Here is a 144,179-nt window from a genome sequence, read left to right as displayed (position 1 = left end):
GGGATCTTCCTGGCACCTCTCCCCCTCACATGGCATTCATTACTCTCCTACAATCATATGCTTAATTGGTCAACTTGCTAGACTGTCCAGAGACTTCGTCTGGAGATGGTGCCACAAAAGTGAACTTGTACACAGCTTTGTCCCTGTACCATGTGTTGTGTTAGAAGGTGGCTTGAATCTGGACAGATCACACCACAGCTCCAGGAGAAGAGGTTTATTGGGGAGAAGCAGGGAAGAGAAGAAGACGAAGGGGACGAAGGAGGAGAAGGAGAGGAGGAGGAGGGGGAGAAAGAGAAAGCAGAAGCAGAAGCAGAAGCAGAAGCAGAAGCAGAAGCAGAAGCAGAAGAAGAAGAAGAAGAAGAAGAAGAAGAAGAAGAAGAAGAAGAAGAAGAAGAAGAAGAAGAAGAAGAAGAAGAGGAAGAAGAAGAAGAAGAAGAGGAAGAAGAAGAAGAAGAAGAAGAAGAAGAAGAAGAAGAAGAAGAAAGAAGAAAGAAGAAGAAGCAGCAGCAGCAGCAGCAGCAAAGGGTTGGAGGTCTCTGCCTTTTATTTGGGCTGTGACATAATCACATGCACACCACGCACAGGTGAGGTGGCACACAGGTGAAGTGCATGCAGGAAATGTATGGCGGTTGCCATGGCAACAGACGCGCCCCGGCTCCTTGTCTCCTAGGGTGACGCCATCGCTGGATTTGGAGGGTGGGGACAGGTTCTGTGCCAACACCACGGAAGGCAGAAAAGCGAATAGAGATTAACGAATGCTGTGACAGGTGCTATAACACGGGTGTGGGACAGAATACGAACGTTGCCAGTGGACCCATCAGGGAGGGCATCCTGGACATGCATTTTGAAGGGCTGAGTATATTATTATCACCTATTCTGTTAGAAAGTGGACTCTTGAGAGAGAAGAGACTTCGGGATTCTCACCGCTGCGTCCTTAAGCGGTCAGAATAATACCGAGATTCTCAATTACTATTTGTTGAATGAACGCGCCGATTGTGAAATATGTCCAAGAAAAGCTTCGGGCCAAAGGAACGATGGGCGTAAAGGCACGGAGATGCGGAAGGGTGTGGCATGTTCAGCAACAGCCAGAAACTCACTGGGGCTTTGGCATATGATACAGTGACATCATGCGGCGCTAGGGCTGGGGGTCTCATTCCGGTTCTGCGGTCCCCTTCCTGGCTCTCTCCTGGCAGGCATGTGGTCCCTCAGAAAGCCCGTGGCCGTTCTACCACCTTCCCCTGGTTAGAATTCCGGGACAGGGTGTCTTGTATTAAAGCTGATATTAAGCCATAAAATGTAATATGTTATGACACCATAAAATGCAGTGTAATTGCTATAAAACCATAAAATGTAATGTAACAGGCAGTGTCCATTACGCGCCTCATCGTCTCAGACAGTTACCTTCTACTCTTAGACAAACAAACAGGTCCTATTCACTGCTACCTCCGCAGAAATGTACAGGGAAACCCTCCCAGGCGAATCGTAGCGCAGACAGCGGGGAGGATGCGCTGTGCTGTAGAGGAAAATCCCCAGGCTCAGCGGCTAGACTGAACCTGTGTCCCCCGTCTGCTTCCTCTAGACTGAGATACTGAAAAGCGGAACCACACACGGGGATTCAGGCTGGTTTCCTCCGAGAATCCCATTCGTCTGGCTTCGTCTTCTCCCCACAGCCTCCAACCCTGTTCTCCTCCATCTGGATAGTGATACCCGTTGGCGGGGGCTCTCCGATCCCGCATCCGTCACGACAAGATCAGGATTTCTTCTAGGAGTCAATCCCAGGACGAAGGCATCCCTGAGCAAGGCGCCCAGGCGTGAGCTGTTAGCCGGTGACATTTGCAGGGTTCGGGTGAGGATAGGAAAGGGTGACACCAACGGCAAGTGACACAGACCCCTTAGGATGTATAGATGTGTCGTTCTGCCCAAAGGCCACCTTCCTCCTTCTGTACTTTCACTATAAAATGTAGACAGCGAGACCTAGAGTAAGACACACATGCATAAATCAAATGAGGTCGGAAGGGGTCTATACAGTTCCAGGCTGGCAAACAGCATTTGACATATAGATATTCTCCTACACCGCCTACATGAATAGAGCATCATGCATGCACGCTCAATGCATTTTAAAACGAGACAATGCATTGCTGTGGGAGACCGTGATTTATATCCTGACAGAATTAAGTGTGGCGGACCCATGAATATGCATGTCCGTTCAGACTGGTGTCAGGACTGCCTGCGGATACCAAGTCATGGGTCCTCAAGTCCCCTTAATAACCTGGCATGGCATTTGCCTGGGATTCATGCCCACCCGCCATCCTCTTTAAACCGCTTCTCTATTACTTAGAGAGTCTTGTGTGATAGAAGTGTTGTGTGCACAGTTAAACTACTGTCCAGGGAATAATGAGAGAAAACGTGGGGAGAGAAAGAAAGTTAGTTTTTTGTCTTCTTATTACAATTTGTGGTCCTTTGCCTGGGGGCAGGAACTCAAGCAGGGCAGGAACCTGGAGGCAGGAGCTGATGCAGAGGCCATGGAGGGGTGCTGCTTACTAACTTACTCCCAATGGCTTGATCATCCTGATTTCTTATACCATTCTGGGCTACCTACCCAAAGCTGGCACCTCCCACAGGGAGCTGAGCCCTCCCCCATCCATGATCAATCAAGAAAATGTCCCACTGGCTTGACCACATACTGGTTCTGGCAGGACATTTTCTCAATTGGAGTTCTTTGTTCTCAAGTGACCCTAGCTTGTGTCAAGTTGATACAAAACTGTGTCTGTGGGGTGTGTCTGTGGAGTGTGTGTGGTGTGTGTGTGTGTGTGTGTGTGTGTGTGTGTGTGTGTGTGTTTGCAATTAAGTGCATGCACATATGACCTTGGAGGGTCAGAAGAAGACATCATGTGTTGGATCTGGACGTATGGGCATTTTTTTAGCTGCCTGACCCACATGCTAGGAACTGAATGTGATCCCTTGTTATCTAACAGCAAGCTCTGTTCGTCACCCAGCCATCTGTCCAGCCCCATTCAATGTGCACGACCACTTCCTCCCATCTTGGGATTCACATGCACAAATTCAGCCCAATGGTAGACTTAAGATATTTGCTAAATAAAATCCAGAAATCTTCCCCCCAAACTCACAATAACAACAACAACAACAACAACGACGACGACGAAAGCACAAGACAAAAGTGTCACAGGCAGAACATAAACAATACTTTAGGCAAACAGTGGTCAAATGGATGCCAGTGTGTGAAATGGCGGGGGGCTACAGCGGGACTTGGGTGAGTCACTCCATTTGGATTCAGTTTGGCGCTGGGCACACGGAACATTCAAGCTATGAGTTTTTGAAGCTATCTAGATGGGGTGGCAATACCATTGGTGAGTTATGGAAGAGGAAGAGAAGAGGGATATGAGGAGCTTGCTAAGTGGGTACGACACTGCCTGGGAGTTCAGGCTCCATGAATAAGGGGCTCATGTGCTGGGTGTGATGGGGAGGTGCCTATCGTGGGAGATGAGAAGAGAAAAAGAAACGGGGAGGGATGGGGAGGAAGAGAGAAGTAGAAAGGACAGAGAGGGACGTACATCAGCAGAGACAAAGAGAGACAGAGAGGGGCAGAATTAAGGGCTTCGAGAGGAGAATAGAGTAGTCCCTGCTTGTCTAAGAATGCACTTCTTGATCCCCAGTGGGTATAGGAAGCTGCAGACAGTGATAAACTCTGTATACAGTGTCCTTTCTCTTAATGAGGTCTATGATCAGTTTGACTTATAAATCAGCCATACTCAAACAGCAACAGTAATGAAAACAGTGATGGAATGATTAGAATAGAATGTCATTGGGGCCTGAGAGATGGCTCAGTGGTTAAGAGCACTGGCTGCTCTTCCAGAGGACCTAGGCCCAGTTCCCAGGACCCACGTGGCAGCTCAGAACCACCTGTAACTTCGGTTCCAGAGGACCCAACACCCTCACACAGATATACATGCAAGCAAAACCACCAGTGCATGTAAAAATAAATCTTTAGAAAAAGAGAATAGAAAGCAGTAAAACTTATTGAAAGCTCGCGGACTCTTTATTTATGGGATTTTTATTTCATTGCACTACTACTGTGGACAAGAGGCCACAGGAACCAAAGAGAACGGACACTGGATTAGAAGGGGGAGGAGCATAGCTGGATGTTCAGAATGTATGCTGGAAGAAGAATGGCGTGAGGCGGGCTGGAAGAAAAAAAAAACCAGAAACTGATAAAACATGACCAGATGACACAGAGAGACCCTTGTGATGACATCACGATGTGTGCATGGCCTATGCTGAGGTATTGACTCCATTTTTCACTGTCTGTGTCCACACCTCTATCTAGAGAGCTCCCAAACCACGTGGAGTGTTCCCCTATCTCATTCCATTCCCTATTCCCTGGAAGAGTTAATCCCAGGTGGATACTAAGCAAGCTTGGGGGACCCTCTCCCAGACCCCGTGTGATGGTGGCATGAACATTAGCAAACCATGGCCAGTCTCTAGGCTAGTGTCCCGATAAGACATCTTGTCTCTCTCAGAAGGAAAAAGTGACCTGTCTTGATCGATAGTCAGGCCTGACTGTGCCTTGCTACAGCCTGGCTTCTGGGTCGCCTTCTTCCTAATGCGGTTTACAGCCAGCCCAAATGTCATTAGTGAGCACAACAGACCATAAAAGCAGACAGGAAGTGAGTCAGTGTGACGTTCAGGGAGAAACACAAAGAACCAGTAAATGGAAGAGGCTCGCAGCTAGAGAGCTAAGCTGCTGCTACAGGCTGGGCTTAGGAGTCAGCAGAGACCGATAGCCCAGCATCTTCCGCCACTACAGGTTGTGTGTGCCTGAGCTCAGCTGAGAAAGAGCCCCGTGGATATAGGCATGGGAGTGGCCGTAAATGGGAGAAGACTCTGAACTCCCGGGGTAAATGATAAAGCTTGCTGAAAGCCCATAAAAAAATACATTCTCTGTCATGCTACCTCCCTGCTTCTGCATGGTGAGGATATTTCTAGGGAAGGGAGATGTGTCAACAAAAGACATTGGCTGCAAGACAAGTGTGGGCAGAGTCTTAGTCAGTGTGATGTTCAGGGAGAAACCATTTAATTAGGTGCTGGCTTAGTTTCAGAGGTTTAGTGAATTATCGTTTCAGCGGGGAGCATGGTGACTTATAGGCAGACATAGTGCTGGAGAGGTATCTCTGAGAGTTCCTGGCAGCAGGAAGGCAGGAAGGGAGGAAGGGGGAGAGAGGAGAGAGAGAGAGAGAGAGAGAGAGAGAGAGAGAGAGAGAGAGAGAGAGAGAGAGAGAGAGAGAGAGAGAGAGAGACCCACCTCTAGTGATACACTTCCAATGAAGCCACACCCCCTAATCATTCTCAAGTAGTGCCACGCCCTAATGCTAAGCATTCAAATATATGAGCCAATGGGGGCCATTCTCATCGTGTGACGTGCTGAGGAGGATTTCAGAGATTCTGTAATCCATTTTGGGGAGACCATTGTGGGGCGCATCTTTCTTGAGATTGTTCTACTAGGCTTTTGGATTTTCAATAAGCAACTCTAGGGATCTTGACTGAGACGGAGATTGGAAAAAACAGTTGGATAAAATCTTGCAGACGTCTTCAGGCACTGGGAAGTTGTAGAAGTAGCTCTAGGAGGAGAAGGGAAAAACTATGAAAGAAAATATATCAGGCAGGGACCTGATGAGAAAGACAGCCTTGGAAAGTCCCTGCAACGTCTGGCTAGACAGCGTCAAGGCTGGGGATGGTGAGTGTTAGGTTTATGTCATCCCCGGTTCCCCTCTGTGCTGCAATGCACGCGAGACTCAGCCTTTCTGAAACATCTGTGTATTAGTTGAGGTAACCTTTAAGCTGCTGCAACAAAGAACCCCCAACTACAGTGCTTTGCTCCATGCCTTCCTTGGGGTTCAGTGTCTTTTCTCCGCCATTTTTCTTGCTCAAGCCGCTCCACTGCAGGAGAGCGCGTCCTCGTGCCTTTGTAGACAGCAACAAAGAGAAAAACCAACACAATGTACATATTTCTTTCAAGCAAGTGAAGCAACACTAGACAGATCACTTTTGCTCCCCTTCCGTTGGCTTGACCTTAGTCACACGAGTTCATCTTGCCCTGAGGCAGGCTGGGAAATGTAGTTCCCAGCTGGGAAGCCGTAAATAGTCCAACCAAGAAAGAGAGAAGGGGATTTCGCTAGAAAATGGGCAGGTCTAGTGCGGTCTTGGACCTGATAGGAACTGCTGTACTTTCTCCGCAGGGTTATTAACCTTGTCAAGTGCGCCCTTGTGCCCATCACTCTAAAGCATCAGAGTCGCTAAAACAGGATTCTGTTTTCAGAGCTGTCTGGTAGTCTCCCTTAAGGGCTCGGGAAAGCCAAAGTCCCTGGAATTGCTTACCAAGCACTACTGGTTCCCAGTCTTTCCTCAGGCTTCTAACATCATCTCCTTCCTCATCCTCTCTCACTCTGCCCACGGATCCCTTGGCCTTCTTCAAACATGTCAGCCATGAGACCACCTGAGGGCTTTTGCACTGCTGAGGGGCTCAGTCAACACCTTTGAGGGCTCTGAGGCAGGGATGGACCTAAAGAGCTTCTCCATACGCTGTCCTGGAAAAAGAGCGTGGTCTTGGACAACAGACTCTCTGTAGCAGCTCTGGAAATTGGCCTTCATTCTTATAGAGAGATTGGTCAGTGCATTATGACGTTAGCAACTGGTGCTATTCTGTGATTAGGGAGAGAGGAGTCTGGATGGAAACGAAGACACAAGTGGAAAGATCTGGTAAGGATGTCTTTGTTTCTGATGGCCCTGCTTGGAGTGACTAAGATATGGAAATAACCCAGATGTCTACCAACAGGAGAGTTCACGAAGAGAATGTGGTACAGGCACGACAGAGTTTTACTCCAACATAAGGAAGAATAGAATTATGCCATTTAAAGGGAAATGGATGCATCTGGAGATCATTGCGCTCAATGAAATACAATGTGCTTTCTCTTAGATGGGAAACAGATTTAAATCGATTAGAAAGGGGCTGTGTGTGAGGAGGAATGGGGGTCAATGAGAGAGTTTCCGGAGATGGAAGGAGAGAGCAAAAAGTCCTATGTTGTCTCTCACATGCACAACTTAAATCTAAATAACTCGAGGGCAGAACAAGATTAATTGGGGGGGCAGGAAGGGGCCCACACGTGTGGGACTGTAAAAGGTGCACATGCACTCACGTGTGCGTGTGCGCTTGTGTACACACACACACACACACACAGAGAGAGAGAGAGAGAGAGAGAGAGAGAGAGAGAGAGAGAGAGAGAGACTTAAAAGAACCTGTGAAGAGATCATCTGTGAGGGGTTCTTGGGAAATGATAGAAAAGGATTACAGAAGAGAATGTAAAGATTGAACTTCATTCAACAGACGTGGATTTGAGCGATCTTGCAATTGGTAGGAGGCTAGATGCCCCACCCAGGAAATGGCAGCCTCTTGGCTCCTACACTTCAGGACTTTTTTTCTCCTTTATTTATTCACTTTATATCCCAATCACAGCCCCCCTCCCAGTCTTCCTCTCATACGGCTCCTCCTCTTCCTCTTCTCCTCTGAGAAGGGGGAGGACCCTCCTGGGTACCAGCCCACTTGGTCACTGCAGGACTACGCACACCCTCTCCCACTGAGACCATACAAGACAGCCCAGTTAGGGGAATAGGATCTGCAGGCAGGCTACAGAGTCAGGGCTAACCCCCACTCCAGTTGTTGGGGGGACCCTCATGAAAACCAAGCTGAACATCTGCTACATATATACAGGAGGGGTAGGTCCAGCCCATGTATGCTCTTTGGTTGGTGGTTCAGTCTCTGGGAGGCCCCAGTGGTCCAGGTTTGTTGACTCTGTTGGTCTTGTAGAGTCACAATCCCCTCTGGATCCCTCTATCCTCCCCGCAACTCTTCCACAATTTTTTCTTTAGCTCTGTCTAATGTGTGGCTGTGGGTCTCTGCGTCTGTTTTCATGGGCTGCTGGGTGGGGCCTCTCAGAGGACAGCTATGCTAGGCTCCCGTCTGAAAGCATAACAGGGAATCATTAATAGTGTCAGAGGATGGCTCTCTCCCATGGGATGGGTCTCAAGTAGGACCAGTCCTTGGTTGAGGAATAACTCAGTCTCTGCTCCATCTGTGACTCTACTTCCTGTAGGCAGGACTAATTTGGGGTCAAAGGTTTTTTTTTTTAAACATTTATTTATTTTATTTAAGTATATGACTATGCTGTTGCTGACACAGCAGAAGAGGGCATCAGATCTCATTACAGATGGTTGTGAGCCACCATGTGGTTGCTGGGAATTGAACTCAGGACCTCTGGAAGAGCAGTCAGTGCTCTTAACCACTGAGCCATCTCTCCAGCCCCCGGGGTCAAAGGTTTTGTGTTTGGGTTGTGTCCCTATTCTTCTACTGAGAGTCCTGCCTGGCTACAGGAGGTAGCCATTTTAGGCTCCATATTTCCCACTGCTGAGAGTCTCAGCTAGAGTCATTCCATAAACTCCCTGGAACCTCCCCAGCCCTAGGTCTCTAGCTTGCCCTGCCCAACGTCTACACCTGTCCCTACATCTGATCCCCATCCTGGTCCCCTTCCCATTTCCTCTCCTACACAGTTCCCTCCCTCCTTCCACCTCTAATGGACAATGTCCCCTGCTGAGTGATATTCAAGCATCCTCCCTTGGGCCTCCTTGTTATGAGATTCTATGGGTCTGTGGGTTGTAATGTGGCTTTATGGCTAATGTCCACCTCTCATACATGTGTCCGTACCATACATTTCTTTCTGGGTCTGGACTACCACCCTCAGGAGGATATTTTCTAGTTCCATCCATTGGCCTGCAAATTTCATGGTGTCCCTGATTTTAAGGGCTGAGTAGTGTCTCATTGTGTAAGCGAACCACATTCACTTTATCCATTCTTGGGTTGAGGGACTATTTCCGGGTTTTTTTTGTTTTGTTTTGTTTTGTTTTTTTGTTTAAGATCCATAGAATGAACAAACAGAAGCATTCTTGGTAACTATGTGTGTCCCAGGCAGTCCCCAGGTTTCTTACAAGCCTTGTCACAATATTGATCTAGTGACTACATGTGTCATGCTGATTCCTGTCTCGGCTGGAGAGCTACTACACAGTCTGAGATGCTGACGGCACGCACATGCCCTCAGTGACAGTACCGATCAACTTGACAGGAGCGAGACACCCAGCAGACAGCTCTGGGGCTGTCTGTGAGGAAATTTCTAGACTGGGCTGATTGAGATGGAAAACGCACCCTAAACCTGGGCAGCCCTAGTGCGTGGGGCTCAGGTGGAGTGAGAGAGAGGGTGGGCTGAGCATTGGCATCCGGCTCTCTGCTTGCTGATGTCGGAGCTGCCTGCTGCTCCTGCTGCCACACCCTCGCTACCATAACAGGCTGTGTCCCCTGGATGCAAATAAATAAATCTTTTCGGTCCTGAATCTGCTTTTATCAGATCATTTTGCCACAGCATTGAGAAAAGTAACACACCTGTATTTCTCTAGGGCTCCACAGAGGGGGGAGAGAGAGGGGGAAGGAGGAAGAGAGGGGGGAAGAGGGAGGGAGGGAGGGGGAAGGAGAGGGGGAGAGAAGGAGGGAGATGAAGAGCGAGAAAGTGTGAGAGCGAGAGAGAGACACACACACACACACACACACACACAGAGAGAGAGAGAGAGAGAGAGAGAGAGAGAGAGAGAGAGAGAGAGAGAGAGAGAGAGTGGGAGAGGGAGGTGGGGCAGCTGACATGACACTTCATTCTGAGCACTTCATGTTGAAAGGGTACACAAGGCTTCTTCATGGTCAGCCACTCAGTGTCTAACTCTGGGTAAGGCATTTCCTTCTCTGAGTCTTGGTGACCTCAAGGGAAAGCAATCATGGAGGTTTAGACTCAGATGGCCCTTGGATATTCAGAATGCCTTTAAAGGGAGGGGTTAAAGTGTCCTAGGGACTATAAGCGTCATTCACTTGCACAAGAATCCCAGAGGTGAGCATTACCCTGAGATGGAGAGCAGCTTGAGCTAGGGGACGTCTGCTAAGTACTGGGTGCATCTGAATGGCAGTCGTGAAGCCTACGGTCTCTAGCATTCTACAGCAGAGTCATCTTACATCTTGGGGAAAGATTATTCAACCCTGGGTCTCAGATGCTTAGACTGGGAATCCCAAATTCTCAGTCTTATGTCCTGCTTCTCCTCCTACGGTTGCTCTGACAGCCTTGACCTTGGGCTGTCAAGGTACCGGGACTTCAGAAGAACTGACAATCTTGAGAATGGCAGGCATGGGGCACAGGACTCCTCCATGCTGACACTAGCACGATCGCTTTATTGACGAATCTGAACTGACGCAAAGGCAGGTCTCCGCCCGACCTGATTCCCTGGTTCTATAGAGCCTATGCAGCTGAGGTCTGCAGAGACAGCACATTTGGGATCTCAGATACAATAGCCAAGGTGAACCCCACATCCCTTCTCCTTGCCCAGCCAGGCATGGTGTGCAACCGGTAGGGCTTGCTTGACACTCTCACATCCGCTGCAGAGACTGGGGGCACACAGCAGAAGCCATGGGATTGCCTGTGAATCTAGTTGGGGCTCAGGCAGGAGGGCAGAGGGTAAAGAGTGTGTGTGTGTGTGTGTGTGTGTGTGTGTGTGTGTGTGTGTGTGTGTGTGTGTGTGGATGGTGAAAATCCATGCCTTTCTGTGGGGGGAGCTTTGACCCTTTGAAACCCTCAAACAGTGGAATACACAATGAGGAGATTCTCAACTGCTTAAATCTGTGTGCATACTCATACATCCTCAAATATATCTAACGGTTATATTTTAAATTAATTTATCAGTTACATATATATCGTATATTTGCAGGGTCTCACCATGTAACTTTTAGGTTGGTCTAAACTGAGGTTCTCCTGCCTCAGCTTCCTCAGTGCCAGGATTGCAGGACGGGGCCATCACATCTTGCCGCCTTGCATTATTTACCAGACAGTTCCCAAGTAGCTTGATGTTTACCGAGATATCGAGCGTAAAACACAGAGATCAACCCCACCCCTCCTACACGACTCCCCTGCCGTCGACATCACATCAGTGTCCTATACCCACACAACTGAGTATCATTGAGCATTAGGAAGATTTGAGCCCCTGAAGGGTGAACCAGCCTTGGTGCATCATTATGAAAACCACATTGCTTACAACTGGCTTCATTCTTCGTGCTGTGCCGCCTAGGTGCTCTGACACATTCGTAATGATGTACCTTTACCGTAATGGTTTAGCATAGTGGAGTTCCCCATAGTGGACCAGGGGCGGGCACACAGGTACACGTGTGCACACGTGTGTGTGTGGAAGGCCAGGCCAACGTTGATGTTAGTAGTCTTCCTTGATGGTTCTCTATCTTATTCCCTGAGGTGAGATTTCTCTGTTGAACTGGAAGCTTGCCCATATGGCTGGTCTAGCCAGCTTGTTCTGGAGAGCGCCATTTCTGCCTCCCGAGGACTCTGTCTGCAGGGCAGGCTGCTCTCAGCACATACTAAGAATCTGAGTTCTGGTCCTCATGCTGGAGTGGCATGTGTTTCATCCATGGGGCCATTTCCTGGCCTCTACTTTTAGCACTAAATAACATCTTATTGTGTGGGAGTATAACAGCCTATTCATCTACTTGCCTACTAAAGGACATCCCGGTTGCTTCTAACTTGGGACAACTATGGATATAGCTGCTTTAAGCATTCATGAGCAGATCCCGTCCCCACTCCCCTACTCATTCGGTTGTAAATACTATGAAATGACAGGGAATGACAGCCAGATCCTGCGGCAAGCATGGGTGTAATTTAAACATTTTCTTTATTCTTAAAATTAGATTTATTTTATTTTACATATGAATATTTGGCCTGCACGTCTGCATACCACATGAGTGCTTGGTTTCTGCAGAGGTCGGAAGAGGGAGTTGGGTGCTGGAGTTAGGGGTGGTTGGGAAGGTCCATGTGTGTGCTAGTAATTGAACCCAGGGCTTCTTCGAGAGCAATAGGGGCTCTTAATCACTGAGCCATCTTTTCAGGAAAGGGACCAACCGAACTTGCTTCCAAGGCTTGGAATGCCACCTTGCATTCCCATGGCAACTATGAGATGTCTCGAAGTGTCACGTTCTCACTAGCGTTTGGTGCTGGTGGGGTGTTAGCCACCCTAGAGGTACACAGTAGTACTCCAGTCCTGTTTGATTTGCTGCCCTCTGGTAACACGAGGCCTCCATGCATATCGACCATCTGTGTGTCTTCCTCAGCGAGGTGCCCCCTCAGACCTTTTTGCAACTTCAAAATTCGAATTGTGTTCTTTTCTTGTCCTTAAGGAATCCTGAAGTTCCTAGGGTCTCTTTGCAAACGTTGTAGAGTTGATCCTTCCCTCTGTGGTTTGTCGTCCACAGAAATGGGAAAATTAAATTTGAGTGAATTCCAAGTTACTCATTTTGAACCTGGGATGTCAATGTCAAATACGAGATCGTTTAAATATTTCTCCCTTGACCAAAACACCTCCCGCGAAGCTCTCCCTCCCAGTGCCGAACAGTCATAAGCTTCAGCAATGGGTTTCAATGAGGACAAAATGTATTCGTGCTGTCGCAGACATCAGCCCTTCTTAGTGAGGTAATCATCGTTTAAAGAGCCCACCTTCCAACACTGCCACAGCAGAGGTCAAGGTGAATTTTGGTGAGATAGACCATGTTCAAATGGCTACAGGAGCCAGTCTTGTGACAAGCAGCTACAACATGGGAAAGGATGCATGGCATCCAGAGAGAGCTGTCAGCTTCAGCAGACAGCAAGTCCAGTGACTGAGACAATAGGGGATTTTTACCACTGAATCTCAGTGTCTGTCTGTCTCTGTCTCTCCCTATCCCCCCCCTTTCTTCCTCTCTCCTCATGTCCCAGCTCTATCCTAGATCAGAACATAAACTAACTGTCTCAAAACTGCTCCTGGAATTCTCTACCATGTTGGAGGAACTAATCCTGTCTCTTTCTAAGACTTCCTTCGAGAGCTGAGAACAGTTCTCTGTGTTTGTGGTTATAGCCCACACTGAGACTATATCTATATTTGTAATATGTACTTGGTGTTTATCTCTCTATGTCTATATCATTTATGTCTTTATCGTCTACATCCATCTATCTCTACTTTCCGTAAGTCATCTACTGTTTGTCAATCTACTATCCATCCTTCCACCCACCCACCCACCCATCCATCCATTCACACATCCATCCATCCATCCATCCACCTACCCACCCACCCATCTATCCACCCACCCATCCATCCACCCATCCATCCATCCATCCATCCATCCACCCCATCCATCCACCCACCCATCCATCCCCATCCACTCATCCATCCATCCATCCACCCATCCACTCATCCATCCATCCATCCACCTACCCACCCACCCATCTATCCATTCACACATCCATCCACCCATCCTTCCATCCACCCACCCATTCATCCATCCATCCATCCATCCATCCATCCATCCCACCCATCCCATCCATCCATATCCCATCCACCATCCATCCATCCATCCATCCATCCACCCACCCACCCACCCATCTATCCACCCACCCACCCATCCACCTACCCCATCCATCCATCCATCCATCCATCCATCCATCCATCCATCCATTCTCCCACCCACCCATCCGTTCACCCACCCACCCATCACCCACCCATCCATCCATGCATTCATCCACCCACCCACCCATCCATTTACCCACCCACCCATCATCCATCCATCCATCCATCCATCCATCCATTTCTATCTCTATCAATCATCTGTCACCTATCTATCATCCATTTAAATAGGAATATTGCTCACTTCTATGTATCTTCAGACTCTAGACCACACCCTATCATGGCACCCGTGTCTTCTGTCTGAGAAGCAGGTGGAAAATGGTACTGAGGGAATGTTCGATGGGGCAAGCATCCTTCCTGTCTCACTCTTACTCTGGGGCACAATTTACAAGTATATGCGTAGTCCTGCTTCTTTAATCTTAATTTTTGGAGAGTTCCATTAATCACATTTCATTAAGATGCTTAGTTTTTCTAGGATAGGCTCTTCGTAATTGAGATGTTTTATAATTCTCCAGCAGCCAGTCAACAGACACGCCAGAGTCTTAGTCTCCTCTGTTCCTAAGCACACTCAGTCACGGGTTTCGCACTGACACCACTTTAGCTGATTTAGTCACGTGACCGGCACTTGACACATCGGTTTTAATTGCCACTTAGAATGTCCTCAAAAAATTATGTTATGATTTGATTTCCCCATTGAAACAGAAAGTCTCCGTGTATCCGCAGAGACTCCCGAATAGATCAAGGACAGAAATCTGACACCACTGAAACAACTCTTTGAGGGGGGGAGGCTGTGACTCTGATTACCCCTTCTTTTCTCACAAAGCAACCTTTGCTCCCTGAAAATGGGAACACCCCCACATAGACAGAGCTGTGTTTTATTTTTGTCACTGAGATACGTATACGGGAATTTTTGTGTGCCTTTGTGTGCACACATCAGTGTGCCGCACATAGGAAGATCAGACGTCAAGTTTGGGCCCCTCCAATGCAGTAAATGTCGCTTGAAGACAGCCTCTGAGTGGCTGGGAGCTTGGCAGGTAGGCTAGGCCGGTGGTCTGATCTCCACCTCTGCCGGTGGGTGCTAGCATCACGAGCATGAACCTCTCTGCCTGGCTTTTTATAAGGGTGCTGGACATCAGCTTGGGTCCTCTCATTGTGTGGGTAAGCTCTGTACCAAGGAAGTCGCCTCCTCAGCCTCTAAAACAATTTCTTTTTATACTACACACCAAGCCCGAGGCAGTGGAGAGGAGAGAAACTGCTGAATTCTTTCGGCCTACAGATGGAAAAACTCTCAAATGAAGGATGTCGACTCTGACTAAGGTGCTACGGAGGGAGCACACCGCCACTTAATTAGAAGAGGTTTTACTTTTTCCCCTTCTTAATTTCACCTCAAATAATGGTGTATCTTAAAATCAATTGTTTTACACGTGATGGAATGCCATTGGATTCAAGCTAATTAAACAGGCTCTACAATTCCAGCTTAATGATCAGTTAACTCTCCTGGTAATAATGATAATGAGTTGTATTTATTTGAGTCTCTCTGTGTTGTACCTGTCTCCCTAAAGATGTCTCCTGAAAGGAGGAAACAGAAGGAACATAAACCCTCCCTTCTGAGAGAAAAAAATATATATGTATAGGCTGTAAGAATAATCAGTAGTGCTAACAAAACCGTGCGCTCGCATTAGCTCAGGAACGCTACATCCAGGAAAGAAAGTATGGACGAGTGTAAACATTGAGCTCCCAGGACGTTCGTTTCTGTCCGCTTCATTTATGAGAAGGCAAAGAGAGGCAGCCTAGCCATGTAACAGCAGGGCCGCTCCTAAATCAACCATGGGGTGTCCATTTGACAGAATCCAATAGTAGGCAGACTTTTAAAAGGGAATCCTGAATTTGGGGAGTGGGCCCCTCCAACGCAGTAAATGTCTCTTGGTTGAAGACAGCCTCTGAGTGGCTGGGAGCTTGGCAGGTGGGCTAGGCTGGTGGTCTGATCTCCACCTCTGCCAGTGGGTGCTAGCATCACGAGCATGAACCTGTGCCTGGCTTTTTATAAGGGTGCTGGAGATCAGCATGGTGTGCACTAGAGAAAGGATGCAAACTGGCTTTCTGTCATTTTGGCAAGCCAATAATCACAATAATCATAAGGATAATGCCAGCAGGGCAGCCACAAACAGAATCATATTTCGCTCTGTTCTCCGAATTGGGGGAGGGGAGGTGTTGGTGTTTATTTTCCTCTAAATTTTCTCATTTTGCAGCACTAAAATGTTTTATTATGGAGTTTAAAAAAAAAAAACCTAATACGATTAAGGATAGGAAAGTAAATTGATGTAGTCCCGGCCCCTAGAGAAACTAGAGAAAACTATTGGCTTAGGCTAGTCTGAGGTATTTCTTTGGATGGCCACAGGCTCCTGCTGCTGTAATGACTTTGCTGGAAGAAAAAAAATAAAACACCATCTAATCATTCTACGAATAAAAGCATTGTGGTGGCAAATAGTTTTAGTTCAATAATCCGAGAAGACAGTAGTGGATGCTCTGGTCTGTTTTCATTTGTGTGGGGGAACCGGGGAAAAGATCTACCAAGTCGGTAAATATTTGCTGCTTGGCTGAATATTTTCGTCTTTTGTCTTTCTGTCTCTTTGCTTTCGCCGCGAACAGCTTCTCCGTCAGTAGGGTGTGTGGGGCAGAATCCAGATGAGGGAAGAGGAGAAACTGGGAAAGAATTTGCTAGAGACGGAATGTTCCTGTTCCTCAAAGTCCACCCACGTCTTGGGGCTGGAGAGGTGGCTCTGTGGTGACCAGCAGTTGCTGCTCTTTCAGAGGACCCGAGTTCAGATCCCAGTGCTCACACCAGGTGGCTTCTAAGCACCTGGAACTCAAGCTCCAGGGGACCCTATGCTTCACGGGAAACCACATATGCATTTTAAAAATCTGTACCTTGAAGCCCCCAGCCCCAGTGTCGCTGTGTTTGAAGGTGATTACAGTTTGAATTCAGCCATGTCTTACTCAGACTCGGGCGTTGGGCAGTGTATCTTGAACTGATGCTGCCACTTTGGGGGCTCTGGAAATTTGGAGTGATGGGGCCTGACTGAGTGGCAGAAGTGGCCCATTCATACTCACCTGTGGTCTGTACATTCCTCTCTCGGGACTGCCAAGGGGCGAGAATTCCCCGACACACACTTTGCTTAAAAACAGAGGCACCCGTCCCAGTAGCCATGATGACCAGCCTTAAAGAACTGTTCTGAAACCTACAAGACGAAATAACCCTTTCTTCTCTTGTTTCTCTCAGGTGTTTGGTCACAGCAAGGTGACCGTGACCGTAACTACCGGCGAGGGAGATGCTGTGGGCATAACGAAGTTTATGAGTCACGGAGGCGGGGCCCCGGTTCCAGGGTTAGTGACCTCACAATGGGACAAAGCAGAGAATCTCTCTCCCTCTCATCTCCCCACACCGTCTCAGGACAGCATGTAGGTGACCGTCTTCGCCTTCTGAGAACAGTCCAGAAAACCCAAATTGGCCAGTACCTGGATCAGCTTGAGGTTGTGAGAAAATAAAGTCACGTGTTTTAAGCCACGTGGTCAGGCTTCCTCTGTGGTGAGGGGCGCTCGGCTTTTTCCCTTCTGCCCTCTGAACAACAGCGAGGAGCCTCTTGCACGAGTTGTCTGGACGGGAAAGGAACGGACCGGACCAGTTCAAATCTTATGTCTACCAACGCTTGGCTATCTGACCGTGGGCTGTCTCCTTCGCCATAATGAGTCCCTACATTCTCACCTGCCCAACGGAAATACTGGTTGCCTAGGTACCATCTTGGGTAAATGAGATAACTGAGGTACTATTATTTGCCATGACCTAACTACACCAACTTCCACTGAAAAAGCCATCGGTAGATCAATGGATGAAAAAACATTCGCTCTATGTGCTTACGAACTGGGGAAACGGATACCGTAAAAAACGTGGCGATCTTAACGAGAGTGATATGCAGTTAATACAAACCCCATAAAAAGTACAGCATCATTCTTTACAGAAGCAGAAAAGCAAATCTTAAAATTCATTTGGATAAAAACACAAGACCTTGGATAGTTCAGTCTTAAGCAAGAGCGAAACAAAATAAACAAAACAACAACAACAACAACACACACACACAAATACACACAGTCCAGGCACATACACACACACACAAACACACACACACACACACAAATACACATAGTACAGGCACACACACACACACACAAACACACACACACACATTGTCACGCATTATGATTGTCCTGTGAAGTAAGAGGACACCATTGAGCGAGGGCTGAGGGAGACAGCCATTAACAAAGCAAGCCAATTCCACTGGGCTTGGCAGAGTGAACCCTGGCACTAAGAGAGGAAAGTGAGTGGAGACCCAGTGTAAGGCTGTATAAATGCTCAGATCAGATGAGAAAAAGCCCTGTCTCCCTGTGACGAACACTTTGAACAGTACGTTTTCATGCCTGTCTCAGCACCAAGGGATGATAGGTTGCCCTACATGAATCGCCACGTTTTTAAATGTTAAAACAGTCAAGTGTAAAGTCTAGGAAACACCGGGGAGACATATGTTATATTGATTTGCTTACTGTGATTACAGTCACAAGCATTTTCCTGCAGATGACAAAACTTCATCCAATAAATGGTCTAATGAACAGGTTATCCTCCAAAGATAGAGTACGAATGGGGTAAAGATTTGGTAAATCTGTGGCTTCATTATCTGTCAGAGTCCTGGAGAGCAAAACTTCATCGAGGGTCTATCTTACCCCAGTCAGGATGTCAGCCATTAAGAAAATAAAAAGGGGCTGGAGAGATGGCTCGGTGGTTAAGAGCACTGACTGCTGTTCTCACATACATTTAAAAAATTAATAATAATAATGATAATAATAATGATAATAATAATGATAATAATAATAACATCATCAACAACAATAATTCTGGCCAGGTTAGAATGTAAACAAAAGGGAAGGATAATCAGTCTGGCCCTTACGGATAATGTAGGGAAGTTTCTCAGTAAAAAGAGCACATTTACCATAGGTCCCACATATATTACTCCTAGGTGTTCATCCAAGACTCCAAGTCAATACAGAACACACATTTACCCATTAATGCATACTTATGAAAACAGCCTAAGTCTCCAGGAACGGAGGAATGTAATGTGATGTATGTAGTATGTATGTATGTATGTATGTATTATGTATGTATATGTATAGTTTCCCAGCACTCAGGAGGCAGAGACTGGAACAGGTGGGTCTTCAGGAGTTCAGGGTCAACCTACATACATAGAGAATTTTGGGTCTATAGCAAGACTTTCTTTCTGTTTCAACGACAGCAACAACATCAAAGGCAAACTTAGATTAGCCCTATAAAATACTCTAATCTAGTCCAATCCGGCTATTTTTCAAGCTTACCGATCTCCAGACATCTTTCAGTCTTAAGCATTCCTGACTACTGCCAAGAATGCATCTGCGCTGTAGTCACGTGGACCATGCCAGAAATTTGAATGACGCGTTTTAAAATACTCACATGACTTTATTTCAAAATGGGAGACCCAGGCAATGCTACCAAAAGACATATTTTTATGAAAAAAAATCTTATTCCTGCAAGTCAAAATATAAGTGAAGGAGAGGGCTGTATATACTTTTACAAGTCATTTGAAAAGCAGCAATAGAAGATGCCAAGATTGTCCCAGTGGCTCCCACACGCATTTTACTGTGGGTCTCATGGGTCACGTAATCTCTGCAGAGCACTTATGAGGGATAGAGGACAGGAGAGAGAAAAAAGCCCTTAGTCGCGTTGTCTAAGTTTGATCATGTAGCAGGCACCCTTTGGAACCTCTGCAGCTCTCTTTGGGAGTCAAGGAAGGATCTAGAAGGATGTCTGACATTTAGCCCTTTACAGCCATAAGGTATAGAGCTCGATACGTAAGGAGACTTTCCTAAAACTAAAGGAGAATTTCTCAGACGGTAGCTGCACTAGCGATGACCCAGACTAGCAGACGCCGAGTTCTTCCTGTGTCTCGGCGCTTCGTGGAATCTTTGACACAATTCTTATAGCAGGACTCCATTTTACCTGGGTTTTTTTTCTCCCAGAAGGAAAAACAAACAAACAAACAACAACAACAACAAAACCAAATAAACAGCTCAGCTCAGCTCAGAGATGTAGTGCCAGTTGCCCAAGATCACACAGCTAGCTGGTCAAAGCCATAACTAGGATTCAAATTCAGAGCTGTGTGCTTGAGTTCCGACTTAGTCTGTCATGTGTACGTCTGTGGCATAAAATATCGCATGTGCTGAGAAACCAGAAGAGGAAAGGTCCTCTTAAAATGTGGGCCGTCATCCTCGGGAGCTTGAAAGGGTGGGCTGCTCCAAAGTGCTGGAGGGTCTTAGCTCTGACAGGAGAGAAGTCAGGTCTGACATGAGAAATGAATCTGGATGCAGTTCTTCTAATGTCCACAGGGGGCACTGTAGTTATCGTGAGAGAATTTGCCCAGTCCCTCAAAATCATCGTAGTTCCTTTAAGATTCAAAATGCCACCAATCAACCGATCACGTTGACTAAATTTGACTATCTTTCAGAACCCGATTTTAAGGACCATTCTTCTCAAACGTTAATGACTAATAATATACTCCTTTTTAAAAAAAAAATAAAGTCAAGGATCCAGCAAAATGCCCTTTTAATGTGCTCGGTGATAATATTCAGTAAATTTATACGTTTTGAATACTCTTATCATGAAATTATTCAAGGTGTTTTAATTACATTCAAGATTCTGTTGAAGATATTCTCCGGAGCAAGAGGTCCTAAGAAGGCTAAACAGCCCCCATGACATTTAGCTTCCGACAAATGGGGCTTAAAATGCTGCCAAGGGGAATGTGTTCACCGAGTACATTTCAGATGAATTTATTAAGACCATTTTCATATTCATTGAATACTAGAGCATCCATCTCCAAGTTCAGCAAATTTGTGTATGGCTGGTCTGGCTTTCGGCCAGGTGTCCATCTGCGGTGAGATATACTCTGATTTCTGTGGGAGTCCAGGGAGTGTTAGATCTCACCTCAAAACTCTTCACTTACAGTTTAAGCCTCAGAGGGTAGGAAAATATGGTTATGTCCTCAAACACTACTGTGACCCTTTGGTTACAGAGACAGCACTGGCTCCAATATGCTACTGGGGACTCAATGTGCAATGTTTTTCCTGTAAGCCATCCTAGGGGTTGGCTATGAACATATCCCTTTGGGGCTGGAGATACGGCTTGGTGGTAAGAGCACTTACCAGGTATGGTTCCCAGCCTCCACACGGTGGCTGACCACCATGTGTAACCCTAGTTCTGGGGCATCTGACACCCTCTTCTAGCCTTCATGGGCACCTACACATACAGTCACTCAGGCACACACAAACACACACACACGCACGCACGCACACGCATGCACACACCTGCACATACACAGCGCGCGCGCGCGCGCGCACGCGCGCGCACACACACACACACACACACACACACACACACACACACACACACTTTAAAAAAAAAAAGTATCCCTTTAACGAGGATAATCAGAAGACTACTGAAATGGCTTCCCCCGGGTCAATTCTTCAACCTAAGGAGGGGTGAGATTTGACCTTAGAATAGGAATTTTCCTCAGCTGGGAATTTGCACCCGGGCATGGATAGGCATCTTCTAAGGCAGAATGGGGATTTGAAGTCAAAAGTCCAGAGTCTAGGTTACTGATTTGTTCTTCCTTCCCTCTCCCGACTCCCTGTAAAGATGGCAGTCTTCCTAGACCATTGTTAAAAAGCTTAGTCGGTGAAGCGCTTGCCTGGCATGCTTTCGAACCTGAGTCCCATTCCCAGAAACCGGCATTTAAAAAAAGCAATGAAGCTGGTTGCTGCCGCTTAGGCTCGACCGCCAAGGAGGTGGAGACAGGTGGATCCCTGTGGCTTGCTAGTCAGGCCGCCTAGCTTGCTTGGTGATTTTCAAGTCACCAAGAGACCTCAAAACAAACAAATGGGGGGTAGGTGGCACTTGAAGAATGACAATCGCAGCTGTTCTAGAGCCTCCATAGGCAGGTGCACGTGTGCCCCACGCTTCACCCCTACACAAATGCGTTCCCACACACATAGACATACAGATACAAGTTTTAAAAAATGAAAGATGGACTGTAGACCTTCTGGCGAGCCCTGATGGACAGGGACTTGAAAGGAAGGCTTCTGGGAACTGAAGGGCAGGATTTGATGCAAGGGATTCTGGGAGCTGGAGGGCGGGGACTCGGTGTGAAGGATTCTGGGAGCTGGAGGCTGCTGGAGGGCTGGTTCGTGGACGTCAGAGCAATTAGAGAAAGGAAGGGAAACAGTTGGGAATCAGGAGGAAACCTCCTCTCCTTCCTCTGTGCCGTGTGGAAACAAAGGTCACAGATACCTGACTGACCTCCCTGTGTGCATTTGTCCAGTGGTCATGTGGAGCTCACATACTGTCTTCCAAGATGCTAAAAAACAAAATGGAAGGACCATAGTTGAGCCAGGGTAGATACAGCTGAAGGCCACAAGTCAACCTTGTGTGTTGTTCCCCAGGAGCCACCCACTTTGTTGAATGAGACAAGGTCTCTCCCTGGCCAGGGACTGTCAGTGAGAACCGAGGATCCACCTGTCCCGCTTCTTCAGCACTTGGTACATGGATGCCTCTGCCCCCAGCTGATACACAGACGCCACCGCACCCAGCGTTTACTGTGAGTGCTCGTGGGCTATCTTCCTGGCTCCTTCCACAGTTTTGATGCTGTGGTGCGGTTTTGTCCGGACAGTATTTCTCTGTGTAGCACTGGTTGACCCACTTTGTAGACCAGGCTGGCCTTGAACTCACAGAGAGCCACCTACCTCTGCCTCCTGAGTAATGGGATTAAAGGCGTGCACCACCACACCTGACATTTCCACAATTTTTGCGACTATAAATTTCTTTCTTTCGGGGGTTATTTCCTATTCCCAGTGAGGTGAGGGAGAGGGGGAGGGGGAGGGAGGAGAGGGAAAAGGGAGGAGAGGGGAGGAGAAGTGCTTTGTGGCTCTCTGCCTGTAGGCCAGGAGCATCCAAGAGGACTACCAAGGGTTTGGAGTACCTTGGAAGATTCTGTTGGGAATCATTTAGGGTAACCTTGGGGGTAAGATTTGTGGGACTCAGACCTTCACCCTGGACCCCTCTGTCAAATGGTTTGGGGGAGCAAAATGCTCACGTCAAATGCTCATCTCATGTCATTCTGTCCATCCACCCAACACCCTTAGACTCTGGGAGGGTTCTGCAATCCCCTCCCCCACTCCACAGACCCTGCATATTGTTGCTTTAATTCCACCCAGACGATCTTTACTCTTCGGCACTGCACAGCAGACCTTGGCAGTGCCATGTGACAAGGCTCCTCTAAATAAAAGGACTTCGGTTCCAAGTTCTCCGTGCCCTTAACCTCCCTAAGGCCTGGGATTTTCCAGTCCCTTCTCTTCAGGCCCCCACTCTGCCTCCAGTCACTCCCCTTCTTTTGGTCTTTTTCCAGAGCTCGATGCAGACCTGAGAGTCTGGGAGGGAGTGACTGACTGTTCATGGTGAGAAGTGGGAGCATACTTAGGAGGTGACTTCTGGCCTGAGGTTGGGCCATCTCTCTTAATGGTAGTTATCTAGCAATAGGGTAAAGAATGGGTCACCTCGAATTCAACATTTTCCTTATGGAATGGAGACTTCCCCACACTAACTTATGTGTACCCAGTTAGTGAGCTAACGTGCATTTAAAATACCCCACGATGCCTGGTGCACGGTACACACACAGAACACGCTACTTGTTAAGATTATGGTTATTTCAAAAGCCACAGAGAGATTACTAGGCTCTTTCATCAAAGCAAGCCTTGGAAGTTGAAGACAGATACAGTTTTGGCAATGAGCCCTTTCTTCTGGTTCTCTCTACTCCCTTCAAGCCAGCCCTGGGCAAAGTGCATGCTGGGGAATATTTTCATACCCTCTCACACCCCGAAGACTTCCAAGCACGTCACCAGGCAGATAAAAGAGCTCAACTCCTCCCACTGAAATTGCCACAACTAGCATGGGACTTCCATGATGTATTTGCCAATGACTGAATCTCCTGCTCTGGGATGAAAGGGCCCTGGTATTGTTCATCTCAGATGTCCCTTCCTCTATCCTTGCTGGGCACGAAGGATTCCCAATGCCCACCTCCCATGGTACCTGGTTCCTCTGTCTCTTGCTGCTCACGTGGAGAGGGTGGTTGTGCCGGCTGGTGTAATGTTCGCCTTTCCCACCTCTGTAAGTGCCCTCTTGGATCTGCTTTGTGTAGGAAGGTCACTGGGCAAAGCGATGTGTGGGTGGCACTAGAAAAGCCACAGCTTTAGGAAGGCACCGTGGGAGCCAGCCTTCAATACCACCTCTGTCCAGGATGAACCCTGCAACGTGCTGTCCTCCATTCCCCGTCAGCTACGAGGGGACAATTCTCTTTCCTGCCTTCCTGGGAGGAAAACGTCTGGAAAGCACTTGGCACAGTAAAGTAAGCTTGACACACATAGGAAGATCTTAATAAAAAGGAAGCTTTTTTTCTTCATCTTTATTATGACTCCCCTGGGCTTAGAGCTGGTCTCTGGGGAAGGAATTTCTTTTTTAAGCTCCTGGAATCTCACAGGTGGGAGCAGTTTAGCAGAAAAAGCCTGGCAGCTGGGCTGAGGCTCTGACTTCCTGCATCTGTGCACTCTGGGGTGTTCGGATAAGCCACTTCCTGCTCTGGAGCCTCAGTTTCTCAAAGTGGGGGATGTCAGAATGAGAGTTATTACAGGAAAGAAGCCTGGACATCCACCTCATCTCCCCTTAGTAACAGAGTCAGAAGAGATGGGAGTGGTGAGGTTGGAGGGTACAGGAGGAAAGAGAGTGTGGATGGCAGAAGAACTCTTTTGTAGCGGTTATAGTAAGACCTCTAGCTTTTGCTTTGAATGAACTGAGATGGGCAATATTTGAACAGAGTTACATCATCATCTGAGTAATGGTTTCCCGGGAGTAAGCGCTCTGTGAAGTGTCTGTCAGAAGATAAATGTGTGAATGAGGCATGGCACGTTCATACAGTGTGGAATATCATGCAGCCATAAAGGGAACGAGGCGCAGACACGAAGCAGTATAAACAACCAGTGAACATGTGCTAAATGAGAAAAGCCAGGCATGATTATATGTCACACACACACACAAACATTCTCACACTGACACACACACAGGTACACACAGACACAGACATATACATACACACAGAGAAACAGTCACAGACATACACACACATAGAGACACACATGTTCACACAGGCATATACACACATACATACAAGCTCAGACACATACACACATGCACACGCGCACACACACACACACACACACATGCACACACACACATATGCTGAAAGTGTGCTAAATGAGAAAAGCCAGGCATGATTGTATGTCACACACACACACACAGAGATACACAGACACAGACACAAACACATACATACACACACACAGACACACACATACACACATGTTCACACAGACGTACACACACATACAAGTCCAGACACACACATACACACATAAACGTACACACACATACACACAATGTACACCTACATACACATACAAGAGACACACATAGACACACATGCACACACAGACACAATACGTACATACACATTCGCACACATACACATACATACACATACTCACATACACACACATACATACTCACATACATACACATACTCACACACATACACACATATAAACACATTCATACACAGACACACAAAAACACACACATGCATACACAGACATACACACATACACATATACATACTCATACACCTACATACCCAATACATACATACACACATGCACACATACACACATACTCACACAGATACTCACACACATGCATGCTCACACACATACACACATGCATGCACAGACATACACACATACACAGACATACACACATACACAGACATACACACATACACAGACATACACACATACACAACATGCACATAGTTCTACTTATTTGAACGCCTTTGAATAGGCTGGGCACATTCATGGTCAGAGCGTATCAGTTATCAGAGACAGAGACAGGTTGGATGAGGACATTGGGGGAGCTCTTGCTTACAATAAAATTTGAGGAAACGATGTTAATGATGGCCTGTAACTTGAATATGATCAATGTCCCTGAGCAAAGATGGTACCAGCAAAGATGGTAAAAGGGTGAATTTTCTTTTATGATGATACTGTTTTAAAAACTTTACCACCATGGGGACAAAAATGGCTCAATGGTAAAGTGAACTTTCAACTTGAGCTTGATCCCCAGGACCCACATAGTGGAAGAAGAAGGCTGACCCTCCACACATGTACTGTGACATCTGAAGGCCCTTCCTTCATAAACACAATAAAAACTTTGACCTTTGAGACGTGCATAGGAATAGTCTGTTAGAGTGCAGTCTTAGATCGAAGAGTAGAGAATGGTTGAAGACTTGATCTATTTGTAAAGTACAGTCTCCCTGGTGGGCTCTGGGTAACGTCAGTAATTCTCAGCCCCGATGTGGACTCTGTCATCCTGAATCCTCCCAGCTCCACAGGACCATACACAACAAATGTCATGTAATCAGGGTGTCACCAGCTATTCCCTAGTCAAGGTGTCGAATGGGACTGATTCCTGAGAGCCTCGTGAGCCAAGCCCATAGCAGAGACGTTTTCGGCTGGGAGCCCTTGAGGAGGTCAGCCATCTGTCCGGAGCTTGCACCACCAGCCAGTCTGGGCAGCTCAGCTCTGTGCTGGCATCCCTACCTCTGTTTGTTACATCACTCTGGTTGCCTGGGAGATGAGTTCCGAGGTCAGGGCCTGATTAGGAACAGGGTGGAGCGGATGAGCTCATAGACAACACTTGGATGTTTGCATGGAGACCTTAGTAACCAGCCAGAGAGAGAGATGGGCTTAAATTCACCCTCCAGCTTCTGGATGCTATGAATGGAGTAGATCATAGGGGGAACCAGTCTGGCGGCTCAGACTGTCCTGGTTCAAATCCCATCGATACTTCTATTTCCTGTGTGACCTTGGGTAGATACTCTCTCTGCTCTGATCTCCCACATTCTCCAACTGAGATAACACCTCCCTCCTCCCAGACGAACAGAATACAATAAACGATGCCTGGATATTTGGATGTTATAAAATGCCAGTTGCTGGACGGATGAGGTGGCATCTATGATGGAGGGTGTCGGGAAGTAAGATGGTGACATGCTCTAAGTCTGGCTGGGGAGTCTTGATGCCGATTGTGAAACCCCAGAAAGCAGGCAGGAGGAGGCTTTCGCAGGGTGGTGCTGGATTTCATTACTAACATCTGGAGTTTGAGAAGCCTGTGGGTGGAGATGTCTTAGCATTATCGGAAGCTCTGGAGAACTTGGTTTGGTTTTTGTCAGCTTGGCCAAACTAACAAGAGAACCTTGATTGAGAAAATGCCTCTATCTGACTGGCATCTGGGCAAACCCATGGACCATTTCCTTGATTCATGCTTGATGTGGGAGGCCACTGTGACTGGTGCCGCCCCTGAATTCTGTAAGAAAGAAGGCTGAACAAGCCATAGGGAGCAGCAAGCTAGTAAGAAACACCCCTTCATGGTTAGTTCTTGTCTCCAAGTTCCTGTCTGGTGGGCTGTGATTGGGATGTACAAGCCAAATAGACCCTTTCTTTTCTTTCCCAAGTTGCTTTTGACCATGGTCTTTGTCATAGCAATAGAAAGAAAACCAGGACCAGTGAGAGTAGGGCGTTAGATGTGTTAGGTAGGAACGGTTACTAGAGTTAAGGGATACAGGTGACCCATCTTGGGAGAAGCCTAGGGACTTAGGACAGGACTCAAGCACCATCATTAATCATGCGTAGGTTGGTTTCAGGAAGAAAGCAGAGCCTTATGTTACCTTCTGGGGTGCGTGGGAGTTGCTACTCAGCCTCGCATCTCTCTGCCCATCTCTAGAAGCTAATTTCTGTTTACTTCTCGTCTCTGTGCCTCCGGAGGAAAGGGGCTGGGTCTACTGAACTGGGTAGCTCACTGAAGTAAGAGAAACGCAGAACACCCCATCCCAGGGGAGGGCAAGAATGGGTCCACTTCCCATGCTCTGGGAAGGTGAAGGAAGACAGACACCTTGGTACCTGACTCTGGGGTGAGTTGACTTCATCTGTTGTCTGTGCTCAGGTCTGTTTGCACAGGGTTCTGATACCAGCAAGAGGCTCTGACTGGCTTAGCATAGAGCAAGTTTCTGTCTCTGGTGAGGGAGAATGGGACCCGTTGGCAGAAAGTTCCAATGAAATGGCGCTGAACAGGGGTTGGGGATTTGGCTCAGTGGTAGAGCGCTTGCCTAGGAAGCACAAGGCCCTGGGTTCGGTTCACCAGCTCCGAAAAAAAAGAATTTAAAAAGAAAAAAAAAAAAGAAAAAAGAGAAGAAAGAAAGAAAGAAAGAAAGAAAGAAAGAAAGAAAGAAAGAAAAAAAGAAATGGCGCTGAACATGAAAAGAAGGCCCCACCAGTTTGTGGGTGTGATGGATGGGTTTGAGGGTGCACCTGAGGTGAGCAACCCTGGGTGGTGTTCTTCAAGAACTATTTACCCTGTTTATTGACATGGGTGGGGTCTTGTCTTGGGACCCATAACTCACCAATTCATCCAGGATGACTCACCAGAGCCTCGACTTCCCCATCATGGGGACCACAAGTGTGGGCCTCTAACACAAAGCAATCTTATCTTTAGGGCAATACATGCACGCATGCATGCATACATACATATATATGCATATGTTTAAAAATTAAAAATAAACAAAGGATCTGGGGATCGAACTCAGCAAGAACTCTATAAATTGAGGCCTTGCTTCAAATGCATTTTGAGGAGCTGGGAAGAGGTAAGACAGGAGTGGAATGGAGTGTACTTGGCCGACCTAATGATTTTATCAGGACTGCCTTAGGTCTGGCAGGATCCCCGAGGAATGCCGTACAAGGTGGGACAGTGTAGCTTTAATAAGAGAGAGAGAGAGAGAGAGAGAGAGAGAGAGAGAGAGAGAGAGAGAGAGAGAGGATACTTTAGAAAACGACCTCAGTCATTCAGACTAATTAGGAAGGAGCTGGGAGAAGGTAGGTAGGCAGCCAGAGGGCTTTTGCATGGGCTAAAAATTGCCCTGAGTATTTTACCTACCTGGGCTCATTTATTCTCCCCTACAGCCTGGCAGACTACTCAATCATCACCCCTGAACTGCTGCCAGGGAGAGCCCGAGGCACAGAGATGTTAAGACATTTGCTCAGTGTCACCCAGCTAATAAATGATAGATCAGAATCCAAAACTGGGGCAGCCCTGTTCTCTCGTGTGTCTGCATAAACCCAGAAGGCGAGAGCAGGGGTGGGGGCGGGATCAGGCAGGGGTGGAGTGGGGGGATCTTTATCGGATGATGTCACTGTAAAGGCTTCTTTGTGAGACTCCTCCTTGTCACAGCTGGGGAGCTTTTCCTGTTTGAAGTGTTGTCACTCCTGGCCTGCCACGATGGAGTATCCTTGTAGTTCTGGCCCCTGAGACGCTTAGGCAGGCAGATCTAGAGTGTGGGGCCAGCCTTGGCTACAAACCTACCTTGTTTTTCATTAGACAGTGGTGGGTACATAATGTGCATTAAGTAAGTCTATGAAGAGTGCGAACAACAGAAAAATCTTTACCTTAGTCAGTTGGGGCATATATAGGAAAAGTATCCAAGTCTAGGCAGGGTGTGGCAGAAGGAACTGCTTTCTACCAGCTCTGAAGACTGAAAGTCAGACATGGGGGCACAGAGTGCTGTTATGCTGGCAAAGTCTCTTTTCAGGGTCACATGCTGTTAACGTCTCATGTCTTGGTGTGGTTGGTAGATGGCGATGTCCTTAGGTCTCTTTTGTAAGGGCGCCAATCCCATGCCTAAGGGCCCCCCCAACCTAACCTTTTCCAGTCCCAGTCTCCTCAAACCATCACCCTTTGTTCTAAAGATGTCAACACATAAGGTTGGGAATATACACATTTCCAACAGGTACAAGCCCCTCCAAATTTGAATCTCTACCTTTTCTCCCCCCAAGACTGATCATCCTAAACAATAAATACAAATGAAAATTTATTTTACATCTGCTTCAGAATGGGGCCCCAGGCATAACGATGATTGGAAGTCTGGTCTCCCATGTCTGTGGCTGGCAATCACCTTCAGAGACGGGCTATTGAATGGCTGCCTGAGTGTTTGAGACTTTTGTCCGGGTGAACCTCCACTCTTGAGCAAATTGATCCTTTCTGGTTATTTGTGAGAGCAACGGAGCTGGGGATGCTGGGAGTTTGTCCTGCCTCTCCCACACCCACTCTGCTGATTCTGTGGGCACTCTCTTGAAGTATTTCTGAACTGTGAGCTTTCCTAAATATGGGGATTTGGTCCAAGTCTTTCACTGGGCTCTCCTGTCTCATGCCCCCCCGCCCCCGCCCCGGTCCAGTTCAGGTTCTAAATCTGAGCATCTAAAATGCAGCCTGGACTATCATCTGAACCTGAACGTTCAAGTGGCCAGTGCACCATGAGGCCAGCAAGACTTCAGCCAAGCAGCACGGTCTGGTGATTCACCTTGGGTTTTTAACCCTTGTAGAAGAAGCTGCCTCCTGAGCTGCCAGCTCCTGTCCTGGCCATCTCCTACCATGATCTGTTTTTACAGGAACCTTTGCCTCCTTCTGAGTCTGTGCCCCATTCCTTCAAACTCATAGATTAACATTTGATCCCTACAGTGGTAACAGTAGAGGCAGAATCAATTGGAGGTAAGTAAGACCACGAAAGTGGAGCTCTCAGGAATGGAAATAAAACCCCAGAGAGTATCTCTTCCCTTCCAACCAAGTGAGGAACTGCTGTCTACAAAGCAGGAAATGAGTCCTCGCCAGATCCCTAATCTGCCACCCCTTTGACCTGGGACGTTGAGCCATAGGAACTATGAGAAATACATTTCTGGGATTTATAAGTTCCAGCGTGCGCCGTTCTGTTGCAGGGGTCTGAATGGATTAGGCCAACCCTCCTTACTCCTTTGTAAGAGAGTGGATCTGGCAGTGTCTTATACTGTGTTTCTTGCTAAGTTCTGTTTATCGATGACACTATTTTCTCTTTCTAGAAATACACACAGTTCAGATCTCCACGCGTTATCCTCAGATTTATCCTAGTCTACCATCACAGGTCTATTCCTGGGCAGGAGTTCGAGATGGTGGTGGCAGCAAGGTCAGTGCTAAGCCTCTAACCGCGGAGACTAAGAAGACTGCTTTTCCTTATCTTCTCTCAGACAGAGACAACGACTGTTGGGATGCAGACATTCACAGAGTGTCAACTCCGGGTTCAGCTCTGGAGACTACTGACCTAGCAAAATATCATTGTTCCCTGGAAGATGCTGGGTTTTTCCCTTTCTAGGAGGATACAGTCTGGTTCTAGCATGCTCAAGTCAAAGAGATGTCTTTCAGCAATGTGGAACGTCTTTATTGTTGGCTTTCTCTGCTTTAACACCTGTGCACTGAGCACTTTGCATATGTGTGTATGTCATATATATCATTTACATACATCATTTACATACACACATATATGTCATAACCCTCACATCAGCCATGCATACGGTCAGCTTTAATTGTCAGCTTGATAGAGTCTAGAATCACCCAGAAAGCAAGCGTCAATGTGGAATTATCTACATTGAGCCAGCTTTGAGTATATCTGTAGGGGGTCGTCTTAAGTTAATTGGTGTGGGAAGACCCAGTCCACTGTGAGCGGCACCATTCCCTATGCAGAGGGTCCCTGACTATATAAGATGGAGACACTGAGCTGCGTGTAAACCAGCGAGCACATGCCATGCATGCATTCATTTCTCTTGACTGGATGTGATGGGACCAGCTGCCACAAGCTCCCCACGACTTTAGCTTCCTCACACTGACGGACTATAACCTGGGACTGTGAGCTAAAATAAACCCTGAGGTGGTTGTTGTTGTTGTTTTGTTGTCATCGGGATGTTTGATCACAGCAACAGAATTAAATCTAGGACAGATGAGGACAACTGCAGAGACTGAGTGTCAGGGTCATACCAGCAGCAAGCAGCAGAATCTGGGTCAGGACCCAAGAAGTTTTGCAACCTCACACCAATCCTTCCTCAAATCCTGCTATGAGTCTTTGTTTAATCATTTCATGACACCCCATAATACCTGAGAGGGGAAAATGGACAAAGCAGAGACTTCTATTCCTCTTGTCTGGATTTCAGTGCTGTTCCTGATACATGATAGTAGCGGTGGTGGCAGTGGCGGTGGCCATGGCAGCATTGGGGGGTGTGTTCATCAAAGCCTTTAATACATAGAGACCAGGACACCAACCCATTGAGAATGGTATTGCTCTAAAGGCCTCCTGCTTAGGAAACATGATCCTCTCATCTGTAGGTCCTGATGAGGATTTGGGTGGGGGAGTGGAAGCTGTTTATGTGTGTATATTTTATTAATTAGGCATCGGGACAGTTGGCATTGAAAAGACAACTGGTTATATTGACAGATTCCATGGAGGAGGACATACTGATCCTCCGGGATCATGTAAGATGGCACAAGGGTGTCATCTAAACCTAACTAAGGTGGATCAGGAGACGGAAGAGGGGTGTGTGTGTATGGGGGTGGGGGGTATTAAGTGCGATTTCACAGGAAGGAAAAGGTGAGAGAGAGAATAGACTCAGGGTAGGCCAGAGTAAAGATCTTGGCAGGTCTGGAAGATCAGGGATGGTTCCTTTGGTATCCAGCATCTCACTCTGGGACAAGGAGGACTGGCAGATAGTGAACCCAGAGCACAGAAAAGGAGGCCACAGAGGCTGGGCTCTGGACTGTCCAGTGTGCACATAAAAGGCCCACTCACCATCCTTGGCTGATGGTACCCCTGGAGAGACCATCTCAAGGGTTAGCCCTGGATGGGCAATCTCAAGGTTAGCCAGGCTCCAAACGGATTGTACTGGTTGGTTTTATGTGTCAACTTGTCACTAGCTGGAGTCATCACAGAAAAAGGAGAAACAGTCATCATAAAGAAAGTTGAGGGAATGCCTCCATGAGATCCAGCTGTAGGGCCTTTTCTTAATTAGTGATTGATGGGGGAGGGCCCCGCCCATTGTGGGTGGAGCCATCCCTAGGTTGGTGGTCCTGGGTTCTATAAGAAAGCAGGCTGAGCAAGCCATGAGGAGCAAGCCAGTAAGCAGCACCCCTCCATGACCTCTGCATCAGCTCCTGCCTCCAGGTTCCTGCCCTGCTTGAGTTCTTGCCTGAGTTCTTTTGGTGATGAATTGTGATGTAGAAGCATAAACCAAATAAACCCTTTCCTCTCTGAGTTATGTTTTGGTCATAGTGATTCCTCACAGCAATAGAAACCCACACAGGCAAAGCCCCAGAGTGGAAAGACGTGCAGACCTCAGACATAAACCTTAGAGAGCCAAGCAGTGAACTGAACCCAAAGGATAAAGGGCTGAAATGCCAAATATTGTAGGATTGAGATGTGTCATTGTATCCACGTAACACAATTGAGTTTAAGGCTGAGTACAGAACTTAGTGTATACACATTAACTGTTGGGTAGAAACTTAGTTTCCCCAGCCTGTGCACACGTGTCTTTGGAGATGCCGCCTACCCAGCTGCTCTCCTTTTTCCCTTCCGGCATCACTAGGTAACCACACTTTGCACTTGAGAAGCTGTTGAATTGGGGTGGGGGTGGAGAGCAGGCAGATTGGCCTCCCTGTAGATGAGGAGACTTGGTCAACCCTCAGCAACCAAGAGCAAAGCTGACACCAGGCCTGAAAGTTCTCATAGCTTCTACCAACTCCTGGGCCCAGGACACTGGGAGGGAGGAGGGGACCTCCAAGCAGCTCCAGGTGTTGGCTCATTTAGGAGACAGTATTGATTTTCAAATTAGAATGCATACAAGGCACCAGAGGGAGGGGGTGGAGGAGAAGCCAATCCCTGATTCTGGGAATTTATTTTGAGACACATTAATTTGTTTCTTCCCTTCAAGGTCAAATCAAGTCATCTCCATATATCAGCATCCGAAATCGGCTGGCTCCAAGGCAGCTGGGAGCGGGGAGGTGCTCTGTGGACCAGACATCCTGGAAGCTGGGTTAGGGAAGAGGGACAGAATGGGGTCTAGGTATCCCTTATCTTAGCATCATGCAAATGAAGGGTCATGGTGATGCTCACATGAATTGTCAACATGACTAGTCGCCTTGCAGGCAACGCCCCAAGCATGCCCATAAGGGATTATCTAACTAGATTGAGGGAAGATCCACCCTAAAAGTGGGTTGAACCATTCCACGTCCTACAGCCTTGTGTGGAGCAACAAGACAAAAGCAAGCTGAGCAGAAGTACCCATCACTCTCTGCTTTCTGACTGTGGGTGGAGTGCGTGTGACCTCCCTGCCTCATGCTCATGTCACGAAGCCTCCTCTGCCATGACAAACTGGACTGTCAAACTGTAAGCCAAAATACATCTTTCCTTCCTCAAGATTTTTTTTTGTTTTGTTTTGTTTTGGTTACAAATTTTGCTACAGCATCAAGAAAAGTAGCTAGCACATCCAGGAGCCATACTCCCCTGTCACTGGGCGTGGTTCCTGATTTCATACTGTGACCCCTGGGTTTGTGGCTCTCAAGTGAAATGGGGCAATCTCTGAAGCCTGCGATTGTGACCTTTTCTCCCTTAGCAAGGATGATCCCTCTTACTGCATTCGCTCTTTTCTGCCCCCCTCGTTCCCTGTATCCCTCCTTGCCTTCATCTCTCTCCTCTCCTCTCTCCCTCCATTTCCCTTTCTATCCATATTCCCTTTCATTTTTCCTCCTGCAGCTGTCCATTCCTTCCCCACCATCCATTCACCCATCTATCCATTCATCCACCCACCTACTCATCCATCCATCCATTCAACATCCATCCATCAACCATCGGCCTTTCTTCATCCAACCATCCATCATCTACTCATCCATCCATCCATCCATCCATCTATCCATCCATATATACATCTATCTATTCATCTTCCTGTCTATCCATCTGTCTGTCCTCCATCCATTCATCCATCCATATATACATCTATCATCTATCTATCCATCCTTTTATCCACCCTACCTTTTATATCCATTTCTCCATCTGTCTTTTAACTCTCACTAATTCTTCCCCCTCTTTATCCATCCATCTGTCCATCCATCCATTCATCATTCATCTATCCACCCATCCATCTAACCATATATACATCTATCCATCTGTCTGTTTGTCCATCTGTCTTTCCATCCATCCATCCATCCATCCTCTTATCTATCCCACCTTCCACCCATCTACCCCTTCCTCCAGTCCACATCTATCCTGCCCATCCATCTATCCAGTAACTATTGTCTCCAACATACCAAACATTGCATGGAACATTTTAAACAACACAGAAAAACAAAAATGTATCATTTGGGGCTGAATTTTATTTTATATATATATGAAGGAAATGCTGAGGGAACTGATAGTTTAATCCATGTGATTTTGCCACCAATGTTGTTGGACTTGGTTTGTAGGGAGTAACATAGTGATGGGCTTACTTGGCTAGGCCTGTTGTGAGGCCCTGAGTCTCTGCAAGACTTAAGCAAGCAGTGCAGATCCATACCTAGATACTAAGGGAGATCTAAGGAGGTTATAGGTAAGAAGCAGGAAGGCAAAGAGTTGGAGGCAGAGTATTCACATCCAACAGAATGGCAAGTGCCAAGGTCCTGGGGTGAGAATGAGCTCAGTGTATGAGGGGAGAGAGGAAGTGATGTCAGAAGGGACAGGAGAGGAAGTGACATCAGAGAGGACTCAGGAGAGGAAGCAGGTGCTGACAAGGGCCAGGGCACACAGGACTTTGAAGGCAGTAGAATAGAGTTTGAATTTTATTTGTTCAGTCTGTTGGTTTGTGCATTTAACAAGCATGAACCACTTCTACATAGCAGACAGTGTGTTAAGAATTAAATTTAGTGGAGAGGCATTAAGACATGGGCATCATGACACATCAGACTAGTGGATGAGATAGCAGTTCAGAAATCTGAGGAACACAAACTCTCCTGAGATATTTGAACATGAGTGGTGTAGACTTTCTGTCAAGTGCCCTTCGTGGAATGGCCTTCTGTCTTAGGCCTTTCTTGTGGCCTTTCACACTTCCAGGCCCTTTCTGAAAGGAAATCTCCTGTTTCCTTCGCTCTGGGTTGCCTTTAAACCCTATCTCAACCCTGCCCAAAGCTTACTCACGTGAAGCACCTGCATATGCATAAGTCATCCCCACTGGTGAGAATGACATGGGAGTTTTAAATCACAATGCAAAGTATTTTACATGCAATATTGAGTACTACATTTTTAGTTTCCAGGTGTACCCTGTGTCCAGATATGCCTGTGCCCAGGTGTGCCTGTGCCTTGGTGTGCCTGTGCCCAGGTGTGCCTGTGTCCTGGTGTGCCTGTGCTCTGGTGTGCCCTATGCCCAGGTGTGCCTGTGCCCAGGTGTGCCTGTGTCCAGGTGTGCCTGTGCTCTGGTGTGCCCTATACCCAGGTGTGCCTGTGCCCAGGTGTGCCTGTGTCCTGGTGTGCCTGTGCTCTGGTGTGCCCTATGCCCAGGTGTGCCTGTGCCCAGGTGTGCCTGTGTCCAGGTGTGCCTGTGCTCTGGTGTGCCCTATACCCAGGTGTGCCTGTGCCCAGGTGTGCCTGTGTCCTGGTGTGCCTGTGCTCTGGTGTGCCCTATGCCCAGGTGTGCCTGTGTCCTGGTGTGCCTGTGCCCAGGTGTGCCTGTGCCCAGGTGTGCCTGTGCCCAGGTGTGCCTGTGTCCAGGTGTGCCTGTGCTCTGGTATGCCCTGCGCCTAGCATTTCTCAATGGTCACCTTATATTAAAGTCCAACTGTTTACCATCTTTACTTACTGTGGTGGTCCCTCCAGTCCTCCTGGAAGATCACTGTGGCCTTCCATGCACTTGGCCTCACGAGGATCAACTTTCCATTCCAGCCTGTTGACACTCACCATTTAGCTGGTGAAACCAGAACTGAATTGTTGGACCCGGAAATAACACATTTGCTGTGCTTTCCCCCTTGTCTTAAAGAAGACCGTTAAACACTTAATTATTAGCTATTATTAATACCTAATTATGTTTTGGGGCACAGTAGATATTTAAAGAATATTTGCCGAGCAAATATCAAACGAGTGGAAATTCCCCTCTGATTGGGACCATTCCCCACTCTCTTCTTTGAAAGTGGGCCGGCTAGGATCATTTGGGTTTTGATTGATGTCATCATTATTTCTTTTGCCTTGTGAGGACCCAGCCTGGGTGAATAGGTTGTATTGTCTTAGGATTGGGGTGAGTGATTGAGGCTCTGGGTGGTGTATGAGAGGCTCAGCTGAGATCCTAAAGAATTAACTGGAGGGCAGGGTAGGAGAGTCATCCTCCTGATGACTTCAAGGGCCAGTCTGTCGTCAGGAGTGGAGAGAAGCCAGGTGGAGCAGGAGAATGGGGATTTGGGGTATGGAGGGAGAAAGGGGTGTGTGTGTGTGGTATGTGTGTAAGAGAGAGAAAGACAGACAAAGAGGTGGATGGATGGATGGATGGATGGATGGATGGATGGATGGATAGATCGGTAGGGAGGGAAAGAGGGTGGGAAGGAGGGAGGGGAGACAGAAGCATTTGGCAGGCTCGTGAGTCTTCTGAAGAACTCTGGAGTTGGTCTTATAAACAATAGACCTTTCGGAACAGGAAAGACCTGTCTTTCTGCTTGGCTCATGTTTTCTTGCTTCAGGCACCTCACATACCCCGCACCCCTCCCGCACCCCCACTGTTTGTTCCGGTCTTAGAATTGTGCCTGATTCCTCAACCCTGACTTGCCTGACTGCTCAAAGCCCGATTGCAGGCTCCCTTTTCCTACCCCGGCAATCGGGACTGACTTGATAACTACAACTCAGCTTTCCCTTTGCTGGAAGAGCTGGACCTGGGCTGCGGGAACATCCCTGTTGCCTGGGGGTATTGCTTACCAGCTGTGTGATTTGGATGGTGCATTCCATCTTTCTAGCCCTCAGTTTCCCCATCTGTAGAAGGGGAAGCTAAGACTTGACCCTACCTCATAGGAGCCTAGCGTGACTGAATATATAAAATCAGTTAGCTGGAGTGCCTCCCACCAAGTAAGGATTCAGAGTCCCTGTCCCAGCTTGATTTCTGTTGCTGCGATAAAACACTAACGAAACCTAATTGTGGGGGGAGGGGTACTTGGCTCGTACCCTTCCGCTGTGAGCCAATGCAAACCTTTCCTTCCTTAAGCTGCTTTTGTCAAAATAATTTTTCACAGCAACCAGAAAAGTAGCTATGACGTCATCCCGTCCTCTTGGGCCACCAGGAGTTGGACTCTGGACAGACGTATGACCTTCGACGTCCCTTTCACCCCAGCCTTCTCCTCCCTACATTGTCACAGGAGGATGGATTCTAGCATCTGTATTTCAACCTCGAGGACAGACTATGGCTGTGTGGAGTCACCACAAAGGGCGTAGACCAAACACAGGAAGCAGAGCGGCAGAAACAGCTCTGCCGGCACATCTGAACTTCTTGTGGAGTAGGCTTGAAGCATGTATACCGTCCTGCCCGCTATTCATTGAGAAATCATTACTTGAGGCCGTAGCATCCTGATAGTGTGTGCACCTCGGTGACAGGACATTTAGTTGCTTGATAAATGAAGCACGGCGTGCTAAGAACATCAGCTCCTTTATTATGAACATTATTATTTACTCTTATCTCCCCCCTAAACAACAGCTCAATTCACACAATGAAGACACCCCCACCCCCACATACACAATACCACTAGCCTGCGTGCCAGGCTGTCTGACCTTTGCTTGGTTCCTGGTGGAGCTGCCTGAAGACAGCTCTCTGTAAAAACCTGACTTGGACACAGGGGACACAATAAAGGGGACCTTAGCCGGAGAATTAACTGAGGGGCTCCCAGAGTCCTTGGTGGTGATGGTTTGAGAGCCACGGGGTCATGCTGCGAAAAATCCAGACTGTGTTTTATGTGGATAAATCCCGTATGGGGATATAAGACCTATCTATAACCTCTTCTAGACAGAGTTTAGAAACACACTGAGGTAAGCCAATGAGTCCCATCAACCAAGCCACATATAAGGAGGGCCCAGAGCAGGGGATCTGGGTGGTGGGAAGGTCCCCAGAGAAAAGCAAGTCTTGCATTAGCTGCAAGGTAAAAATGTAACATGAAATCTTCAGTCCCCATTTGCTTGTTTTGCAACTACAGACCGTGTGGTGTCTTCACCCAGACAAGGTGAAGAAAAACCTCCCAATACTTTGACCTAAGGCAACCAAGCGAGGCGGGCCCATTGTGTCACCCTGTGGAGAAATCTACTACTACATTATCCAGGGATGGTCATTCGGTTCTCCCTCCCATCCCCCAACATCTGAGTTGCCTTAAATCTGAGTGCTGCTAAAGTCGTCTACCCTCAAATCAGAGAGTCCCTGGGGCAGGGGCCTGGAGCAAAGAAGGACCAAGGCTGACGTCTTAGGAGCAGGTGACTTCCTGGTTGTCTTGAGGAAGCTCGCTGTTGAAGCTGCTCTCTCCAAAGGGTGAGTAAGGAGGGACCTGGGGAGCCTCAATGATGAGCAGACCCTCTGGAGAAAGTGAGGCAAATACAGTCACTGGATCCACTTCTGCAGGAAGCCTAGGAGAGCAAAACACAAGATCTTACCCACTGATTGTTTTTAATCTAGCTGAAACTACTGTATTCGTTGGAAAGAAAACGTTCTTTTACATGTTTGTATGTGTGTGTGCACACACGTGTGCATGTGTGCGTGTGTGCACGTGCACACCCAGGCATCCTCCCTCCCATCAGAACCTGATTTTGGGAATCTTTCCCTATTGTTTGCCTTCTTATTGTTTGAGGCAGGGTCTCTCACTAAACCTGGAGTTTGTGAATTTGGTGAGGCTAACTAGCCTTTGGGCCTCAGGGATACCCCATCTTTCCACCTCGGTTACAGACGTGTGTGGTCGCACCTGGCTTCTATGAAGGTGTCCCGATCTGAACTCGGGCCTCGTGTTACCATCTTTTAAGAGTCTCGTTCAGTAAACCACGTGAATCCAAGCTTCTGTTTCATAGATCATGAGACCCGCGGGTGGAGATGGGAGAGTCAGATAAACTTGAGTCAGAGAGCACCAAAGATGGGACCTGTGTTTTCAAATCTGATTCTGCTTCTCAGAAGGACTTGGGAGGTGGGAGGAGACAGCCTCTTGCTGAGCCCTGGCTGGCCTTAAGACCTTAACTTCTAGACCTCCCGAGGACTGTAATTGTAGGCATGTGTCACCCCACCCAGCTCTAAGAATTAAAAGATCTTTTCTTTGTTATTTGGTGGGAACGAAGCTGCCCGGTATATGATTTCTTCTTCAACAAACTCAAAACCATGAGGGCACGTTAATGGTTTCCTTGGAATGCCCATATTAGTAAGAATACAAAAGCCCATTACCCGCTGAGCCCTTTCAACATTTCGGGTGTTGCCTCAGATTCAGATGCTAAGAATCCCGCCAAGAAGGTCCTAGTACCATCCCTACTTCACAGGCAAAGATATTGAGCTTCCAGGCGGTTACGCTTGGTGTTGGCAGATAGACTCAGAACTAAAATCCTGGGCTCCAAAGAGCACGTTCTCTTGCCTCCCCTGGTACCAGTCACGTGAGGGAAGGACAGAGTAGCCAGGATCATCAGAGACCTTCCCACAGGCCTGGCTAGCTCTGCCTCTCCCGGTTGTGAGTAGGACGCTCCCTAGGGGGTGGAGCGGGTGGGAGTCCCGGGGGAGGAAGGAGGGGTATGGAGGGGTGGTAGTCATTTCCTATGATCAGAAGCCAGAAGCCCTACGAGCCACACCCACCCAAAATCCTCTTGCCAGGCCGGAACTCTGAAGATCAACAAAGGTGCTTCTGGAGGACTTGGACAATCGCCAAGTCAAGCTTTGGAAGCAAGAACACAAAGCCGGGCTGTGGGTCTCCCTCCTACCGCCCCGCCCACTGTGGGGGACGGGCCAATTCTGTTTAACCGTCTGTGTGCCGGGCCGTGGGCACCTGGTATAAGTATAGCTTTGGGCCCCACAGGCAAGCAGAGCTGAGTTTACATTCTGAAGCTTCTCCAACCAGCAGAAGGGGACTGATGATCTGACCTCTTCCAAACCTAATTCCTTGTAGGGAAAAGAATGTCAGAATAGTATCCTGGAGTCGACTGAGCGCTGTGAGGATGCCTTGCCGTCACTGGCCCTGCATGCTGGCACCCTGACAGTTGTAGATATTTAGAAGCAAGTTACAGTGATTTCAGAGCCCAAAAGACCTTCCTGATGACCCAGCGGGATGATCTTGGACCGGGAGACACAGAGGCCTAGAGACAGGAGCAGACCCGTTTTGGGAGATGTGGGAAAACGTTAAGTTCCCCTTAGGTTCTTATTTGCATCTGAATGACGGTCCCCCGCTGAGTGCTAACTACCCTAGTCACCTCTAGGGCCCTTCACTAACTGCCTTTCGCTTTCCCAGTAAAAGCTGATTTAACATTTCAACTTATCTAGTTAGAAGTGGCCCGGGGTAGATAGAGTCTTTTGAGTTTATTTCCCTCACAGGTACATTGTTTAGGGATCTCGTTGGTGGTGTTAATTTAACATTATTAAAAGTGAGCTGACCGCAGAGCCCCGGTAAAGCCCTAAGCCTGGTATGGTAGTCTCTGAGTCTGAGAAAGTCAGGTCTGTGAAATCTGTCATCTGAGATCCCTTGATCCAGTAGGGAGGTAGAGGAACCGCTACCTCTTTTCTTTTAGAGACAGCTTTATCAAATTGTGCGTGTGTGTGTGTGTGTGTGTGTGTGTGTGTGTGTTTTCACGTGATTATGATCACATACATGTCCACAAGCATGTGGAAGTTGGGGATCAACTTTGGGTATCGTTCCTCAGGAATTTCCCAGTTTGTTGTTGTTGTTATTGTTATTATTATAATTATAATTATTAATCATCATCATCACCATCATCATCATTGGTGGGATCCGTTCAGGGGATCCGGGACTCCCTAATTAGCCTAGGCTGTCTCTGGCCAGCAAGTCCCAAGCAACCTCTTGCCTCTGCCTCCCCAGCCTTGGGATTATGAGCATATGCCACCATGCTGGGATTTCTTCATGGGTGCTGAGGCTGGGGCACAGGCCCTCCTGTGTGTGCGTTAAGCAGTACACTGACTGAGCTATCTTTCCTGCTCCCAACTCCCTGGTTGGTTCCCTTTCATTTCCAACCCCTGGCAGCAGCGTCCTATGCTCTCCCGGGAAGAGCCTTGTTATTTAGTCATCCACACAAAGGCGAAACGCTACAGAGTTGCTCTCCCTGTGTTTTGTCTGCTTCCTCATCCAGCCTTGCATTCCCCAGCTCCACCTGCGTGCTCAGATTTCTCCTCCCTTTCTCCTTCAGGGTTTTCTAAACATCTGGCTCTATTCCTACCGGCACTTTAACTCTGTCACCACCCGCCCCTTTGAACTTCAGTTTCCTCACGGACAAGGTGAGTTTAATAATCGTGCTTAATGGGATCCCTTTAACAATAAGTTGGATTAAACCTGCAGACCTCATAACATGGCCACCTCAAGTCACAGACGCCAACCAGGGGCTGACCAGATACCCGGGGAGCCGTGACACAAGAACAAAGTGCTCTATGCTGAGCATCTTCCGGGATGACTTCCTGCATCCTGTTTCCTGTTTCTCCTCCAAGCTGGGGGGGTAGAAAAGGGCCTACCTCAGACCTGTTAGGGACCTCTAAACTGTCTCTCCTACCCAACACAAACAGGCCTCTGGGGTTGGAAGTGCACCCCACTTGGAAGTACACCCCAGGCTTAGGTGAGATCTGCATAGGTGGGATCCTCTAAGGACCCTGGGCTTGACTAAAGAAATATCTCTGTCCTCTAAAGACAATCAAGTTCCCTGATGCTAGCCCAGGGCTATCCCGGTGTCCAACTGGGCGCCTTGATGTGTCCCATTTGTCAAGCCACTCTTGTGTGTAACTCTGATCTTTGGGGGTTTTAATAATATCAATCCCCCCCCCCACCAAACACTTTGCCTTAGTCCTCCAAATCTCTAGGGGAGAATGAAAGCTCAGAGCAGCTACCCGAGTCGCTCTAAGGGAACCATTAATTTTATCTTAATATGGAAGCTCTCTACACCAGGGATCGGAATCAAAATACTAACAGAGTTAGGGGTACCGCTGGGCACTGACCATTCACAATGGATGGAGGTGTGCCGTGCTAACAGAGGAAGACCCTGGGGACCTCCACTTGTTGAAGGGAAGGAGGTTTGGGTGGTCCCAGCAACACAGACTGAAGCACAGCCTTGACCATCAGAATGTTTGTTCCTCGGAGAAGGAGGTTGCAGAGAGGATTAATTGCATTGGGAGGGGGGGCTGATGTAGGGAACACCATCCCATAGCCTGAGGGCAGGGTGTGCCTCCGTCCAGCCGAGGTGTAAAAGGCTCACCCACCAGCAGCTGAGTAGTTACACCATCTTCAGCAACCTCAGGCACTCTACTACTACTACTCCGAATTCTATCTACTCTCCGAATTCCCAGAGAGCAGCTTCCTGTGAGTCCTCAGAGGAAGGGAAATCCGAAGGAAATGGGTGTGTTTTCTTTTGTTTTGTTTGAGGCAGGGTCTCACTGGGTAGCCCTGGGCAGCCTATATTAGCTGAGGTTGGCATGAAACTTAGGACATATTTTGTCCCAGCCTTCAGAGTTCTGGGTGTGAACCACCATGTCCACACCATGTCCAGCTTTGGACACCGCTCTCTCCTCTCTCTCTCTCTCTCTCTCTCTCTCTCTCTCTCTCTCTCTCTCTCTCTCTCTGTGTGTGTGTGTGTGTGTGTGTGTGTTTGTGTGCATGTTTGGCATGTGGAGGCCAGAGCAGGACAATGGGTGTCTTCCTCATGCAATGGCGATAAGTCTCCGCCTTGTTCCCGTGACGTGATCTCTCACATGAAGCTGGCCATTCCAGTGAGGCTGGCTGCCCAGTGACTGCTTAGGATCTGCCCTCCTCTGCTCCACAACAACAGGGCTACAGGTACAGCTGTACAGCCGTGGCTGGTTTTGCCCATGGTTGCTGGAGATTCATTCTCAGGTCTTAGTGCTTACAGAGCAAAGCTCTTACCCTCTGCACCTCTCCTCACACCCTGGACATTTTTGATAATGGTTGATTCACCATGTTCCCTGCTGGATCTTTTCCTCATCTTTGCCCTGTTTGTGATTCTGTCCAGAACCTGGGTCTGAGCCTCTGGAAGGCGACATCTAAACCCTCCCTCCTCCCTCCCTCCTCAGTTCTGTTTGATCTGGATGCTGAGCTGGGAAGGGGTGAGGGTCACAGATTGCAAGCCAGTGACTGCAAGAAGAAACTTGCTGGTGTCTGCCTTATCAGGAAGTTTCCAAGGGCTTCCAAGAGCCATGGGGGCTGTGGGGATTGAGTCAGGGAAGGGCACAAGATGCAGACTCAGATTGCTGAGCTGAAAGAAATTCAGCTGATGCAGTCTCTCTGACCTGGGACATCTTGGCCAGTACGGAGCTCAGACACAATCATGAGAATCCTGGCAACAAACCTCCTGTATGAGGACCCCTAGGAACACCTACCACTTTCTGCAAGGATACTGAAGCAGTATCCTTTTAACAGGTGGAGGAAACAGATCAGAGACCTGTTTAGGGCAGTGCTAAATCCTTACCATAGACTTCAGCCTTTCCCTTTCACCTACTGGAGATTTCCTTTCTCCAGAATACTCAGAGGGAAGGAGGGAGGGAGGTTCGCAATACATCTTCGTCCTGTCCTATGCCATCACGGCTGAGAAAGACCTCAGGGCCAGACATACACCCAGTGAGTGGTACTGACTGGGAAGACAGCATGACAGGTCCCTGAGCCTCTAGTGCAGCCAGCATCCTGCACTGAGCCTCCTCTCCTTACAGAGACTGCCAGTTAGGGGATGTGTCATGCTTCATCTGTTCCTCTTGGCCGCCTGCTTACGGCTCTCACAAGACCAGAGCTAATGAGAATCCCTCCCTTACGTCAAACTGGTCCTTCCTCTAGAGCAGCATCTCAGTCTCCAAACCTCCATGGCTGGTGAGAGTGATCTCAGGAAACCAGACAACAGTAAGTCAGTATTTTGAGGCACGTGGGTATTACCTTAGCTGTAGGGGAAGACAGCCTACTAGAGGGGCTGTGGAGGTGGCTCAGTGTGCAAGCATGAAGGTCTGAGTTCAAATTTCCAGCACTCATGGAAAAACACATGCGTGGTAGTGTATGCTCGTGACCCCACTGCTATGAGACAGGGAGGCAGGAGGACTGGTGTGGGCTTTCTGGCCACTAGCCCAGCTCTAGGGTCAGTGAGAGACTCTAACTCAGGGCAGTAAGGTAGGAAATGTAGGAGCAGAGCACACAACATCTGCAGCTGGCCTCTGTTCAAACACAAGAGTCCATGCACTCCAGAACATGCACATATGCATGCATTGCACACACGCATACATGCATGTATGCACACGCACACACATACACACACATGCATATACATATACATACACATGCATGCATACACATACATATGCATTCACACACATACACACATTCACACACGTATGCACACATGCACACATATGCATGCACACACATACACATGCATTTACACACATACACACATGCACACACATGTATGCACACATGCACACATGTGCATGCACACACTTGCACACGTGTACATGGACACTCATGCTCATGCATGCACAAGCGTGCGCGCACACACGCACACACACACACACACACACACACACACACACACACGATCCTATCACAGCAACTGGGAGGCTTACTCTGATGGCAATACCCTCTCCTGTCTATCCTCCTGGGTGGATGAGCACTACGGTTCTCAGTGTATGATAGATGAATCGTTTTGCCTCTCTGTTCCCTGATGGGGTCAATGCCCTTCTCACAGGGCCCCAAGCTGATGAAATGACAATCTAACTCCCTACTTGGGGTCACCTCTTGAAGGTTTACTATGACAGCTTCTGAGAGCTCAGCTCCTTGCCCAGGTGTGTCTCTCCCAAGAAAGTTGGGCTCTACTCACAATCGCAATGCCCGCCTGCAGTCCACCCGCAAGGCCACTTACTGTATTTTCTTGGTGAAGTTCTTGGAGACAATCCCACCTTCTTGCTGCTTCTCTTCGTGCTTGCCTGGAAGACAAGAGCGTCATCGTGTGTTAGAATCCGCATCCCTTGGTTATCATTCAGGATATGGGTTTGATTTCCAATCCTGCTCTGCTCCTGTCTTCATTAACTTAGGGATGGTTCAGAGTTCAGGCTTTGAGCCTCAGGACTTTGGCATATAGACTCACGCCTACCTCCCAGGCTGGCTGAAGATGAGCTAATCTGATGGGCAGGAAAGAGGACTTTGACGAGTGTTTGTTGACAACTCAGTGCTATACTGGGACGCCTGCTCCCTAACTTTCAGCCTCCCGCTTCACCCCTACCCACTAGCCGGCAGCCATTGCAGATCCAGGAGCTTAGCATTACAGATCGATCAGTGACATAGGAGGAAGAACCGAAGCCCCATCGGGGACTCCCTGGCCATCCAGCACCCTTCCCTGGTTCTACGGATCAGCTTCTCTCTCCTGCTGTTACTGAAGTATGGACTCAGCGCCTAGAGTGGGTTGGAGTTCACCCAGAAAGGTGGATGGCTGCTCTGGGCTTTGATCGGTTCTGGCTGAATCAAGGCCAGATGCTGTGGCCTCCTACTCCTCTTGCTGTCACGCTTGCATCGAGCCCTCAGTATCGCCTTATCCTAGAGAAAGGACAGCCTTTCTTCAAAGCTTCATGGTGCTGGAGACACTCAGACTCTCCTAAGGCAGCTCTCCTCTGAGAGGGAGCCACAGAGCCAGAGAGGCAGAGATTCCACAGCCCCACCTTCCAGGGGCTCCTTCTCCCAATTATGGAAGAGAAGATGAAATTACAAGAAGGTTGGGACCATGGCTTTTACAGTGCAAATTATGATCCTCTCAGCTCTCCTCATTCATCCCCTTCCTCTTCCTCCTCCTCCTCCCCCCCTCCTCCTCCCTCCTTCCTCCCTCCTCCTCCTCCTCCTCCTCCCCCTCTTCTAAAGTAAAATGTCTCCAATTTCTCTTTGAACAAACAGGATTAGTGCCTGGCTCGGCCACCTTTCAGCACTTCCCTTTTGAAGCCACATTCCAGAGCCCAGGCGCCACATTCACGCACGGGAGCTTCATAAAACAGTCTATAAATACCCAGGGGGATTACAGCATCATGTGGAGGTCCAAAGTGTCTTCGAGCCGTCATTTACAGGTGATTGCATTAGCGATACTTTGTACCAGTTAATCATCCCTTTAATAACATTTTCTGATTACAAGATAATGCATATGGATGTTATAACGCGCAGGAAATAAACCTTCAAAAGGCCCAACCACCCATTATCCCGCCCCACCCCCAGGCTGTCATAAATACCGTGTTCACGTCTCCAGACATAGAGAATGCTTCCCAGAAACTTAGGGATTTTCCAGAATACGGCCACACATCACACCCTGTACCAAAGGGATCGTTCTGTGCACTGGCTGGAAATCTGATCTCATCGCACTAATCAGAACGTCTGTTCTGATTACTTTCCATTTCCCCCAAATACTCCTTAATGGCGACCTCTCACGTGTGTGTGTGTGTGTGTGTGTGTGTGTGTGTGTGTGTGTGTGTGTGCGTGTGTGCATGCGCACACATGTTGAATGTCTTTCTCGTTTGCTTATCCACCTTATGATTTTTTTGGGTTCTATGTCGATTAATTCATTTAAAATCGTGTGCTTGGTATGGGTCACATGCCACGGAGATCAGAGGACAGCTTGCAGCAGTCAGTTCATCCATCCCTACCTTGTGGATCCCCAGGTCCAAATGTAATCTCAGGCTGCCTTTGAGACTGAGACATCTTGCAGGGGGTGGGGGTGGGGGCTCAACCTTAGATTTCTGAGGGAGGATCTTTCACTCAACCTGGAGTTTCACTTGACTAGTCTATTCTGGCTGATCAGAAAGTACCCAGAATTCTCCTGCCTTTGCTTCCCCAGTGCTCAGGTTGCCATGCCAGCCTTTAGGTGGGCTCTGAGGACTGGAACTCAGGACCTTGTAATTTTTAATGGCTGCATCATATTCCACTTCAGGACTCCGTAATGTCTGACAAAGCCTACCCCTTACTTTGTGGAAGCCTCCCCTCCCCACTAAAATGTCATGCAGACAGATCTTCACACCAAGCCCAGTGATCTCTGGGATTTGAGGCAAGCCTGCGACCTTCTAAGGCCTGAGCTACATTACTACATGGTCCTTAGGAAAGTCACTATTGTTCCACTACAGGGAGGAAAGAGATACTGACCGGAATTCACCTTTTAAACTGCTGTGTCTGGAGGCTAGAACTCTGTATCCAGTGGGTGGGTGTGCTATCAACCCAGAGGTCATTCTGTTCAACTCTGTGACAGTTACCTGCCCTGCACGGGCAGGGTCCTGTGGTCCTAAGAGCACGGTCTGTTCCCTCCCTGAGGCCAGGGCCCTCCGAGGAGCCTGCTTCCACTGGGGACAGGCCAGAGCCTCTGACTCAGCTCTTCTGAACCCTCTCCTCCTTCTGCCGGCCTCATGACTGCCAGAGGCAGTGGTGAAGAAGATGAAGGGCTAACCGTCAGCTCAACAGACACCAGCAACGTACAGTTTTTTTTTTCTTTTCTTTTTCTTTTTTTCGGAGCTGGGGACCGAACCCAGGGCCTTGCACCTGCTAGGCAAGCGCTCTACCACTGAGCTAAATTCCCAACCCCAACGTACAGTCTTTGAACTAGTTCTTCTCCACTCTGCCTACCATGCTGCTGCCGTGTGTCCGTTCAGTAACTGACATGAGACAGCCAATGCTTTGAAACGAAGTCAGCGTTTGGGTGAGATAATTTTGCCTAAACAATATTAAACAGTAGAGCCAGTTTCAGACAGGCAGGGCTCTGCCACGGCACTCGGTAGGTCAGCATAGTGACTGCATTTCCAACTTGGGATACTTTGGGTTTCAGATGAGGTCTCTGGGGGGCCCTGGTCCCATCGTAAGCCAAGGGATACCCATGTAGGCTGGGCCTCTGTTCTCAGCAACTTACTTAATGCCAACTCCTTTAAGCAGGGACTTCATTGCCAGCACTGAGTGGATAGGGAAACTAAAATTCAGAGACTCTCAGTGAATCAGAGAGGCCGCGTCGCCCTGAATACGCCTGATCAAGTGACCCTAGAAGTCATGGAGCAAAGATCTGGAAGAAGAGGTGGGCAGAGTCCCAAGAGCCAGATGTCAGTCCCTGCTTAGATAACACTCCCTGACAGGGCTCTACCCTTCTCTGGCCCCCCGTGTAGTCTCTAAAACGGCCTTAACTGGAGCTCTGGGAGACACAATGGAGTGAGTCACACCGCCCTGGCAAGATGCACAGGTGAACCTTGGCGTTCACATCAATGTTTAGGGAAATGGGGATCCTCAGAAGTCTATGAATCCTGCCCAGGCTCTGAAAATGAGGTTCAGGCTGAACGAGGGTCTCTGAGCAGGAAAGACTCCAAGATCGCTGGAAGGAAATGTGTAATTTGGAAATGTGTTAAAGAAGGTGGGTCATTCTCGCGGTTCATTTACATGTCATTTGCATATCGTTTTCATATCATTTGCATGCGTGCCTGGCTTATTGTGTGTCTGATGTTTAATTATGTTTTATTATATAATTTATATTATTGCTTATTAATACACTTATTTTGTACATTAACACACATATTTTACATAATCGTTTCTATATAATTATTAACATAAAAATAAATTTGTGAATGATATTAAATTGTTTATGCATAATATATATTATTTATCCTATAATAAAACATAACCTTATAAGCTTGCTCTCTGGTTCGCATTTTACATACACCAGCAATGTGAGCAGTATGTGCAGAAGGAAGGGAAGATGGCTGTCTGTACAGAAAGATCGCCTCTGCCATCCCAGGACAGCATGGCTGTGATGTTTCTCAGGAGCTCTAGAAAGCTGTGGCTTCGAGAGAGAAACGCTGGTGTTGGGGGACGTGCTCAGACCCATCAAAGAAAGGTGCTACTCCCAGGCAGAGCAGAGGCCCTGGGGCCAAGACAAAAGCCTTTCCAGGCTTCCCCCAGCCAAAGCCTGGCCCAGTAACCCTTGAAGGGATCATTCTTGGCTGCTGTCTGCAGGAGACGGCCAGGTGCGATGGAAATCATGACCCCGCCTCAGGTCTGTAATCTGCACGCACTACGGAAGGCTCCAAGCCCTGCACCAAGAGGAGGCTTACTCATGATTTTGGCTCATCTGGAATCATTCAAAACTCCAAATAGCCTTTCCTCCACTTCCCAGACATCCGGAAGCAGATGACGAATCTGCCCTACCCTCTTTCTGAGACCAGTGTTGAAACAGAGGCCAGAGGTTGGGAGTGGGGTGCTCTAAAAGTAGATTCCCAGTTAGAGCTAGAGTAAGCCAATGAACCTCCCGGCAGGCCTGGCTTTAAGTATTAGGTGCTACCAGAGAAGAAGCAGGTGGTTGGTTGTGCTGGGTGAGTTAGCCTTCCTAGGACTCAGTTTCACAATCTGTAAAATGGGCAGGGGTGGTGTTACAAGCCTACCCACACTCCTTTAAAAAAAAAAACCATCGTGAGTAACTAGTAAGCCAGCCTAGTTGGAGGTTGAGCAAAGGTCCGGCCTGAACCTGCTTGCAGAAGGACAGGCTCTTGTTTGCACTGTAGCTGTCCTTGACTCTGTTCCCCGACTTCCCTTTGCTTTTGCAGGGAGCCCCGGATCTTAATTCTCAAACCCCTTTCATGAGAGAAAAGAAAGCTTTGTCATCGTTCACTCTCTGCGGGCTCGGAGTCTGTGGAGCTGGGGCCACAGTCTAGCTGCGCATCGTGGACATGGTTTATTTTGTGTGTTAGTTTCCAGTGTTCCCGTCTCACAGACAGAGACATCGGGGGTCTGGGGCACACCCGGAACCTCAGGATCACTAAGGTCCGTGGCTGAGATCTCAGCCTGTGGCTGCCAGACTCCACCTGTTAAGGAGTACCTTCTAATGGGGATGGAGAAGAGACTGCAGGGTGTGGGTGATCTGGGAGCCTCTGGATTAAACAACCATAATTAAAACAACCAGGGCGGGGTGGTGACGGGCTCGGTCAGCAGGACGCGCTATTAACTCCATTTCACTGACACTCTAGATAGATCGTCTGCGTTCACTACACCTTCCCATTAGCCTTGCCTGACAGGAATGGTCCCGATTCCCACTGCGCAGATGGGAACACTGAGGCTCAGAGGGACGAAGAGACTTCCTAGTCTGCAACCGTGCTGCTACCCCACAGGAGGGCTGGGATTTGAACCCAGGTCTCGAAGAATGTTTGTCACGTGTTATTACTAGGACCTTCCCAGGTGCCCGTACCACAGCCACCGCTGTGGCTGCTGTTAACAAGAACAAACTCACCGTCCGAACCCTGAGCACCATCTGCGCATGTACCATATAGATAAAAGATATGTTGGGGCTACCGCCATCCTTCCCGAGGACCCACGGGGAGGGAGCTCGTTGCCCAGAAAAGGAACGAGACAGCCGAAGAGAAAAGGAGCCGTCCCGTTGGCTAGCGAGGGTTGGCTCGCCAGCCAGTGCAGAGAGCCCACACCCACGTCAGCACGCGCCCCTGAGTGCCGCCTGCCCCACCACTCCCACACCCACGGCGTTTGATGTTTACAGTTGTACTCGGAGAGACTTTAAGACACCGCCTCGCACACTGCACGGGCTTGTCCCTGCCCAGATAATGCTTACAGAGTGGCGGTTATTGATTGCCTGGCTGACAGGCCTCTGCCAAGAACAAGCTCCTTTTAATGGCCTGTTAATTGGGAGGGAGGCAAGAGAAAGCTTTGCTGAGGCCCGGCTTACCAGGGGCCAAGCTTCCTGTCTCCTCTTTTGCCCCCTGTGTATGTATTCTTTCTCCCAGAGTGCAATGGGGTAAGGAAAGCCCTGGGCCTAGCATGGTGACCAGGCCTAAGCTCTGCTCTGGTCTTTTTGCTGACTCATTGTATGGCCTGGGACTGGGCCTCCTCAGCTGCAAGAGGGGAGTAGACAGTCGGGATGACTGTCATTCATTCATTCATATATATATTCATATATATATATATATATTCCCTTCCACCCCAATTCCCAAGGCAACCTGGGTTGGCACCCTTTGTTGCTTTGAGCAAACTATGCAAACCTCTCTGTGCCTCAGTTTCCTAAAGTACAAAAGGGAGATGTGGACGCACCAGCCATGTCCTCTGGTTATACTAACACAGGTGCTGTCTGGCACTGAGAACACGATTCGGCGTGGTGCCTGGCAGACAGCTCTCCACCTAGGATAAGGTCTCTACTGCTGACATTGCCACCCCAGCTTTTGTCTCCTCGTCTGGTGACTGCATTGACCCTGGCTCCTGTGCCCCTGGCTTTGGAGTGTGCTAACCCCTCTCCCTGTGACTTCAGAAGTCCTGCGTGCATTCATCTGGTCTTTATATTAAATTGTCCACATTGAAACATCTAGCCTGGCTTCTGCCGGCTCTCGGGTGGGGCACAGTGTCCTGAGGACCCCAGCTACTCCATCACATTCACGCTCATTCTGTCACCCATTGAGAAACACTTGTCTCTGAAGATAACATTGTGGGTTGCATTCTTGGGACCTGAGGTCACCTGAGCCATGTTGTCTGTCACAAGTCCCTTCTCCTGAAGCTCTTTCTGGGATGAACCTGGGAGCGAGCGCATAGGAGCACGGGCGTGGGAGAACACAACACAACACACACACACACACACACACACACACACACACACACACACACAGAGGCACGACCCTGCCAGCCTGTCACTCACCTGACACTTCCACGTATCCATCCTTGGTCTTTACCATCAGTTCTTCTGGCTTGAAGCTGTGCACGTTGACACACACTTTCCAGGGCTCCCCAGGGAAGGGTGGGGGGTTCCTACCCTCAGCAGGTACCCCAAACCTGGCTGTGGCTGTAGGCCCTCGGGGTACCATGCCAGACCTTAGGGTTCCAGGCCAGGCAGAGGAGAGCCGAGGCAAAGCCCACTCGGGCCAAGGGGCTGTCAAGTCGTCTGGGAAGGGGTCCATGCCAAAGCCATCGTCCAGCAGGCGGGAAGAGAGCGGTGAGTCCCGAAAGGGGTCTCGGCGCAAGCGGCTTGGGTAGGAGCACGGGAAAGGCAATTGCCCGTCAGCCATGGTGTTTGTTGAGCTTAGAGGGGGAAACAGAGGCTCAGAGAGACGGAGCCACCTACCCAAAGGTCACACAGCAAGGTGATGTGGCTTGAGATGGCTTTCAGAGTTTAGTTCTCCACTTCAGAAAATGCTGATCTTCCTTTAGCCACAAGCCCAAACATCCGCTGCCCAGAATTGACTGGGGTCCTGGTTCACAAAGGTGACCACCTAATCGGGCCCAGCAGAATCCCAGAGGGCCTCTCTCAGTCCCACTTCACCAGGCTATCAGCAAGCCACCGACTGCCCTCCTCCCAGGCTGCCCCGGCTCCCAGCCAAAGCCTGCTGAGGTCTTGAGCGCAGCCAGGAGTTTAATAAAAGCTCGGGAACTCACGCGCCTAGAAACTTCTCCTGGCTTCTGGGCTGGGAGCCTTCTATTTATTTGCTGCTGGGGGCTGGGGGCGGGTTTTGCAAGCGCCTCCTGTCACAGGAGTATTCAAAGGTGATGAACCAGTCCCTGAGAATCCGCTGAGAGAACAACTGGGCTCCGGGAGCGGGTGGGAAGCTGGGAGGGGCCGTAGCGTCCGGGTCCAGCCAGCCTCTCAGGCACGATCTCCTCCTCCTGCTCGGCTCTGCCCCGCCCTCCCTCTGCCTCCAGCAGCGTCCACTCTAGGCACCAGTGCAGGGCACTAAAACCAGACTATTAATAACCCTCCGCCTGGCTGAGGGCTCAGGTCACACTCTGGAAATACCATCCTCAGACGTGTTCTGTCTTGCCTCCCACTCTGGGGACTCATAGAAGAGGAGAGATGACCCCCTCATTGGATCGAGAAGCACACGGAATCCCCTCTTACAGTATGGCCCAAGTCTTACAGCCCTCAGACTTCTGAGAATGATGTTTGTTTTTTAAATGACAGTTTAAGTTATGAAAAGCAGGACGTTGTCAGGCAGAGTCTATTGGGGTAGGTAGGTCTTGGGGTGAGAAAACAGATGGAGATCAACTTCTAGCACGGCCCGAGCCACTGGGGATTCACAGCCTGGAGGCAGAATGGGGGTCAACGGATGGGAAATGACTGAGGGGAATTCAGGGACCAGAGGGAATTCCAGATAAATGGATCTAACTGAATTCCTCTATGGATAGACTCGGGTGGCCAGACCTCGCTTTGAAAGTCAATGGAGGAAGAGCAACTGATCAGGCACGGGAGGGGGTGATCACACATGGAATTACGGGGGTTGCGGCTGAACTGACGTGTTCTTGTTAAAACCGGGTGAAGAGAACGCACCCCTGGGCCTCCGAGGAGGAGTCTGCCTGAAGTTTGGGCAAGGGAAGAATTTCTCTCAGCGGCAATATTACTCCAAGGCATGCCTGAGTCGCACGTTTTCCACCTGAGGGAGTGGGGCAGGAGAGGAGCCTGCTCTGGGACGCGTCATCAGGAATGCATGAGGTCATAGACTTTGCAGAGGAGTCTATGCTTTTAGGCTTTCGACTTTCAACCTATTGGTTGCATAATGTTTGCTCTTAAGTGCTTCGTAAACATTAGCTGGTGGAATCCTCCCCCTCTGCGCACTGAGAGCTGCGAGCTTACCACTGTCCCATTCGGCAGGAGAGTAAACAGTCATAAGTCATCAGAAACCTTTTTTTTTTTTCTTTTTTCTTTTTTTCGGAGCTGGGGACCGAACCCAGGGCCTTGTGCTTGCTAGGCAAGCACTCTACCACTGAGCTAAATCCCCAGCCCCCCCTTTTTTTTATTGACTGCCTTATACATGCTGGAAAGCATTTCACCACAGAGCGAGCTGCACCTTCAACCCTCCTCCCTCTGTAAAATCACTTATCGAGGTGGGTTCACAAATAAAAACATCACACAACAGGTTGAAGCTAGCTAATAGCCACTCGAACACCTGCTCAGTCCCGAATGCTTTCCATCTCGGCAAACCCCTGTACACAGAACAGCCACGCCCTGGAGCCCCACTTTGTGAACTCCGTACTCAGAACAGCCACGCTGAAGCTTTCTTATGTGTTTTACTATCAGTCGCAGCTTTATCCACAGCTCCACCATACAGAAGAAAAAAAAAGTCGATCATGGGGTGGAAACTAGGGGAAAAATTTTTTTAACCTCTTCCATGACTTATGTGTCCTTTGCCTACATCTATCCTTCCTCATTACCTAAGATGGCCCTGTCTTGATGTTCTTTCTAGATGTTACTATGTCATCCTACCATGCTATGCCTCATAGGGGGAATCCTAATCTGTAATGTGTGTGTGTGTATGCGTGTTTGTGTGTGTGTGTGTGTATGTGATGTATGATGTGTGTGTGTGAGGTATGATGTGTGTGTGCGTGTGTGTGTGTGATATATGATGTGTGTGTATGATGTATGATGTGTGTGTGTGTGTGTATATGTGTGTATGGTGTGATGTATGATATGTGTGTGTATGTGTGTGTGTGTATGTGTTTGTGTGTGTATCTGTGTGTGTATGTGATGTATGATGTGTGTGTGAGGTATGATGTGTGTGTGCCTGTGTGTGTGATATATAATATGTGTATATGATGTACGATATGTGTATGTGTGTGTATATGTGATGTATGGTGTGTGTGTGATGTATGATGTGTGTGCGTATGTTTATGTGTGTGTGTGATGTATGATGTGTGTGTGTGAGGTATGATGTGCGTGTGCCTGTGTGTGTGTGATATATGATGTGTGTGTATGATGTACGATGTGTGTGTGTGTGTATATGTGATGTATGGTTCGTGTGTGTGTGTGATGTATGGTGTGTGTGTGTGTGTGTAAGTGGGGTTATGCAAGCAGGTAAAGAGACCCTTTTATTTCCTTATTTATTTTCAAGTAGCTTCTTATTAGTCTCCCTAGGCTGACCTTGACTTCACTCTCAGCTTAGGCTGGCCTTGAACTTGTGAATTCCCTGCTTCAGCCTCCCCTGTCAGCTAGCACCAGGCTGGGTTTCTCTCTCTCCTCTGAATAATAGCAAATGTCTAGATGCTCTGTTCTCCAGGTGGGATGTTCTGGAAGCTCAGATCTGGGAAGAACCATTTCTAGAAACGCCTACTCTTCCATTCTGCTTGGAAAAAATGAATTTAGGAATCTTTTAGCCTACAGGTGCCTTGGGTTTGGGGTTCCAATCCTCAACAGGTAGGAAGCTTGACATTTTCCCTTTGAAAGTATTGGGGTCCCAGTTCTGCTTTCTTTTTGCACTGGGCATGAGTCCCAGGTTGAGAAGCTGTTTTGATAGAAAAATGTCCTCACAGGACATTCTTTACTCAAAATGACGATACTGAGAAGGATCACTCCTGTGTATCTCCCTCGGGGGTGAGACGATGCAGGCATGTCGGGAAATGCTCACAACGGTCTTTGTTACTGTTAACCCGTTTTTCAGATGAGGAAATACGTGGCCCGTGCATACAGATGGCCTGTGTCAGGAACCCTGGTGGAAATGCCGATCAGTTTGAATCTTAGATCTGTACTGAGTGGGTGGGATGAGACCCATGGCTTTTGTTCCAGTGGGAAGAGGGGCCCCCTGTCCTGCCTTGATGCGCCCCCCCCCCAGTACCTGGGTGGCCCCTACGCGATGCAGGATGAGCTCACTGTGACAGAAGACTTAAGCTGACGTCATGGCTGGGCATAGACTGCAGCTGGGAGGGGCCGAGTGAGCCTGCAGCTAATTATGAGGCGAGCCACCCTGTATGATGGATGAACAGGGAGAAATCTGGCCTTGCCTGGGACCAGGCAAGGGGAGCGCGGGGGGGGGGCGGGGCGGGGCTCTTCAGCGGGCCGGATAGGATGGGAGTGGTGCGGTCTCTGGCTGGGCGCGTGCGGCTTTGGGTGGGCATTGTGGTGTGTGTTCGTGTGTTGCTGAGCTGTATTGATTTATGGGTGAGCCTCTTTGGAGGATGCGTCCTAAAGGGCTTTCTTCTTCCCTCCCAGGTTTCTATGCACATTTTCATTGAAAGTTTCTCGAAGGCCATTCTACCTGGAACCAGGAAGTGGGGCGGGGCGCGACAGCAGTGGGGACTGAACATCTATGGTGGCTTGTGCATCTCCCTTACCCAGCACCCCCTCTCCCTTTCTGTCTCTCACATAGCACAGGCAAACCCTGAGCTCGTGATACAGCAGACGGTGACCTTGAACTCCCGACCTTTCTTAAACGCTGGGATGACGAGAGTCTGCAAATGGAGCCCAAGGCCTGGTGTGGGCTAGGCCAGCATTCACCACTTGAATCAAACCCCAGGCCTTGTAGTCTCTCTTTAAGGCCTCAGATCTCGTGACTAGAAGACCCAGGCATCACTTTCTTCTACCTTTGACACTTTGAACTTCCTGCCCTTTCATCAAATCCTCCCAAAAGCCTTCGAGGAAGGGACTTTTAAGTGTTTCCATTTTGTAGCTGGAGAACTGAGGCACAGTGCGACTTGCCTGACTCTGTGTCCTTCAGCGACAGAGCTGGGATTCCAGCCTAGGACTTTGGCTATGACCCGGCTTTCATACTCTGATTTCAGAGTCGAGGCTCGCATCTACGACGTAGCACTGATCATACACTGGGCCCTAGTTCAGCAGGTTTCGGGTTAACTTGGCTGGGTCTTCTATGTGGCTCAGATTGGGTGGTAATTTGATATCTTTCTGCCTTAGCCTGCTTAGTGCTTACAGCTCCTGGTCACCACATCCACCTTCATATTTATTTATCATAGTCCAGAGAGGTGAAGCCACCTCCCCCAGGTCACACAGCCAGTGAGATGCAGGTTTCTCACAATAACCGTGAAGGGAAAATATCACCAGACCTCTGGTTCTCTGCACCATCTGGCATGCTCCTCTGGGATCTTACTGCATCCTGGATCAGGCCAGCTTTCTGTCTGGGGAAACTGAGAAGTGAGGCAGCTGCTAATTCTGCTTACTGAGCCAGCAATTGAGATGTAAGATGACTTGAGGGGAAAGTGACCAGTAACACCCTGGGTCATCACCAGCGAGCCAAAACCATGGGGTCAGACTCGGAGAGGCTGCGAAGAGGAAGCCTGTCCTTTCAGGAGAATCTCTGGGAGTGTGTGTGTGTGTGTGTGTGTGTGTCTGTGTGTGTGTATGAGTGTGAGTGTGTGTGTGTGAGTGTGAGTGTGTGTATGAGTGTGTGTGTGTGTATGAGTGTGTGAGTGTATAAATTTGTGTATGTGTGAGTGTTTATAAATGTATGAATGTGCATAAATGTGTGAGTGTGTATGATGTGCATGAGTGAGTGTATAAATGTGTGTGAGTATGTATATGAGTGTGTTTTTGTGTGAGTGTGTATATGAGTGTGTTTTGTGTGGGTGTATATATATGTGTGAATGTGTATGAGTGTGCATGATGAGTATGCGAGTGTAAAAATATGTGTGTATATGAGTGTGTTTTTATGTGAGTGTGTATATATGTATGTGTGTGACTGTGTATATGACTATTTTATGTGTGAGTGTATATATGAGTGTGTTTTTGTGTCAGTGTGTATATATGTGTATGTGTGTGACTCTGTATATGACTGTTTTATGTGTGAGTGTGTATATGAGTGTGTTTTTATGTGAGTGTGTATATATATGTATGTGTGTGACTGTGTATATGACTGTTTTATGTGTGAGTGTATATATGAGTGTGTTTTTGTGTCAGTGTGTATATGTGTGTGACTGTGTATATGACTGTTTTATGTGTGAGTGTGTATATGAGTGTGTTTTTATTTATGTGTGTATATGTATGTATATGGATGTGTATATATGTGTGGCGTGTATATAATGTATGTGTACGTATGTGAGTGTGTGTATTAGGAAGTTAGATCCCAGGACCCAGAGCAAATAACTGTCTCACTGGCCTGCCATCTACTTAAAACTTTCACACGGGAAATACCACAAGTAATCTTCCAAAGAGACAGTTCGGGGAGAAGGTGACATCATCCTGCATACCAGAACTGGGGCCCTGGAGGCAGAAGCAGGGGCTGTAGTCACATAGGTATTGGCAGGACAACGACCTACAGTCATGTGGGTTTCCTTTGTACTGCAATCAGACCTGGGTTCTTCCTCTCCCGAGACACCTAAGGCTCCTCTTCCCCCATCTTTCCATTCCTTAACCCCAGCCACCATCAACAAAGACTGAGGGAGGACCTCTCTCTCAAAGGCACAGGTTTCTGGTGAGAGTTGACCTTCCTGCTCCAGCACAGCCCTAGGGCTGAGAACTCTCCCTGCGGAAGCTGGGTGGCTTCATGGAAGGTGGGAGGCTCTCCCACCTTCACAGAGACTCTAGGTCCAGGGCAACCGGTGCTTCTCTCTTCACTTTCTCAGAAACCTTAAAGATAACACCAATAGAATCTGTAGCACACCACGCCTCCCTCAAGTATCGTGCTTGGGCGTCCTGTTTCTGTCCGGGTTCTTGAGGATGACATGCCGGGGCACAACAGAACCTGTGAGCATCTGATACTCTCTGAGTTTGGTTTGCCCTGCCCTGCATAGCATGTACAAGTCATAGCACTTGGGAATTTACTGAAATAGCAGTAATGGGTAGAAGGAAAGGAAGGTTCCTAAGCAACCCCCATTTTACAGATGAGGAAACTGAGGCCAATATCATCACCAATTGTGGACTCTCAATCCAAGCCTATGTAAATGTCAAGTCCCGGATCTCTTCGATCTGCACAGTGAGGTCATGATGCTTCTTCCCCACCCTCCTCCCCACCCCCATTCCTGACCAGATCCCAGCTCTCCAAACCCAACCACAACTAACAACCACAGCTGAACTTTTTTTTAGCTTGCCCGTTTCGGGAAAGTGTCCTTAGTGTGAGGTGATATCAGCTCTCGGCTGCAGGGGTAGAGCCTGCTCCCACTCATAGAGATGAGTAAGTTCTGGATGACCAGGTACCCTGATCTTGCTTGTGAGCCCCACTTCTGTGGTGCTCATAATCACCCACTGTCCTACTGTCCTTCTGTCCTTCTTGCTGTGATAAAACACTGACCAAAACCAACCTTGAAGGGAAGAGATGATTTGGCTCACAGGTCACAGTCTGTCACTAGAGGAAGCCAAGGCAGGAACAACCTGGAGGCAGGAGCTGATGTGGAGGCCATGGAGGGGTGCTGCTTACTGGCTTGCTCCCCCTGGCTTGCTCAGTCTGCTTTCTTATAGAACCTGGGACCACCTACCTGCCTAGGCATGGCACCGCCCACAGTGGACTAGGTCCTCCTTACATAAATCATTAATCAAAATATGTCCCACAGACAGGCTCACGTCCCAGGGCCAGCCTGGTGGTGACAATTCCTCAAATGAGTTTCTGTCTTGACAGATGTCCCTAAATTGTATCAAGTAGGCAAAAATTAATCAGTATAGTCTGCATCAGGGACACCGATACCTGGATCGGCTAGCAGAGTTTTCAGGCATGGTGTGTGTGTGTGTGTGTGTGTGTGTGTGTGTGTGTGTGTGTGTGTGTGTGTGTGTGTGTGTGTTGGCTTTCACTGTTGAAGGGCAGTAAACAGCTGCATGGGAATTTGAATAGACCCTTGTTCAGATTCTGTCTGCTCCGTCTGATTTGACTCCTCTGAACGCCCATCTAATCTCCTGTAAGAAGGAGATAATATGGAGATAATGGTATCACCTGCTTTTTTTTAAATGATTCAATAATTTTTTTAATGATTTAATCATTATTGCTATGGTTTAGAGAGGCCCATGGGTTATAGTATCAGTTGCCAGGTCATGGTGCTATTGGCAAATGACGGGAACTTTAGAAGGTGGAGCCTAGAGGAAGAAAGTTACGTCATTCGAGCACGGCCTTGCTGGGGATATGGAGACCCTACCCTCTTCTGGCCTGTCTCCACTTCTTAGAAACTGAGGTGGGCCAGCTTTCTCCAACCTCGTTTGCTACTATGTTACATGACCAAAGGCCCAACAGTGGGCTGAAGCCTCGGAGACCTTTCTTCTTAACAGGTTAATTGTCTCAGGCATTTTGTCATAGGGTTGAACATCTGACTAATACAGTACCTGGTACTGTCAGCATGGATGACGGTGAAAGGGATGTAGTTGAGGAGTCAGTTAAAATGGACCATTCAGGAACTTGACTTTGTCCTGAGTTGGCTTGAGAGCCAGAAAACGTTTGGAAACCAGCCCCATTGCTGGCACATAGGGGAGCATGTATTACGGGAGCACCACTCCCAGGAGACCAGCAGAGGGAATTTATAGTGGCTCAGGTAACAAGGTTGAGGTACTGCCTAACAGCGTATAAAAGAACCGGATGTGGACAGGATCACCGGAAGGATGCCAGGGTCGAGAAGGAGCCCATCAAACACAGGACTTGGAATTTAGATCTCGCCACTGGGAGGGCGGTGAGCCAATGGAACTTGTGAGGAGGACGCCCCAGAGGGAGGAGGGGGTGTGGCCTGCTCTGTGGAAAGGGGGTGTGGCCTGCTCCTCTCTCATTCATTCCTTTCTCCACGACACACTTGTGTGCGCAAACGACTAGCCTAAAGAGTAGAGATGGAGAAGGGAGAGAGAGAGAAGCCCTGGCTCTCATGAGTCTCCAGAAACAGCCAAACAGCCAATTAAAATGGCGGCCAGCACCAGAAAGCTTTGTGAAGGCAACAAGTAAGCTCTCAGGTTAGCGACCTCCTTTGATTCTCTGCCGCCCACGAGTCCCACGTTTCCCACGATCTTGCCTCTCAGACAGAAGAGTCTAGAATGTTCTCGCCAGAGACCTTTGCTGCGTCTGTTCCCACTGCCTGGAACAGTGTTCCCCGGGTCTCCCGACTCATTCAGATCTTTACTTAAATCTCATCTGCTCAGAGGAAGCCTCCCACAGCCTCTAATGTCTGCTGGCTTCATTTTCTTTCCTGTACTTGCCACTAACTGAGGACTTTATTTTCACCTCTAATTCTCTGTTTGTCTGACCCCCTCCTTCGGCATGGATAGGGAGGGAGAAGAGAAGAGACTTTAATCCAATCGTTCACGGCTGTGTCACCAGAACCTGGTACACAGCGCTTAAGAAAACGTGTTGTGGTTGTCATTGGGTGTGTTTGTCAGGCCTTTCCAGTTTCTCCTTCTGTGGTAGCTGATTTCTCATTGCTGTGGCCCATTCCCTAGCAGAGACAAAGCAAGGGAACAGAGCTTGGCTTTCACGGTTCAGGGATACCGTCCACTACAGTAGTTGGAGTGGCTGTGACTGAGACAATGGAAACCCATGGCAGCTGCATGCTATAAGGCACATAAAAGCTCAGGGAGCATGGCAGGAAGTGGGTCCACCCAAAACCCTCAAGTCCTGCCCCCTTGGGAACCCACTTCCTCCAGCAAAAGGCCTAAAGGCTCCATAACTTCCCCAAACCCCCTACCGGCTGTGTGTTCCAAGGCATGAGCCCACGGGACCGCTTCATATCCAATTGCCCCACAACTCATTGAAATGTCAATGCCTTTCAAAGCATTTAGTAGTCCAGGGGAACCTGCAGGCAGGATCCTGACCTGTTTGCTGTGATAGTCAACATTACAGTCGTGACCCTCACAAAAGGATATGAATGAGACCTTTGTTTTTTGGGGCTCATTCATGACCACCTCCTAACCCAGCTTATTCTGACAGGCAGCCCTTTCAACTGTGTCCCTTGGTATGTGTGGATACGGCTCTATCCACAAGACCATTCTCAACATGCGTGGCCCTTGAATGTGCGAAGCTTCCGGTGTCCTCATTTGTGAAGGTTTTGTCTGGTAGACTGGTGCCCATTTCTCTCAGTCTGGGACATTTATGATGCATGCTGCATTTGCCCCTTAAGCAGAAGGTGACTCTGAGCTGTTTGGGAAAGGGAGACCTGGGAGGCCTTCTCCCAGAAGCCATTGGGGTAGAACGGGAGCTGGATTGACCAGTTGGTGACCATAACAGCGGGCAACGGCTTTGGAAATTTCTTTTTTTGGGACTGGGAGTGACAGCTCTTGGGCGAGTGCAGTCTGTGGAAGTTCTCCGAGTCTGTGCTTGGGCAAGGCTCAGAGGGCCTGGGAGAATGCAGAGAGGGGAAGATGGCTTTGCTGGGGTGGCAGCCCTAGTCTCACCCGGATGAATGAGAATTATCTGTGAATAACAGTTATGCAAAGGGTCACCCATGAAAATTGGAGAAAAGCTGAGTTCTTGTCACTGCCAGAAGTTCAGGGATGTCTATCCAGTGCTGGTCCGATACCCACAAAGCCCCGTGAGATCGAGACCTTTACAGCACCTGTCACACGTGTACCAGCTCCATCCCCATCCATCATCATCACCTCATGAGTCAGGGAGCCACTTGAGTTCCAGCCATCACATCCACATCCGGCTTGAAAAAAAGATGAACAGGAAAATGAAAGACAAACATAGGATGAGGCTCTCTCTAAAAACCCCTCCCCCAGGTAACGATTCTGCCCTTCTCTGATTGGCTAAAAGTAGTCACCTGGGCAGGACAAGGAAGGGGAGGTGCCATTGTCTTCTCTGAGTGGCTATAAACCTAGTTAAAAACGGAGGGCTTTATTATCATGAATGAAGGAGGAAGGGATGTTGGGGGCGTTGGAGAAATCTTCATTATCCCGAGAGGGAAAATGTTGTCCAAACACCCAAAAATTTCCTGTAAGTTAAGCTCTTTCAGAAAAACAAGTGAGAAATGAGTAGTCCCTGGGCTACCACAGTAACTCTGTGGAGAGCGTCAATGATCGAGAGACTCTATACAGTTCAAGTACTGGGTGTCATGGAATTCTCTTTGGTTAAGATACCGTAATGTAGAAATAAGGGTTGAGGGGAGAAAGGTTGAGGAAAAAACAGACTATATACACTCTCTATGTTCTCTCTCTCTCTCTCCCTCCCTCCCCATCTCTCGCTCCCCCCACCGTGTGTGTGTGTGTGTGTGTGTGTGTGCGTGTGCACCATTTCATCCCATTGTCCTCTTCATGTCTGTTTATTGCAAGTGTGTAAGTGTGTGGGTGAGTGTGTGGATGAGCATGTGCATGTGTGAGAGTGTGTGAGTGTGAGTGTGTGAATGTGTGTATGATAGTGAGCATGAGTGTCCGTGTGTGAGTGTGCATTGTGAGAGTGTGTGTGAGTGTACACGCAAGTATGTGTATGTGTGAGAGTGTGTGAGTGTGTGTGTGTGAATATGTAAAAGTGTGTATGATAGTGAGCATGAGTGTCCGTGTGTGAGTGTGCATTGTGAGAGTGTGTGTGAGTGTACACGCAAGTATGTGTATGTGTGAGAGTGTGTGAGTGTACGTGTGAGTGTATGAGAGTGTGCGGGTGCGTGAGAGTGTGAGCCTGAGTGTGCATGTGTGTGTATGTGTGAGTGTGCGTGTGAGTGTACATGTGAGTATGTGTGTATGAGAGTGTACATAAAAGTATGTGTATGTGTGAAAGAATGTGTGAATGTATGCGTGAGTATGTGTGTAAGTGTGTGTGAGTGTGCATGTGTGATTGTGTGTGTGTATACACATATGCACCGGTACACACACACACACACACACACACACACACACACACACCCCAGAGGACAACCTTGGGTGTGGTTCTTTAGTCTTTCCCCACCTTCTCTTTTGAGACAGTATTTCTCACAGGGGTCCGGGTGTCATCAGCTATGATAGGTTGGCTGGCTAGAAAGTCACACGGCATCCTCCTGTCTCCATTTCCGCAGTATTGGGATTACAACCACACAGCACCATGCCTGGCTTTTTGCAAGGATGCTGTGGGTTGAACTCAGGCTCTCAGGCCTTCGGGGCAAACACTGAATGACTGAGCTACCTCCCAGCCCCCATTTCTGTTACGTAATGTGACTCCATTTAATGTAGTTGGTATTACTCATTTCAGGTTTAGATGTGAGAGAGTCTATTGCCGAAGAGGCCTAGTGTTTGCTGCAGTTTGAGAGCGCTTTGGATAAGTTTCTATGGCAAAGCAAAGAAAAACAACAAGGAGAAAAGAAAAGCCAGGTGTGAGTCAACCAAGGGCTGGCTGGCCCTGGCTTTCCCATGATGCAGAGTCAGATCCCAGGGTGTGGTAATGTAGAGCTGCCCTTCCACATTGATGGACAGGCACGGACAGCCCACAGTCTCTCCACAATAGCACTGATTGGCCCAGGGTGGGTGTGGGAAACGTGGATGGAATGCCAGGGGGGTTGGGGAGTGGCAGAGGTGCCAGCTCTCTAGAGACTCTGCTCCAAAAAAAGAACCAAAAAAAAAAAAAAAAAAAAAAAAAGAGAGAGACTCTGGATTCTCCTGAGTGGAGAAGCCGCTGTGGAGTTCTGCTACCTAAGGGGAGGGTGGGATTCTAAATCAATCCCTCTGCTGAGTGCCTGGCATACACCACCCCCTCTAAGCTCTGAGGTCTTTTTGTTACGTTCGTGTTTTGTTATTCTCAGCAGACGGTAAGGAACTCAAAGCTCAGAGAGACCACGAAACCTACATGTGGATTCAGGGGTACGACAAAGCCATGGTTTTGCTTCCAATCGCTCCTTTTAAGATCTGTGTCATGCTGTAGCCTGGGGTAGGTGTCCCTGTGCCTTGAGTAAGGCCAGGTGGATGGTAGTGCTCAGGTGACTTAACCATCTGGGCTCCCTTCTCTCTTCCCAGGGTAGGTCAGTGACATTGCTCTGGGGACATGCCACACTACCTTGGGGACATGTCACTACCTTGCTGCAACCTCCTCCTCATACATACACACACGATACACACACACACACACACACACACACACACACACACACACACACACACACCATGCAGGCAGAGTGTCCCTGCAGGAATGGAATGAACAAGGAATGAGAAGCCTCCTGCCCTCAGAGATGTGCACTAAACAAGAGAAGTAATTACAGGCTAGCAATGAGTACTGCACGAAGGGAGAGAGGGGCGGGGACACGAGGTGGGGGTGGGGAACTGACTTCAGGCCTGTGCAATCACTGCCCTGCCCCCACCACATGCCCAGGATTACCCCTGGTTCCTCCCCAAGCTTCATTTCTGCTATTGGCTAATTCTCCTCCTCAGCTGCCTAGAGGGCACATTCCTCAGCCCCGTGACATTCTGCTTGACCCTCCGAGGTGTAGTTACACTCTGCCTTATTCCTCCCCTACCGGATAGAGACCTACCAGCAAACATTTGTGTCCCAGTTTCTATGAAATTGACGTTAGCAGGGCGTCCCTCTCCCGGGGATGTTGTGGAGATGGATAGGTAGGTCATTTACATGGATACAAGTGGAGCTCCCAGATACCTGCCTGGCCCTTAGTTGGCACCGTAGAGACGCTTAGTGCTGGCTTTATGGTCACCAAGATGTGCGAACTTTACCCTAGAACTTCGATCAGCTCTGGGTAGTGTATGGGTACCATCGTCTTCAGTGGTTTTCCACTCTGGCTTCATACTGGAATAGCCTAGGGAGACTTTTTAGAAGCTCGGGTGCCCGACATCCTCCCTCGAACACTCTTATTGTCTGGGGCGGGCTAACAGATTTTAATACTAGTTGCCGTTGAGACCCTATGGTCTAACCCTCCCGAATCCTCTTAATAGGTAGAGCAACTGGGTCCTAAAGAAGGGCTCGACTTGCTAAAATGCGCAAGCTGAAAAGCGCACCGGCAGGAGTCTGGGTCCCATCTCCTGGGAAGTTCTGTTTCCCAACATTCCTCCCACGGCCTGAACTGTTTCATCGATTAGACCCAGCAGAGAGGCTGCACGCATATCCAGATCACCAGAGCGGGAGTGTTGGAGGCATGCTGCCTCTGCTCCACACTTGGGCAGCTGCCAATCTGGTAAAGAAAGAAGGCATCTAGGCATCCGAGAAGCAGGGTTTTTCCTTCCGCAGTCAGGACAGCTGGGACCTAGGGGGATGGGGGTTTAAGGGGTGCGGGGGGTGGGGCATCTGCCCTGTCCAATCGCAAGATGAAGAAACACGTGGTTTCCCGGTAACTGGGAGTCTGGGCGGAAGATAGAAAGCTGAAGGCCTGTCCATGAGTCAGGGAAAGTGACGACATTAGTCACAGGGACATTCTTCTAAAAGACACAATTTCTGACAAGTCATCTAATTGGAGCCATCGGGGGTGGGGTGGGGTAGGTTAGCTCTGCATCGATGGGGTTCACATACTCGGGGATAAAAAATAAAGGGTGTTAAAGAAATGCTCCCGGAACTCTCAGATCTGGACCCAGACGCCCACTAGTTATGTGAGCTTGCCCTTGGAGCCTTAACTGTATCTTCCGTCAAATGGAGCACTCTAAAAGTGATGTGTCAGTGTGGGCAAAGGGCATGTGACCATTAAGTCATCGACAGGTCTTAGTCACTAGAAAACGTCAGAAGAGGACATTGGGTTCGGCTTCATGACCAACCTATTTAGGAAGAATGAAGTCAATGTGGGGTTGGGAGGGGGTGGTGGGTGGCTACAGACTTAGCCAAGGCAGGGTACCCCACCCTCAGGATTCCTAAGGTGGGTTTTCACTGAACAAGAGACAGGATGTGTGATGAGAATAACTGGTTCTGTGTGTGTGTGTGTGTGTGTGTGTGTGTGTGTGACTGTCTGTGACTGTGTGTAACTGTGTGTGACTGTGACTGTGTGTAACTATGTGTGTGTGTGACTGTCTGTGACTGTGTGTAACTATGTGTGTGTGTGTCTGTCTGTGACTGTGTGTAACTATGTGTGTGTGTGTGAGAGACTGTCTGTGACTGTGTATAACTATGTGTGTGTGTGACTGTCTGTGTGTGTAACTATGTGTGTGTGTGTGACTGTCTGTGACTGTGTGTAACGATGTGTGTGTGTGTGACTGTCTGTGACTGTGTGTAACTATGTGTGTGAGTGTGTGTGTAAATGTGTGTGTGACTGTGTGACTGTGTATCAATGTGTGTCTTTGTGTTTGAGTGTGTGACTGTATATGAGTGTGTGTGACTCTGTGTTTGACTCTGTGACTGTGTGTAACTAAGTATGCGACAGTGTATATGTGTGTGACTATCTGTGTGCATGACGGTGTGTGTGAGTGGTAAGTGTGTGACTGTATGTGTTTGTGACTGTCTGTGACTCCTTGCCTGCGTCTGTGTGTGTGTGTGTGCTGTGTGTGTATGTTTTGTGTGGGTGTGACTCTGTTGTTTGACTGTATGTGGCTGTGTGTGTGACTGTGTGTGATTGAGTATATGTGACTATGGATGTGTGACTGACTCTGTTGTGTGATTGTGTGATTATGTGACTGTGTATGTGTGACTGCGTTGTGACTATGTGTGTGAGAGAGACTACATGTGTTTGAGTGTGTGTGTGTAGTAGTAGTAGTAGTAGTAGTAGTAGTAGTAGTAGTAGTGACTCAAATGATATTTGAAAAACACGATGCTGTGAACATTTTAAATATAAGAATTTTAACCTGAAATCTGGATCCTCTTGAGAACTGGAGGTTGTCACAATGCTGGGCTGAGATTCTTGCCTGGAAATTTGAGTATTGTGCTTTCCCTATCTCTCCACAGCTAACCCCACCCACTCCCACCTATCCCATGAGTGCTTTCAACCTGTCCTGGAGGGCAAGAGATGTTGAATTTTGCCTCGGGAACATTCCCAGAAAACCCCTGTGTTCCAAGATGGCTCCATTGGTCTGACCCCCCTATCACACTTCACACTCAGTGCTGAAAATGATAACTTTGCTCACTAGCATTAATTGCATGCTATCCCCACTTTCACGCTTTTAAAGAAGTGGCTATCTCATTTTGTTCCCATAGCAGCCCAGGGAGGTATTTGCTGCTAACTAACCCATTCTACAGATCAGCAAACCAAGTCATCTACAGAGCATGACCCTTGTCCAGTGCTACACAGAGAGCAGTGGAATTGCCCTAGATGTTTAGGATCCAAAATCTTTGTCAGACTGTGAAGGAAGAGGTTAGATATTTATAAACTCTGGAGCTACAGAGAGCAGTTGGCAACCCCAGGGTTCTGAGTCAGGGTTGCTTGAGTTCTGTCCTTGATTCTGGAGACTGTGGCTCTTGGGCGAGTGACTTTGTTTTTCTAAGCTTCAGTTACTGTTAGGAAGAAAGTCTAAAGCTGGGATTCCAGTGAAGGCTAAGATAAGGCATGCAGTGAAATGGTTTGGAGTAGGTTTCCCAAGGGAGTGCATGGAAGCTATCATCTGGGTATCGTGGGTATCCAAAACCCAGGCAGGGTAGATGACTCAACTGGTAAAGCATCTCTTCATAAATGTGTTCCCCGGCACCCATGTAAACAGGCTGGGCATGCTACATGTAACCTCAGCATTTCGGGAGGTGGAGACAGGCTAATTCTGGGGGCACGATAGCCATCAAGCTGATGAAATTCTCTGTCTCAAATTAAAAAAAAAAAAAGCAGTTGGACCAGAACATGAAGAATGACACCTGAAGTTATTCTTTGGCCTCTGCATGTGTGTGAACACACACACACACACACACACACATGCACACACACACACGCATGCACACACACCTCACTCACAAACTTACACAAAAGTACAATCACCCAAGTGTTTATAAATCTGTTTGGGAAATTAAATAATGCACCACTGAGACGTGTGGATCTATGTGTGACACACAGCATGTCGGCCATGAGAGCTCCCAAGCACCCTGTCTTCCTTCTCTGACTTACACAGGAGACACTGGGCCACTGGGTGTGAGAGCGCCTTACTTCGGACCTTAACTAGAACAGAGGTGTGAATCCTACAGACTGAAACCCTGGAAACCCTTGGGAGGGTTATGCTGGGCTGTCCTCACTGCAACACTGGGAAGGTTGCCAGGATGCTAGAGGGTACAGTAGCTTCCCCCTCTTTAGTGAAGACGCTCTGGACAGATGCTGCATGGCTAGGCTGAGTCTGGAGAGTTGAGAATCTTCTGCTTCAGGATTTTCCCTAGCCCTAGCTCTAGCCCCTAATGTCGAGAAATGGTTTTGAGGTGGTGGGAGCAGAATCAGCTAGGTCCTTGGCCAATGGCCATTGGAGGAAATAGTTTAGCCTTGGAGAAAAGAGACGAAAAGAGACGGTGCAGAGTCCTCACAGATTAGGTCCCCCTAGAAAGGTTCTACTGAGGGACAAGGGACACGGAGTCAGACAGATGCCAGGAGTCCCCTTCTATGGGCCTCAGTTCCTCCCATCTGAAAAGTATTGATAGGACCTTTTTCACCAGCTCATCGGAATGATTGTAGAAGATAAGGCCTGACAATGGACCATGATGAGATTCAGAATGGGGCAGAAACACTTTGCTTTCTCCCAGCATGACTCCAGGGTAACTGGACTTGGAGAGTTTAAAATGGACACAGAAGCTTTGGAGTTAGGGTCTGGGATTTTCATAACCTTGGTGCAGCCCACATCCCACATCCCTGCTATTCCAACTTTACCCTGCAGGAAATTCCAGGCCCCACGTTCTTTTGCTTCCTTCCCTGGTTGATGTCCATCGGTCTTGCTATCTGTTGTAATGCTAAGTGCGGGCCACCAAGACCTGGAGTCTGAACATAGACCTGGGACCTCCCCCCAGTTATTTCTTGTTACTAAAGATACCAACAGCCAATAGCTGGGCAGAAGAGACATAGGTGGGGTTGAGGTTTTCCCTAGGGTTGGGATTGAGGGAGAACCAACCACAGGGAAGAAGAAGAAGGTGCAGGAGGAGAAAGGAGAAGCCCATGTGTTAGGAGTCAAAAAACATGGCCCTGACGACTGACTGATTGGAGTTAAGAACAGCCCAGATGAAATACAGTAAGTGATAACCCAGAGTTATCAATTGGAAAATAGATTCTACTAACATAGAGGGTACGTATCTGCCCAGCTCGTGTGCTGTTTAAGGCTTATTGTAAATAAAAAGTCTGTCTGTGTGTCTTCTATCCGGGAACTAAATGGTCTGAGGTGGGGAAGAAACTTCAGGTTGGGATCAAAAGTGACTACCACACGGTACAGCCACAATGTCCACCAGGATGGAATTCACTGCACCAGAGCAGAGCTCCCCATTCCCTCTCCAGAACAGACTGGCCAAGTCCATTGGGTTTCCAAGACAAGACTGAAGCCCAAGACCCACTCCTTTTATCCCCAAAGGCAAGAGAACCGCAAAGAAATCCAGTTGCTTTCTCTCAACTTGTGAACACGCAGACATGATTTCACGTGGCCAGAAAAAAAAAAAGGATTCTCTCTCTGTGTTTCAGTTGTGACTTTTTAATAGAAGTTGGTTCGAGTACAGGCATTTGAGTTCCTCAATTAATTTCCATCTAAACGAGGTTTTCCAGAGAGAACTAGTGTTTTAGCTCCGTTTGGACTTAATTTGTATGACAGAAGCCTCTGTTTCTGTGGTTCCAATTCATCTGGTAAGTCTAGCACTCATTACCTGGGTGATAATTCCCCACCACAGACAGCAGCACCCAGAGCTGAGAGATGGATGGGTTTCCAATAGCAACCCAGCAGGAGGGCTGGTCCCCCTCACTTCCCAATACCACTCAATAAATAGGAAATAATAAATTATTAAGTAAGCCATGTTCCGAGGACAAGCTCACATCATGGTATTTACAGTGCAAAAATGACAACTGCCAAAAAAGAGAGAAGAACAAAACCACGACACCAAAACAGAACTGAATAATGAAACAAAACAAAACAAAACAAAAAGCTAAAACCAAAAACCAAAACCAAACCAAAACAACAACAAAAAAAAACCCACCCAAATACACAAACAGAAATAAAATTTAAGGACAGAGGGATGTCATGTGTCATGTTGTCACTATCATTGGCTCATTGGTGCAGAATGGAGAAGGCGTAGCATTCTTAAAAGTGTTGTCCAATGATGTTGTGTTTGGCCAGAGTGTCTTTGGTGGACTGGTGGAGGGTGGGGGGCATGTGTCATATGTCACCCAAAAAATTTTTCTCCTCAGCAGAGGGAAAACCAAGGTGGGGCACAGGTACCCATGAGACTATTCAGAATATACACAGAAGACAGTGAGGGCAACGGAATCTAGTACAGGACTGAGGGTGTGGTGCGATTGCCAGAATCCTTGTCTAATGTGCATGAGGTCTTGCACCTACCCCTGGCACCACAGAGGAAAATGCAATCAATCAATCAAACAAACAAACAAACAAACAAAAAAACCAAAACAAAACAAAGCCAACGTTGGAAGTCAGCTTCCAGAAAGACAAAACTCACTGCTTTCTTCAACCTTTGGTAGCATCCCAAATCTTTAAGCAAACCCTTTTGGGAGAGAGACTAGATCGGAGAAATGTAGGGATTGGGCTCTCTGAGACCGAGACCCAAATTCCTTTCCAACAGTTCCATTTTGTTCTACTCCTGAAAAACTGAATCACCCCACAAGGAGGTCTCAAGGAGAGTCTGGAATGTGTCCCAACTTGGGTGGACATGAATCGTCTTTGCTGGCAACCCCGGGTTAGGAATTCAGGTGCTATTTTTAGCTTCTTCTCGAGAATGGGAACCTCCTTGCAGCATTTCAAGATTCTTCTCCTCCCTGAGTCTCCAGGACACCTATTTTGTTTGTTGCCTCTCTCACACCTCAGTCTGGAAATATTTGTCAACTACTCCACCTCACTAGGTGGGAACAATGGCCCACACAACAAGGTAACACTTAGCCCCATTTCACTCCTGTAGAGCTCGCCCAGCACAGAAGGTCAAGGAGCACTGGCAACCTGTTGCTTCACCTCGGTCTAAAGCTCTACCCATTTTGGATGTGGGTGGTTGAACTAAGCCTTCACCCTTAATAGCCTATTTGACACAGAATGCTAATTGCTGTACAAACACAGCTACAACCCACTTTCAAGTGGTGGTATTCTCTAGGAGCAGAAAGTTATGAGAGTACAGTGAGTGGATACACCTGAGTGTGGTGGCTCTACTTAACCAAGTTTATCAGTGTCCTGCAAAGAGTTCTATGTTTGCTTGGAAAGATAAGCAGTATAGAGGAGAAAGGGAATGGGGGATGAGAGATGAAGGAAGAAGGAGGGGGAGGAGGGGGAGGAGGAGGAGAGGAAAGGGAGAGAAGGAAGAGGAGGGGAAAGGGGAGAACAGTGGAGGAGGGGAAGAGGAGAAGGGGGAGGGAGAAGCAGGGGAGCAGTGTATTTTAGCCTTAGAGGTATCTAAAGAACCTTCTGAAAACTGTTCCCAAGGGAAGAATATCCCCTTGCTTGGCTGAAAGCATGGCCGCCATGTTGATGGGAAGAGTCAGGGATGTGCTGGTGAACCCACAGCTGGACCAGGCAATCTGGCACTCCCAAGGCCCTGGAGAATGACTTCTGAAAGGGCAAGAGCTCTCTGCAGCCGGCAGGCAGAAAGTCACTGCCAGTTGGTTAGGAAGGCAGGACTGAGAAAGGTCTCTAGGTCTTAGATCCCAGCATGAGCTTAGAAGTGACCTTTTGGGAGGACATCTGGCTGTCACCCTCTGTCTGTATTTTATTTTCTAGTTTCAGAAGTAGCTTTGTGCTGTCCCTTATGGAACAGCTGCTGGTCATAGCAAAAGGAGGTTTGATTTGGGTGGCAGGTTTCCCCCAGGATGGCCCGTGCCCTCTTCACAGAACAGTGTTTGCCTACCACAGACAACGCAGGTAAACTTTCTGATCTCAAAAGCTAGATGTGAAGGAGAAGCAGGTAGGTGTAACTTTCAGGAAACCAATCCGTTTTGCTCATAAGAAGGATTGGATCCCTTCTGCTGACATTGAGATTCTTGCCTTTCCCTCCGGATATGAGTATCAGTCAAACATCATCAGAATGATACTTTGTCTCATCCTTTGTCTCCAAGAGCCATGCTAGTATCAAACTATTCTTACCCACGGGGTTCTCCAACCACAAGGGAATGGCTCTATCATGCATGCCATAGGAGACTGGCCGTTTGGCCAAGACATGGCACTCTGACTGTAGGCAATCATTCAAAGAGTCCTTCACAGCTCTTTAAAATGTGTGTAGCTTTACCTGCTAATGTCAGGCTCCAGCCCTGAATTGAGGATCATGTGCTCGGTGGCTGACTTCACCTTTCTGTTATCTCTATGCTAACAATGAAGCAGGTGTACATGGTGTTGAGGCACAGGCCCAAACCTCACTGACATCAACCTAAATGATATAAGCTTTGGGATGAGTACACTTCTGGGTCCGCCCCAGCATATTGAGGGCTTAGAGCATTCATGAAAAAGACCAAGATGCCTCTGGCCTCTCCCATTGCAGCCATAGCAACAGGTTAAAAAAAGAGAGAGATACACAAATAATTTAGAAGATTCCACCAAATACACGTATGACCACATATTAAGGTACACAATCTCTCGGAATAAATACACAAATAAATAATGAAATGCCGCTATTGGTGAGGAAAGAGAGCTCATCACATAAATAATAAATAAATAAAAAATAAATAAATCTAATAAATAAAAAGTTTGCTAGGAGCCCCGGGCAAAACGGTCCCCCTAGAGTGGTTTGAACGGAGATAGTCTGTGTCTTCCGGGCAGGCTCCTGCCTTCCTCACAAGCTGTCCTGCTGGGAAGGGTTTTGTAGCTCCTGGAAGCCTTTGTCTCCGTGAAAAAGATGAGGCTTCGTTGACTTGGTTGGCATCCTGGGTGGGGACAAGGGCTATTTACAGTAGCTGCACATGCCCTCCCGGGGCACCTACTCCTGTGCCAGGCACCTACCATCTGGCCTCCCGTGGTGTCTGCATAGGCATCCACAAGTTTGTGTTAGTGGAGTGTTGGTCTGGGCCAGAAGCCATGATACAGTCACTGATCCTCCTCCTCTCCTGATGGACGATGAACTTCTCTGGTGCTCACTGGACCCCCAGGCACCATGATAGGCTGGGAAAGATTGGTATGGGGAGATCACTGCGTTTATGATGGAAATTCCCACCCTCCCACCCCCCCCTAGATGTTTTTCTTGTGGCAAGAAGGATAGGTAATGCTGTCTGTCCTTGCCACTATCCAAAGCTGGGAGAGAAGCTCTTTCTCCATGTGCCCTGGCTCTGCTCAACTGTTGTCATCACAAACTTGATACCCACAAGGCTCAGAGAGCCAGGCAGCTGGTGAGGGGGATGCCCAAGGGTTTATTTTAAGGACCATCTCTCTTGCCTGCCTGTTCCCAATATCTTCTGCAGGCAAAGCAGCTGGTGGCATTTATGTGTCAGAAGGCAGCTTACTCTTGCTGGCCAGCCTTGGGTGGGAGGGTACTTCTATTCCCTTCCTATGCGTGGTACTCCCTAAGTGCAATTGGGCTTCCCTATGCTGACCACAAACTCAGAAGCTAGCAGGAGCCTGAGACAGGGACCATTCAAGTCCCTCTGTCACAGACTCTCTGAATCTGAGTCTTCCCCCCAACAACACTGATTTACAATGCAGTGCCCTGTCTCGGCAAAATTCCTGAGAGGCAAAGAGAGTGGTCTTCATGTAGGACAGCAGGTGCCAGGATGCCCTGGGTAGAATCCAGGGTGTGGCAGTCTGGGCAATGTGGAGGGGGCTGGCAGGCGCCAACTGGAGGGCAAGGGCAGACTGGCTGGCGCTGGGGGCTGGCTGCTGGCCACAGCACTGAGAATGCTCAACAGATGGTCCCGTGGAATCAAATTTGTGCCAGCTCCTGGGGATGAGGCAAATTTGGGAAGTAGGGCTGTAGCCCAAGGTATGTGGACGGTTCCACTGTCTCCTTATTATCCCTGTGATGTCACAGGACCCTGTGTAAGGGCCTCCATAAAGCTGGAACCTGCTGGGCTTCCTTCCTTGATGATGCTGACGTACTAGGAAGTCAGTTGATCTGTCTCTTTGAACTTATAGAGAGACCATTTCCAATCTTCCCTGAAACCTATTGCCACCAACACTAACATCCTCTTCCCATGCTCGTGTCTGACCTCTCCTAGCAGGACCCAGGAGCTGGAGGTAAAAGCTCTGAGCTCTTATCTTGAGTTTCAACCACCCTTGATCTCCTCTTTTTCCAACACTGGTTCCAAACTGTGCAGCCATGAAACAGAATAAGGGAGGAAGGTGGGTGGTGGGGGTGAGGGTGGATTAACCCTGGCCGCTAGGAGATGCCCTGTGAACAGTAGATGACTGGAACAGAGCCATCTCCATATCTTGGCCAGGCCCAAACTTTTGAGACATGGATCCACAGTTGGCCCTCCCTATCCGACCCGGTGAGCCCCAGGATGGTGCTGGTAGAGAGGCTCCTAGCAGCTTGGCAAAGGAATAGAAGTCCCTGTCTCCCATGCCATCTTCCCAGGACATGAGAGGACAGGAGCCAGGAGCATTCTGTATCTGTCACTCAGGAGATGGTCTGAAGGGCAGGTAGTAAAGGAGACTGCAGAGTACAGAGGGGGGTCCTCCCGGTGGACAGAGGGGTCTTCCCGGAGGGCAGCTGGCTCGACGGAGGGCCTTCGCTTAACGCCTCGTGCTGGCATAGCTTTCTGCTGAGCTGTAGCTCAGGCTCCGGTTCCGACTGCGGCTCCGGGAGCCCAGGCTGAGGCTGCGGGAGCTGGAGCTGCGGCTGGTCCGCGTCCTGCTCCTGGTCTGGCTTCGGCTGCTGCGGCTCCGACTGGGACTCCGGCTCCGGGAGTAACTGCGGCTGGCAGAGCGGCTGCTGCTGCTGCTGTACCAGGAGGAGGCGCTGCTGAGGCTGCTGGAGGAGGAGGGGCTGGGTCGGTAGTAGGGGATGGGGCGTTTGCGGGCACTGTAGAGACCAGAGATAGGAAGCATGAGGATTCATTCTGTTCTCGGGGATCCCCAGTGCTGCCCCAGACAAAACAATATCCTTCTATCTCCCAGTCTCTTAGTGAGAAAAAGGAAACCAGAAAAAAAAACAAAAACAAAAACAAAAACAAAACCTCCAACCCCCAACAAAACAACATACTCCACCTCTTTCTCCCTTCCCCCACCTCTGGTAGTTCTGAGACCAAAGAAAAGGCCCAGCTTAATCCTGCTCTAATTCTGAAAAAGTGATATCACTTAAAAAAAAAACAAAAAACAAAAAACAAAAAACAAAAAACAAAAACAAATCAGGCTTGGGGATCAGAGGTCCCAGCTAGCAACAGCATCTGCATTGCCACTTTAATTGAAGTTTCGTCTTGCTATTTTTACTTTTGCTAGAACTTTCTATTCCTAGTAGGTCCCGTTTCTAGGCGGAAGAGGCTGGTTTTCCACTCACTGTACTTTATCATTACTTTTTAAAAACAAGTGCATTCGGGAATGTGGGGGTGGGGGGCGCTGTGAAAAAGAACACACTAATTTTTAAGAAAATGATGTACATCCATGAACAGTTAGCAGGCAGCATGGGTGACGGGCGACCAAGATGCTCATGGATGCCCAGAAGCTAGGAAGAGAGGACGGGGACTATTTGAGCAGACAACTCCATCCATCACTCTGGTACCCTGGTTCTTATTCTGCCTCCTGGTCCTCTCCAGGAAGGATACCAGTGTTGCTTCCAGGATCCCTGCTGATCTCTGGGATTAGTGAAGATATCTAGAAAGATAACCTAATGGGGGTGGGGAGGGGATAGGGAGGAGGGGAGGGGGAGCAACATTCAGCCATTCTCCCAGCTTTCATGGCCTGAGAAATTCAATATCTCTCACACCCTTTGTGCTCTCTCTCTCTCTCTCTCTCTGCCAACAGCATTTCTCCTCAGAGACCTTAGCTGTCACAGGTCACACTTCCACCTTTTTGACCACTCAGTCATTAATGACAGAACACAGTGTGTCCGGTGTTTAAATTTACAGAGCGAGGTCACCTTTTCTCACTCCCTTTGATCTCCTCCACGTGACATTCTTGGGCACGATGCCTTGTTTTGTGGGCAAAAAACGGCCTAAGGACAGGAAAAGGCTCTAGATGCCCCCAGGAACTGGGTCTTAACTCAAAATCTTTACTCGCCTCAGCTGTATTGGAAATCCCAGTAACGACATTTGTACCATCTGAACGTGGTTAAGGGTATGATCACGGATAGTTTAATTTTAACCTGGCATCTGAATATTTTAGGGTATAGGACTATCTCCACCAAAGTCAGGCTATACTACCAGGCCAATGCCTTGCCCTGTGGAACACCCCCTAGGCTACACAATATTCCTCAAATCGGCCCGTTGTCTTCCCTTCAGTCTTTAGGACAAGTTTAGTCCACGTGCTGTCCGGGTCCCAGCCCCACTTCAGGAACAAATTGGAAGCTTCATAAGATTCCACACTAGGAAAGGCTTTGAATCAAATATCATTTTAGGGGTTGGAAGGACTATTCTGGAGCGCTCCCCGCCCTTCAATCCTTAAGTCTAGTTTCAGGGAGGCAAAAGAAGATTTAGTCAGAGCCATCAACCATATGGACAGAAGGGAGAAGGTTGGAAGTCACAATGCCGGCTCTGGGGTCTCACCTGGTTATCCTCCGGGCCTCCAAGTGGCTTGGGGAGTCTCTCCGGCGCTTCCTCATAGGCGAGTAGGACCTTCGCCTCCTGCGTGCACGTTCTCGGGGCTGTGGTTCCTTCTCACCATACTTTGGGTCCCGTTCCCTGAAGGGGTATAGCAGCGGGGCAGGGGAGGGGCGTTACTAGGTAACTAGGGCTGGGCTGGCTTTTCTAACAGGTGCATGCTGTGTGAGACTCTAAGACGTGTCCACTGAGGCTGGGCTTTGTCAGGGGCCACAAAGAAGACAGAGAAGGGAAGATGACCCACTCTGGGAAGAATCTGCTTCCGTGAGCACCATGGGGGTAAGCTGGGCATGAGCCAGAGAGGCGGCCTTTTGATCATGCATGCGTGCACACATGTGTGTGTCCCTTGGCAGAGGCACAAATATTGGTGTGTGAGGAGGAACATATCAGAAGGCCCTGGGGTGGGCAAGAATTGAGGCTGTGAATAAATGGGCAAAAGGACACAACAAGTCAAGTCGGAAAACCGAGCACCCGGATGTGAAAGGATAGTATAATAAAGGGCATATTGCCACTCTTGATTGGACAAAAAAGATTTCAAGAATTCCTGTCTCTACCTTTGCTGGGAGAGGGCTTGGGAGATTGGTACAGAAAGGCAAGGCCAAAGGGATGTGGCTCAGGAGGAGCGGGGATCTGTTCTGGTTGGGGGTGGGGGGGGGTGGGGTGGTGATACCTGCTGGGGCTGTAGCGGGAGTAGCTCGGACTTCGACGAGACCTGGAGCTTCTGCTAGGTGGGCTCCTCTTGCCAGACTTGGACGAATAGCTGGGAGAGCGAGAGTAGGACCTGGGGAAGACAGAAGAGCCCCTAAGGAGCCTGCAGCCGGCAGACCTGTTAGGGCTGTGCCACCGTCTAAGGCTCTGTCCCTGGGTGCGCTCTTTTTCTTTGCTCAAGTCTTATAAAGGGACCCGTCTCTTAACCAGAGAATGAAATCTCCTCCTTTTCATGTAATCGATAATAATACAGGTTACGCCCTGTTATATAGTGAATGCTTATGGTCCTGGCCACATTTTATCTGTGTGATCTTGGGTAGGTGATTCCAGTCCTCTAGGCTTCCATTTTCTCCTCCGCAAAATGGGGTGATGGTGTCAACCCTACAAAGTGAGTTGTAAATCTAAGAGTAAACCAGTTCTCTCTCTCTCTCTCTCTCTATATATATATATATACATATATATATACATATATATATATACATATATATATACATATATATATATACATATATATATATATACACACACACATATATCCATCCAATAAGCCAGTACAGAGGAACAGAGGAACAAAGACCCAGGGAGAAGATGTAATTGTAATTGATCAGGGTCACACAGCTAGTGGACAAATGAATCCAAGAGTTTCTGGCTACATAGTGCTTTTTGCCTTCTGTAGATTACAGTAGTCCCTCCTCTCTAAACCTACGGTCTTGCTTTTTTTCTGTGACTTCATGAATGGTTTGGGAGGAAAAAAAATGAAGTGGCAAATTCTAGAAACAAGTAAATCACAAGTTTTGCATTCCAAATCATTCTGAGGAGCACGTTTGGCATGGGGATCCTGTTTCACCCTGCCTAGGAAACAGCTTTGTGCAGAGTATCCGTGCTGTATGGGCTACTTGCCTGTTACTAAGTAGCCTTCTTGTGATCAGATCTACCATCATTGCATTGCCTGTGTGCAAGCAATCCCTACTTACTGCTGGTTCACAAGAAAGAGCAGCCATGCTAGTAATTCCCACATGTCAGAAAGCTGCGTGTGCACGTTTGCCCTAAGAAGAGAGGATAAGTATCGCCCATTCAATAAGAAAGAAAACAATTGGATGCAGAGTGCGCTGAGACTGTGGTAAGAACGGAGGTCTCCGGGTAACTGAAGAAGAGCAAAACTCGTGTTGATTTTGCCGTGGTCCCTCGAAATGGAAGTATTCCCATCATAGTGCAAGACAGGGGCTTAGTTACAAAAAGAGATGGGCAATGTTATTACAGGGCTTGGCACTGATCCAAGGGTTGGCTACAGGCATCCATCGAGAATAAAGACTGTATCTTCTGTGGTCAGGAGAGAGGAAGGGTAGCTCTTCACGTTGCATCTCAGTTACTAATCCATGCTCTACCTCTCTTGCTACTGATAGTCCCAGTCTTAAGGAACACCATGGAGGAAGGAATGACTCATTCCTACCAAGTACAGTTGTACCAATCCCCCTAGAAAAGTGTCCTGCCGGTTAGCTCTTCGAATATGCATTGAGAAATCTTACAGGAAAACAATGCAAGTGTGGGCTTTGAAATAACAAAGGAAACAACTGTGTTTTGATTAGATAGTTGTGGAGAAGAACAGCTAGCTTGCTGTTGGGAGTTTCTGTTTGAAGAGGGAAGCTGGGATCAAGGAGGCATGGGGTTTGTATTAGATGGGATGTCCCAGTTTCCCGAGATGTTCCATGACATAGTTATTCCGTATACGGTAACCAAGCAATGCCAATGACTGTCGACATTGTTGACGTTGAGGGTGAGACTATAACAACAGCTGCAGTTTCTCTCTCTCTCTCTCTCTCTCTCTCTCTCTCTCTCTTTTTTCATTTTCTCTTCCCCTCCCCCTCTCTCCCTCTCTCTCCTTCTCTCTCTCTTTCTGAAATGTAACTCTGCAACTCCTCCCACTAGAGGAGAATCTTCTGGGTGAATCCTATGACTTACTACGGCTAATAGAATAGCAAGATGGACAAAATGGAATGTTACTACAAGCTGAGAAGTAAGGAAGCCTTGTACATTGCTGTGTTCTCTCTCTCTCTCTCTCTCTCTCTCTCTCTCTCTCTCTCTCTCTCTCTCCCCCCTTGTCACTACCATGCGTACAAGCAGAAAGTCTCCTGGTTGATGAGAGACAATACAGTGCAGAGACCACTAATCACTGGATGACTTTCAATTCCCAGCCCCCAGCCAAGCCACCATCTGGTCAAAAGCACAGGAGGGGCTGACAACTGAGCTAGCCTGCTGAGCCCAGCACAAGTCTCTAATCCACAGAGTTACAGCAACTAAGTAAACACAATGTATCTGAAGGATGGGGTTGGTTACTTTTTCCTGCAGAGAGAGTTAATTGATGCTCAGCTCCTCCTCATGCCAAGGGAAACAATAACAATGAATGGTCCTTGTGTTCTAAGTGCTTCCACCCCGGGGAGGAACCAGGGGGCCCCTCAGCCAAGCCTTCTTATTCTTTTTATTTGCCACACAAGGAAGCAGGATCTCAGAGACACTGGCTGTCCTAACCAAGCCTGTCAGCAGTACTGACTGGAGCAGGTATTCAAAGTCAAGTCTGACTCCTCTTCCCCGAGGGGCTGAGGGTGTGTGGGGCTGGGGGTGCGTGCATTGCTAGTTAGAAAACTCCCTGCTGAAGATGGACAAATGGTGGATCAAATGTCAAAGACTCACTCACCTTTTTTCAGAGGAGGTGGACCGGCTTCGGGTGGACCTGGGGGAGGCTCTGGGATTTGGAGACCTGGATGAGAGACTGGAGGACCGAGTACTGGTATAGGAGGAGCTACGGGAGCACTCTTTAATGGGGGAGCTCCGGGCTGTGGATGGGACCAAACTAGACTTCTTCACCTCTGCGCACTGGAGACATGGAGACTGAAACCCTCTGCAGGAGGAAAAACATCTGTCATTACCCAGCCACCCTTACTCTGGGGACACCTTGACCTAGTACTCCCACCCCCACATCTGCCCAGGCCACAGTGTCCTCCGTTCCTCTTTCCATGCCCCCAACCTCCTTTCAGGGATGGCCTGGCAGGTGTCAGATTTAGGAAAGACCTCACAAGTAGATGGATATTTAGTCCAATTCAGCCTCCCCCAGGTAAGGGACACGTGCCACACACCACAGGGGCCGCTTCAGAGCATCCCAGGGAGCCCTCATGGGGCGCAGTGTTAATTAAATAACATCAAATCATGTGGTGAGAGATTGCCACCCCTCCCCTTTCTTGTCCTTGTCCAGTCCTTCAGCTTGCGTGAACGAGAAAGCCCTGGCTGGGTGCTCTCAGTTTTTCAGCACCTCTCTAACACTTTGTAATCTCCACACGCTAAGGGAACAGGCCCTGAGGTCAAGGCCTTGAGCAGGGAACTGTAACTGATCAGAGTTAAAGACGCTATCTTAATCATAGTATCAGAGGTGCTTTCTATACGGGGAGCTTTGGTGTTTCAGAAAGCGATTTGCATTTCAATACAGAAAAGGGCGTGATATGACTACGATAAACGAACCAACGGGAATATAGTTTTTGAAAAGAAAATCAAGAAAGTGACCTGCGGTTAGCTTAAGTTTGGGCAACTTTGATGTAGCCCATTTTGCAGATGGAGAGATTGAGACCCCAGAAGAGATAGATGGAGGCTTGTTTATAATCAGACAAGGGGTGGGGGTGGGGGTCTGTGCCTTACAGTCTGTCTTGTCTAGGGATGTACTGAACGCCTTCCGAGGTCCTCATGCAGACATGCTTATGTCAAGATGAGCAGGAGTCAAGTTCAAGGGTCAACTTCAAATCGCATTGGTAGAGTTCTATAGATTCATGACAACCTCTGTTCACCTCTTGTCCCGGCTCTTGACCCTAACAGGCTGTTCCCTCCTAAACCAAATGTCCTCTTCTGTTCTTTGCCTTTAGATCTTAGGACGTGTTGGCATGCAACTCCCCTGTCCTTGTCACCTAGCCATTCCTTTAACCATGGTTCTGGTTTGACCTGAAAAGCCTCTAGGACATTTTCTCTCCTGCCAGTCTGGGTTGAGGGTCTCCTTTGTGTTGCCATGGTTCCTCCTGCCTAGCCCTCCTCCCATTCCTACACGACGACTTTGGTCATACAATTCCAGGTGTCTTTTGCCCTGGATATGGAGAATTGCCCCTCTGCAATATCCTCACACACAGCTTGTCAAGTGTCACCTTAAAGTCATCCTCCGTGTCTCAGGTTCTTTGAAACCATCATTCCCTTTAATCCTCCCAATAGCTGTTTATCTAGCTCTCCCTTTATGACCGAATTACTGAGTTGGCTCAGAAGGACTAGTGACTCGCCCAAGGTCACTCAGCGGCCCAAACTTGGATCTGTCTGGCAGCACACCCACGTGCCCGTCACCACTCCAACCCCTTCCCCTCTGTGTCTGTGGTGCCCTTGGTCTCCAGCTCATATCCCTTAGTCCATATTTATTGAGCCCTTTGTCCAGAGCTGGCAGGGCATAAATACCCGTGATTTCACCATCATTTACTTTCTACGGTGAAAGGCTGCTTCTAAATTATTTAATTGGGCTGTCTATGTATATCAAATTAAGCAGGTAACGGCTATATATCTCCTGGACGTGGAATCTAGTTTTAGAGACGGGCCTGCATTTGAATGCTGCTGCTGTTGCTTGGTAACTGAATTGGTCTGCAGGTCTGTGCCTCGATTTCGCTGCTTCACAAAAAGGTTGTAATAGTGATATGTGTAAAATTATATACATATTTATATAGCATATATTATATACTATAATTAGTGGAGACACTAATTTGTGGGGGAAAGCTGTTCACAGGAAGCATTGTTTTTCCTTTTCTTTTCTTTTTTTTTTTTTTTTTGGAGCTGGGGACCAAACCCAGGGCCTTGCGCTTGCTAGGCAAGTGCTCTACCGCTAAGCTAAATCCCCAACCCCACACAGGAAGCATTGTTAAAAGTGTCTAGCATTTTACCTGGCTCAATAGATGTTAATGGCTTTTAAATTAATTAATACTAATATTGTTATTATCATCATCGCTTCTCTTCACTTTCTCTTTGTTTTACTTTACTTACTTTTACTTCTCTTCCCTTTCTCTTTACTCCCTCAAATGATAGCCCTTTAGTGTGCCAGTAGTTATGTGGCAACCTTCTCCCATACAGGACCGTCACCGTCTGCTCTCGGAGAGGTCGGACCTTTGGGCTGACACGACTCTGGCTCCCATGCAGGGATTGGCAGGAGCTGAACACAGGGATGTCCCAGAGGAGGCAAACCAGAGGCCAAGCTACACAAAGCCCCAAGCTGTTGGTCCACACTGGAGCCCGGCTAGGTCTTATGTTAGAGATGAAGGGTGCTGTGTCCTTGGAGAAGCTAGCTGCCAGCTGCTTCCACACTTGACCAGCGTGTGGCTGTCATTTGGAAATCTTGACCACTTAGAATCAAGGTGGACTTGAAGCCCCAGCAGGAGGAGAGCCCCTGGGTTTCTCTGGGTAGAGCGTGTTAGCTGACTTTCCCTACTCGGGTATCTGCCTAGTGAATTATAAACTCGAGACAAGGGGCCCACCATTTTGACCAAACTGAGTGTTGCCATAAGAGTGTGTCTGGTAAGAAATTGAGGCATCAGTAAGGGAATGAATGGTGTGGATTAAGTGGCCAGTGAATTTAAACAACCGCTCCCGTGAGAGCACATCTAGTGCTTAGTGTTCCAGTGTGTATATTTTTCCAGATTCTTTTTATGTGTCTGTGCGTGTGTGCAGTATGCGCACGCATGTGTGTATGGATATGGCTGTGGTGTATACGCGGGTACTAGCTGATGCCAGAGACAGCCTCCGCCACTCCCCTCTTTCTTCACTGAGGCAGAGTCTCTCAGTTAAATCCAGAGTTTACTGAGAGGCCTCTTCTCACTAGGCAGCTAGCTCCAGGGATCCCTTGGTTCTGCCCCCTGAAGGAAAAAAACATGGGTAGCAAGCAAAGCGCCCAACACAAACTTCACAGTGGCAGCTAGGTGTGTCGTCATGAATAAACTTTATTTTGGAGTGCTTTAAATGTCAGCCTGGCCTCCAGGGCCTCATCTGCCATACCCAACGTCCCTCAACAAAGGAGTCCATGTGTTAGGACTGAGGAGCCAGCATCTTACATCAGCATCCAAGGCCTACCCCACACTCACACTTGGTGTTATAGTTATCCCATGACTTCGGGTGAATCCCTAGACGTTAACTCATTAAGATTGTATCGTGTGTTATAGTTTTCATGGCCCTAAACATGTCATGTTCTGCCAGTCATCTTCCCTCTCTCAGACAATGCAAACCAATATTTCACATGAAAAGTTCCATTATTTTCCACAGGTTCACGTAACTGGAGTCGTGTATGTGTGTGTGTGTGTGTGTGTGTGTGTGTGTGTGTGTGTTTCTTTTGTATACATTGATAGCATAATTTTCCTTAATCTTTAGAGCCAAATAATATTCTAGAGTCCGCCGAGAGGCTGCAGACATGGTCTGGTGATTGAGAGCACTGGCTGCTCCTCTGGAGGACCTGAGTTCAATTCCCAGCACCCACAGGACAGTTCATAACTGTCTAGGACTCCAGTTCAAGGGGAGCCGACACCCCCAATCAGATACACGTAGGCAAAACACCGATGCACATAAAATAAAAATAAATAAAGAATTAAAAAAAGAATTAAAAACATATTCTAGAGTCTGGATAAACCACAGTTTATTCACAAACAACTTGGTTGCCTCCAACTTTTAGAAATATGAATAAAACTATTATAATCATATATGAAATATGAATAAAACTATTATAATCATATAAGTTTTTTGGTATGAATATGTTTTTTAATTATTCTGGTAACTTTATTATTATTATGGTACGTTTTTAACTGACAGTGACTTAGATGAAGTTAATGTTAGACTTTCCCTGAGACTCTGTAAATTGGCATCTATCATCTTCCCATCCCTCCCTCACTGATATGGGTGGACACCCCAGCTTTTCCTGCCTTTTTCCAGAGGTTCTAGCTTGTAGCTCAATATTTACTCTGCCAGAGACTGGTTTGAGGAGGCATGAATGGCCTACGGTGGGCCAAGGAGAGCCAATAGTATCAGATTGGGTGTTTTTGCTAAGATTTTTGAGGGGATAGGGTGGAGGTAGTCTTCTCTTTGCTGGCCAGAGAGACAGGCAGTTAGCATTTCTATAAAAGCTCAGGGAGGGTCTGCTTGAGAAGCCACCAGAGGCTGGGAGCAGAGCTGAGAGTTGCAATTCAAAAAATAAAGACCCAGTAGCAAATTTTGAGCCCCTGGGTCGTGTGTGTGTGTGTGTGTGTGTGTGTGTGTGTGTGTGTGTGTTTGTGTGTGTGTGTGTGTGTGTGTGTGTGTCTGTGCGCGCGCGCACGCTCAAGAGCACTAATTTGAATGGAATGTCCTGTCTCCTGCAAATAAAGACACCTGGGGAAAAAAGGGGCACCATAAAGAGACAGTGAAATGGTGCCTAAGATGGGGGCCCGCTCACCCCTAAATACACTGACCTTGACTCACTGCTCCTGCAGGCGGGAGAGACATTCTCTAAGACAGCCCCCTTGTTCTGGGGGGAGGATGTGGTGAAGGAGTTCCCTGAATCGGAAGTGTTGCCACAGTTGAGGTCCCGACTCTTGCTCAGATCCCCACCGGGACTCCCCTTCTCCTGGCCCTGAGACCTGGCCGAGCTGGTTTGCGTGGAGGGCGGCGAGGACGTGTCATTGCCCGAGTCGTACTCCTGCGAGCGCCCTCGGGAGGCGGCGAGCGGGCTGGCCGATTTGCTAAAGAGATCAGCCGCGGACCCCGACCCAGAGATCTGAAAAAAAAGACCCGTCGGACACTGCTGAGCTCCGGATTTTGTGTCAGTAACCTAGAATGTTAACCGTCATGAGTCACTGTAACGAAAGCAAAGAGAGAGGGGAGAGAAGAGACGCCAAAAAAACAAAAGCACAAATTCCTGAAAGAATTCCACAGAAATAGGAGATCTCTAGATCTTTTTTGTTTTGTTTTGTTTTGTTTTGTTTTTAAACCCCCTGCTAGAAGAACTGGAAGATTTAGGAGTCATGCAGGGAAAAGGCATGCGATTCAGAATAAATGAAAGTAAAAGAAATCATACAAAAATGTAGTCTCCAATAAACTCAAACAAAAGAGATAAATCAATAGAAAGGGGGAGTGGTGTAGACACCCTAAACCTCAAACAATAATCAAAAGAAAGGAATGGGGAAAAGGGAAGAAATAAATGAAAGGGGCTATGGGCCTCAAAAATTATATCTTGGAAATTAAAACCATAAAAGGCAAAGGTTTAAATTTCAGCCAAAAACCTCAGCTAACTCTCTCTCTCTCTCTCTCTCTCTCTCTCTCTCTCTCTCTCTCTCTCTCTCTCTCTTCCTCTCTCTCCCTCTCTCAAAAGTTGCCTGAATAAAATTCTGAAGAAATGTCATATGGGTCAAAGAAATAAAGATGAGGGTTGGTGTGTTTTTCTTTCTGTCTTCCTTCCTTCCTTCCTTCCTTTTCTCTTTCTTTCTTTAAAAAAAGTCACGGTCATAAACTGATGGTTCAGCAGTTTCCAACTAAAGGAGTCAAGAGAGGGAGGGGCAAAATAAATGTAAAGTCATATAGTCTGACTGAAAACAAACAAACCAAAAAAATAGTAACAATAATAACGATTTAAAAAAAAAAAAAGAGTTTCTACAGGCATTTGTGCGCGTCCTTCTCCCTCGTAGGAGGAAGCTAAGCATCCTGTGTGGCTTCTAATAAAGTCTCTCATGTCTTTGCGGATTACATCCACTTACCAAGCAAGGACTCCTCCTTTAGTAGGAAAGGTGTAAGAGAAAGGGAAGAGCGGGCAACGTGAGTCCATCAACAGAGTCGTAAATGACAAGAAAAAACACACACCTTCCTGCACAACGTTAACCTTCGCCCTGACCTTTGGGTTTGGGGGGCTCAGCGCTTTGAGCCAGTCGATATCTCATACCTCGCCATTCCCTTCCTGCCCAGGTTGGATCGGGGGAAACTTTCGCTGCGTGGGTACCTGAAGCTACTGTAGAGACCTGCGCGGTTACTTCTAGAGGACACCGGAAGGGAACTCGTGATCGTGATTGGGGCATTTAGAAGGACACATCAGGGGTCGCTCGAAGAGAGGCCTCGGAGTCCTGCCTCCGCGACTGGCCTAGGAAGACTGAGGCTTTAGGAGGCTGTGAACAGTGAGCTCTTGGGAAGGGAATTCTATGCTGAGAGTATGTTTTTCTTCAACGTTCAGGTCAGGCTGTGGCTGAGAGGACACGGGGAATTTGCTTCTGGCTCCTGGCTGCTGTACCATACATATTTAATTGTTGTGGGCAAAAGGGATCCTTTCCTGAACTTTGCTGGCAATATATCTCTATAAGGAGAAAAATTGTGGGATCTAGCAGACACTCCCTGGAAACCTCTCTGGGGTTCTTGGATTCCAGAATTCTCTGTTTAAATGGCTCCCGAGCCTCCTTCTGAGATATACATCTCCTCCACAGGTTCTGTCTTCCGTCCGAGAAGTGCCTCAAGTGGGCCAGTCTGGGCAGAATCTGCATGATCATGCTAAGGTGTCCAAGTGGCCTGTCACACACTGCTACATAGTGTCAGAGACAGGAAGCCTGAGACCTTGGGGTAGGCTCTCTCTCACTGCCATTCTAGTGCTGAGAGATCCTGAGATTCTGGATTCAAAGATGACTTTCAAATCACCTTGAAGACATATTTGCCAAGAGAGGGGAACATACTTTATTAGGCCTTGTTTACTTTATTTATGAGCATTTAGATATCTTGCCTAGTATAGATGCCCTATTGCCTGGCCCTGGGCCTTATGTAGTAGAATAGGCTTTCCTATTTAAAAAATGAAAATCTAATTCCCCCCAACTTTATCTCTTGTTTCGCAGACTTGCTAGAGGAGGGGCACTTGAGCTCTCCTAAGAAACCACTTCCACCTTGAGGGGAGATGTGCACACCCGGACCTGATTATCACAGAGAGAACACCAGCAGCTTGGAATACCAGATCCTGGGACTAGGAGGCAGGGCTTTCCTTACTGTTTCTCCCAGAAGGCTTTGCACACGGGCAAAGTAATCGTCTAGCCTCAGTAAATCCTATAGGCACGGTGCAGCCTCTGCCTTAAACTCATCATGTTTACCTGGCTAGCTTTGCCCTGGAGATGAGACCTCAAAATAGGTGGCAAGGTGGAAATTTCTGGAGAGAGAGCTCTTTTTTTTTTTTTTTTTTTTTTTTTTTTTTTTTTAGAATATACATGCTCTGTTCCCATTCAGCTCCTTTTAGATTGGATACCATTTCTTTCCCATCTCTGATACCCAATTGTTCCCTCATCATTTCCTTTATCCCCTCTGTAGGGAACAGGAAATCACCATGACAGGGAGCCCGATCTGAGCATTTAGGCTTTGGTTTGATCTAAGGAAAGGATCAAGGGATGTTTGACCAGGAGTGAATGGTGGGGTGACCAGCATATCAGAAAGGAGGTCAATCTTGGAGGGTACAAGGCTGGCCTAGTTCAACAGCAGGTACCTGAGAGTTCAGGGCTGTCTGGTATCTTGCGACTTGCTCCCTGGGGGCATCTAGACCATTTTTTTTCTTTTCCAAGAACTTTCTCTTGATATTGACTACAGCCTAGAAGTATTTTATTTTCTTGAAGTGTCATGGTTCCCTGTGAGGAAAGACGTTGAGTACCAAGTCTCTCTTGGTTGATGCTCGCATATAGAAGGGGCCCTTGTCTTCTGTGCACGCTCAGCCCCAAAACCTGAGCCCACCCAGATGTTTGCAGAGTGTCTCTCCCTGGCCACGACGTAATGCGCATATGGCTTGTGTGTTTGACCTGACAGCATTACATAGGCTAATGCTTTTCATCACCAGGAAATAGAGATGAAGTCCTACTGCGATGCTTTCACTGGGCAAGAGCACCAGGGTGCACAAACATACCGGCCCCTCCCACTTTCTAACAGTTCGGTTCTTTTGGTTGACATGAATTACAGCGTTCTTTACAAACCTCCTTCATCTACTTCATAAACCAATCCGAGATCCTCACCTATCACTGGTCCATGCTTCCCTGAGTAGCCTCCCACAGTCCACACTGAGCAGCACGTTTTTCTTGGTTTTGCTAACACAGGCCACACCCCCATCCCCAGGTCATTTGCATATCCTGTTTACTCTTCCTTTCTCTCCCGCCCATCCCCTCTGCTCACTTAGGCCAAGGCAGCACAGCACTCTGTAATCAATTAATTCAACCTTTCAACCAACTACTAGTTCCAGATTAAATGTCAGGTTACTCAGTAGGCCTAGTCACTTATTGGACGGTCGGTCCGTCTCTGTCGGCTTGTTGAGGAGAGGGGCGGTGCCTTAGCAGAATCCTCTAGTGCCTGCTTCCGGGTAGTTGTTCAGCAAAAGATGCTAAACAACCTAAGCTCCTCCATGGTTCCTTGGGAGCCTCAGGGGCTTGGTCTTTGGTAGCGGTGCCTGTGTGACCAGGCGATGGTGAAATCTGCTCGGATAGTTAGCAGCTTTAGAGAGCCGATTCCTATCATAATGAAAACAGCTCCATAAAATTCCAGGGGTTTTGAAGTCAATGTAAAGCTGCATGTGTTAAGCCACAGAGAACCTGGGGGGACCAAGGATTAAGTCTGGACCATGGCAGAAAAGGGGTTTCCCCTGGGTGTTTCTCTCCCCCTGATTCCTCCCTGACCCTGGGCTGCAGCAGAAGCGCAGAGGCTCACCTGCGCATTCCTGACAGCATCCGCTCCAGCTCTCCAGTGAGGATTTTGAGACAGACAGAGACTCCCTTGGGAGACAAGCTACCGTGGCCCCTCTCAGTCTTTTACTTGCTCTGTTACTTTGAAAGGTCAGCCAAGCCTGGAAACTTGTATACAAACAGTTGCTGGCTTCCATTTTTGGCTAAGTCCCTCGGGCTAAGGGAAAATTTAAAGTCATCTCTTTGAGCCACACAAGTCAGAAACCGTGTACCCTGGTCTCTGGACGTAAAGCAGGCCAGTTCGCGTCACTATTGAGGGCTCAGCAAGTGGAGGTTTAGTGGGATCTCGCGTATCATTTGCTTCTTATGACATTGACTGCATCGTCAAATGCCCCCATTTCACACACCCCCACACACATATTTGTCCTATTAGAGGACACACTGGCGAGGAGAAAGGGGTCATCTGAAGACATTTCTATAGTTCACAGGGACACTGTTCTGTTTTATGCCTATAGGTCTTGGTAGACTGTACTATTTCAGGTAGGAGGAATACTTTAATAAACCTGTCATTGGAGACATCTGTGCCCTTTAAGACCTCCCCCACCCCCACCCCAGCCCCAGACTCCTCAGAGTGTTCAGTTCACTCTGGGAGAGGAGGGCTGGAGTCGCAGTGGGAGCAGTGAAAGGCAAGGCTAACACTGGGGTGGGAGGGGGTGGAGCCGGGAGACTGCATGTTGTCATGAGTGACAATGGAGGTGTCGGCCTTCTGGCCTTTGTCCTCTCATCTCTGAACATCCCCATAACTAGATATCCCGCCACGGCACGCACGATACAAGCACTCCCTGCTCAACATTATCATGGCTGGGTGGCTCCTAGTTTTGCATTGTTGACACACGGTTGAGTTGACCGCCCCCTTAAAACCCATCTTTGACGAGCTCTTCATCCGGTAGGGATGTTTATGTGCACAGTGACTCTCTGACCATGCATAGCTGGCTAAACAATGGCTGGCATCTCTCACAGATTCATGCTATCCAGGAAAAATGGCCACCTAGGGTTCTCTTCTTTGGGATGCTCTGCCCTCGTCCTCCACCTCAACCTTAATTCTCCCTGTTCTGTCTTCATACAAGCTGATCTGTGGCGAATTGCAGAAATAAAGCAAAACCAATAACCAACCAACCAAACAACCAACCAAAAAAACCCAAAAACCCCTGAGCCCAAGAGTTGGTCAATTACCAAGTAAGACAGTCTTATCTAACCCGGAACCCCAGCAACTGAGGGAAGAATTTGAGAGCTAATGGTTTGTTTTGAGAGATGATGAAAGAAAAACTTGTAGAGAAGAGGGAAAGGGAACCAGATGAGCAGGGGCTTGTAAAAGGTATACTGTCAATACACAGTGGGCAGTAGAGCCCAATGCCAAAGAGAACTTTGGGAATTTGGGTGGAATATATATCACAGACAACATTAACCCAAGAGAGGGTGGGCTAAGGACTTATGAGATACTCATGGGAAAGACTGTCCCTAAGGGACACTAATTCCCTTCTGTGTTCAGACTGCCACACAGGCAGGCAAAGTGGGCCTTGGCAATCAGAGGATACCATCTGGAAGCTGCAAGTCAGCTGTGTGTCCTGAATTAGGGAGAATGGGGGGGAGGGCGCGGTGTAGAAAGTGTTTTGCTTCAATATATCAAGTTGGTCATGGAGATGGGGCAAGCCAACTTGCACTGTGGCAAGCTAGGCTTTCTTTAGCCTATTTAGCGTGTTTGAAAATGAATGTGAATGGTCTTCCATTGTATCCTGAGCAGAAGGGGTTCACAGGACAACCCCACTTCTGGTTTTCTTTTAAGATTTATTTATTTATTATTAAATATGAGTACACTGTAGCTGTCTGCAGACACACTAGAAGAGGACATCAGATCCCATTACAGATGGTTGTGAGCCACCACGTGGTTGCTGGGAATTGAACTCAGGACCTCTGGAAGAGCAGTCAGTGCTCTTAACCACTAAGCCATCTCTCCAGCCCCCCCCCCCACTTCTGGTTTTTATTGGGCAATTAGATCTGGGCCTATATTCTCCCGAAATGCTCAGCTTCAGAGCAATGGAAGCATTGTTTTGGGCCCTTAGGGTCCCCACTATTCACATATAGTGGCGGTGGGGCCCTTGAGATATTTGAGATCTTCTGCTCTAAAAGTCCCAAGGCCTCGGAAGAAAGATAGACAAGCACACTTGCTCTGTCTCCTTTTGGAGCTAGGAAATGTATCGTGTGTCTTTCCTATCTCAACCCTTTAAATCCTTGTTGGACTGTTGCCAATCAAAGGGACCAGGAGACAGAGGCACCAAAGCCACAATCAGACTCCACAGTGACTCTGCGTCATACGAGGTAACCCCAGCTACTCACTTATCGTTACTATTCGTGCATATGTACATGCTGCTAGAACTTAGAGGTCAACACTGGGAGTCTTCCTCAATCACTTCCCACCTTAGTTTGGAGGCAGGGTCTCTCACGAGAGCATCAGTTCAGTTCCACTGACTGACTAGGAAGCCCCAGGGATCCTCTTGTGGCTACTTCCTCAGGACTGGGGTCACAGGAAGGCACTGTAGCACCCAGCTTTTCATGTGGGTACTGGCTATCAAACCCGGGACCTCACGCCTGTGTGGCAGGCACTTTACCAACTGAGCCATCTCCACAGTCCATACTCATTAACATCATTCGGGGGAACTGCTTTTAGTGAATTCGAGGCCGCTGCAGGGAGAGGCTGACAAATATCTCTCCTTTATCCTTCCATCAGTCCCAAAGACATAAACCCTCCAAATTCTTTTCTTCCTTTCAGCTTAGGAGTCAGGAGCGGGCTTCATCTCCATGCTTCTTAACGCACTCAATGTTAACACTTGGGGGTTTTCTAATAATTAATTAAATCCCCTCACCGGGGAGCTCCAGCTCCCCAGAGTTTCTGGGAATACCTCAGCCCTCCAGGGGAGCCGGCACGGTTATTTATTGTTTTTGTTTCGAATCATTATTTAATCAAGAATGGAGAGGGGGGAAAGGCAACCTCTCACTTGCACTTCAAAATTTAATTTCGGCTGAATTCCGAGATCAAGAGGCAGCTCGGTCTAATAGGTTACAAAAATACAATCAAGAAGAGAATTTCAATTAAACTGAACAAGTCCCATTTACGGGGCTTCAAATGGCCCCATGGAGAGCGTCAGCTATAAATTTCTTCTTGCTACTCTGCCATATGGGGAGCCAGGAAATCTCACATGCCACAAGGCAGAGCATGCAGCTAGAGGGTCCTGTTCGTTCCTTAAGAAACCAATCCCTTTGTTTCTCTAAGACAGCGGGGCCATCTTCCTGGGTGACATTCCTCTTTCTTTGACACTAATTAGGAAGACAGCAAAAGAACGGACTCGGTGACCTGATGAGGCTCATCTGGGAAGCAGGGGAGGAGAGGAGGAGGAGGGTGGGTGGGAAGAGATTGATTTTCGGAGGATGGAGAGAAGACAGAGTTCCTAGGACTGAGGTACCTCCAGGCCATGCAGTGCATCTGACAGTGGGCAGGGGGAGGTAGCTGGCCTCCTTGCCCCTTCTCTGTCAGGAGGACCCTGAAAGGAATGACCCAATCCCAGCTCCCCCTTTCTCAGAAGCCTCACCCAAGGTCTCCCTGTCTACCGGCTTCCCAAATCCTCCATATAAACTTTGCTGGATATCCCTCCCAACCCCCAACTCCCAGCCCAGGTTGGAAGGAAAAAAGTAAGCTCAATAAGTGAATTTTGCATCCAGGTAAATTTCATTCAGTCTAAAGATGCATTTTATCTTATTCTCCAAGGTAATGTATTTCTCTCTGCCTCTTCTGCTGGCGAAATGTCTCTTGGCTGATAAGAAGAAGAAAAGAAGATGGGTGCTTCTTTCCTTATGCAGAAAAGACTGTGCTGTGTCACTTCACAACACAGAGTCCCCCAGTGTCACCTCCCTGTTCTGGACTGTGTCTCCTCTCCAATGCAGTGAAGAACTTGGGTGCTAAGGTTTCCCTTTCTACAGAGCGAAGGGCATGTTTCCATCCACTCTCTCCCTAAAGGTTGCTGTCAGGGGCACCCAATGACTGAGGTCATTGCTGGGTTTATTAGGAATGAGTCATTAAAAAGCTTCTATGGTAATAAATCATGTTAGCAGTCACCATGTATGTGATGTCACATTCTAAGCGTTGACATGAGTTTTCATATAACAGATGCCTGGCGAGTGGTAGGGCTGCATAGTTGTTATTGTTTTGTCATTGCTATTTATATATTTGTGTACATGTTCATGCTCATGTGTGTGGAGGCCAGAAGTCAACATCAGGTATTTTCCTTAATCATCAATCTCCACCTTATTAGTTAATTGATTAAATTTTTTTTGAGATGGGGCCTCTCAATGAGCCTGGAGGTCAGCAGGTTAGCTAGACTGTCTGGCAAGAGGCCCCAGTGACCCTATCGTCTCTTCCTCCTCCCCCTGCTCTGGGGTCACAAGTACACACCATTGTGCTTGGCTTTTAGGAAGGTGCCGGGGATCCAAACCTAGGTTTGGGGTAACTGATGGAGCTGCCTCTCCTGACCTTAATGCATATTTTCCTAAGCGAATAGATACCTTGACTCACACCATCATCATACCGGCCATGTAACTAGGTTAAGATAATTATCCCAAGGTACAGGTGATGACTTTCACATGGGTAAGCACACGGCTCTCCCGCTCAGGCTCCCTGGCTTCAAATCTGAGTCTCTATCACGAGGAGCTGCCTCTTGTCACTCTGGGACACAGCATCCTCATTCTATAGAGCACGTGCCGTGCCTGCGCTAATGAAACCACGGGGCAGTGATTCGTGTCAGCCATCACAGACACTATTTGGCCTTCCTCACTTTACAACGCACCTGAAATGGTCTTGGGCAGACTTCACACTCTCCCTCCGTCTGCTGGCATCTGTGTAGCATGTGGCCCACAAATGGCCTTTGGCCCTGATTACAGTATAAGGAGGAGGGAAGGGGTGGCTTGGCCTTCTCCTTGGTTCTGATTCAATCCTCTTTCTAGATCCCCTCTGCAGTTATGAGAGGCTCGATGGAGAATGTCCCCACAACAGAAATAGAAAGGCCTCTGCTAAGCCCCTGGGGCCACCAGCACCACGGATGACCTGTCTACCCTCTGCTGACATCAATATAGCATTTGGTCTCTGCTGTCTCTCTTCCCTCCCAGTTGTGTTACCTTCCTAGGACATTCTGTTCCCAGAGCCTCACTTTCTCCATCTGCTGAATGGGGATGATAATGGTGCACACCTTTAAGGAATGGGGGAGGGGTGATTATGCAAATTATGTGGGGTGCCTGCCACTTAATGATATTCCATTTCCTGCTCTATGTGAGTCATTTAAAATCGATGAGTCCCATCCTTCAGTGCCCAGCTCAAATATCATCTTATCATAAATCCCTCTCAGGCATCAAGACGGAAGTGTGCTTGCTCCCACCACTGCTGAGCGTGATACTCTGAACAGTCACTAACTGCTTGAGTGCGACATATACCCCATTAGAAGGCAGACTTGACACCGAAAGGGATTAGCTATTCTATTGTAGTGTCAGGGGAGTGTAGAGAAAGTGTCAGGGGAAGGATAATTGGCTGGCTGGGGATGGGATGAGGTGGCAAAAATAAGCTATTTACCAATCCGTGTGCAATCATTTGACTGTTTTAACAAGCACAGGAAGGAATGGTGGCTACAGCCATGATCTTGCTCTAATTAAACTGACTGCTGGGTCTCTGAGATGCTCAGTGACGAAGCAAGAGAGCCACTGGTCACCTTTAACCAACCAGGGTCCAGTTCGGAGTCAGGGCCTTCATTTGCACAGGCATATATGCAAGGGATTTCCTTCAATGCTCCTGCTCTTGGCTCTAGGCATGAAACATTGGGGCTGGGGCAAAAGAGGCTCTCAGAGCTGAGGTGATAAAGTTTATAGAACTTCAGTTTTCCTTCTCACTGGCTAAATCCTGTTCGTAGTTTTCTGAGCTTTCATTCTTTATCTGCACTAATCCTGATGCATTTTCCTGTCAGCCGACCTTCTGCCTCATCTCAGCGTCCATCCTTTGTCATGCTTGTCCCTTTCCTCTTGTCACCACATCTGTGTTTTCTCTTATCAGGTACAGACTTTCTTCCCTGTTCATCAGATGTCCAGAGCAAAAACCAAGCCTAACCCTTTATAGATCCTCAGTAAACATGGAGACTTGAGGAAATGGTTGCTGGGTGACTCCTTGCAAATGGCCCTGCTGTTCTATCTAATGGAGAAAGATCTTGGGGCTAGAACTCTTGGGAAACCTGTGATGTACCTGGAATCTTCTCTCACTTCTGTCTTTGTAATGGAGAAAACAAAAGGGCCAAGCACAGAGGTAATGTGGAATCAGAATTTGGAGTATATTTAATGTTTTTAGGAGCCAGACAACCTCAAATGGGGTGAGTGCAGCCATCTTGGAGCTAACCAGTATTTATGATGGAAAGGTAATCCTGTAGGAATCAGGATCACGACTCTTGTTCCAGTTTACCCATTGGCTTACTCAAGAAAGTTACTTGGAAGTATACTTTTGTTATTACTGTGACCTCTGCTATTGCCTTTACCTCCCTTGCGGCTGTGCCCATGATGTTGGCACCACCAACAAGCATTGTATAGCATTTACCTCTAACCAATTGCCTTCTAAAATGTTTATGTACAGCTAGTCACGATGACCCCATGACAAGCTTATGAACTAGGTCTCACTAGTTGTCTTGTTTTTCAGAATTTGAGGAAACAGAGACACAGAGAGGTAATGTGACTACCTCAAGGTTCCACAGCAGGAATCTAGAATGTTATCCAAGTTTTGTTCCTAAACCAAGCACTGGGCTAAATGATTGTCTTTTGAAGAAGACACGGTATATATGTGTGGACATGTGTGTGTGTGTGTGTGTGTTCGCACAATCATAATGCCCAGTTTTGTTTTTTAATAACCCCACCTTGCCAAAGCCATCATTACTCTCTTAAGTTTCTCCATTTTTGTCCTTCATAACCAAGTTGTTGGGAAAGTGGTGAGCTCTTAAGGCCTCTTCCTTGCATATGAAAATGAAGCTTTAGGTTCTTCTGACAGAGGTTGAACTCCTGGGGAATAAGAAGGCTCCCGGGCTACATGGAAGCAATGGGGTGCATTGAAGCTCCTGGGGTTCCTGGAGCAGCCACCAAGAGCCTGTGTTCTAGAAAAGAACTGTCAAGTGCCAGTCTGGTAACATCACTGGTAAGTGAGAAAAGATAGATGCAGTTTTTGGCAGCATCTTCACACATATAAGCTTCTTAGGAAACCATTTCAGATAGGTGAGAAAATATGTTAGGTTTTGCCACTGGTACATTGTAGCTAAGGTCATTTGGGGCTACTAGGAAGACTACCATAGGTATGAGTACCTGGGAGACTCAGGAGTCATAGCATACTTGGAAAAATTGCTCTGTCTCTTATTGCTCATCATTCAAGTTTACTTATAATTTTTCTATAAGCGAAATAATCACACCCATTTCCCAGCTGAGAAATCTAAGGCTTGTGGTGGTTGGTGGGTTAGTTGATTAGTAAAGTCAAAACTTGGCCCCTGTAGTCTTTGCAGCACATGAGATTTAGGGCATTTAGAGGTGAGAGAATGCTAGTGCATGTGTGTGGGGCGGGGGCCTTGACACTTGCATGTTCTCAGTAATCACAGACATCTTGAAAGGAGGTACTTAGGCAGAGTACTGACATCCATACAGAAGATTAAGTAAAATTAGACCCAGTAACACAAGGTACTTTGATGTGAAGAAGTTTCCCAGAATGCACTGCAAATACCTATTGTATCCACGAGGCCATAGTGTTGCTTATTATCAACTCCTAAGATTGATCTTTCCACAAGCAATCCTGAACTCCTCCTTGATTCTACCTCACCCTTTTTAAGGGGAGCAACTCCTTGTACATCCACGTTCTCATAGGTCTGGAAGACAGACACCTTCAGGGCTGTTGGTTACAATCTTGTGCTGGCTCTCAACCTGTGTGCTTCTATGTCCCACTAGAGTCCACCAAAGGCCTTCTCACATGCTTCTCACCGAATAGTTCTAACCACCTCAAATAGAATCAGTGTATCCAGTGAGAAAACTGAGGTGATACAGCTCACCCAAATCCACATAGCTAGGGTGAAGCCGGGTCTTAAATTCAGATCCATCCTACACCAAAGAGTTTGCAGTCACACCAATTACTTCTTGTTGACCTGAGGGATGAGGGTTTTATACTTTTATTCATCGCTGGCTCACTAAGTTGGATCCAGCATTGTCTCACTCTGTGGCCTTGTCCCGGTTCCTAACCTCTCTAAAATTTGACATTTCTGCCCCGACTGTGGGAGGGACGAGTGATAGCAGCTTAACTCTCAACACCTGAGGTTCTGTGTGTGAACACACAAGGAGACGCAGGTCAAGTGCTGCGAGCTCACCCTACCAGGAAGAATCAGATTCCAGCTGTCAGTCAATGGCTGCCAGCCAGCTGGCATGAGAAATATAGACTGTAAATAAAAGCCATAGTGTCTTTCCAATATCAAAGGCCCCTTTCTCCTGCTTGACCCTAAGAAACCTGTATGCATCTTACACATGTCACCCAGAGGCCAGTATCTGTGTTTCAACACCCACCCTGTAATACAAATCTAGGTATATTAGTTTTCCTTCCTTTGCCTCCCGAGTTCCCAAGCCAAGTGCTGTCAAAGGCTGGCGAGTGACCATTTGGTGAGCCAATAACGAGATCTGGAGCCAGTGGGGAATTTTACCCGAAACTGAATTAAAAGGTATCACACACTGCCCTGAACTTGGACCTCCACCTCCCACAGGAGTCATGGCAAGGCTGGCAGAGGGGCTGTGCGCAATACTTACTACACCCCTGGCTGACAGGAAGCCGAGCCTCTGGAGGGGCTGGCTGGGCAGGTGGCTGGACCGGGCCTCTGGGCTGACCTTGCAGTGGTTCTTGGAGCAGCGTCGGGAATGTGTTCGGCGGGATTTCCGCCCTTCCTCAGGAGAACGACCTCGGTGCCTGGGGATCAAGAAAAAGATACCTGAGCGTGTTTTGAAGTGAGCATAGTGGAAAGATGGTTGGGCAATCAACATGTCATCTGAGAGTGTCAGAGTTATGTTTCTGTATGATTTTGTCCTTGGATATGTCTGTGTATGTAAGAATGCCTGTGTGCTGGGCTGTGTGTATGCACATTCATCTTCCCTTCATTACTCACCCACTCATATATCTACCTAATCATCCATACAGCCACCCACTGACCCACCACCCATCCATCTACCATCCATCCACCTATCCTTCATCTATCTATCATCCATCCATCCACCCATCCATCCACCCATCCATCCACCCATCCATCCACCCATCCGTCCACCCATCCATCCATCCATCTGTCCATCCATCCATCATCCATCCACCTATCCATCCATCATCCATCTATCAACCTGTCCATCCAACCATTCATCCATCATCCATCCATCCATCCATCCACCATCCATCAACTTATCCATCCACCTATCTACCCATCCATTATCCATCCACCCATCCATCATCCACCCATCCATCCACCCATCCATCCACCCATCCATCCACCCATCCATCCACCCACCCATCCATCCACCCATCCATCATTCATCTATCCATTCCTCAATCTACTTACCATTCCATTTGTCTATCCCTCCACACAGTTGCCCACCAATCACCCATCCATCATCTATCTCTTCCAATGATTCATCCATATACCTATCATTCATCCATCCATCATCTAGTCATTTATCTGTTTATTTCACTATTCATTAATTTATCATCCATCCATCCATCCCCTTCCTGTATATTCAGTAATTCTCTTGTTTGTTCATTTAACAAATATTTATGGGTATAGCTGTGAAGACAAAGAGGTCCCTTGCTTGATCTGGTTTAATGTCCCACATATGCTTTTGATTCTGTATGTTTGGACCTGACTATGTTTCCATGCATACCGTGCACCTTTGTGTATGTGACTTGACCATTTGTGAAATGGAACTGTTCTATTGAGCATCACCCACAATATTCAGGGAAATGTGTTCGATAAAAACGACAGAGACACCTTGTGTAAGCAAGATCCACCTGTCTTGTTTGCTGTGGAGACCAGAGGTGCATCTGACCCCTTAAAACATCCACAAGAGGACTCCCTGAATTACAGTTGTAAACACAAAACCACACCATATGAATTTATAGTCACCTGAAAACTCCTCACACTATTCTCTGCATCCTGAAGACACCGATAGGATGGGTGCTACTTTCTTGTTTTACAGCCGGGGGAGCTAAATTTCAGAGGTGAGGTCACAGGGGTTAAAAGTGTCCAAAACTGGGCAGGATTTTTCACCTGTAAAGCACTGTCTTCTCTGATTCTTGTTCTGGACTATCTCTCTGCTTGGAATCTTCCAGACCATTCTCCTGAGTATACGACCCTCACAACCAGCTCTTGGCTTGCTCTCAGGCCTTCTGAAGGTCATTCAGCAGAAGAGGCGTTAGGAGGCTCAGATGAACACAAGATAGCAGGAGATACAGGGCTGTGTGGTGCCAGCCATTTCTCTGACAGACAACCTTCTGGGACCCTGCATAATTCTCTGAGAGCTGGTTGACCCAAGGGAAGAGGCAGAGGCTATGTTCAGTCACACAAAGCTGGGCCCCTGACTGTAACAGGTGTCGTTGTGACTTGTCATAGAGCATTGGGGTGAGTGGCAGGCGGTACAGGGGAGCACAAAGTGACAGAGGCATTGCTTCTGGTTGGATGCTGTCAGGGTGAGGCATTGAGACAGCCTAGAACAAGAGATGACTACACAGAGGCTAAGTCTATCACTGAGGAAGCAGTCCCCACTTGTGCTAGCTAGAATGAATGTGCCTGGGAGTGTATTTATTAAAAATAAGTTCCCAATCTACTTGGGCTGCCCATGTCACAGGGTCTTGTCTGTGTCATGGTCAATCAGAGTGCCGTGTGGATTCAGCTGGTGGTCCCATTTGTAGCTGGGACCCAGCAGAAACACAGAGGCCAGCTTAGGAGGGGACATGCCAGGGCCTCGGTGGCAGCGTCTCTCACACGTGCTCTGTTCTCATATTGTCCAGGAAATTTTGCAGTCTCTCTACCTGGCTGGGGTGACAGGAGGGTGAGACTCCGGCACTTGGAATTTTTAAAAAAAAAAATAATTCCGAGGTGACCACAAAGTGCAGACAATATAGAAAGTCATGTTACAGTCTCAGTATCACGGGGCACCACAGAGAAAGGGCTTGAAATTAGCCCAGAGCCTGGCACAAAGATGAGCATTTCTCTTCCTCCCCTCTTCTATCTCACCTTCTCTTCCTCATCCTCCCTGTACCCCCTTAAGTTCCTTCTCTTTTCTGTCCAGCCACCCTCTTCCACTGGTAGGTAAGCCCTACCAGAGATGTTACTATCCCCAGGTGTTATGGATGAGCCCTCAGAAAAAGAGAAAAGCCCCCTACATTAGGCGCTGGCTTTGATCTCCCTGCTACACACCAACAGTTCCAGATGTTCCCATCCACAAAACCTCTCTCTTTTCCTCACCCACAAGAGCACTGCACTCCCACCATCCTCAAACCAGGACGGGTGACAGGTCAGCACAGATGTCTCTATAGAAATCAGAGTCAGGAGAAAAGTGACTTGGAAGGGTGTCGGAACCTGGCACTTGGTACTGTGTGTCCTTTCCTAGGTGGTTCAGCTTCTCTGTTCTGAGCCCTAGCTGTATCACTCAGCTGGTAAGTAGTGAGTTCTTTAGATCCCATTGCCTTGGTTTTTTTTCATTTCACAATGACCTCAAGGGACTGTAGCAAGGGCCCTGTGAGTCAGCCTCACTATAGGCACTTAGCAAGCCTGTGTTGAGGGGAGGGGGCTACTATTGTACCCTTTCTGCTTGTTGTTGCTTATTGGAAGCAGGAGCATCCCTGGCCTGAGAGTGAGATGGCTGACTTAGGGGTTAAGATTAGGGTTAAGGTCAGGGTTAGGGTTAGGGCTAGGGCTAGGTTTAGTTTAGGGCTAGGTTTTGGGTTAGGGTTAGCGTTAGGAGCTACTCAGTGTAGGACAGAAGCTGCATCAAGCATCCTCAGGGATGGTGGATAAGGATCAGGGACAAAGAGGTTACCTGCTCTCGCAGCTGGGGGAGCGCAGTTCTGAGCTCTGGGACCTTGAGGGGCCTCGGTGATGTCTATGTCGGTGAGACTTTCGGCTTCGAGATCTTGGGGTGGGAAAGGGAAGAGAGAGAGAGAGAGAGAGAGAGAGAGAGAGAGAGAGGAGAGAGAGAGATTTCCATCTTGTAATACACAATCCCTCAGTCACTTTGTACTCCTTCATGCCACCTGCCACTCACCCCAATGCTCTATGTCAAGTTCAAAGTGATGCCTGTTATAGACTGGGTCGGGGAGGGGAGGGGACAGAGGTTAGGGTGGTGAGGGTGTCTCTGCCCAACTGCGCTGAGCACAGGGGAACAGAAAGGGGCCTTTATGGAGAATGTAGATGATGATTAAAAGGGGACTTGTCCTTGCGCTAGAAGCTGTCCTGGTCCCAGGCAGGAGGTCATTCTTAAGTCTCCCCTGCCTCTTCTCAGGGTCTGGATCTGCATTCCCCCCCCCCCATTCTAAAGGCTAGCCAGGTTCTAGCAAAATACTGATCTGTGGCCTGGGCTATCGCAAGAGGGTCTGTTGAGCTTCCAGCCTTCTGCCTGCCTGATGGCCCCTCAGATGTTTCAAGCACACGGAGAAACAAGTGTAGACTCTTAAATGTAAAATATCCCCATCTTACAGAGATGTTCCTTTAAAACAAAAAGACAACCTTCCATGCACACAAAACACTTCTGCAAGGTGTGCTGGGTCTTTCAAGTTGCCAGCTTGTGACCTTCGATCCAGCAGGTGAACTCCAGGCCCTTAGCATGGAGTCAGGAGCCCATCAACACAGGCTGCCACCATTGGCGTCCACAGTTACCACCCCACCATTAACGGCAGGCTCACCCTGGCTTACTTCAACCACTCCCAAGGATGGGTCCCAGTCTGCCTGAGGATGAACAAGGAAATCAGGTGTGGTAGCTCACACCTGAATCTCAGTACTTGGAAAGCTGAGAGCTGAGTCAGGGGGATCACCATGAGTTAGAGGCTGCTTAGAACTATATAGTTCAAGGTTTGCCTGCACTATGTAGTAAGACATTCTCTACAAGACAATCATAACAGCCCAAAATGAAGGGCATGTGCTATGTTGGTGGCTTAGGAATCTGCTTGTTTATCTCAGCAAAGGCATTGGATGCTTCGGCTACAACTATCAGGCCACATCATTTCCCTGCTTAAAAATCTCCTCACTGCCTTTATGCTCGCTCTGTCCAGACTCTGGTCTTGAACCCCTAACTCCTACAAAAGCTGATCCTGCCTGTCTTTCCATCTGGCTTAGCCATTTACCACGCTCTGCCAGATTCAAGCAACAATGGCTGTGTAACTCGGCTAGTTTTCTGGCTCAAGAGACCTTTTGGAGGAAGATGGCAATGACCTCAGGTCACCTGTATGTAAAGTACACGTCAGACTCAGGCAGTGCCCCTTTTTCTTTTTACAATGGATGAGCGTGACCCCTCTCTCTAACCCCATGCTCTGGGAAGAAACTGATTCCAGAGAGTTGAAACTATGTTTCTAGCATGCAGCCTAGGATTCCAGTCTGCAAGAGTTGAAACTATGTTTCTAGCATGGAGCCTAGGATCTCCTTCTGCAGGAAGCTACTCTCACCATCAAGCCCCATTTCTCCCGCAGTGACCTCACCTTGTCCCAAGCTTTCATTCCTCACTACTCTCCCGTGCCATCCCCCAGGGGCCACTGCTATGTGCCAGGGCCTCCCTAAGGTAAGTGGGAAGAAAGAAAGCCAACTCTTGGTCAGCTTGGTAAGAACAACCCATTGCTTCCTGGAAGTCCCTGGGATTCTTACTCTCTGGTTTGCCTCGTGTGCTTTGTCCAGCTTTTTGATGATGAACCACTATCCAATACTGGAGATCCTCTAGCTTATCACTGGAGAGGGTGACAACCTCAATGCCACCATTATTCCTCCCAGTGTTCTTGAGGTTGTCCAGCCCAGGGTTCCTGGGACCTGAGAACATGTGATATGTGCCAAGAGTGATGATCCCAGGGCCAAACACTGCAGTTACAACCCACTCGGGTCACCGGCTCCAGTGACTGGTTCTTCATCTTCATAGTGGGATGGTACTAGGACCTATTTCAGGGGATGGTGGGGAGAGTCATGCATTTAATGTTTCTTTTGATGGCTTCATTTTAACAAATTGGCCAATGGGGAGGTTCTTCCCTGGTCTTACTGGAGTCTTTCCTCTTTCCTTCAGGAGCAAGGTCCATGTCTCTGTGGTACTGACTGAAATGTCCTCCTCTGTGATGACCTTGAACGAAGGGAGCCTTTGAGGCAGCCACACTGAGCGCGCCCTCCCTCTGTGCCCTGCCTCCTCTCCTCCCTCCTCAGAAGCTGGTCTCCTTTCATTCTGTCCTTTTTGATCCTCTCTTTAGATGCTTCTTGGCGGGAGATAAAATATTAGTTGATTGGAAAACACATTGCACTAACGTTTACAGGGTGTAACCAAATTTACTTTTAATTTGATGGGGAGCGGAACTCCACAGGCATCGCTGGCTGATTTGAATTTCAACTGCCAGCTATAAACGGTGAAGCAGCTGGGCCTGGGACTCGGGACTCATGGGAAGCATTGTACTGTAAGCCAGAGTATGTAAGCCAGCAGTCAGAGTATAGGTGTAGATGCTCACACGCACAGCATGCTCACACGCACAGGCACACAGATGCATTCATGTGCGCACAGCTAGATCCCATGCACACATGCACCGTGTTACATGCACTGTGCATACCAGGTGCACAGAAGTTTGCATGGGGTAAAAATATATAGACATTTGTTAATGATGTGTACACTATGTTTATACAGGCTACATGCATGGCATACACATGTTACATATATGATGAACACTCCAGACATAAGCACATACACTGTGCATCCCAAGCACACAAGCACACAAGCACACACACACACACAGGCCCACATATCCTATGCAGTCTGTCTATCCATGCATGCCCCAATCATTACTTTCAAGTGAACATAAAGCCCTCTCCCTCTTCTTCCTCTGTTTCTTCCTTCCTCCCTCTCAGCCATCATCCTTTCCTTCCCTGTCCCTGTTTATCATGTGGCAAGCAGTCCAGCCAAGGAGAGAACAGGCCTCCACGTCCTCAAACTGCACAGTGTGCTTCTAGGGTGCCTGGGTACTCACTGTTTTTTGTGCCTCTTCTCTTCCCGTCTTTTGCTTTTAGGGCTGCAGGAACTAAATGAGAAACAGCCAGTCAGTTGAAAGATAAAAAACAAGCCAGAGCGCCAAGCACAGTTCAAGATTAAACACAGGCAGGTTGTTCAAATGCCAGCATCTTTACAAAAGTGAGTTAGGCCAGGGTTCCTGGCTCATGCCCCTGTGCTGAGAACAGAGTGCCAGAGGATGCCGAGTTCACTGTGGTAGGTTAATCACAGGGACGGTCATGAGGGTCACAGCAGCAGCACCTGCCAAGCCTTAGTACGCATCAGGCTTCGTGCCAAACACTCGGTGGTGAACCATCTCACTCTATTGTTCCCACCACCTATAGGTGGAGGCATGGTTTGCAGTAGCCCATGTAGAGGTGTGGAATTTAAACCTCTGATGGCCTGAGACACTTGGACAGGATCACCCAGCCGCGCTGGGATGAGGCCCAGACCATGGTCTCCTGCAACTGCTGGTTAATCAGGTTACGAGGGAATAGAATGCCACAGAGGTAGACAAAGGCAGATGGGGTTCGGTAGATTATGAAACACTCCATCCTTGAATACTCAAGTACCAGAGGCCCCGGGGTGTGGACAAAATGAGACAAGCCAGGGTCCCAGTGATAAACCAGCAGAACCCTGAGAAAGTGAGTCTGCTGAGCTCAGGCCACACTGCCTTCCCACGTTCACCAGACCCCACTGCTGTCTACTGAGGTCCCGGAAGGGGGATGTGTGCATTAACTTCAGCTAGTGGTACTGCACCAAATTCGAGTCCCTGCCTCTGCTGCTCACATGACATCAGACAAGTGACTTGATCACTTGCCTCAACTACAGAAGGAGGAAGCTACACAGGCTGTGTGGCTGACTGGTTAGTACTTACTGGCAACCAGGGACGTTGTTAATAACTGTTTACTCATTCATGAACACATGGGGGCTTTGCCGTCTCCAAACTACTTTGGATGTGGCTATTGTTACTGAAGAAGCCACCGTTGCCTGTATACCTCTGCCTGACAGATTTGGCTTTGAATTTTGGCTGTGGTCCTGGCCTCTTTGGTCTTAGTCTCAGTTTCTCCATCTGCCAAATGGGAACTATAAGCGTGCCCACGGCTCAAGGTTGAGATGGGTCATGGAAGGAGCTAAATGCAGGACCCATTCTGTGTTAGTCTCTGTAGGTGACAGCCTCATGTGGCAACTGACATGTCCCTCTCTTCCTCGTCCAAATGTAAGGAGGTTATGATGGATAATGAGGCTTGTGTCCAATGTCTTGACTTCTTCCAATGTCTGGGGAGCACTTGGTACATACAGAACCCCATGGACGTTCCGAGCTGGCTATAAATGGCCCGGAAGATCAACATGGGCTCTCATTGCTGAGGGAACTGAGGCCCATGAAGCCAGATGGGAACACAGGGATAGAAGCTGGGAGCCCACCCCAGCAGCTGCCCAGAGCCCACAGGAGTAGAAGGCTGAGCACACAACCAGAAGCAGCAAGACTCTTACCTGTGTCTCCTTTTCTTGGAGAAAGACCTGGTTCAAGGGAAAGAGGGGGGAGGAGAGACAGAAGGAAGGGGGAGGGGAGATGGCGGAGTGGCAGGAGGAGAGAATAAACACAGGTGAGTGGGTATCTCTTCTGGGATGACACTTTAGTGCTAGGGGGTCTGTGGGACTTAGTACTCCTCACCACTGAACCCCCCTCCCATCAGATTTTGAAGGACATGAAGACCCTTGGGAAACGCTGCCTTACATACTGAGCCTTCTGATCAGTGCTCATAAAAATTGCCAGCAAGCTACTCCAGGATGAGGTTGGACCAGGAGGGCATGGGAAAGTGTGGAGCACTCCCTAGTCCTCCCATCTCTCCCTTAATTGTAGATTTCCCCTCTTCCTCATTCTAGTCTTCCTCCCCCTGCTCCTCTCCCTCTCCTCCTCCACTTCCCCCTCTCCCTCCCCTGTCCCTCCTCCTGCTCCTCCTCCCCTCCCCTCCCCTTGCTCCTCCTCCTCCTCCTCCCTCCCCCTCCCCCTGCTGTGCATCCGTATAACCTCATTCTGTTTATTCTGTGGCAACTATGGAGGGCAGTGAGTTTCAAAACTCATTGTCTGGTCACCTGTGTGTTTCTCCCTCCCCCACACTCCCCTTCTACTGCCCTTCCCATGGCAGTTTGCAGCAGGTTCTAAGTCCAGCGGTTCATCCTCAGTGGGGTGCAGATCTCTTTAGTCACCACTGACCCAGTGGCCGAAAACGATCTGAGATAAGCAGCTGAATTTTGCTCACTCTTTTGTTGTCTGGGGCTCAGAATCTTGAGTGTAAATCGAGGTGAAAGTGAAGTGTTTACAAAGGTCTCACACTTAAGGGAAGCGAAGGCTCTATGACGTGTCTCCTATGCTTGCTACCACCTCCAAAATCATCAACTGTCATTAACCGAACATTTTATGGACACGGACTCAGAGGAGATGGCTGGGGAGAGGGGCACCCAGAAGGGGACTTTAGGGTAAGCTTCACAGTCTTCATTCTCATTTCTCCCCACTCTTCTCTCTCTCTCCAGAGCCTCACTAAATTGACCAGGCTGGCCTTGAACTTGTGACCTTCTTGCCTAGGCCTCATAAGCGGCTGGATTATAGGCCTTGAGTGAGAAGCCACCTGGCTTTCAGGATCAGCACTAGCTGCTCAGCACAGGCGGGAGACAAGCCTTTGTCTGCCTATGCTCATGGGCATGTCCTTGCCTTGGCATCAGGCTCTGTGGTGGGAATGACTTATGACTCTAAATTAACCACATGCCACCAATCACCCACGATCTCAGCTTAGCTGGAGACTATGGATGGATGGGTGGTGGATGTAGCAAGTTTGAAAACATTCCAGCAACACAGGGTGAGATGTGGCCAAACCCCTGGACTGAGAAAACTATTACTTGGTGCCATTTTGAAGACAAGAAAAACCCAAATGACCTCTGATAACTGCACACAATTAGACCATATAGGGGCACCGGAAGAGGTGGGTAAACTAGAATAAGTCACAAGCCGTTCTTTCCCTAAAATCAACAGCCAACTGCAAAGGCTCAGACCATGTGTGGAGTAGAGCAGGGTGACTGCCCGCCCCATGGACACAAAGTTCCTCTGAGGTGGCTGGTGGCAGCTGGCTTCATGAATGTGTCTTGCTTTGCAGAAGCAAAGCATCATGGAAGTTTTGTATTGCTCTATCTCTCAGTTATAACATGTTGGCTTGGCCCATTGACTTTACTCCCAGTGTTTCTTCTTTGCAAATATACATGTGCATTTGACTCTGTGTGTGTGTGTGCGCGTGTGCGCATGTGCATGTGCAGTCGAGTGTATTTAAGCATGTGTGTGCATGCACATGCGTGTGTATATGTGTGTGTATGTGCACGTGTGTGGGTGCAATTGAGTGTGTTTAAGTATGTGTGTGCATACACATGTGTGTGTATATGTGTGTATGAGCACACATGTGCATGCAATTGAGTGTGTTTAAGCATGTGTGTGCATGCACATGTGTGTGTTCATGTGTGCATTACATGTGTGTATAATGGACAGCAAGACTGAGAGTCCAAATCTCATGATTGCCCCTGGTCCCCACCCAAGGTGGCGATCCCCGGATGTCTTGTTCTTCAACATGACCCTACCTTTAGGACACACCTGGAGCCTTTCCCTGGGGCTTTGAAATAAGGACCAAGATATTATTGTCTGCTTCTGGCTTGGCCTGTGATGTGGCAGAAATGGGACAGACACACCGTCCACCCCCAAGGACTTCCCAGGTTCCCTCAGTCCTCCATTCCTTCATCCCAGCCTCTTTCTAGGCCTGGCCAGTCCCCAAACCCTGCTGAGTTCTGACCAGCTCCACTTTCCAGTCCTAGCTAGCTTTAATGGATCCCTGCTCCTCCTTGCAACTCACTGAAGACAGAGATAAAACACAGATGAAGTGAGGACGCAGCAGAGAGGCAGCCGGAGGTTCTTCCGGTGACCTTTGGGCCCCTGACCCCTGCCACATCTGGGGCATCCCTGTCTGTGGAGGAGGAAGGACAGACAGTACCTGTGTCGCTTATGTTTCTTGGAGCTTTTCTTCTTCTTCTTCTTGACTGGAGAGGGGCTGTACGATGGGGACCTGCAGGGAGGGAGACAGGCTGCCATGGGTCCTTTCTTCATAATACCTCAGCTTTTGGGGGGCACCATATACAGGGCCAATGCCCATACTGATAGTAGCTTGCGCTTGTGTCGGATATTATGTGTCGTGCACTTAAGTAGACATAATTGTTATTCTCCCTTTTCAGACTAAAGCGAGATTCAGAGAGGTATAGTGACCTGCCCAAAGACACACAGCCCGGACAGGGATGGTCTGAGATTCGAACAGACTTCTCTCTGCTCCCTAGGTTTGCTCCTTATAACAGCATCAGCCCATGGCTAGCCACCTAGTTAAATCTGAAACACTTCTTGGCCTCATCTGCGGCTTTCCTCAAAAATTATGCCTCTTCCATATTCTGCGCTCTGCTCTCTGCTTTCTCCTGGGTGAGCCTGTGCCCCTGACGTCATAGCATGGGTGAAGCCACCACAGGGCACCTGAGAAACAGTTACCCTCCCTGGGGCCACGGTGCTGACTCAGCCTGACTTACAGACTCAGGTCCCTGGCTTGTCTCTAGCGGGTTAACAAGAAGCTGAAGCTCAGGGCCAGCCTGTGCGAGCCTCTCTAAGAGGGTAGATGTAGGAAGCAGGCAGGGAGTGGTGAGGACTGAGGAGAGCAAGCAGCGGCCTCTCAGATGGGCCTTGGATTTCTGTGTGAGAGTGCAGCCCCAATTTCCCACAGCACCGGTCTTTCCCATAGAAGATTCCAGAAGTCCACATTCTTGTATAAAATACCTCAAATTTCAAAGAGCTAAATTTATTTCCTTAAAAAGTAATAATAAAAGTAAAACCAATAAGCCCCGGCGGGCTTAACAAAAAGATCAGCAAAGAGAAGTGGTTGAGGAACAGTTCAGCACCTCGGGAAGAGCATCTGGAGAAATAATTGGGGAGCCCCAGGCTGGTCCTGCTTCCTTCTCTACGTTCTGCACACTTCTAAAATCGGGAAGCTCGTTTCACTCCGAATCCATCCCCTACCTGACAATGGCCAGGACATCGGGTGTCACCGCACTCCCCCTGAGCCCCATCTGGTTCCATTCTTAACCTGTTGAGGGAGAAACCCCTGCAAACCCGGGCCCAGGCCCGAGCAGTCCAGCGTTGCTCTCTGCTGCCCCCTGCAGGCGTCTACAAACACCGCCTGGGAGATTTGGTGTGATCCCTGTTCCCTGAAGCCAGAATTCTACCCAGAATTCTGCAAGTCGATGAGGGAATCGAAAATATTAAAAACAAACAAACAAAAAAACGTATTAAAAGACTCGTGGTAGTCATAGGAAGTGCTAGCTATCATCCCATCCTGTCTTTATCTTTCTCATCTCTGAAATGGGCATAATGTTTCCTTTACGGAGCGAGGGCAGGAGTGAAAGGAAGGTCGTACCAAGGTGCTTGGCACAAGCCCCTGCACTCCATACCTTTCAGCTTCTCCAGTTCAACGTCCGCGGTGATAACAGCTTGTTATTAATTAGTCATACATGATTGCTAAACACCGTGTCAGCTGCCTCCACATTTTCCTCTTTTGTGATACAGGGTCTCACTTTGTAGCTCAGGCTGACTTAGAATGCACCGCGGCTGGCTTCAACTCTTAGCCATCCTCCTACCTCAGACTCCCAAGTGCTACTATTACAGACACGAGCCCACCACACCCAGAGACGTTTCTCTTCATGTTCTCACAAATCCCAAGAGGTTGGCATAATTACTATCATTTTAAGAAGAAGGTGGGGGGAAAGAAAGAGAGTTGAGGTCTAAGGTCATACAGGCAGCTAAGAGACAAAGAAGGGATTTGAACCCAAGATGGAGTCACAGTCAGACTTATTCCTTTTCTGTCTCTTCTCCTGTCTGAGTCTTTGAGGTTTCATTTCTCGTCAGGATCCTCACCTCCTCCTCTTTTTCCTGGTCGATTTCTTCTTTTTCTTTTTCCCCCTGGAGGAAGGTGGTGGTGTCGGGTCTCTGTCTTGAGAGGCACTGTGGAAAAGGAAAAACCAAGCATAAGAGGGTCCATTGGCTCCTGGGTTGTCACAGTCAAAGAAAGGGAAATGACCCAGCTCCTTGGTGACATCTAATTGTCACCTCATGGCTGATTCGGTCACACCTCAGATTAAAAGTCTCAAAGACTTAATGCACGCCTAATGAGACAGGCACCGTAGTTACCCAAACACCAATTGATTATTTAAAACAAGGTTTATAGAGGTTAACTGCCCCTTAATAGATTTATTATTGAATTTGCAAATGGATCACCTCGGTAAATAAATCACTTTAAAAATAATGAGTTGGCAGTCCAGCCCCACTCCTTTCCCAGTCTGCCCCGTCTACACTTTCCTGCTGTAAATTTCAGGAGGCAGAAGCTGTGTTAAGTAGAAGCCGATTATTAAAAGTGTATTTGCTCGGGTCTAATGTAACAAGATGCATATCTTACATCGCTTCACAGAACCTCAAAAACCCCCCGCTCTTCAGGAATAATTATTTCCCGTTCAATTAAATTCAAACGCACAGGCTGCAGTTAAATGAAGTCAAGTTATCTCCTTTTATAATTGGGGCAGGCTCCCGGGATTTAAAAAAAGAGAGAGGAGAGAGAGGGAACACTATCCTATAGCGAAGAAAGATTGTTTGAAACTGCTTGAGAACAGAAGGGTGGGGGCTCAGTTCACCTTTCTTGGGGCAGCTAGTATTATTCTTATTCTTATTATTTTAATATCAACAAACCCAGCACTGGTACAGTACTGGCTGGTTTTGTGTCAACTTGACACAAGCTGGAGTTATCACAGAGAAAGGAGCCTCCGTTGAGGAAACGCCTCCATGAGACTCAGCTGTGAGGCATCTTCTCAATTAGTGATCAAGGGTGGGAGGGCCCAGCCCATTGTGGGCGGGGCCAGCCCATGGTGGGTGGAGCCATCCCTGGGCTGATAGTCCCGGGTTGTATAAGAAAGCAAGCTGAGCAAGCCAGGGGAAGCAAGCCAGTAAGTGACATCTCTCCATGGCCTCTGCATCAGCTCCTGCCTCCTGATCTGCTTGGGTTCCAGTCCTGACTTCCTTTGGTGATGAACAGAAGTGTGGAAGTGTGAGCTGAATAAACCCTTTCCTCCCCAACTTGCTTCTAGCTCAAGATGATGGCTTGTACAAGAATAAAAACCCTGATTGAGACAGGTATCTTTATTACAGACAAAGAGTTTTATATATCTTGATACATAATATTTAGAAGGCAGGACGCTTGGAGGCCAGAGGGCAACTTTGGGTTTTGTATGTTAGATGTCACCACCGGTGTTTGTTTGTTTAAGACAGGATCTTTCACTGGCCTAGAGCTTAACAAGTGAGTGAGGCTGGTTGACAAATGACAGAGACCTCCTGTCCCCTCTCCCCTCCCCAGCACTGGCATCACAGTATGGGCCACTGCACCGCATTCTTTTGTTTCTTAAACCTGGCCCCTGGTTTAAGAAATAATAAATGAACTCTGGTCTTTATACAGTACGAGGCTGGACCCTTTGTTGACAAAACCCTTCTCTGGGAGACCAGTGTGATTCTTGTCATTTCGTTTCTCAGGTGAGGAAAATGGGGTCCAGGGAGTCGAGCTCACTCACTGGTGGGCGGCCACACAACTAGGAATCGTTTAAGTTGGGATTTGAACCTGTGTGCTTCCTGCTCTGAGAGCAGCCTCAGGAAAGCCCCAGCTGCCCTCTAGAGCCATTTGTGCAGACAGTGAGATGGTAATGGCCCAACTCATTAGAACGTTACAAAACCCTGTGATATTTAATTCCATTTGAAGAATCTGGATCATGGGGGTAGGCAGGAGGGATGATAAGGGATTCGAATGGATTTTAAGGTCTCTGCCCCACCATTAAATGGACACACACACACACACACACACACACACACACACACACACACACACACACACACACACACACACGCACTTAAGAGAGCCACTTCTAACAAGTTAAAAATAAAAGAATCTAATCCCTGGCTACTGAATCACACAATAGACTATCCAGCCAATGAACCGGCTGCTTTTAGAGGCACAGTGGGCCACTTCCAATGTTTTTTCCCCGAAGAGTACTTGACTCATAGCTGGAACCTGAACGTTTTGCCAGTTGACCAAGTGGTGGGTGAAGGATCCTGGTGGCGTGCTGAGCCGTCTTGTCTCACAAGAGCATGCCTCAATGCAGTAGCTGCTGGGAATTTGGGGGTGGCATGGGGGTATTTAAAAGTGTGTCAAAAAATGTGGGAAGGTTCCACTGTTAGGACTGAGAGTTCTGACATCTGGAATCCTAAAGTCTAAAGAGGCGAGGGATCTGAGAACCAGTGTCCTGTTATTTAAACTCCAACAGGGGAAAATTGAGAAGCCTTTAAATGTAGGAGACCTGAGATCCGTGAGGTGGTTATAATTAACCAGTCACCCCGCAGTGTCCCAAAGCCTTCATACACGACGATCTATATTTCTCCGTCTCTTCCCTGTACCCTCATTCTATGAAACACATCACAGACCCGTAGTGAACCACAAGGCAGTTAGCGTCATGTGCAGGGAGGGCCTGGGTGCCCAGTGCTTGTACACATTGGAGTTCCACGTACGGTGGTCAAGCACAGTGGTCAGTGATGCAGCTGCTATGGGAGTGGACAATTCAAGTGGCTAAGTGTGTAGTGGCCAAGTCCACGCTGTAAAGGTACAGGAGACAAGAGCGCCGTGACCAAGTGCACACACCGTGGAGGAGGCAGAGGATGACTCTGCAGAGATTCAGCACACACGGATGAAGAGAAGAACTCAGTTACGGGTATAGCTTTAAAAAGCGCGGTGGCTGAGGAGGTGCTAACCGTGGCTCCAGGTACTTTGGCTGAGTCTGCGGAGGTCCAAGGTAAGAAAAATGGCCGTAAGAAATGATTGTTCCAGAAACGCACAGACCTCTCTAGCTCAGAGATTTTTTTTTCTTTTTGAACTTCGATTGTTGTCATCTCAGAGGTGGGAATTAAACCAGGTACCCAGGTCATAAGTTTGATGCCACTTGCCTTGGCCTGGCACTGAGTACATTGACAGGTAAGGGGATCGTGTGACAGTCACACGCCACGTAACATTGCTACAATTGATGAGATTGTCGCCCCGTTAGACGATAATGGAGCTGAAAGGCTCCTACTGAGGGTGTCACTCATGCATGTGTGGTACTGCCGGAGGGGGCAAGCCCCTGTGTTTTCAGTCAGGTAAGACAGAGTGCCAATACTTATGCACTGATCTTGATGCTTGGTCATGCTGACAAAGGGCAGGGGGTGGTATAACCACTGTAGTTTTATCATCAGCATTTGCTTCAGGTCGAAGCCTTTCTGTGTAATATTCTGATTTCATCGTTGGTTCTTGCACTCCATCTGACCTAGGACTGTTTTATTCACCACCACTCTCAGGTGTTTGGACAACAAGATGCTCTGAGGACAGACACTTCAGAATGTGTCCCATCGTTAAGAATAATCAATATGACTTCTCTTATCACCAGTACGATGGTTGTTAATTACCATTGTTACTGTGGCTTTTGAACTCCTCCGAGAATCCGTCACAGACAGAGGACAGGAGGCCCAGACTTGCTGTGTGGCTCAGTTGACAACACGGTGTCATCTATTTTGAGGACCTCCTGTGTCCTACACCCACAGCTATGGTTTGCATCTGGAATGTCCCCCCACATCTGAACCCTGCTTTCCCTGGGTGGCTGTTTTGGAGAGGTCATGTGGGCTTTAAGAGTTGGAACTTGCATGAGGAAAGTAGGTCAGTAGGTCATTGGTGGTGGGCCTTTGAAGGTGACAACTATCCTGGTTTTGGTCATGCTGTCTCTGCGCTCTGTCCTGGCCATCAGCTCACAACGTAACCATCAACTGAAGATGCAATTCCTTTAGCCCTTACCCACTCTGGTCACTAGAAATAACCCCCAAAACAGGAGCCAAAGAAAACCTTTCTTCCCATTTTCCATACCCTGTTTCTATTAGGTACTCAGTTAGCAGGGCAGAGCAATTACCAATCCTGACCTGTTCCAGTCCTTGCCTCAGGCTTCAGAAGGAGATGTCCACATCCCCACCCACAGCTGTTTAACGAGGGTGTGGACCAGAGTCCAAAAACGTACCATCCACACTCAAAAAAGAAATGATGATGTGCTTGTAATCAAGACACTGGATGCAATGAATGGATATTGGGGGCTTGCTGGGCAATCAGCCTAACCTAACTGGTGAGCAATGGGTGCCTGTAGGAGACCCTGACATGGAAAACAAGCAGTGCCTGAGGAGTAACACCTGAGGCTGACCTCTGCTTCACACACCCCCATTCACTACCCATTGTGTACCTACACACATGCACACACACACATGCATGAACACATACTCATGCATGCATGCACAGAGACATGTACATACATACACACATATACACATACAGACTCACATGCAGGCTCATACTCCCACATGTACACACTCATGCATAAATGCGCACACACACATATGCACATACACAAGCACATGCACACACACACAATCACACTCTCACAGTTGCATATGCACACACTCATACACATATGCATGAACACACACTCATGCACACACGCACACACACACCTGCACACATGCTCCTACATGCACACACTCATACATACACATTCACGAACACACAGTTGTGCATGCATTCACAGATACATGCACATGCATGCACATACATGCATGCATAGTCATGCATGCATACAAGACATGCACATACATGCATGTGCACACACATTTACACATGCATGTATGCACTCTCCCACTCCCACATGTATGCATTCATGCATACACACACAAACAAGCATGCGTGCACACATGCACACACTCTCACAGTTGTGTATGCACACACGCATACACACATGCATGAACACACACTTGTGCACACATGCACACAGACATGCACATGCATGCTCACACACATACAATGGTGTTATGAGCATATCTGTATGAGACAATCATGGACCAGGCTGTAGGTGTGTAAGGTAGAAAATTACAAACCAGGACATAGAGAGTGTTGGGTCCTTTATTGTCAACTGCAGGCTTGGTTTAGTTAAGGTAAAAAGACTGGAATTTATTTGTTTACTTAGTGTTTATTATTTAGCATGTCTGTGTATGGGCACACATGCACGCACGTGTGTTGTGGTGCACATGTGGAGGTCAGAAGACAACTTATCAGGAGTTGGTTCTTTCCTTTAACCACCTAGGACCTGGGATCTACTCCAAGTCCTCAGACTTATCAACAAACATCCTTATCTCCTGGGCTTTCTTGCTGGTCCCAGCTAGTGTTCAAGATAACCAGTTTTAATTACTGGCTATCATATGTTGGCCATTGTATCCCCTTTATGAGCTTCAGTAACATGCCACTTACGGGCGTCTACTATAGTACCCATCATCTATTGGGGACAGAAGAGACAGTGGCTGAACAGCTGACTTAAGGAATGAGTATAATGGTCTGAAACTCAGGACACAGAAAATGAAATTATGGATTGAGAGTCTGAAACTCTTAGAATCCCTGTGTCGGGAGGAACCGTATCATTAAATGTCAGGGTCTCATCTGACCAATGACCCAAATGGAGGTGAAGCTAGACTATGAAACTGACTGGATTGTGATGCCCAGGAGACAGGCAGAGTATACTTTTGGGGTGTGTGTGTGTGTGTGTGCATGCATGTGTGTGTGTGTGTTCCTAAGATGATTGACATATAGAACAGCCAATAAGGAGGGAAGACCTGCCATTGCTGGGATGGTCAGATATTTGGTGGGCTTTCAAAGAAACAAAGGTAGGAAGAGGAAGAGGCCCAACCAAGAAAGGAGTGACAATCTCCCTCCCCTCCATCTCCTTTCCCCCTCCCCATATCCCTTTCCCCCTCCCCTCCATTTCCCTCCCTCCCCTTCCTCCTCCCCATCCCCCCTCCTCTCTCCTCCTGTTCCCCCTTCCCCATCCTCCCTCCCCGTTCCTTCATCTCCCTCCCCTCCTTCTATCTCCCTCCATCTCCCCTTTCCCCTTCATCCCCTTTTCTACCCCCTCCACCTGTCCTGCCACACTGTCACAGAAACAACAGAACCGAGTGACAACGGAGCAAAAACTCTGAAGCCAAGAGCAGAGAGTAACCATCCTTATTTTGTTTCCATAAGCATTTGTCCCCCTGAGGGGACGCTAACTCATATGAGCTGAGCCTAGCTTGCCCCCTGTTTTTAATAAATACGCTGTCATTAGAACTCCAGTACCCCCATTCAGTGCCTGAGTCTAAATAGTTGTGGCAACCACCATTGGGTTCGCAAACCTGAAATGCTGGCTCTCTGGCTCAGTACAGAACACGTTAGCATACGCTCACACTCCCAAAGAGGAACTTGGGAAAGGGAAGGGGTCAGAGAGGGCACACATCACCATCCCACGCTCGGCTCTAACTTGCCCTTGGTTTGAAGGAGGTGCAGCCTCTCACCTGTGTGCTCTGGCAGGACCCAGCTCCCTGCAAGCTTTCTCTCTTCCCCAGCTGTTGGTACCAAGGGCCTCAGTGGCCAGACGTTGGCCCAGCTTCTCTGAAGGTCCGTCCTGGTCTGGGAGCAGGAGACTGCTCTGCGGCTCTGTCCTGCAGGGGAAGAGATGAGGACGTAAACACATTATGGCATTTGGAGTTGTCTCGTTAGATCGTCAGACCTACGATTTTCTAGCCCCTTGCTAGATAGACTGAGATCATTGGATTATCATCGGACTTTTTCTTCTCTGAGTGGGATGGGGGTGGGAGTGGGGAAGCATTTCCAGTTCAAGGCAGCCAAGATCCACGTGTCATCTCAACGGTTCTCTTTCTGCCTCGGGGACTTGAAGGCTACAAACTCTAAATATGGAAGCCACTTGGAGGAAGGGAGACATCTGAACTATCACAATTTTATAAGAAAGAAGTGAGCCACATGAAGGTCTCAGAGTTTGTCACTGCTCTGCACACGTTGTCCTGACTCAGATATGGAAGAGTCTTGGAAACCAGAAGTCACATTCTCTCTCAATGAAGCATAGAAGGAGTAATTTAACCCCTCGGCCCCCTCCTTTACTAAAACTCCGTGTCTGTATTATCTGTCCCCTCTTAGCCATGGGTATTTATTTATTTATTTATTTACTTATGTATGTATGTATGTATGTATGTATGTATTTATTTAACCAGTACTCATCCAAGCTCCAAAAGTACTAAGTGGAAAAATTCTGCAAGCAGATTACAAGAATAAACGAATGCTCCCCTTAGTAGCACAAGGAAACCTTGCGCCGTCCTACTGTCTGCGTCCTTTAAACCAGAGTATCCAAGCTCTGTATGCCACCTGACTGTCAGCCATGCAGTAGTCATCTTTAGCAGATTAACTGAATTGGTGTAAGAACACTATCTTGGTTAGGGTTTTACTGCTGTAAACAGACACCACGACCAAGGCAACTCTCATAAGGACAACATTTAACTGGGGCTGGCTTACAGGTTCAGAGGTTCAGTCCATTATCATCAAGAAAGGAGCATGGCCGCATCCAGGCAGGCACGGTGCAGGAGGAGCTGAGAGTTGTACACCTTCATCTGAAGGCTGCTAGGACAAGGGTCTTAAAGCCCATGCCCATGGTAACACACCTCCTCCAACAAAGCCACACCTCCTCCAACAGGGCCACGCCCTTCGGACAAGGCCACGCCCACTCTGACAAGTCTGGTGTCTCTTGGCAGGGGTGGGGCCGCCTATTTGGAAGAGCAGTTCCTGTGAAGGCTTAAGGTTCCTTCTTCCTGCCAAACAGTACCTCGGAGTTACCAATAGGCCTCACCGATTTGAGTCCTAGGAAGGGACAAGAAGTTGCCTAGTCACTCAAGCCTTTGTGGATCCTGTTACTCAAAGTCCTGGATCCAAACTAAGAGGATTCAGGAGCTTGAGGGCCCTGAGTGTATCTGGGCTCATCCTGCTTCCTGGCACCTGGTCAAGCATCAGTCTAAGTCATCAGCTTCTCTGCACCGGTCTCCTGCAGATCCTGCAGCTCTTGAATCAATGCTGGATCTGATAAGTTCCCCGATCCTTAGGGTTTCCAGCAAGTGAGCCAAGCCCAGTCCATAGAGAAGCCAGAGCAGAATAACACATCCATCTCTGCCAGCCACTTATTGGTGTGTCTTCAGAAGCAGAGCTGCAAGTCACTGCCAGCCAAGGAGGAATGGAGATTCTAATCAAGGCTGCCTCCTGCCTGGTCCAGGCCAACCTGCATTCATTAACTCCAACCTCGGTGCCAGTTCTCAGTGCGGGGATGCGGTGATCCAATCAGGGATGCTACTAGGACCGTGAGGTTTATGTCCAGATGGCAGAGGTGATTATTGTCATGTAAATATGTGTGATGGCTTATATATGGCTGGCCCCAGGAGGGGCTCTATTAGGAGGTGTGGCCCTGTTGGAGTGGGTGTGGCTTTGTTGGATGGGTGTGGCCCTGTTGGAGGGGGTGTGGCCTTGCTGGAGTAGGTGTGGCCTTTTTAAGACCCTCATCCTAGCTGCCTGGAAGTCAGTATTGTGCTAGCAGCCTTCAGATGAAGATGTAGAACTCTCAATTCCTCCTGCACCATGCCTGCCTGGATGCCGCCATGTTCCCACCTTGATGATAATGGACTGAACCTCTGAAACTGTAAGCCAGCTCCAATTAAATGTTGTCCCTTATAAGAGTTGCTTTGGTCATGGTATTTGTAAAACCCTAAGACAGTATGGAAAAATGTGACTTATTGAATGTGACCGATTAGGATGAGGATGGAGTAGCATAGAGGATGGGGAAGATGGGAGAGTGACTATTGCTTCACAGACTCAGAAAAGACTCCTTTGATGAGTCACAGAGGGAGAGGGAACTTGCAGGGCTAACGTTCAGAACGAGGTGGCCTAAAATGTATTCACAGTTTGATTGACACCATTGCCAGCCACACCATATCCCCTTCACTGGAAAAGGCGGATGGAGCTTGCCCTGAGTAAGTGGGACGTGTGATCTTGTATGACTCTCAGACTATGTCGCTGGGCAGCTTTTGCCTTGCTCTCCTTGAGCGATCGTCAGGGACCATCGTCTACCATGTTGTAAGAACACAGCCCAATGGCGAGGCCGGCTGCCTGTAGCTAGCACTGACATCCAGCCGTGCGAGCAAGCATGTGGACATGAACCCTCTGAAACAGAGCAAGCTTTCGGTGGAAGACACAATCTTTGTGGCACCGGACGGCGACCTCGTTAGATGTGCTGAGCCAGAATCATACAACCACATTCTCAACTCACAGAAACTAAGAAGCAAGGGCTTACTGCCCTCCCCCCCTCCCCCCGCCCCCTCGGCCTCGCCCCCCCCCGCCCGCCCTGTACAAGGGTTAGGAGGGGTTTTGTTTTGTTTGTCATGCATCCATTCTGTACAGGTATCTGCAGAAAGGGGGAGGTGTGTGCCAGGCAGAAGGATTCAAGTTGAAAGACCTTGGCACATGCAGGAACGGCAAGAGGTGAGATCAGAGACCAGCCCTTTGCAGTCAAATTTCTGTAGCTTTGCACTGGAGATGTGCTAGCCTAGCTTGTACTTTCTCTCCAATAGGGCTAGCTTCAGCTTTCTGGACTGGGGTACCCTACTGGGAAATCTGTGGTAAAACAAACAGAAATGTAATAAATTCTACAGAAAGCGCTGAAGGGAGGCTCGGGCTCCTCCATGATAGAACATTCAATTCCAAGCATCCTAACATTTTGTGACTTAGCTTCCCATTGCTTCCTGGTCTCTGTCTCTTGCCTACAGGTCCACATACGAGTGCGTATGCACGTGTTTGCACGTGGAAGCCAGAGGTCAACCTCAGATACTGTCTCTGGGACTTGGGACTTGTTGAGGTCTAGGCTTGCTTCCCAGGAGTTCAAGGCATCTCCCCACCCTTTGTGTGCCACCACACCCAGCTCCCTTCACAGGCACGGGAGATTGAACTCTGTTGTGTAGCAAGTGCCGGAGCTGAGCCATCTCCCAGCTCAGCTCGGCTCGCTTGAAACCGGAAGAGAGCTCGAGCTTAGAGCCCTATGTTTCCCAAGCTTAGCGCAACATCAAAAGTTCCCAGTGAGGTTTCTGAAAAAGACCCTAGGACCCGCTGTAGATATAAGCGTCTCAAAGAGGTTGACCCAGGAACGACCATGCTAAAGAAACATCCCAGATAACTCAGCCATTTGTCAGACCGTGCACAAAATCCAAAGACGCCTCGGGATCTGGCCCCAGTCCCATCTCCTGCTTCTCTCCACGTCTTTCCATTGTTTGAGCCATATGGTCTTCTCGCTGTTTCTCAAATAGGTCAAAAGCTTTCCCTGCCCCAGGCCCTTGGCACTTGCTGTTCTGTGCACCTGGCATTCAGCTCCTGCAGCAGCTTGCCTAGCCATCTCCTCACTCTCTGTCAGGGGTCACCTTTGCAGAGGGCTGTCCCTGGCTTCTGTGTCTTGACCCCTCTTCACCTCTGTAGGAACCACTGGTTGCTGCTTTCTTCAGGATGACAGTTTTATACGTCCTTTAGCCGGTAATCTCCTGGATGGGCACGTGAGTTCTTGAGACAGGGACTGGTCCTCTGACCATCCCGTCATCAGAACGTCTGATGCTGCATCTGTTTGCTACGGAAGGGGTGAAGGGATGAGCGGAGGAATTCTGGTGACTGCTCCTGGGTGCAGGCTCGAGGGTGAGGGGACTTGACAGGACTTGACTGTGAATGGCCACAGCCCTTCAAGGGAACCAGACCTCAGTTGCAGCGTCCACCATGTCTTTCTGTTTCCAGTCTTGCATCTTTCTGGGGCCTTAAGAAAAAAAAAAAGTTCCATTTCTGCTGAAGCATGCCCACAGCTGCCTTGTCTTTACCACAGAGTTATTCGATGTTGATATATATATATATATATATATATATGCATATATATATATATATATATATATATATATATATATATATATACTTAAAAGAAGGCAAGATCTTCAGGGGACAGCTGAAGCTGAGACAGAGAGCCAGGGGCCGGCACACTCCACTTCACGGGTGCTAAGTTCCTTGAGGCTTTTCCTCCTCTCTGCGTTCCTGCTAATCAGAGGCCCTGGCACTGCTGCTGCCTGTAGTCATGGCAACAAACAGCCGATTCCTAGCCTCTGATAAGAGTCAGGGCTGAACTTTCTCAAAAACTCTCTAAGACGCCTGGGTCTCTAGCTGCTTGTTCAATTCTCCATCAAAGCATCCACAGATGGAGCAGTCTCCAGCCGCTCCCAACAAAACAACAACTATAACTACAACAGAAAAAAACACTCATTTGGCCTGGAGCCAGAGGCCAATCCTCATGACCCTAGCCCTAGGCAGAGTTAACACAATTTTAGAAACAGACAAATGAGGCTTGACTGAGAGCCAAGCCACCTCCCTGGGGGGAGGGGGTTCTCAAGACACGAGGGGGTTGCCCAAGTCTGTAACATCATTCGCATCAGAGCCAAGCCTGGGGCTGTGGCCTTCTGTCCCCTTGGCCAGTGTGCTCTCTGCAATCCCTTGGTCATAACAGCAGTTTGCGTCTGTTAAGCACCTACGGAATGCCAGACATTGGGATGGATCGTTCTTTCTCACCCTTCAGCTCACTGTAGTTCTGAAGAACCCCCACTAGCAGGTGCAGCCAGTTCCACTGATTGTGGAGAAACTGAGGGATGGAAATGGAAATACCCAGCCAGATGCCGGAGGGAGGGAGGGAGGGAGGGAGGAAAGGGAGGAAGGAAGGGAGGAGTACTCTGAGACTCTAAGACATACTTCAAAACTACAAGAAAGTGCCGAGCAGAGGCGCAGAGCATGCTGGGTAATTCCTCTAGTGTCTGCAGGACAGGGGCACCACAGGTCTTGGCACACACCTTAAGCCTCGCAAGGAGAAGCAGCCCTTGGCTGTTGGCTCTGAGATATTCCTGACTCTGACTTTCCACCCATAGCTGCGCCTGCATGCACAGTGTTTCTAACCTGGCCTCTCAGTGGATGCTGAGAACCCTGTACGGTGGAGCACGGTGAACTTCCCTCCGTCCCACTGCTGAAGACTGAGACCTGGCGAGGAAATGGGAGTTGCTTCCCAGGAAGCGCCCAGGCCCCCTACATGTTTGTTCTGCCTCCAGGCTGTGAATAACCCACCCTTGTTCCTGTATTGGCACAGGCCTGGAATCTTCTGTCTTCTATTCTCATGAGAAGCATAGACCTTCGGGCTCTTGGAAGTCCCAGAATTCATCCTGCAACTGACCCAGTCAGGCAATAAGATGGATGTGGCTAATTTGTGCCTCAGCTCCTGGGACTCTGGCCTGGAGTCTTGGAACTCCAGGTCCTTTTCAAGGTTAATCTAGTTAATTAAGCCCGCTTGGAGGTAATCTGCAGGAGCCTTGACCCTTCGAGCGAGCATTCTTATCATGGTTGGGAGAAAGCAACAAAGCCCAGGAGAAGATTGGGGATTCTGAGGTGGAGAGCATCATTTGGATGCCGGCTCACTTTAGTAAAGACTGAATGAAAAACAAGAAAAGTTTCACCAGATGATGTTCCCTCTGCCTTCCATTCATTGCCCAACAGATGTTCACCGAACACCAACTTGACGGTGAATTACAAGAATACAGAAATCCAGACCACACCACAGTTCCTCAAGGAGGCTTCATCATGGAAGCAGAGGGAATCCCTACGCTGGGAAATAAGGCCAAAGGACTAAAGTGTAAGGGGCCTTGGTGCCATAGACCAGCACTCAAACCAGCCTGGAAAATGTAGGCAGGAGACGGAGGTGAGCTCCCTGAAGGGTGAATGGAAACTGGTCAGAGAAGCAGAGAGGGAAGGGCGTAGGAGCACAGAAACTTCTTATAACTACACAGGACACCATGTGTTTGAGTAGACAGATGGGAGGAGGGGGTTGGAGGATGGATGGCAAGCATTGAGAAAGAAGAATCCTTTTAGGGCCACACGCACAGCTATTTCTTGGGCTTTAAAGGGCCTGTGAGGCACTAGGAGATCCTGTCTTGGTGAAGGCTGATTCAGTGGGGCTGGGGAGAGCTTGGGTGATCACATCCTAACCCATCCCTGGTGCTGGTGTTCCTGGAACACACTTGGAATAGTCAGGTTGCAGAATCTACAAGGGATTTAGGCTTGATCCGAGGCAGACGTATGTAGACATGGCCAGTGGTTCTCAATCTGTGGGTCACAGCCTCTTTGGAGGTGAAGCAACCCTTTCACAGGGGTCGCCCGAGACAGCAGAGGTATCAGATATTGACGTTAGGATTCAAAACAGTAGCAAAATTACAGTTTATAAAGCAGCAACACTAATAATTTTATAGTTGGGGGTCACGGGGGCATGAAGGAACTGTATGAAAGGGTCGCAGCGTTAGGAAGGTTGAGAGATATTGAGATAGGCAGACTTCCTCTGCTTTCCTGAGACCTTGGGTGAATGGTTCAGGGCTGAAAGAGTGTGTGTGTGTGTGTGTGTGTGTGTGTGTGTGTGTGTGTGTGTGTGTGTGTGTGTGTGAAAGAGTCAGAGACAGAGACAGAGAGACAGAGACAGAGAAAGAGACAGACAGAGACAGACAGTGAGACAGTGACAGAGACAGAGAGACAGTGAGACAGAGACACAGAGACACACAGAGATACAGAGACACAGAGAGACAGAGTCAGAGACAGAGACAGAAAGACACAGAGACAGACACAGAGACAGAGAGAGTCAGAGAAAGAAACAGATAGAGAGACAGAGACAGTGAGACAGAGACAGACACAGAGACAGTGAGACAGAGACACAGAGACAGAGACAGAGACAGAGACAGAGAGAGACTTGTACATCAAGGGCAGGCTAATAAAACCAAAAGAATTAAACATGGAGAACTCGGCTAAGAGTTTCTGGTCCAGCTCAGCCAAGCAGGTCAGTCTCTCACCCGGGCTTGGGTTTTGAACCCTCACTGCAGAGCAAACCTGTATACTGGCCCTCATCCCCAACCATGATCAACTCCCAGTCCACCCAGTCACGCCACAGGCTGACCTGTCAACTGCTGATCTGCAGTGAGGGATCGAACTGCTGAGCAGGGGACTCGAGCCAATAGCTGGGCTTTCTAGAAGGAACGGCTTCCCACTTGAGCCGTCATGAAATAGTTAGGTGACACCGTGAAAGCATTAGTTCAGGAGTCCCATTGACCTGGGTTCAAGCCACTGTCTGTGGCCACGGGCAAAAGTGTTGTCTCTGACTCCAGCCTGGAACCTTTGTATCCGCCGGGATTGCAGACCCAGGCTGTGGATTCCTCTGAGAAGAGCCGCTGTTGATTATATAATGCATGGCGCCTCTGGAGAGATCACACAAGACAGGTCCCTTTAAGACAGGGGTTCTCACCAGTCCTGATACTGCGACCCTTTAACCTCATGTTGTGCTGACTCCCAAGCATAAAACTGTTTTCATTGCTACTCCATAACTGTAATTTTGCTGCTGTTATGAATCATAATGTTAATGTCTGTGTTTTCCAATGGCCTTGGGTGACCCCTGTGAAGGGTCGTTTGTGACCCATAGGTTAAGAACCACTGCTCTAAGGAATCATCATGGCTGATGCTGGGAGGAGAGAGGAAGTGAGCAGAGACAGCTGTCCTCATGAGACCTTTTCAGCCTCAGAGGGAACCTCAGTCCAGCATGGTGGGGCGAGACCTGGTCCAAGAGCTGAGAGAGAGAGAGAACTCCTGATAGGGGCTACCAACCACCTTTCAACTCTTCTCCATTTGGGATATAGTTATTGAGCGCCTCCTGTATGGGATCTATGTTGTCGGTTTCTGGGAGGAAGCTGGCCACAAGAGCAGGCTGCTGCATGCAGTTTTCATTCATTCTGTTGAGGTGGACAGAAGGGATAAGAGTACGGAGAACAGATATAACCATGTGATAAACACAAAGACCATCAGATGGTGATGAGAGATGCGGAGAGAGGAGGCAGAACATAATGCAGAAGGCAGAGCGCTCCCACGAGGGATATGAAATGCTCCCGGGAGAATATTGCAGTTTCAAAAGAGCTAATCGAGGTGACACTCCAGCCAAGGCTTAAAGATGGTAAGCGAGTGAGCCCGGAGCATGCCTGGGAGAATGTAACAGGCAGCGGACACAGCCAGTGCAAAGGTCCTGAGGTAGGAGCGAGCACACCAGAGACTGAGAATGGAGTTGACTGACCCAGCAGTGAGTAGGAGGCGTGGTTTCAGACAGTGAGGGGTCGGCCCCATAACCGCAGAGCACTTGCAAGGAGCTGGGTTCTCACTTCAGTGAGCTCTGAGCAGAGGAGTCATGATCTGACTCCAATATTAAAAACAAATCTCCTCTGGCCCTCTTTCAGTGGAGACCGCAAGGAAGCTGGGAATCCACAGTGAGGCAGAGGGAGAACAGCGGAGGGCGGAACTAATTTGTGGGTGGAACAAGACAGAGGGTGGGCAGGGGCTAACAGTGGAAGGGACAAGACAGGGGGGACGTTGGGCGGGGCTAGCAGGGTGGAGCGAGACAGAGGGAGAACGGTGGGCGGAGCTGGTACTGTCGCTGCCATCCTGTGTGGCAGGACCTGGATTCTCAGACAGTCAAGGCAGAAATCAACAGGGTCTGCACATGGATTGGACATGGGGCATGAAAGAGAAGTCGAAGGTCACCCCAAAGTGTGTGACCTGGGCTGTCTTTCACCGAGCTGGGAGGGTAGAAGGGTGTGTGAAGGGTCCTCTGGAGCTCAGTCTTAGAGACACTTTTTAAATTAGGATCTATGAGTGACACGCCGTACCAGGTTTTGTTGTGGTGTTTCTATACACGCACATAATATATTTTGATTATGTTCACCGACATCACCATCTCTCAACCTCCTGCTGATCTGGATGATTCTTTCCTCAACCATCCACTCCGGTGCTCTCATATCTTTTTATTTCCTTTGGCGATCTAGCGAGTCTTGGTACCGTTACTTACAGAAGCGTGGGCCTCTTTCCAATCTCTACACCTCTTGCCATTTGAGAAAAATATTTCTCCCTTCCCTGGCTAACTGCTTATGGATCCTCACAGAGGTGTGGCCTCGTGAGTCAGTCCCCCAAATGTTATTTTGAGACACTAGTTAGATACCCACACAGGGCTGGTCAGTGGGCAGCAGAATATAAGAGGTGGGATGTTAGGCAAATCACAGGAAGTGGGAAATGTATCCGAGAGATGACGAATTTGGCATAGTAAAAGCAAGGGTCTGGACCATCTGGAGTTAAGGTGGAGCATCTGACTAGACTTTGGTGGGGACTGGACAGGGAGGCGGCTCTGAGGTCGTCCCAGAGGAATTTGGGGATAATAAAAGGTCTCTGCAAGTGTGCTCAATCTGGATGAACCGGCTGGCTCCTAAGACTTGCTTGCAAAGCACAGAAAGGTCCTGCTACCCCATTTAGGTGCACCCATGCATTCATTCATTCAATCATTGATCCATTTGTTAGCAACAATCCCCTCACTCTCCTGCTAACAGTCATTTTACTTTCTGTAGACCCCCCTCACTCTCCTGCTAACCCTTTCCCTCACTCTCCTGCTAAAAGTCATTTTACTTCCAGTAGACCCAGATATGAGTCCTTCCCTTAAGTTTGAAGTCCGTCAGGAGAGATGGGGCCACGCATATAATAAATCATCCCACACGGGCGAAAACATCCAAGAAAGGGAAGCAATCGGGGAGGAGAGATGTCTGTCTGCAGGAAGCAAAGCCAGGAGGGCACAGGAGGCCGTGTCTGGTCCAGGAGGCTGTAAAGAGGCTAGACAGGAGCTGTCAGGTAATCTGCCTGATCGCTCACTGGCTGGGTGGCCTGCCCCAGTCCCTTCTTTCCTGCTGAGAGTATAGTCGCCTGGCAGAGCTGCCGTGGGGAACAGAAGGGACAGCATGTTCCCGAAGCTCAGACACTGCCTGGCTCTTGGTGGCACTTTCAAGCTTGCTTCTGGGGACGTACTCATTGCTGATTCTGATGGCTTTTCCCCAGAGAGCCTGAGGTGAGGGACTCTGCAGAAAAGGAGAGGGAGGATGGTTGGGGTGCCCTTGGGGGTATGTGGAGAAGCTTCATGCCAGGAGTTGGCTTTGGTGCCCACCAAGAAGGGTGTCTGCTTCAGTACCTGCCAAGAACACATCCCTATTCTTCACCAGGTCCTGGCTTTTTCCTTAATAATTCAAGGATGAAATTGTCCTCTCTCTCCATCCAGAGCTAACTACTGAGCTCCTGAAGGCAGGGGAATCCTGAGATACACATTCACACACATGTGCACATGAACACACATGCATGTACACACATGCATATGCACGTGCATGCACACACATATGTGTGCACACACAAACGTGTGCATACACACATGCATTCACACAATGCACACACACATTCGTGCACATGCACACATATACACACACAGAAATACATGCATGCACATGCATACACATGTGCACACACAGAGACATGCACATGCACAATGCACATGCACACATGCACGCACACACGCAGACACGCAGACACACACATGTACACACACCTATGCATGCACAGGGACACACTCATGCACACACACCCACAAATGTCCATGCACACCCACATAGAGATACATGTACACTGCACACACACACATACACATATGTCACACACCTACCTCCCCACTCACACATATACTAGTGCCACCCCAGGATGCATGCAACTGGGGGACTACATTCTTAACAAGCGGAGGACAGACGAGCAGCTGCAAAAATCTACGGAGAGGACAGAGCAGACAAGCCACAAATCTCCATGGCAGGCGGCGAGCTTCCCGGTCTGGGCTCGTTAGTTTTAAAATAACACGGCAGAGAACCGAGATAAAGGGTTTCCATGGGGGAAGCTGTCAGATACCACATCTCACATGCCAGAGACACTGGAGGGACTGCTGGTCCCTCTCCCTGGGTTGTCTGTATCACTAGGTTCCCCTGTCAGCATTTGTCAGAGCCAGGCTGGCTCTGAGGACACAGGGCCCAAACATGGGTAAGCTTATGTAGTCCGTGGGGACAGTGATGGGGGTAGGGAAGGCGGGGTCAGGGGCAAAGCAGAGCTCATCAGATCTGCAATGGAGTGGGTGCCACTTCTTGGTCAGACTCCAGGTTCTTTCTGAGCTGTCTTCTCCCACGGTGTCCTGCCAATGCCACACCTCTGTCCTGAGGTCACTCCGCTGTTGGTCAGCCAGTCATACTCTGCTCCTCGGTTCTCAAGTCTTCTGCCTAAGACACAGACCCAAGACTCTTCTCTATTGAATGCAAAGCGGCAACGAAGCCTGTGATGGTCTAGGGCTGTCCTCTCTACTTTGCTACTTCTTGTGCTTGTGACCCCATAGGAAATTGCTAAACTCCGTCAAACTCGAGCTTTCTCCTCTGGCGATGGGACGTGTTGGTCTGCCTTCTAAAGGGGTGGTGGAATATTTAGCACGTTTCTGGACACTCAGTAAATGACTGGTGCGTGGGTTTGTTGTTGTTGGTGGTGGTTTGGGGGATGGAGATGAGGATGGTGATGATGGTGGTGGCGGTGGTTGTGATGATGGGTGGTGATCATGGTGGTGAGGGTGATGGTGCTGACAGTGGTAATGATGGCAGGATGAATGCACGTAGCAGCTGCTCCATACCGACCCCTCCAATCAGCAGAAAGCTTTCGGAAGATTCTACCTCTGTAGCCCGAGAACCGATCGCCAGTGTGCTCTCAAATCATCCCTCCCCCACCCCCGTTAGGCTTGCCCCAATCCATCCTTTGTCTGCACCCTCTCTCCTCCCCGTGGGAGACAGGGAGCCCTGGAGAAAGCCATTGTCTAGCTTTGCACGGCAGCGGCCATTTCTCAACTCCAGCTCAGGTGCCCAGTTCTCACACTCATGGGAGCGGCTCCTCCACACTGATTCTGAAGAGGCCGCTGTTGGCAAAGGTCTGGTCCTCCTCAGAGACGTTTTATCAGCCTTTTAAAAGTCAAACCCATTACCTGAAGATTGTGAGTTTATTAGGGAAGTTCGTCTTTATTAGGTAGCCAGACTCATGATCACCTCTCACTGAATTTTACGGGCTCTCCTTGGCCCCAAAGGGGTTTTGAACGTGGGTTGTGTGTGTGTGTACATATACTGGGACACTTTAGGAAAGCTTCCTCCCACACATGTGTGAACAGCCATCTCTTAAAGCTCAGCTGATAACAGGTAGGAATTTAACAGTCAGAAGCCACTGGGACTTTGGGGTCAAGCTGACTGGAGCTTAAAGCTGGTCCTGCTGTTTTCCGGCTGAGATCTTGGATGAGCCTCTCTAGTCCCTAGAAACATGGGGATGACTACTGCATCTGTGAGAAGACACGGGCGGGAACATAAGACCTTTCCTGGTGCAGTAGGTGCTCAGTCAGTGTTAGCTGTCACTGTGGTCGGGATTATTTATTGCTAATGGCTGCCAGGGCAGACTGGAGCCCGTTCCTTTGCCCATTCCCTTGCCTAGACTGTGTTCTCTCTCTCTGGCTTTGCCAGGGGAGGCCTTGCTCATCCTTCTAGGCTCAAGGCAGCCATCATTCCCATTTCTCTCCCATTCCTCTTGCTCTGGAACCCCTGAGCCCCCGGCTGCATCCGCCACCGGATGCTGGACAAGGGCACTCGAGTATCAAACTCTCCATTTCCTTGTTTTAAAGACAGGCTAATAATCTGTCATGTGTTTAGATGCTTATAGCAAACACACGCTTATTAGGCTGAGCACAACGTCTTATCGTAATTATAACTGCAATTACGATCTAAAGAAGCTTGTTAAATCCAGCATGAAAAAGAATTTCCGCGTGGCAAGGAGTCCTGGGGTTCTCCTTTCCCATCAAGCTCCGACACTGGCATCTTACTTCCTGTTTGCCTGGACCAGTTTGGGGGAGCCCGGGACACGCTGCTGTGAGCTCCAAAGAGCCTCTCCAGTGCTCGCTTTTGCGGATCTGGTTCTTCTCAGACTCTAAGTCACTCACATCTCTTTGCTTCTTTCTCAGTACCTTTGGGGGTAACACAGTGAGTCACCTCCAGCTGTAGTGTCAGAGTGAAGTCTCCATATTGAGCGAGACCCTCCTAAGAGCCAAGCACGCTATCGAGGTGTTTCAAGCCCACAATATCATTCAAATCCCCAAAGCTCTCGAGGGAGGTACTACAAGAGGCTCAGAGAGGTATAGTGACTTGCTTAAGGATCTACAGTAAGTCTCAAGTAATCCCAGCATCCTGAAGGCACCAGAGCTTACTGCACTTGACTTCCAGACAGACCATGGCCCCCGCAACCCAGATGGACGTCTCCACAGTGTCTGGAGCAATCACCTCCCTTCTCGCTCTGGTCCTGTCCCCTGCGACCAACTCCTTCCCCTCCCCCGCTGGCTTCTGCTGGCTTCTCCTCATTTTCTTGCCTGAGCCCAGCTCCCCAGCTGGCTGCCGTCCGCTTGGTCTATTGACCAAGTCATTCAATCAATCAGCCTGCTTGCCCTGACAGCTAAAAAACACCCCGTCCACCAATTTTCCCTCCAGCGTCTTTCAGAGGTCCATGGAACCTCACTAATTTGGAATTTGCAATGATTTCTGACATAGACCCTACATTTCTCATTCTGGTTAAAAAAAAGAGAGAGAGAGAGAGACTGGATGAAATGACATCCTGCAAACCCTTGGGCGCTCCCAAGAAAGGACCCGGCAACCAAAAGGCTGTGTTCTCACTTCATTCCTCTTTGTCTAGCCCTAACCCCTGCTCACAATAATATCACCAGTAACCATAGCAGACATCCTCACCGGGTGTCTGCTGTATGCTGTGCTGAGCTCTTGACATGGGTTTATTCTCTGTCCTCATCACCATGACTGCAGGCTAGACAAGTGTCAACTGGGCTAAGGGGAGAAACTGAGGCAAGGGAGGGTCCTGCTGATGGGTGGTAGAGATGGGATTCTAATCCAGCAATCTGGTTCCAGAACCTTAATCAACCCTTCTGCCGCCCTGTCTCTTGGGATGGGCACCCCCTGGGTGGGGCAGATTTGAGTCTCCTTCATGCCCCATTAATACACCTCCAACTTTGGGCTTTGTACCCCACCACGCAGTAGGGCCGGGTCTTTTCGAGACCTTCTATATCTGTGTGTGGAAGCCACCAGAGTTAGACGGTCAGACGTTTGTCTTGAAGAGCGCTGCTGGTTAAGAGGCGCACACGTGGTAAGGAATTTGGACATCTCTAGGCTTCAGTCCTGCTCGGGATCAGTGATGTTTTGCCCTTGGGGACCAGCCATCTATCCAGAGCAGTTCTGCTCTGTGCTGCTGATAATGTTGGGAAATACACAGCTAGCTAGGGGAAGCCACACTCGATCCTCTCATGCAAAAGGACCCCGTGATGTCTTTTTGCTTATTTCCTGAGTAGAACTACCTCTGTGGGTATGCTGTGAGGCCTCCTTCTTTGGGTGCGAATGGAAACATGGCCATGCTACACAGGCATTGAAGGTATGCTTTGAGCTGGGAAGGCTGGCCCATTTAGAAGAACTCATGATACTGCTTCCCCAGCCCCGTTCGACCGCTAGGTGTAGACAGAGCTGTAATTTCCTCTACAGATACTCTGCCTTCTGAGGAGACTGGACTGAGACCAGAGTCGGGGGACAGCATGAGGGACTTGCCCAACTGCACAGCTCTCAGGCCGAGTGTGACTTCCTCCTTAGGAGATGATCATTACGGCCACGTACATGTAGCCAAGAATGCTCGCACATTTATGTGCGTGTACCAGAGACGCGGAGCCCAGTCATAAATGACTTCAATATCTGGGTACTGACCAACAACCCATCTTTCAAAGCAAATGGGGCATTGGCAGTCAAAACTCAGGGGTGACACCATTTGTGACTCTCTGCTCTGCTGATGTGAGCAGGCTCCCTCCCATCTCACCTCCAAGGCAACTCAGCCCCACCCCTCTCCTTCCCTGTCTTTGCTTCCTGCTACCTGCTCAGTCCATTGCTCAACCTGTGGATGCCCTCGGATTCACCCCTGACCCTATCTGGTCCCCACTCTGTGCAGACAGCAGGGCTGCCCTTGCAACACCACCCTTTTCTTCTGCAGAGCCCGGGAGAAACAACCCCGAAACTCACTGAGGCACCTCAAGCCTTCGAGGACTAGCCCCACACAGCTCCCGGGGCCCAACTACTTCTCATTTACTGTGTTCAGACCACCTCGAAGCCCCCACCCCCACTCCGAGCCCTGAACAGCCCCTGGCTTTCTCCTGTCACGTGCAGCACACTGTGGAGTTCAAGAGCTTGGCCCGGAGCCAGATTTATTTATTAATATTATGTACAGCATTCTGCCTGCATATGTGACTGCAGGCCAGAAGAGGGCACCAGATCTCATTACAGAAGGTTGTGAGCCACCATGTGGGTGCTGGGAATTGAACTCGTGACCTCTGGAAGAGCAGTCAGTGCTCTTAACCGCTGAGCCATCTCTCCAGCCCGACTGCCGTGTTTAAAACCCAGTCTAACACTCTGGAGTTACTGACTGGCTTCAGCTCTCTGGGCTTCACCCGTCAGCTGGGATTGATAGGACTGTCTGCCTTCTAGGGCTATGGGCAAGAGTAAGCAAATATGTGCAAAGCTCTGGGGACAGGGCCGAGCATAAGTGCGTGCTCTGCGTCAACCTATTTTAAAGATCCTTCTTCCTTTGGGTCACTTAGTGTTTTGGTCACACCTTGCTTAAGACACCTCCTCCAGGAAGCCTTCCCTGATTACCGAGATGCTTGTAGCATTCTGCTCTTTGTGGTCATCACCCCGCCCCCCCCACACTTTCATTTTAATTGTTTAATTCTTGCTTCCCACAGCAGGACGGACCGCATGGGAGACGAGTCTGGGGTGTCTACTCCACGGTCCTCTCAGACCGTGCTCCTGACGGGTTTTCAGAAAGCATTTGCTGGGTGAAAGGACTGACCGGAAAGGCAACCTCATCAAGATAGCAAGGTACAGGCGGCCTCGTAGAGTCATGGCGCGGTATATTACTCAACAGTGCCGCGGAGTCAGCTGGGGATCGTCCCCTGGGTTCTAGGACACGGCCATTTGGAACAGATGTTTCCACATGATGGGCACGTGCCAAGGGGCGGAGAATCCCGCGCACACAGACCGAATGTGGCTCTCCCCTCGTTCTCTTGCTGCCGTGTGCAGACACTCCCCTGCCTCCCACTTTTGAGAAAGAAAACCTCCCCAGCCCCCTCGTGGCAGAGGACAACCCAGGTACCCCTTGTTCGGTGTCCTGGAGTCTCGCTCACACCGCCTGCCTTCCTTCCCTGTGTGTCCCCCACCAAGCCGATTCTGAGCTCACAGGTTCGAATCCCTGCTTTGCTGTATACTGTCCTATGACCTTGGGCGACCTCGGGGCTCTCTGCCTTGATTTTTGTGACGATGACAGTTTCCCTGGTTGTGATAATTCTGTGAGTTAATAGATGGCCCCTGTCACGCAGGTCGTGGTAACACTCGGCGACGCTCTTCAACACCTTTGAACAGTAATGATTGCGAGCCCCTGCCTCACCTTCGCGTTGTTCTGCCTCTCCCCAGTGCCTCTGTGTGGCCCAAGACTTGGGCTCTTCGGTGTCTCTAGACGCTTCAACGGCCATCTTATCTAGCTCTGGCCCAAGACAGGGCGATACCTTGTGGCACGCCAGGCAGTGGCACCTTCAGCTCAGCCCTACGCACGGTCTGGATTACAGAATCGTCATCTAACTGGTGCAATGCCTCTGGTCATCTTAGCTAGGGGGCTGCTCCTTTTTATTGAGCCTTAGGGATAAGGACTGAAGGGCAGCTTGTCTGGGACAAGGCTAACTTTCCAGGGGGAACACGAGAAGCCAGTGTAGCCCACGTTTGCAAAGTCTCTCCACCCATGCACTAAGAAAAGCTGGGTATGGATCCATCAGCTCACGTGAGTTGTGAGTGGACAGGTGCTCCAAAGGGACATTAACTCCCCCCACACACACATTTTGCAGCCAGACAGCCAACCCTCATCGGCCAGAGGAAATACTCAGGGGAAACCACTGGCCTCCTCTACTGGAAACCAGGCTGGCACGTTTGAGAAATGGGTGTGGAGGAGATGTATAAAAGGTGACAGCATCAGGTACTGAGGATGTGTCTGAGTGTAGAATAGAGTTGGGGAGAGGGCTGCAGTGTGTGCCTGTGTCCCCAGAAAAATATAACCACAGGCAAACATCTGGCTTGCCTGGAGCTCTCAACAGTGGATCCTAAAGTCTGGATGTAAACTTCACCTGCCTTATCAGCTCTTCTTCTGCATTCTCATCTTTGTCCCAGCCTTCTCCCAGTGTTGGCCTCCATCCTAATAAACATACTTGGGTTAGAAAGATCAACCAAGAGGCTAAGACCCTCCAGGTCCATGTTAGATTCCAACGTTATGGCCAACGTCTAAGGCAATGACTATATGAAGAGAGGAGCTGTATAGGGGGTCATAGCTACGATCCATGATCCATTGCTTTGGGAAGAGACATGTGGTGGAGCAAAGCTGCCTATCTCATGACCAGGATGGCAACCAAGCGCCTGTGCCCAATGATCTAAGGAGCTCCCACGAAACTCCAGCTTTTGAAGATCAACCTCATCTTGCATGAGCCTTTGGGGAAACGCATCCGACTTAGACTAAGGCTAGGCCTTTCTTCTTGCAAGGCCCAGAGTGGGGATGCCACTGGCTTCCTGTCACACAGAACATGGTCCTGGACGATTCGTGCTTCAGCCCCCTCTGCTCAGTGGTCCTTTGGAAATTCCACTCATTCCTCCAGTTTCTTCCACTGGCTGGAGGCCAAAGGAGACTGGCTGGAGAATGGAGAAGTCCATCTAGATGCTGGATGCAAGACTGGTAATTAGTAAAGCCTTCAACCCACCATGGCCTCAGGCTGAATCACCAAGCTGGCTTGGCTCTGTGTTTAAAATGCATCCTTCTGCTCTGGAACGGTTTCAGGGAAAAAACAGGACTTTTGTCTTTTGTTGTCATTTAAAAGAAGGGAGGAAAATCACAAGCACATTCTCTCCTCTCACCAGAGAGTAGCCCATTTACGAAAAAAAAAAAATCAATCAAATGTGTTCAGCTAAAGCCCCTACAGGAGGAACACATTTCTCCAGATCACACAAGCAGAAAGGAGGCTGGCTGAGGCTGGGGGAAGAGGCTACGAGGCCCGGATGGCAGAGAAATTATCCACTATGGAGGGCTCACATGCTGTGGAAGAGAGCAGAGACAGAGGTCACACGTGACACAGTGTGTTCTTTCCCTTGGCAAAGGGACTCTGCTCAGGTCCCACCGAGCTACAGATTCACACTGATGGTTGTCCCAGGTGATCTTGAGGCTGGTCCTGAGACCCACACAGTGCCCGATCCAGGAATGCTACAATGTCCTCAGAAAGAGTGGTCCCGGCAGAGTGGCTCAGTGGTCTGCGACACGGTGGTCCACCATAGTAGACTGTAAGCGCCCTCACGGGTTTGCTACTAATTATTATTAATTGGAAAGCTAGAAGGGTTTCTCATAAAAACACACACAGAAGTAAACATTGTCCTCTCCGTTGATGGCGGCTCCCTTCGATAACCTTAGACACAGTCACCCTTCATGTTCCCTGTTAAACCTCAGTCCTGGCCTCCCAACCAGTCTCAACGCTTTCTTTCTCCAGGATATATCCAGAGACCAATTGCTCTCCCAGTTCTACACAGATCCTAGTCTGGCCCCAGCCCAGTCCCGGCCCCCACCTCCTCTCACATCACCACCATAGCCTCCTTCCAGGTGTCCCCACTTTGCCCTCCTGCGATCCGCTCTGGCAGAGCAGTCAAGGGGACCCCACTAAATATTAGGGCAGATCCTGAGACTTCCCCTTGCAAGCCATCACGATGACTTCCCTAATCATATTCGACCACCGTGCAGTCTGGCCCTTTACTGCTTGCACTGGACCTGGTATTTCCTTGCTCTGTCCCCTCTCTCATGGCCTCTTAGCCGTTTCCCGGGTGTGGACGTTCTATTCTCGTCTCAGGACCTTTGCACGTCCTGTTCCTGCTGCCGGAGCTACCCCAGTGATTGTACAACTTCACCCCTCAAGTTCTGCTGACCTCTGCTCTGAGTCACACTCCGTCCTGACAGGGTGAGGTAAACTCTGATTGCAACCATGCCCCGACGTGCAAGTTCCCTCCTGCCCATCCCCCTTGGCAGTGCTTCCTAACCCGACATCCAGACACCTGCATATTAGAGGTCTGTGTTGTGCCTCTCTATAATCTAACTTTCCCAAGGGCCGGGTGTTACCTGTTTGGTTCACAGCTGTTTCCTGGCCCCCTGCTGAGCGTCTAACCTCCACCACCACCGAGTGCCTGCTCACTTAAGGACTTGATGAATGAATGAGAGGTGGATGATAAAATAGTATGTTATTATTCAAGATGCCTCCCTTAGCAGCTCCCCTGCCCATGGATGGATTTTTACCATGCTCTCCTCCACGGGAAAGAAAGCCACGAGGTTAGCTTGTGTGCTGAGGCTGTTCACCCCGTGTGATGCCCCGGTCTTTCGAGGGGGAGGTCTTTACGTTGAGCGTGAACAGCCTCTGTTACACGTTCAGACTCCTGATGAGAGGTCGACTCGAGTAGCACTGACCAGCAGATCCACAGCAGCAGCACAGACCTTCTAATTGCTGTGTGGCTCCAGAGGAGCTGCCTGCCCTCTCTGAGACACCCGAGGAACAAGGCGACCGTCATCGTACCCAGGGTGATTTTTGATTTCAAAAGCCAGTCTTTTCTCAATATGGAAAGGAGGAGTCCCAGGCTAGGAGGGAAGTCATGCTTACGTAAAAACTTCAGAACTAAGAGGAGGCTTAAGGCCTGGCTCTCAGCTCGGGTTCCCCCTAGATGATAACAGCCCCTTGCACTTGGAGAGGTAAATGAATAACTGTGTAGACGGAGATGTGCGATTGTTAGTGGCTGGGACTCCTAGTGATTTGGATTCCAGGGTTGTTGCAAACAGGCACATGCCTCACTCAATCCTGACTAGAATGCAGCAAGGACACACTTTCTCAGTTATTTCAGAAGCACAAGAATGGCTATGTAATTTAACCAAGGTAACACAGCAGAACCAAATTTCAAAGATCTAAAACCAGCCGCTTCTCCTCCCCTCTTTCTACCCCTAAGTACAAACACCCTGCTTCCTGGTATCCAGACACTCTCTGCCCCAGCTAACAGAGTTCAGGCTTGGGACAGAACACCATGTTTCATAAGAGCTCCCCCTCCCCATCTCTAAGTATCAGAGTCTGAGAGGGGGCTCTGGTTAGCTGAATTTGGCTTGATTAAACCAAGGAGAAAAAAATCAATTATTTTTAAATAAAGAGAGGAGATTGGAAATCAGGTACAATGCCTTCTTAATTACGGCACCTAATCACTGGCTGGGAAAAAAAAAATAGCCGAGTGTTTCACCTCATATGCAGCCTCGCGCATCTGTGAGGACGGGTTCCTAATGAGATCACATTACTCCACTTGACTAGTAATTGACTAGGCGATCCTGACCACTTCCTTCGCAGACATGATCAGGCATAATATCCGGGGCTTTCTCAGGATGTGACAACATGGGACGCTTTGGTGTAAAACGGCAGCCCACCCCCGAGATCCCACTTTGCAGCATGAGCCACAGTTCTCCTGGCAGTGGATGGACGTGACAGCTAGGCAGGGCTGAGCGTTCTTCGGCAGGCCGGCGTAATTAAATGGCTTTTTCTCTCCATAGTTCAGAGCCACTACAAACACAGAAGGCTGGGGAAGATGGCCTGCAATCAAACAGTCCAAAGAGATCATTCCGAGTCTCCTTGCTACTCCGCTGATGGAATAGAGCCTTCTAATTGGCCCTTCCGTCTCTCCTTCCTCGCCCTTCCAATCTTTTGCCTTCTTAGCAGCTAGGTTCATCCTTATAAACCGCTTTTCAGTGAGTCACTGCCTTGATTAAAACCCTTTGGCTTCCTCTTGAGACTTGAGCCATCCATCCCGGCACCCTGCCATGGCGGGAGAGGGCAGACATGATCTGGTTTCAGCTGCTTCTTCATCCTGCTCCCGAGTCCTTGTTCTGAGCGTCTAACCTGACTGAGCTCCTCACGTCTCTCTTGCTCTATCTGGGGCTTCCTTCCTTCCCACTATCGTGTCCCTGGACCACGCCTCACCCGGCCAGTCCCCAAGGCCTCTGTGTTTTCAGATTTCTTTCACTACTTCCGCCCAGCATCCCTGGAGGAGACATTGTCTATGAGCTTTGGGAAGGTCCGGAGCCAACTCTGCTGATCTGTTTTGTCCTCAGAACCCAGCACACTGTCAGCCTCAGAGCACACAATCCTTTGAGGGAGTGAGCTAGACCTGACGGCAGTTGCTTGTCGCTTGCGAGCACCTAAGTGACTTGAAGCCTCTTCCTTGGCCCTGCCGTCTCCCTCTGGAGACCCCTCCCGGCTTCCTTGATTATGAACGCCTTCGCTAAGGCCCACCGTCTTCTTGTTTTTATGGCCCTTGGAGGATGCGTGTAGCAGTGATCAGAGTTCTTGATTTAAAATAAAAAAGGACATCATTGATCCGGTTGCTAGCCATTCAGTCAGGAATGCAGTTCCAGGCAGTAACCCGGGGCTTGCGGCTCACCGGAAGCCTGACCAAGCCAAGGTCTGTTCCTCTGCAGGCGCACAATTGGATACTCAAAATTCTAGAGCACAGGGGCATTCAAGAATTCTGTTTCCAACGAAGAAGACAAAGGCATAGACAGAAGCCGTGGCTTCCCCAAGGCCTCAGAAGACGGCGTTCAGTTGACACATGAACAGGGTATGTCTCACCTAGCTCCCCTCAGGATGCCCATACCGTCTTTGGGGAGAGGCAGCTCTTCAGAGGCATCAAATAATCTGGATCCTACAGAATTGTCCCTGAGCTCGAGTGCCTCTGGGCCTGAGTCGGGTGTGGGATAGCATTACGCAGAATGAACCCCCCCCCCAGAGGCCATGCTAGCCCAAGAGGAGAAGGTGTAGAGACGACAGGTGCCATATTCAGAGTGTTTGGGGGAGAGAAATTCCTCCCCAAATCCCTTTATAGATTCTGTAGATGGTCTGGAACTGTAGAAGTCGAGTACTGAGTGAATCATGTAACTTGCTCATTCATTGATCGAAATGATTATTTATGAATGAATATTGATGGGATACTTAACTAGGGGCCAGACAGTGAGCGAAGGGGTTTACAGGCATTTCCTTATTTAATACTTGGCCCTTAAAGTTAAGTTGATTTAGAAATATTAAAAATAATTATCCCCATGGTATAGATGCCGAACCAGGAGTTAGAAAAATAACCTGCCCGGGTAGTTATAATTAACCAATAATGAGAATACTTGACATTTGTTGGGTCATTTATTACGGTCTTGGCACTCTGCTAACGTAATATGTCAAATTTAATCTTCACAGTGAAGTGTTAGTGTAGGTGTCATTAATACCCAACTTTACATGTGACTGGGGGATTGGCGCTCGGAAAGGTTAAGTGAGTTGACTGGGAAGGCAGCTCAGGTGTTGATGGAGCCTGATTCTTAAGTCTGCCCGAATGCTAAGTCTGGTGTCTCTCTCCTCACAATCACCTGCATCGGATCCTACGGGACACGTGATCGGGCTCCACATCAGGACCCCGGAATCTGGGAGCATACCCAAGGAGTGTATATCTTATATGGACTTATTGCATTCACTAAAGCTGGGAAGATGGGAGCCCGGGACGCTCCGAGGGCTGTAAACCAAGACAGCAAAAGACATTTTCCGACGCTCGCTCGCACTCCAGCAGATGTGTTTACGCAAGTCGGCTTGATTGCAGGTACTAAAAATACCCCCCTCTTCAAATTTAGGAGTCCTCAATATTTCCTCGCGTCTTACCAAAAGGCAGTTTAAGAAAAAAAGTTCTTAATTCAGTCCTATCCCCCTGCGCTTTCAACAAGTTATTAGTACTGATGTCGGAGCCCTGGAGTTTGTTATCAAGAACGATCGAGGCAAATCGCAGAGGCATTTTCTCTGATTGCGGATTCTCTGCGCGCTGGCCTCGCCACTTCCTGACAGCCGGCTCTGTGAATCAGCAAGGCGCAGCTGTGACCTTCCACTTCCTTGGGGTGGCTTGAAACCAGACTTCCACAACTCCCCCAAATAAACCTCCACCCGGGTTAGCCAACCTCCCCCACCCCCAATCCTATACATGCTTTGCATCTTGGGTACGCGACTTTCAGAACTCAAAGGTTCAGAGACTTAATTCACAGTTGATGGAACTGAGGGACAAAGGTTGTGAGGGGCGGGGCCTAGGCGGGGCCTGGGCGGGGCATCTCAGAGGCGGAACCAGGCTCTTCCCAGGATCTCTGCCATCCACTTGCCTGTGACCTCAGTTATTTTGGGGGACGCGGGGTGTTTTACAGCTTACCTTTTTCTAGTAAGGAAAACAAAACAAAGATATCTGCCACATAGTAGGTACCCAGTACATTTGTTAGACGTTCTGTGACGATTAATAGTTATTCAGAACCGTTAACCTCGCTTTAGAATTGGACCGGTCTGCTACTTGTTTCAGTGAGTGTCCAGTGGTGGTGACCATGTTCAACCTCCCCGGGACCTGCAGAGCCCTGCAGAGGGGTCACTCTCCGTGTCTGCTCATCTAGCGGGACTCACTCCAGTGTCTCCTCCCCAGAGTCCTCCTTCCCATCTCCTTAGAGACAAACCTCTCTTCTATGTGGGTTTGGGTCCTGTTTAACATCTTGCGGGGAGGGTCACAGGACAAGCACCAAGCCCTTCCGGACAGTAGGCGATATACACCTCGAAGGAGGGCATCTGTTTGCCTTTTTAAAAAGAGTTACTTGGGCCTTTTAAGTTGCCAGCTAAAGTCTCTAGAGCCACGGGGATTGTGTGAGAGCCAAAGGAATTCTTTAAAAATGTCATTGTCCAGGCCCCAAATCACATAAATGGAGCTGACTTCTAGGTCAAAGGTTCAACTGCTCCTTTTTCTTAGTGGTACTTTCTAATATAGGGCCAGGGGTGAAAATTACTGATTTAGGCCATTTAAATTATATATATTATATATGTATAATATATTACATATAATATATACATTTCATACATATCACATGTACTTTATATTTACTATATAACAAAATATATAATTATATACAATACACCATATATTATATATACATTCCTTTATATCACACTCATACAAGCCTCTAGCCCACTCAACTGGAAGTCCATAGGTTCAGGTCAGGAATTGATCTTTGCGTCTGTAGGGCCAACATAAGATGAACAGGCCTGTAGAGGGCTGCGAGGTCCCGGGCCCTGGGGAGGGCGCCGAATTCCGCCTTCCCCTCATTAAGAAAAACAAGTCCGGTTCCTGCCATCTGCTCATTGAGAAAAACAAGTCCTGGAGAAAAACAAGTCCTTATTTGGCTGTTCCTGCTTGGCCTGGTCGTTTCCACAAAAGTACAACCTATCCCACATGGCTTGCTGGGATTAGCTAGTGCTAACTATTTAAATGGTGCAGGGATTTCCGGGGTCAGAAGATTGTATTAAGGTTCCTGAGTAAAACTGTGAAAGATCTTGCTGGTCGTGTCTTCCTTGCTGGAGGGGTTTAGCGCGACAAGTGGTAGCAACCGTCTGGGAGGAGATCAGAACCGTCTGGGAAGGAGATCAGAACTTCTTGCAGTCAGGGCAGCGCTGGAAAAGTTCCCAAGGTAAGGTGGGAATGATAAGGACCGCGGGAAATTAGCATGACTATAAAGTTTCAGGGTAGTAAGCAAAAGTTAGCAGTAATGTGCGACGAAGGTAAAGTTAAGTAATGGCGAACCGAAGAGTTCACGATAATGCGAACCGAAGGTAAAACAGACAGCCTTGTAGTCGATGGATTTATTCATCTTCTTCATTTTTTGGCTGCTTCTAAACCTCTTTTCATTTAGAAATCATTTTTGCCTATAGCTGTGAGAGGGGATTTCGTAATCCCAGATTTTTCTGGCTCTTCAGGAGCTGTTTGAATCAAGAAAGTTGAAGATGAAAAGGAGCACCATAGAGGTTTCTGAGTGAATGTAAAGCCATTTACCCTGGTTCACAGTCTCAGGTAATCTTTCTGTTGCTTGTTGGGACAAGCTAGCGAACAGACTTAGCATGGTCCCAAACCTTAGAACCAGGAGTTCGCCAAGTTTGGTGTCTGGTTGAAA

General features: G+C 48.6%; 2 protein-coding genes across 2 annotated transcripts; both read right to left on the bottom strand.

The window, feature by feature from the left end:
- Positions 1 to 38,351: 38,351 nt before the first annotated feature.
- Hspb8 (heat shock protein family B (small) member 8) lies at positions 38,352 to 53,430 on the bottom strand. Its single transcript, XM_032886993.1, has 3 exons — positions 52,569 to 53,430; positions 45,801 to 45,864; positions 38,352 to 39,332 (listed from the first exon to the last, which is right to left on the bottom strand). The coding sequence occupies exons 1-3, from the start codon at positions 52,933 to 52,935 to the stop codon at positions 39,173 to 39,175; spliced, it is 591 nt and encodes a 196-aa protein (XP_032742884.1). The 5' UTR covers positions 52,936 to 53,430; the 3' UTR covers positions 38,352 to 39,172.
- Positions 53,431 to 74,052: 20,622 nt separating this feature from the next.
- Srrm4 (serine/arginine repetitive matrix 4) lies at positions 74,053 to 135,609 on the bottom strand. Its single transcript, XM_032886503.1, has 16 exons — positions 135,298 to 135,609; positions 131,869 to 132,009; positions 128,817 to 129,019; positions 126,737 to 126,865; positions 118,505 to 118,651; positions 111,947 to 112,033; positions 109,992 to 110,063; positions 107,455 to 107,481; positions 105,941 to 105,991; positions 102,778 to 102,870; positions 99,508 to 99,664; positions 86,401 to 86,705; positions 81,597 to 81,800; positions 78,867 to 78,977; positions 78,143 to 78,277; positions 74,053 to 76,464 (listed from the first exon to the last, which is right to left on the bottom strand). Exons 1-16 carry the CDS (start codon positions 135,607 to 135,609, stop codon positions 76,176 to 76,178), a joined length of 2,463 nt encoding a protein of 820 aa, XP_032742394.1. The 3' UTR covers positions 74,053 to 76,175.
- Positions 135,610 to 144,179: the final 8,570 nt, after the last annotated feature.

Source organism: Rattus rattus, chromosome 16, assembly GCF_011064425.1.
Source record: "Rattus rattus isolate New Zealand chromosome 16, Rrattus_CSIRO_v1, whole genome shotgun sequence".
NCBI lineage: Eukaryota > Metazoa > Chordata > Mammalia > Rodentia > Muridae > Rattus > Rattus rattus.
The sequence above is the reverse complement of the archived record's forward strand: the minus strand, read 5'-3'. Positions and strand labels throughout refer to the sequence as shown.

What these genes read in the sequence shown, in the direction of transcription:
- Hspb8 (XM_032886993.1), bottom strand. Translation starts at nt 52,935, where the DNA reads ATGGCTGACGGGCAATTGCCTTTCCCGTGCTCCTACCCAAGCCGCTTG. An exon ending in TGGATACGTGGAAGTGTCAG is followed by an intron (nt 45,865 to 52,568) that starts GTGAGTGACAGG and finishes CTTGTCTTCCAG; the next exon opens with GCAAGCACGAAGAGAAGCAG. An exon ending in AACTTCACCAAGAAAATACA is followed by an intron (nt 39,333 to 45,800) that starts GTAAGTGGCCTT and finishes TTGCTCTCCTAG; the next exon opens with GCTTCCTGCAGAAGTGGATC.
- Srrm4 (XM_032886503.1), bottom strand. Translation starts at nt 135,609, where the DNA reads ATGGCCGTTGAAGCGTCTAGAGACACCGAAGAGCCCAAGTCTTGGGCC. An exon ending in TGGGGCAGGCCACCCAGCCA is followed by an intron (nt 126,866 to 128,816) that starts GTGAGCGATCAG and finishes CCACCTCAACAG; the next exon opens with AATGAATGAAAACTGCATGC. An exon ending in GAGAAGAGGCACAAAAAACA is followed by an intron (nt 102,871 to 105,940) that starts GTGAGTACCCAG and finishes TCCCACCCCAAG; the next exon opens with ATCTCGAAGCCGAAAGTCTC.